The 144179-nt window shown below is 42.9% G+C and overlaps 1 protein-coding gene across 1 annotated transcript; it reads right to left on the reverse strand.

Annotated features, from left to right (window-relative positions):
- Positions 1-10383: 10383 nt before the first annotated feature.
- Positions 10384-118552, reverse strand: SEPTIN11 (septin 11; the record flags this gene model as incomplete). Its single annotated transcript, XM_080697710.1, has 10 exons — positions 10384-10408; positions 16146-16333; positions 17133-17265; positions 33111-33279; positions 34160-34256; positions 36624-36785; positions 40846-41032; positions 49505-49700; positions 61569-61683; positions 118526-118552. The coding sequence occupies 10 exons, from the start codon at positions 118550-118552 to the stop codon at positions 10384-10386; spliced, it is 1299 nt and encodes a 432-aa protein (XP_080553836.1).
- Between the last annotated feature and the right edge of the window lie 25627 nt (positions 118553-144179).

Below are 144179 nucleotides of genomic sequence, written 5' to 3' on the forward strand. Positions count from 1 at the left end.
ATCGCACAGGTTAGAAGCCAGCCTCAGCTACTTAGGCTCTCAGCAACTTAGACCTTGTTTCCAAATAAATTATAAAAGAGGGCCTGGAATTAGAACCCCGGGTTCAACCTCCAGTATCACGAAAAAAAGGATCAAGATATTTCATTTGCAGTCCAGAAGCTCCACTGCTTGAATTTATGATTTTCTTAGACCCTTTGCAACTCAGTGAGACCCTCTTTCAAAATAAAGAATAAAAAAATAGGGCTGGGTGTAACTCGGAGATAGAATGCCCTTGAGTTCCATTCCCAGTAAAAAAAAGTAGATGGTAGCTGGGTGTAGTGGGGAACACCTGTAATCCCAGTACTTAGAAGGCTGAGACAGGATAGCAGGTTTGAAGTTAGCCTCAGCAACTTTGTGATACCCTGTTTCCAAATAAATAAAATAGCGCTGGGGGTGTAGCTCAGAGGTAAATGCCCCTGGGTTCAATTCCCAGAAGCATAAGTACACAAAAAATAGGTGGTAAGGCAAGTGCAGTGCCCTATGGCTATAATTCCTGCTATTTGGGAGGCTGAGGCAGGATTGCTTTGAGGCCAGCCTGGGCAACATAGCAAGACGCTGTCAAAAAAAGGAACACTACAGCCGGGTGTGGTGGCGCACGCTTGTAATCCCCGCGCTTCGGAGGCAGAGACGGGGATCACGCAGGTTCGAAGCCAGCCGTGTGCGATGGCTTAGGAGACCCTGTTTCCAAATAAAAAAAATATAAAAATAGGTCTGGGAGTGTAGCCTGGAGGTAGAAAGGCTTCCAGGAACCCCGGTACCACCAAAAACAAAACAAAAAGGAACACTACGTCATTTTCATGGGACATTGAATCACATGGTAGTTGAGCTGCTAGCTCTCATGCATCTCATCTATCTAATGCATAGTTTTAGGAATGAAAGTCCTTAAGACCTGACCCTCCTGTGGACCTGTTCAGTTACATGGGTTCCCTGCCACAGTCCTAGAGACCTCACCCCCTTCCTCATGACTGCCTTTGGGCGCTTAGAGAACTTTGGTTTGAGACAGAAATAGCAAAATTTGCTGGGCGTGGTGACACACGCTTGTAATCCCCGCACTTGGGAGGCAGAGACAGGAGGATCGCGCAGCTTCGAAGCCAGCTTTGCTGGCTTAAGAGACCCTGTTTCCAAATAAAAATAAATATATAAAAAGAATAGGTCTGGGAGTGTAGCCCAGAGGTAGAAGGGTTTCCAGGAACCCCAGTACCACCAAAAAAAAAGAAGGAGGGGGGGGGAGGAAGAGGAGGAGGAAAAAGAAGAAGAAAGAGGAAGAAGAAAGAAGGAGAAGAGAAGAAGAAGAAGAAGAAGAACAACAACAACCCAGAGGCATTTGACCTTTGAGCTACACCACCTGCCCAATTTTTTTATTCTTTATTTTGAAACAGGATCTGCCCAATTTTTTTATTCTTTATTTTGAAACAGGGTCTCACTGAGTTGCAAAGGGTCTCATTAAGTAGCTAAGGCTGTCTGCGAACCACGATCCTCTGGTCTCAGCCTCCCAAATGCTGGGATTACAAGAGTGTGCCACCATACCCGGTTTAAATATTTTTTCATAAAGAATATTTTTGTTTAATTTGTTTCTGTTTTACCTGAAACTTCTTAGCTTCTCCAAAGTACTTAGGTTAAGTCTTGGCATCACATCACAAAAACTTCCATGATGTGGAAATTTGAGCTTTATAGATCAATTGTCTTAGTGTCTCCCGGTGGTTAAAAGACTGATCGCTCTTTCATGGGAAGCCTCTGGAAAGGCAGGGGAATAAGCTCCAGTCTTTGAAGAGACTAGGAGAAACTATTCTGAAAAACTGATATGAAGTTGATTGTCTGTGGAGAACTAAATGTTTTCCCCACAGACAGATAATTGTCTTCATGTGGAAGGGGGCAGGGAGAGCTGGGAATGAGTGCCTCCAAACACCAAAGAAAGATATAACTGGTTTGCCAGACACAGTTCAGACAACAGGTCACAGTGGTACATGTCTGTAATCCTAGCAATCTGAGAGGCTTGAGGCAGGAGGATCACCAGTTTGAAGCCAGCCTAGACAATTTAGCAAGACCCAGTCTCAACTGGGTTGTAGCTTGAAGGAAGAATGTCTCTGAGTTCAATCCCCAGTATCACAAAATAAATAAAGGGAAAAGGCTGTGGATAGAGGTCAGTGGTAGAGTAACCCTGGTCTCCATCTCCAGGAACTCCACCACTACCACCACAAAACAAAGGCCTGACACTACTTTTGCCTCTGAAGGAAGAGGATAGCTCTTCACCGAGGAGCTAAGCTTGTGAGAATCAGCCCAGGGTTCCTATTGAGGAAATTGAGACATTGGTGTCTGCCCAGTGAAGAATGTCAGAGCCAGCCACCTATGTCCTATACTCTTGTTTTTTTTTTTTTTTGTTTTTTTTTTTTTTAACTCAGGGCCATTCTACCTCCAAGCTACACTTTCAGCCCGTTTTTTTTTTTATTTATTTTGAAACAGGGTCTCATTAAGTTGTGGAGGGCCTAAGTAGCTGCAGCTGGCTGTGAACCTGTGATCCTCCTGTCTCGGCTTCCCAAGTCCTGGGATTATTAGCGTGCGCCACCACACCCAGCTTCCTGTATTCTATATACTTGGATTGTCAAGCTTCCCAATGTAGTCAAGCTATTTTTGAACCTTACTGCCCAATGCAGCATGGTGGTCTCTCCCTTGAGAAAATGGTCTTAGCGAGTCTTCCCTGAAGGGTAGTCTGTATATTCTCAACTGGAAAGGGAAGATGGTGTGTCTAACATTCTCACCATTGTCCTTGACAGCGAAGCATCCCCAGTTTACATCACCAAATTGAGGGTTGACCAATGCCACCTGGCTAAGAATTTCAAATAGAGTTCAACTTCTAACTCACCTCAAACCTTTACCCTTCCTATTTGACAGCATGAAGTTTTGTCTAAAGTTGCCCAAACTTTTTTTGTGAGTGTGGGTCTGGGGATGGAACCCAGGGGCATTCAACCTCTGAGCTAAACCCCCTGCCCTATTTTTTATTCTTTATTTTGAAACAGGGTCTGAGTTGCAAAGAGCCTCACTAAGCAGCTGAGGCTGTCTGCGAACCTCAATCCTCTGGTCTCAGCCTCCTGAATGCTGGCATTAAAGCGTGCACCACCACACCCAACTCCAAACTCTTGAAATTAGCTTCTAAACCATGTTGAATGTCTCTTATTAAATAATGTTTTGAGCTTTGGCCACTAGATGGTGCTTCCAGGAAAATAAAGCATCTTTTTAAAAAATTTCTGGGAGAAATCAAGTTGTTTGGGCTTACTACATGGTAATGAGCTAAGCCCCATTATATCAACATTTGTGTGTGTGTGTGTGTGTGTGTGTGTGTGTGTGTGTGTTTGTGTGTGTGTGGTATTGGAGATTAAATCCAGGAACATTCTAAATAGCATTTTTATTATTGTACTGTGGATTGAGCTGGGAACATTCTACCTGAGCTACACCCCCAGCCCTACTTTTTATATTTTGAACAGGGTCTCACTGAATTGCAGAGACTGGCTGTGAGCCTGCAATCCTCGTCTTAGCTTCCCAAATACTAGCATTGCGGGCATGCACCACCATGCCCAGGTCTACATCAACATCTTTTGTAGTTACAAGTTCATATCACTAAGCTTCAGGTGGCCCGTGCACCTGGAACAAGAAACTTAAAAATCAGCCAAGGAAAGAGTTGGATGAGGACTGAATCTTAAGTCTTGGAGTGTGTGGGTGGGTGGGAGACCACAACCAGTTTCACAAATTAACCATATTAATTAGTGGGTTTGTGCGGTCCCTCAGAGTAGCCTAGAGATAAAATTGAAAGGATGTAGAAACAGCCAGGTCCCAAACCTTGTTTGGTTTGAGTTGGATTCAACCAATAATTAGGACAGAAAAGATGAAGTGTATAAATTAAGTACGGCATGCATCAAGGAAGTAAGCTAAGGCTTTCTCCCCCTATGGCAATGAATTTAGTGGTGTTTATGATACACTAATGTTAAGACCCAGGTGTAGTAGGACAGACGTTAACTTCCCCTTTTTCCATCTCTTGATTATTTTTCACTGGAAAGGTTTACTAAGTAGTTCTAAGCCTCTGAGTTAGGGATGAAACAAGATATTCATATTCTTTCTCTCTCTCTCTCTCTCTCTCTCTCTCTGTCTCTCTCAATTTCTCTCTCTTTATTCTTAAAGTATATCCCTGTTAGATCAAATGCCAGAACTGTCGATCTCTGTTCCACAATAGTTAAGGAGGGGCCACAACCCATTTTGACTAGCCTTAGGTGGGCACAATAAACTGCTTTCTCCTTTCCTCTCAAGAGCATGTTTGTTAGGCGGTAGGACACGCCAGAATGAAGGGCAACCTTAGGCAAACAACCTTATTAATCTAGTCAGTAGGGAATAGGACCCTTTAGCTTTTTCAGAAAATGTTATTTCTAAATCTATCTTCAGCAGATGTGCTAGCATAGAGGACTTACCTTTTTCTTTACTCCAAAAATTTGCTGTTCTTCGGAGGTGTATACAGAGGGAGAAGTGCAATTCACAGTGTGTGGCTACATCCCCAGCACCTAGTGTGGGCCTGGTGCATTATAAGGTTTAGGAAGGGGTGGGGGAGGATGGTGGATGTAAGAAGCAAGGGAGCCAGACCTGGTTTAGCGGCACAGGGTGAGCCCAGCTCCTCAGTGTCATTCTTCCCACTCACGTCCCCCCATGCACATGTGTCCATCTGTGGGAGCGGGACCAACCTTACAATAATAGCTTCTATCTCCCATGATTTAGGTGCCATCGCTTCAAAAGAAAGTTTCCATGCTGGACAGAAAGGCCATTCAAGGAACCATGGCACTGCAAATGATTAGAGGCAGACTAATCTTTCATGCCCCTCATGCTGTTCAGCTGACAACCAGCAGATGGCATTTATATAGAGCTACTTGTCAGGAGTGGCAAGGTTAAAAAGGGAGGTGGCTGAACACTTATGCTCACAATTAGCCTTCTCAAATGAGCACATTCAGTCCAAGCACCAGTCACAAGGACTAGACACCACAGCCATAAGGATCAAGTGCAAGGATCTTGGAAGTAAGCCCCGGGGCCCTTTCACTCATCGGCAAATCACCTGCAGTAAATCATCTGCAAAGCAAGAGGTTTTAGGTAGAAAGTTCTAAATACAGTGGAAGTTAAATACAGTTTCTCAGACATCTTGAGCTGTCTACCCAGAACCTGTGGCCCATGGTATAAAAAGATATTTTATCTAAGAATGTTCATATAAATACCATTTATTTTATCTATTTATTTTTGCTACTTGAAAATGAACCCATGGGCATTCTACCTCTAAGCTGCATTCCCAGCCCTTTTTATTTTGAAACAGTCTTGCTAAATTATTGAGGATCTCGCTAAGTTGCTTAAGCTGGCCCCAAACCTGCAATCCTTCAGCCTTGGCCTCCCCTGGGATTACAGGTGTGTGCCACTGTACCTAGCTAGTACTGCTGAAAATCAACTGACTCCGAAGGTCAGACCTCTCCTTTACACTTGTGCTGTGCTAATCTCAGGTAGACCACATAGACTACGCTAGTACAAGGCAGAGGCTGTCACCCATGGGATAGGTTCTGATGGCTCAGTTCTTGCTTTTCTTTTCCACAACCTAGCTCTTGAGATAAGCCAACAATTTTTATTATTGCCAATCACTGGCCCTAGGATGGTTTCACATCCATTAGGTAGTCAGCCAGGAGACCTCGAGAACCTACCAGTCTTATCAACACTTGAGAAAAGGAACCAGTTGAGAGAGAGAGAGCAAGGACTTGGCCAGTGGTGCCCCTGATGGGCCCTCTGAGGATAGAGTGGAGGGTCATACTTAGCATAACCTCTGTTCCCAAGAGCCATCATCTTTCTCTAACCTGGGGGCTAAGGCAGAAAAGACCACACATTACTTAGGAAGAATAACTACCTAATTTATTATTTTTGTAGTACTGGGGATGAAATCCAGGGACATCCTACCTTTAAGTTACACCCCCAGCTCTATTTTTATTCTTTATTTTGAAAAAGGGCCTAAGTAGTTGAGGCTGCCTCAAACTGCGATCCGCCTGTCTCAGCCTCCCAAATGCTGGGATTACAAGTGTGCGCCACCTCGCCCGGGCTCCTAACTTAATTTTTAAATATTGCTCAAGAAATATCTTTACAACTTGATGCAGAATATTTTAAAAATGAGTGGTAGTATAAGGCTGATACTATAATATTAAAAGTAAGGAGCTTTAAACTAAAGCCAAGTATGCATAGTGATTACAGCAGTTTCACAGAGTCCTACATGTTTAACTTACGAGACTGCTAACGTGTCATGTCCTGTCATTAAAGAGTTGGATCCCCCACCCTGCACTAGTCACCTCAGTAGACATCTACTTTTACAGACTGCAGTGTAGTGTGAATGGATGACTGTTGACTCATGGTTTGGTTATTTAACGGCTCACATAAATCTGAATTCTATCTAGTAATAGCTTCTTTGGGAGGGGTACTGAGCCATATTCCAAACCCATTTCTATTTTTTGCTGTTACTGTTTTGAAACAGGGTCTCACTAAGTTGCAGAGGCTGTCCCTGATGCTGCGGTCCTCCTGTCTCAGCCTCCCAAGTACCGGCGCCCGGCTGTAACGGCTTCATCCGAGGAGGGAACGCTGCTCACCAGCATGCTCATCCAGTGGCTCTCAGAAACCTCTCTTCAGGAGTCAAAGCAGCAACGACTGTTGCTTTATCATTTCCCTGCCCACTGACAGCACAGGTGACCTTTCCTATACAGAGGGGACCACTCCTAGGATCTCACCAACGGTGTTCTTGTGACCTACCAACCGAGAGGCGAAAAATGAAGATGCAAACGGGCAATGCTATAGATAAGTGAACTTAGCAGGTAACCTAAAGTGTGTTGACTGTGCTGTATGGTAGACATGAATATGAAAATTGCCCCTGGAGTAGGAAAACCGCCTCAAAAGAGACTTAAGTAATCTAGCGCCAAATCTGATATATAACAAATAAGTCAGCATTGGAAACCAGACTCTCAACTGGCAGAAGTGTGTGTGTGTTTGGATATGGGGACATTTTAAGTGATCCAGCCAGAATGCTTTGACTCCCAGCAGATTTTTTGCAGACGTTGTGGAGAAGCCTTTTGAGCAGCTCTGCGAGGTCAGTGTCAGAGCCATTGCTAATGACGCTGTCACCTGGGAGGCATAGGGGCTGGGGTTCATGTTCCATGGCCCTGGACACACAGTCCTGATCAAAAACCATGGACCCAAGGTAAAGCAAAACTTCACAACAAATAACAAGGCAGGGATGGGCCAGAGAGTTATTTAAAGCTATCTTTAAACATCAGTTGAGCCCCAGAGACAGAAAAGTCATCTATCCAACACCGGCATATTTTAAACATGATTAAGACTTGTAGATCAAAATCCTAGGAACAAAAAAAGGGAGGATTTTTTTGAAGTTGCATCTAAGATAAAGATAGCATATTAAACAAAATTTTGTGACTTAACTTCACTTATCGGTCCCTTAAAGTGAGCTTAAAACTAGCATAATTTTGATTCTAAAAGTTTGAATAACCAATACAAAAACCAGAACTTACTAACTAAATTTTTTTTCTTTCTTTTTTCCCAAAGCAGAATCCCAGTCCCCAAACAGTTTATATAAGGGATGCAGGTAACAGAAAGAATCAAATAAAATAACAATGGTTCCTGAATTTAAAGGAAGGATGCCCACTTCTCTCTCTCAAGAGGCAGATGTTCAGCTGAAAAATAAAAACATTGTATCAATAGGACACTCCAAAGGAAAAAATAGCAGCCATCCCTGTTCATGCAATATCAAATGTTTAAAAAAATAATAATCCCAAACACCAAAAAACCCACAAGCCCACAAAACTAACAGACGGAAGGAACGTGTCGCCAAGACCTGATGGCGGCTGAGGATCCCGATGGGGCTGTTCATATGTTGCTCATGGGACTAAGAGGTCGGGAGTTACCATGAGATCAAGTTGGCCCCGGAGGTGGTGGTCACCTCAGGCTAGGGTCCATGAGTTCTCAGATCAGCAGCTTCGGGAACGTAACAGCTAAGCAAGAGGATTCCAGCACGAGACCTTGGCTCTAGGCCCAAGTTCTCTGTTTCACTCAATTTCTTTTTTTCCTTGTAATTAATATTATTAACCATTGCTATTTTTGGTAGTGAAGTCACTTCAGTAGCCACTGTGGGCAGCGGTTTGTAAACAAACATTGACAAATACAAACAGCAGTGCAATATTTGACCCAGACTTTAAAAGAACGGGAGGCGATGGTGGAAATGAGGTAACTCTTCCCCAACACGTGTGAACAGACAGCTCCTGCTCTTCTAATGCTCAATGTCCATTAGGAGAGAGTAGGGCTTGTCAACAGGATGGTTACATAAAGAAGAAGCTACAGAAGAGAAAAAAGAAAGGTTCAGATTCAAATTTGGTTCGTAAAGCCTTACTCTTCAAAAAGCGCTTCTCTACAAGCTGTGGAGGAACAGCGGTGTGTCGGTTACAGGGACGGGGCCACGGGCCGGGGCGCAGGAGGACACCTCTGCCAGACATGAGGGTCTGCGGGGCAGGCAGGGGTGGGAGTGGAGGGAAGGTGGTGGAGATGGTGTGTGAGCTACAGGACATCACGTGGCAAGGATCTAGGAGCAGCTGGAGCTACCCACGCGGCAGCGTTCATGGCCCACCACACGAGGCAAGAAAGCAGGAGACATGGCCACCCCTAGTTCTTTTATCCAATATAATCACACGTGTATGTACAGATGTATACCAAACAGTGACTAAAAAGAACTCACAAAAGGGCACACAAAACAACGTTTGGGTAAAAATATATTTTCCCCCGCTTTATGTCTTGGCACTAGTGATATATGCATAGATTACCTGTTCACCACTCTCCTACCTTAACAAACACCACATTATGCAGCAGGTTGCTGAGCGATTACTTTCAAACTTGAAGAAAAAAAACGATGCTTCACAATAATACAATTATTTTAGTTCTTAAAAAAGACAAGTGTCTAACATGCAGCTTACATACATGACAATTCTGCATTAACACTGGATATCGATTACACACTTTTTAGAAAACACATCGGTTATTTTCAAACAGCAAAATGACAAGGAGCTACAACTACAGTTTAAGGCATATCAGCATATTTTAAAATTGAGAAATAGACAAAGTTCTAATGGCTGTTCACAGCTTTTCAATTTATTTTTTTTTTAAAAATTCCCTTCATACCTACACACAAACTAAGATCTGTAGGTCATAAGTCCCACTAAAGAGTCATCACGTATGTGTCCTGCCCGTGGAACCAGGACTTTTGAAAGCTGAGACTCGACAATTCCAGACACTTGCAAGTGGCAAAGCCCAGGGATCTGAATGGACAGTTCTGTAGGACCACACAGAGACAGAAGGACGTGGGCCAGGAACAGCTGGAAACCCCGACTCAACAGTCTGTATGTGAAACACTGATGCATGTCAAGGAAGTGAGGAAACCCGGTGTACTCATTTGAGGTGCACAACATAGGGAGAATAAGCGTTATTGCTGGTGAATTACAAAGCAGGGAGGAAAGAGAACAGCAAACTCTCGCCCAGCGTTAGAGGAAACAGCTGCCCTGGTTGAGAGAGGCCCTTTCAGAGGGAACCTTGACCAACTGATACAGAGCCTAAGCTGGAAAAACACAGTCCCTGAATTGCCAATAACTCCGCATCCATGCTTTTCCGTCAATCCTACAGCGCATACAACTGTTAGAGGTCTGTGTATACAGTCCAGAAAAGCAAAAAGATGGTTATTAGGTCTGAACTGAACATGTGGGGGTAGGACAGCCAGTGCTATCTGGCAAAAAAAAAAAAAATTAAAAATTAAAAAAGTGACCACTGCCACAGTTAGCACCAAAGAAGGGCATTTAAACTAAGACCCCAAATTTAAGAGATCATAAAGGCAGCCTGGCATAAAGTTTTTTCTTCTTGCTTTCTTCCATTGGAAGGTAGTAGTTTCTTATTCTAGCTTAATCATGAGAATCAAGGACCTGCTGTAATATCTAATAATGCCTGTCATGCTGTGTAGGACACAGCCTGGGTTGGTATTTCTGACTTCCACATGGAGATAAAAGAGACTGAAAATATACATTGTGGAAAAAAATACAGATGTGGCCACTTTAGATAGAGTCAGCTCTTTTTTTTTAAACAAAAGCTACTCAAATTATCTTCCTACCCCCTCCAAAAGGAAGAAAGAAATCATCCATCTCATTTGTTTTCTCTAATTTTAAACAGTCAGAAAGATGTCAAAGGTTTCTTACTACTGTACTTACATGCAAAGGCGAAAGCACATCCAATTAGATTTGAGGGTATCATTTATTCCGTGCAGAGCCAAGGACTACTGTGAAAAAAGGCATAGATACAGAAAGAAAAAGAGCAGCAATAACAAACTAAAACAGGGCCGGAGAGCAGTGGTAGAAGAGGCTCAGAAGCAACACATGTTTTAGAAAAAGCTTCTATATATTTCTTTTGACATTTTATTCCCTGACTCTCCAAATGATCAATGTTGCTGGGAAAAAATTGAATGCAAAAAAAAACCCTTCCAATCAATCAAATCGATAATTTGGGAATCAAAAAGTCAGCAGGAGGCTTTTCGTGCTAGGCTCATTTTTAAAAGCTTTCAGGGAGGCAAGAAATAGAATTTAAAAGTGCATCTTCTGTTGCGAGGCACACAAATGCTCACACAAGCAGTGGTCAGAACAAGCACACAGCACAAATGTTCAAGCTTTTGTGTGCACCCAGTGCAGGAGCAAAACGCAGCCCAAGGTTACAGTCAGCATGCTGCCCAGCCCTTGACTGCTAGCTGCAGGCTAGAAGTATCACCAAAAAACAAAAGCAAAGACAAAGATGCTGGTCTGGTAGCTCCTCCATCTGTAAAGATCATAGCTGCTGCTGCCTCTAAGTTTGCAGTGTCTAGCCAGCTTAGTTTATGGTGTAGTAAAACTCTTGTCTTACTTTGCCTTAAGTAAGCCTACATACAAGTTCATGGAAATCATCCCTCTTCCCCCCTCAGTATGACTGGGTTCAAAGAAAAGAGGAGGGGAAAAAAACCAAAAAACCTTTGTTGGAATCAGTACAAATATATATTTTTTAAGTGTGTGTGTTGGGGAGGAGGATGTGTATCGTAGTCTAACCTATCTAACACAAAACTAGTGATGGTCAGATGGAAAACCCAGAGGTGAAGTATGGGGCTCATGAGAAATGTTATTCTTCAAATGATCAAGTAATAAACAGTAGAGAGAAAGCTGGGAGGATTTTGTTGGGGGCCTAGGGGAAGCTAAGCGGACAAAAAGAGAAAGATCAGAAAGGAACACTCTAGAAAAGCGATTAAATGTGCCCTTGTCCCTACTAATTAGGCAGGTGGCGTATGTCCTGGCCTGAGTTAGTCCTAACCTGGATGAGGTGAAGGGCCTGAGACATGAAGAGCCCGTACAGTGAGTCACAGTGAGGAAAAGTCCTTCAAGACAACAGGATCTGAAACACCAGTGAGGAAGCTGGAGGGGAAGTTGAATTTCTACTGTCTTGACACATGGGTGGTCTTGTGTTCCTTTCCATTTTTATCTTAAATTGACAAGGGCCTCTCAAATTTGTTCTGCAAATGCTATCATTCATAGCAGTTTTTCAATTTGAAGTACTTGTGGCAATTTTCTCTTCTGAGTGAAAAATTTTTATTAGAAGTACAAATATCCTGGAATCAGTCATGGGACCCGGCTCCTTAGCCTGCTGAGAGCAAGCGCTGGGGTGCGTGTGAACGATTCCTTACTGTGAGGGTGCAGTGGAAGCTCCTTCCACTAAGCAATGGTGGAATGTGGCCTGACCTTTCAGGTCTGGGTCTGTGGGAGGATGAAATGTGAACGTGATGGTTTTCTGACACCAGCCGATGCCAGCAGGGCCAGGCTACAAGAGGTGGATGTTCAGAAGCAGCCTCAACCCCTAGGAGGACACACCACAAGCTCTAGCCAAATAACGTCAGCAATTCAAATGACCAATCAAGCAACCGGGAAAGTCAGCTACGACATGTACCCACCGTTGTGCCTACACACAAATCTACCCTTGGGGGCACACGTGAGAAGAGACAGTGAGTTTAGGGGCTGTGTAGTCATGGAGATGAATAACCCAGGGAAGGCAAGTTGTTGTCATGGCTACTCAGGGTTTTAGTTGAGCGGCTGAGGCGGTGAGAAGTTTTCACGTCAGGCGTACAGGTAGCATTTTGCCCCACTCTCCGCGGTCCAAAGCGACATACAAGTGACAGGCATGCTTCTGAGGCCATTCGGGACAGGCATAAAAGGCAAATCATTTACTTTCCAGAAACAAAGTCCAGCTGCTCAGAGCTTTGGCTGTTATTCCTCGTTCTATCATTTTCCACCACCCGACAACATTCAGCAAAATGAGTTAAGAGTTATTGGTGTTTGGGGGAAGGGTAAAATAAAACAAAAGGACACAGATGGCAGAGATACACTATTACTGCAAAAGCAGGTGAATGCGGGAACATCCTTGGCTTGCCAGGCTTTATGTGAAGCTTGCACTGCAAGTTAAAAACAAAACAAAAAAGTTAGAAATAATAATAAATAAAAAAAGAAAGGAAAATTAGGAGCGCCAGCACCAGCATTCGGTGATGGTAAATGCTCATGCAATGATTATGGAATTGACAGAAATTAAAAACAAAAAAATTTGAGTAGGCTATTCTACATGACAAGCAAAAGCAAAATTTTAATTAAAGAACATGTGGTTAGTGTTCATTTGCATGTAATTTAGGATTCACGAGTGACTTCTTGAAACCACTGTGTGTTCCAGTGGAAGGATTTGCTGTTTGGTGTTTTTTTTTTTCTTTTTTTCCCCTCAAGTAACATAAAACCATTATCTACTAGATGTGGGTATCACACTGATACCAAATAGGAGCTTCATCTTCCACTTCTGAGCTGCTAAAGGAGTCAGAGAATAAATATACAATAACTGTCTTTGTACAAATGAATAAAGTAGCTTGGGGATTGGGGTATAGTGGATGGAGGACATGCTACTAATTTAGTGGGGAAGGAAAAAAAAATTCTATGGATACAGCTAGAGCTAGGCCAGGAGCTTACCCCCTCTTTCAGGTACAAAGCAATGTCAAACCTGAGGTCCATGTCTAATTTTAGGCATATCCAAAGCATGCAATTTTATTTAGTCCTTAGCAAAAATCAAAATATATACCTACATGTGCTTTTAAAAGGTAAATAGATGATTGTATAAACTGTAGTTATTACATGCCAGTTTTAAATAGATGAATTTAAAAGCTTTCTTTGAGGTCAAATGCTTCTTAATCAGCAAATACCTGCTGGTAATTATGCAAACCACTTTCTCTAGAAGAGATGACCACTGTCCACAGAGCAACTTACCCCCAGGGGCAGTCCCACCACTGTGGTGCAGCCGCAAACAAGGAAAGCGACTTGGTGGCCAGAGATGGCAGGAGGTGGGGTCCAGCTAATGGCAGTGTCAGGGTTAGTTCTACTTTGTCTGTAATCTTAGAATCTGTTTGTACTCTCATGCCACTACAGGTCAAGAAATATAAAGTCTTACCTACGTTAAAAAAAAAAAAAGGAGCATGTCATTAGAATAGAGAAAATTTAAAACTAAGTTAAGCTTGGAGGTGGAAGCACAGCAGGTAAACAATAGGGGTCTCTCTATAAATGTCCTGCCTCGAGCAAAGCCAGCTCCTCAGAGCTGCGTTTGGCAACTCTCGCACCTGCTCCTGCTCCGCCACAAGGAAAAGGCTTTCTATTTCTGTGTAAGGTGCTGCTTGGGTTGCCCTGGTTACCGTCTTTCTTTGGTCCTCTTGAACCAAAAACCCTCTGCAGCCATGGGCAATAAGAATGTGGTTTTATGGGGCTTGCTTTTTTTCCCTTGTTGCTGTTGTTGTTATTTTTGCATTTTGAGCTTCCAAGTGGCCATTGTTCTCACTATACTGACCCAGGAAAAGGGTAAGAAACCAGAAGTGACACAAAAAAACACGTGCCACTGTCAGGCGCGGAACCCGGTGACTATAGTGAGCCAAGTCTAACACCATTAATGAGAAATGAGAATATATAAAAATAAAGCTAAAATGGAACTCACACAGTCTTCATGTAAACTATAAAAGCAGTATACATTGTAAGGCCCAGGATGGAAAGCGGATAAACTAACAAGTTGAAAGGAGCCAGGAAAAACCTCCCTATGCCAGGAAGTTTGTGACTAAATAGACTTTTTATTCTTTAATGGAGGCACAATACTGATCAGCTCTTGGAATTTTTATTGCTTAAAGGCACATCCAGTATACAAAAAATCTTCTTTTAACACTGCTGGTCTTTTATAAACTTTTTTTTTTTTTTTTCGTTTTAAAACTTTTACCTTTACGCACTTTGGTGCTTCAGGGTAAGAAAACCTAAACTTTGGGTATCCTAAGCTGTTGGTCAGCAGCCTTTTCTCTTTCACTCACACTTACAGACATACATGTACAACACACACACACACACACACACACACACACACACACACACACCTCTTTTTATCTTGGGTTAGGTTGGGTCAAGGGTATAATGCCAAACAGCTTTCGTTTGTCATCCTGAACCTTGGTGTGTGGAGATCGTCACCATAAGCATCATTCTGCCAACACTCGTAAGTGACAAAAGCATTTTCCTGAACTGGATTATAATCGAGGCAGTCGATCCTCAGAATTAATCCAGTACAACTAAATTTAGGACCCTTGAACTCCTTTGGTCACTTGGGTCTGCACCAACCCCCATTAAAATCACACCTCACCTATGCCAACCGCTTCTGTTACTAGCAAAGCTGCCTGGTCTTCTGCTCCCTCGACATACTTCCTACAACCTCAGAGCTTGGGAGTCGGCGTGTGTAAAGCCTGACTCAGTATTCTCCTAGCGTGTCACCGTGACAGTGTATTGTGATCACCTCTGCGGGCGGCATCTCAAGGTTCCTTGGGAGTGGGGAGCCAACTCACGTCAGCCAGGACCAAGCAGGTGACTGTGCTGGCTTTCCCTGTGACCGCCTCAAGTAGGACTATGCAGAGACTCAACCCTATGTGCTATATTTTCAAAGAGTAACTCTTTTCCTGCTTGAGTACCAATATTTTTGTTGTTTCCTTCGTTTTCTGCTTTTTCCCTAGAAACCTGGCATCTAAGAATGAAGAGCAAGACTCCGACACCAGTTCCAGGTTGCATTTCTGCCGCCCTAAGAGCAGGGCAGAGTAAGTCGACAAAGGAGGGCAGCATCTGCTCTTGGGCCACTGCAGGGCTTGTCTTCAGAGATCTCCTTATCACTGTATTCATGGTCAACCCCAGAGCTATGGCCACACACCTACACTCTCTAGTCTATAAGGTGATTCTTAGGAGAGCTTCAAATCATAGGAGAATTGCAAGGAAGCTCAAGTCTTTCCTTGGGCGCAGACACTGGCTACCGGAGTGTGGTAGGAGGGGACAAACTTGAGGGCAGAAGCTGACCCTTTGGCACATGACATCAAAGCCATATTTCAAAAGGCTTTGTGTGTGGTTACAGGTGTGGCTTTGAGGGTGGCAGGAGTGAGTTAACTGGATGGGCATTCTGATTACATTTCACAATATGAAAATTCACCATCTTGTTGAATTTAGAAAAATCACTAGCGGCTCTTCCACATGTTTCTGTTTGGGAACAAGATTCACAAGGCCTGGCTCGCCACACCTTACGACACAGAGTAGGAAAACAATTTTGACAATCACGGTTTTAGGATGCTCTTTACTAAGAGTCATGAGAACTGTCTTCAGAGGTACTGAAGAGAAATGAACCTGTCTTCTCTGAGAATCCTGGTCTCGGTGCAGAAGATGCTACAGGAGATGACAGGTTACTCAGTCCTGATCGCTTGATCAACGTGGCCGGGTTTTATAAATTAATCCTTGTGTACCCTTTAAAAATACTTTTAAAACCTTTATCATCTTCCCTGCACTGTAGAGAAAATACTTGCTTTTATTTTTCTGGTAACAGACCTGTTTCCAGTCTGTAAATGGGGAAGTAGACATGCAAGAGGAATAAATGGTTAGCGGCCCCCAGGAGATGGGGTGGCACCTGCTTACTTTTTCTTATCCTTGTCCTTCTTGGTTTGCTGGGCCCCAGACTGCTGGGCCTGGGACTGCAGGAGCTGAGCTGCTGCCTTCTTCTTCTGGAAGTTGTTCACCTCCTCCTCAAGCTCCTTCTTCTTGTCTTCTACTTTCTTCTTCTCTTCTTGGTGTGTCCGCTTTAAGAGGTCAAACTTCTCGTGCAGCTGGAAAGAAAAAGAGAACGAAGGACTGAGTGAAAGAAACAAAAATACTACTGAAGGTCTGTGGGTCTGTTGAGATACAAAACACGCACTATGTGGCTGCATTTGCCTTAAGCACGAGTGTAAGGTGCTGTTTGGGTGGCTTGCTGGCAGAGCAGGGCTAAGAAGCTGGAGCGCAGCCCTCCCAGTCCCAGGCTCCCTCCCTTTCCACTTGAGCTTCCTGAGGCTTAAAATTCCTTGAACACTCTCTGATAATAAGATGCATGTGGAGAAGATAAAAATTATACAGGATCCTAGCAAAAAAATTTACCCTGGTGGTAAAAGCGCTTTCCATTTCTGGTCCTTTCCCACCATGCATAAAATACAGTCACTTCTGAAATACACACAATGAATATATGTATGTATGTATAGTGTGTGTATGTATATATATATATATATATATATATATATATATATATATATAGTGTATATGTATGTATGTATAGTGTGTATGCATGTATGTATGTATATATAGTGCATATGTATATAGTGTATATGTAGATAGTGTATGTATACACTGCACTGGCTGATATGCCAAGATAATAAAAATAGTCCCAGAATCCTTAATCAAGGTATATAAACTGAGGAAACAGTGAGTTGCAGAGACCACATGATCAGGTCCAGAAACCTAAAATGTACTTACGATGCACATGATAAAATAAATGTGAAAGTACTTGGCCTGGCCTGCATTCTATAAAATACAAGGTATTAATAAAATGCTTCTCCCAGGCTTCTGTCCCTTGAAGGAGGAGACACCATTTACCTCTTTCTCTGCCTCTTTAAGTTCGGCCTCTTTCTCCTTCACTCTCATGACAAACATTTGTCTCATTTCTTCTTCTTTCTTCTGCAATTCTCCCAGAAATTCATTCCTTTTTGCTTCATATGTCTCCTGAAGACTGTTCAGAATCCACAAACCAAGGACAGGGTCATGAAATTGCATAAGGAAAACGAGTTCATATCATTTCTACCAATCTACTTCCAAAAATCAGATAAAGCTTCTGCTTATCATATTAAGGTGCAAATAAAATGACACTTTAAAATTTTTGTTGCAATTGAAAAGACAAGTACATCAAGAATCAGAAATGAGATAGACTTCCGGGAAGATGGCGATGGAGGAAAGTGGCACTTACAAGTCCCGCTAACAATCCAACTCTACTACCACAAAACCAGCGCCTTTCAGAGCCAGAAAACACCACCAGCAAAGAAATAAAAACGGTAAATACAACGGACAGAGAAAAAGGGCTGGAAAAACAAGACACCGGAAAAAAACCAGCCCGAAGTGCCGCGCCCGCATGGTGCGGAGTGGCCGGAGCAGCTGGAGCGGCCAGAGCCGCAGCATGGGTTGGGGGGAGCCGCGGAGCAGAGTGGCCTGAGCAGCCGGAGCGGCCAGAGCCGTGGTGCGGAGCAGCCAGAGTCGCGGTGCAGAGCGGCCGGAGTGGCCAGACCCACGGTGCAGAGCAGCCAGAGCCGCGGTTCAGAGCAGCCGAGCAGAGCGGCCAGAGCGGCCGAGCGGAGCAGCCAGAACAGCTGGAGCAGCCAGAGCCGCAGCATGGATTGGCTGGAGCGGCGACGTGGAGTGGCCGGAGCCGTGGAGCGGAGCGGCTGGAGCAGCCAGAGTGGAGCGGCCAGAACAGCTGAGCGGAGCGGCCAGAGCGGCCGAGCAGAGCGGCCAGAGCAGCCGGAGCGGAGCGGCCAGAACAGCGGAGCGACCAGAGCCACAGCGCGGATTGGGGGGAGCCGCGGAGCAGAGTGGCCTGAGCAGCCGGAGCAGCCAGAGCCGCGTCGCGGAATGGCCGGAGCGGCCGGAGTGGCCAGACCCGCGGTGCAGAGCAGCCAGAGCTGCGGTGCAGAGCCGCCGGAGCAGCCGGAGCGGCCAGAGCCGTGGTGCGGAGCAGCCAGAGCCACAGCGCAGAGCGGCCGGAGCAGCACGGCCTACATCTCCCCTAGCAGCACCAGGCTCCAGAGAGGAGGGAGACTCAAAACAGAGCTCAAATCCAGAGAGGAGATACTCTGGCCTCGCGGCCTAGGATGCAGAAGCAGCGTCTTACTGCTGGCGCCAGCGGCGAATTCATTGGATGGCCCTAGACCAACCCACTCAACCAGCCACCAGGAGCCTGAGAGGAGGGGTGGACAGCGAGCCGAGGTGAGCAGGTGCTGAACAGCCGGGCGGCAGTCAGCAGTTTTGTTGGTGCAGGGAACATCTAAAGCTCCCAAGGGCCGGGCACAGCACAACTGGCAAGGACTCAGAGCGGAGTTCAAAACCAGAGAAGAAATACGCCGCATCACGGCCAAGGGCGTGGCAGTAGTGCCATATTGCCAGTGGCGGCAGCAGCAAATCCACCGAGTTCACTACAGCTCCATCAGCGCACTCAACAACTATGAGTCAAATTGCGGCCCCTAGGGGAGAAATCCCAGTACTGCACTCCCAGGGACTTGCGCAGATAGTCTCCCTGGGTCGGAGATTTTAGCAGTGCAGCCCAGTGGGGGAGTGGCAGTGGCAGAGATATCATACCATAGTCACAACTCCCTGCTGGAGAACGCCCAACTTGGCACCCCCCACAGTCTAAGCAGCCTTGATTGACTCCATGGGTCTGAGACTTTCTGATACAACCCAGTAAAGGAGTAGTGGTGACTGAGATACCACAGACTCGAGATCCAGAGCATCTTAAGTGAACTCGTAGTGACTCAGGGAAGAACCCAGAGAAGGCACAAACTTCCAAAATCATGGGAAAGAGAAATAACAATGGAGCAGTGAATGCCAACAACACCACAACATCAGAATTTGATAGCACAGAAATCCAAAGATCTCTAGAAGATCAAATTAGGAAAATAACTTTAGAAATAATAGAGGACTTTCAAAAAGAATTTAGACAGAGTCAAAAAGAGATAAAGGATGCAATTAATGAAGTAAAGGCCTCAATTCAAAGTATAAACAACAGATTAGACCACATGGAGAATAGAATTCTCGCTTCTTGAAGATAAACATTCTAAAAATGAACGCATAGTTTCTAATTTAGAAAAAAAAACCCGACAGCAGGAATCTGACATTGAAGAAATATGGGCCCATTTCAAGAGAGCTAACCTAAGAATAATTGGAATAGAGGAGGGAAAAGAAGGTGAAACCAAAGGGATCAACAATCTCTTCAAGGAAGTAATAGCAGAAAATTTTTCAAACATAGAGCAAGAAGTCGATACACAGGTCCAGGAAACTTACAGAACTCCTTTTAGACAGGATCAGAGAAGAGGATCCCCACGCCACATAATTGTCAAAATGACTAATGTGGAAGCCAAGGAGAGGATCTTAAAGGCAACAAAAACAAAAGGCCACATGACATACAGAGGCAAACCAATTAGAATCACTCCAGACTTCCCAAACCAAGTTATGAAAGCCAGAAGGGCTTGGAGTAACATATTCCAAACTCTGAAAGAAAACAACTTCCAGCCAAAAATTTCCTACCCAGCAAAACTATCCATCAAATTATATGGGGAAATAAGAAGCTTCCATGACAAACAGCAACTGAAGGAATTTATGTCTTCAAAACCAGTGCTAGAGAAAATACTCAAGGAGATTAACTGCAAAGAGGAAATGGGTAATACACGCCAGAACCAAAGAAACAAGAATTCCCATCCAGCAGACAACTAAGCAAAGAAGAATAAACAGTATCTCAAACAGAAATAAGATCTTAACATGTTGGGAATTAAAAATTATCTCTCTATAATCACACTGAATGTAAACGGCCTCAACTCCCCAATAAAAAGACATAAAGTGGCAAAATGGATTAAAAGCCAGAATCCATCCATCTGCTGCTTACAAGAAACACACCTTACAAGTAAAGATAGGAACAAACTCAAGGTAAAGGGCTGGAGCAAGGTAATCCATGCTAATGGTACTCGAAGACAAGCAGGAGTAGCAACTATGATATCAGACAAGTTAGACTTCAAACCCAAACTTATTAGAAGAGACAAAGAAGGTCACATTTTACTGGTAAAAGGAATAGTCCAGCAAGAGGAAATAACAATAATCAACATCTATGCCCCAAACATAGCGGCAGCTACTTTCATAAATCAAACTCTTTGTGACATGAAGTCACACATAAATCCCAACACAATAATACTGGGAGACTTCAACACACCTCTCACAATACTAGACCGATCTTCTAGACAAAGGGTCAGTAAAGATGTCTCAGAACTAAAGAACACCATTAACCAAATGGACCTGTTGGACACATATAGAATATTTCACCCAACTACAGCAGAGTTTACATTTTTCTCAGCTGCTCATGGAACCTTCTCCAAAATAGATCACATCTGGGACACAAAATGAGCACTAGCAAATTTTAAAAATGTTACATATTTCCCTGTGTCATTTCAGACAATAATGGAATGAAACTAGAAATCAACTATAAGAAGACCCAGAGAAACAACATAAACATGTGGAGACTGAACACCACACTTCTGAATGAAGAATGGGTCATAGAAGATGTAAGAGGTGAAATCAAGAAATTTCTAGAAACAAATGAAAATAAAGAAACAACATATCAAAACCTCTGGGACACTTTGAAGGCAGTATTAAGAGGAAAATTTATAGCACTGAGTGCTCACATAAGAAAAACAGAAAATCTTCAAATAAATAGCCTTATGACACACCTCAAAGCCCTTGAAAAGCAGGAACAATTGAACCCCAAAGCCAGCAGAAGACGGGAAATTATTAAAATTAGAGCAGAAAGTAACGAAATAGAGAATAAAAAAAAATACAGAAAATCAACAAAACCAAAAGCTGGTTTCTTGAAAAAATTAACAAGATTGATAAACCACTACCCAACCTAACTAAAAAAAAGAGAGAATCAACCCAAATTATGAATATAAGGGATAAAAAAGGAGACATTACTACTGACAGCGTAGAAATCCAGAGGATTATCAGAAACTACTTTGAAAAATTATACTCCAACAAAATGGAAAATCTGGAGGAAATCGACAACTTCCTAGATAACTACAACCTTCCTAAACAGAGTCAAGAAGATATAGAACACTTAAACCAACCAATAACAATCAAAGAGATTGAAATAGCAATAAAGAGCTTACCATCAAAGAAAAGCCCAGGACCAGATGGTTTCCCAAGTGAATTCTATAAAACCTTTATAGGAGAACTAATCCCAATACTACTCAAACTATTTCGGGAAATAGAAAAAACCGGGACTCTCCCAAATACATTCTATGAAGCCAACATCACACTAATACCCAAACCGAATAAAGACAGTTCAAGGAAGGAAAACTACAGGCCTATATCTCTGATGAACTTGGATGCAAAACTATTAAACAAAATACTAGCAACACGCATTCAAAACCACATCAAGAAAATCATTCACCATGACCAGGTAGGGTTCATCACAGGGATGCAAGGCTGGTTCAATATACGAAAATCAATCCATGTAATTCATCATATAAACAGAATCAAAGACAAACCACATGATCATCTCAATAGATGCTGAAAAAGCATTTGATAAAATTCAACATCCGTTTATGATAAAAACACTGCAGAGAATTGGAATAGAAGGAACATATCTCAACATTATTAAGGCAATCTACAATAAGCCCACTGCCAACATCATATTAAATGGGGAAAAACTTCAAGAATTCTCTCTAAAAACTGGAACGAGACAAGGATGTCCACTATCACCACTTCTCTTCAATATAGTACTAGAGACTCTAGCCAGAGCAATAAGGCAAGAAAAGGAAATCAAAGGAGTACAAATAGGAAAAGAAGAACTTAAGCTTTCACTATTTGCAGAGGACATGATACTATATTTAGAAAACCCAACAAACTCAACCAAAAGGCTTATAGAACTGATCAACAAATTCAGCAAGGTATCTGGATACAAAATCAATCTTAAAAAATCAGAAGCTTTCCTGTACACCAACCATGAATCCACTGAAAAAGAAATTCAGAAAACACTTCCACTCAGGATCTCCCACAAAAAAATAAAATACCTAGGAATAAACTTGACCAAGGAGGTAAAAGATCTCTACAAAGAAAATTATAAAACACTGAAAAAAGAAATCGAAGAAGATCTTAGAAGATGGAAAGACCTTCCATGTTCATGGATTGGCAGAATAAATATCATTAAAATGGCCATCCTCCCAAAAGTGATCTACAGATTTAATGCAATGCCCATTAAACTACCAAGATCATTCCTCACAGACATAGAAAAATCAGTCCTTAAATTTATCTGGAATAACAAAAAGCCCAGAATAGCCAAGGTAGTTCTCAGCAACAAAAACCACGCAGGAGGAATCACAATACCTGACTTTAAACTATACTACAAAGCCATTGTAATAAAAACAGCATGGTACTGGCAAAAGAACAGATATATAGACCAATGGAGCAGAGTAGAAGACCCAGAAACAAGTCCACACACTTTCAGCCAATTGATTTTTGACAAAGAGGCCAAAAACATACACTGGAAAAAAGATAGCCTCTTCAACAAATGGTGTTGGCAAAACTGGTTAACCATATGCAGAAAATTGGATGTTAATCCCACTTTTTCACCCTGTACAAAAGTCAACTCACGATGGATCAAAGACTTGGAAATTAAACCAGAGACCTTGAAGCTCCTTGAAGAGGGCATAGGTCAAACACTACAACACATAGGCACAGACAAACATTTCCTCAACAAGACCCCAAAGACACAACAAATTAAAAGGAGAATCAATACATGGGATTGCATGAAACTGAAGAGCTTCTGTTCAGCAAAGGAAACTATCAAGAATCTCAATCGAGAGCCAACAGAATGGGAGAAGATTTTTGCCACCTACACCACTGATAGAGGACTAATATCTAGAATATACAGAGAACTCAAGAAACTCAACACTAAGAAAACAAAGCATCCAATAACAAAATGGGCAAATGAACTAAATAGACACTTCACAAAAGAAGAAATTCAAATGGCCAATAAATGCATGAAAAAATGCTCAACATCACTGGCAATCAGAGAGATGCAAATCAAAACTACCCTGAGATTTCACCTAACTCCAACTAGAATGGCCATCATTCAAAACACAGACAACAACAGATGCTGGCGAGGATGTGGAGAAGTGGGAACTCTAAGACATTGTTGGTGGGATTGCAAATTAGTGCAACCACTCTGGAAAACAGTATGGAGAATCCTCAGAAGAATGGGAACAAATCTTCCATTTGATCCAGCAATACCACTGTTGGTATCTACCCAAAAGAAAAGAAACCAAACTACCAAACTAATGCATGTGTATCTATGTTCATAGCTGCACAATTCACCATAGCCAAACTATGGAACCAGCCAAGATGTCCATCAACAGATGAATGGATTACAAAACTGTGGGATATGTACACAATGGAATTTTACTCAGCCATCAAAAAAAACTCAATTACATCATTTTCAGGGAAATGGATGGAATTGGAGGACATTATGCTAAGTGAGATTAGTCAGGCACAAAAAATAAGAAATCAGATGCTTTCCCTAATATGTGAGAGTTAGGGAGAAAAGAGGAGCAAACAAGACAACCTAAAGGAGGAGAAATGAGGGGGGAAGAGAAAAATCTCTAAAGCTCACAATGTACTTAAACATATCGAATCAATCACTAAGCCAAGCAAGGGAGGGAGGGACGGGGAGGGAATGGGGTGGGATTTGGGTAGGGGTTAAATCAGCGATGAGTACATGTTTGTACACACAAGTTTTTTACCCCAATAAGTTGTATGAATATAATGCACCAATAAAAAAAAATTAAAAAAAAATCAGAAATGAGTCAATAAACACAATGGAAAACTAAAGATATATCGCTAATTAGCCACATTTTATCTTGCATACACTCACCCAGGGAAAATCTGTGCTGAAGATATGATTTTGAATTTTAGAAGATGGAGGTGGTTTAATGTAGGAAGTGAAATGAACACACCAGAGTTCATGGAATCAGACAGACCAGGGTGTGAATTCTGCCCCCATCAACTAACTGATCCTGGGAAGGCACAGCCTCTCCAAGCCTCCAACTATCAGATGTGGATACAATAACGCTTACCTCTCCGGGCTATCATTATGAGAATTAGATACAGGAAGATTGAGTTAAGCATTTGACATATAATCAGTGCTTAATAAATATTCCCCTCTGTCCACTCATCTCCCTCCAGCCTTCAACCTGAAAAGCAGACTCGGTGAGTAAACTAGAGATGAGAGTATTTCCAAAGGTAGCATGGAAAGCTGCCTTCTTCCAATTTATATTACCAATTGGAAACAGTGCAGGGAAAAGTTTTATTTTCATTTTAAACCCCTTCCTCTTCCTGTTTATAGAACTTTGAGCCTAATATTTTGCATTGAATGCCGTGACTCAGCTTTACTTCTAAGTCAAAACACTTATTGAGAAACCACCTTTAATAACACACTCCACCCTTGATATATACTACAAAGAAGCGGTTGCAATCAATCACTCTCTCTCTTTCCCTAGAACAACAGCATATAGTAACACAACTATGCAGTAGTATCTACACAGACCAAATTCATCCCAAGGGCAAACAAATGTGATAAAAATTGTGGATGATCCAGGCACCCTGTAAAGACCCTTAATATTCACACCTGTCCACTCAGGCATAAAAAAGGACACTCCAGTAGGGAGCACCCATGTGTGTGGGCACCCACATCTATAATGGACTGAACAATTAGGCTAGGATTAGAATATGTATTTGTTAGGATGCTTATACTTCTTAGCAACTTAGCAAGACCCTCAGCAACTTAGTGAGATCCTGTTTTGAAATAAAAAATAAAAGGGGACTGGGGGTATAGCTCAGGGGTAGAATGCCCCTGGACGATTCAATCCCCAGTAACGCACACATATGTGTACAAACACACACACACACACACACACACACACATCTATAGCCATGGAGATACAGAATTGTGTAGATAACAGAACATGAAACAGTAACATGAATTTGATTTTCTTTGTTAGCGCATAATAATAAACTCTTCACCATTTTTTGGGTAGAATTGCCAGAGACAGAGGATGGCTTGTCCCTGCAATGAAATTTTGCAGAAAACTCAGTTTTTGCTCATTGCGATATAAAAATGCATCTCTGTTCAGAAGGTTCTCCTACAGAGGGTTTCCAAAGTCAGGAGAGTAAAGGGGAAACACTGTGAGTGTTTTCCCATCAGGAGACTGGCAACGCATGATAGATCCTAGCCTGGCAGCACACCAGGTCCACCTGGTGCATCTTAGCATACTTTCCTAAATACAGATTCCCAAGCCCACTCCTGGAGATGCTGATTAAAATGACTAGCTACGGTAAAATTGTTTTGAAATGCTTCCAAGTCATCACATGTAACAAGTTTGTTTATCTTATATGCTCTGAGAAGTCCTTCAGTAAAAGAACCAGTTAACTCGACTAAGTTGGAGCTCCTTAGATATGTCTGATCATGGAAACCTTCTGCAGTAACTCAGAGATAGAAAATGTAGTTTGGGTAATGTTACCCCATATACTGAGAACTCCCAAGATGATTCTGTTATCCAGTCCCAACCACGGCCTAACTCATGCAACTGTTTTGGAAAATGTAGTTTCAAACATGACCCAGTCATGGATCTTAAACCAATGTGTTAAACGAAAAAGCTTAAGAGACTGGGGAAAAAAAAAAAAAGCCATGTGCTGTGCAGACAATAAGAGTAGGTGTGTTGCAAGAAACGTGTACACTGCATCGTTTTGTGCATTGATGGTTTCAGTCCAACGTGGTAGTGGCCCCATCCCAGAGGAAGCTTCAGGAGTAGCTCTACCACGGGCAAGACTGGCCTCAGCCATGAGTCTGGTCATAGATCTGACAACCTGGGCCAGAGCGAGGAAAACGGACTCAACAAATGATACTTCTTCATAATATAATTGAATCGTAGGATGTGAGCCACGTTTTGAATTCTGGCATGGGAAATGATAATCACAGCAACATATGAGAAGGAACCCTAAAACCTTAGCCCAATTAAAACTTCATCAGTTACTTATAAATGACATAGAACCACCACAGCATCCATAAAATCATATTCCCCAGGCACCTCTGCCAACCAAACTGTTACCCAGGGATACAGAAACCTTAATGTTTCCAGGCACTGAATCTTAGTTCAGAAGGAACTTGCAGATACCTAAAGTAATGAAGCCACTTGTGATTTTTAGCTCTCCGATGCCAATTTTTAATTGCAGTCATTAACACCCTTCTCTAAGTGAGAAATCTGCAATTGTTTCCCACAGTTTAGGCTGATATGAAACTGAGGGTCTTCTAATGTTTTCTTTAGTACCCTATGGAGGAAGAAGCTTTTGTTTGTGGAATCCAGGGAAAGGAGAATGAAAACAGACACTTAGTTCATGCTTAATTGTGCTAATTCAATTTTTTCCCTGTTCCAATCTCCTATAACCATCAAGGGCTGGACATGCCAGAATATGATCACCACTACCAGGAGTTTTATGGAGCAATTTATGCACAAGAACTCATTTAATCCCCACCACCCAGTAAAGCAGGCATCTACTACCTCCCATTTTACAGATGGAGAAACTTGGAGACATGTGGGTTCTTAGTGATTTGTCCAGGTCATACCATAAAGAAGGGAGAGTCTGGATTGAGCCCAGGCTGCCTCGCTCAGATGGGAACTCTACTCTTGGCCTACACAGCTGGCGAACTGAGACCTAAATGCTCTTAAATATGAGTGGAAGCTGGGCGTGGTGGCACATGCCTATAATCCCAGTACTTAGGAGTCTGAGATAGGAGGATTGCAAGTTCACAGCAGGCCTGGGCAACTTAGTGAGACCCTGTTTCAAAATGAAGAATAAAAAAATCAGCTTGGAGTATAGCTCAGAGGTAGAATGCTCCTGGGTTGAATACCCAGCACCAAAAAATAAAAAAGTAAAATAAAATAGGGCTGAGGATATAGCTCAGAGGCAGAATGCCCCTGGGTTCAATCCTCAGTACTCCTTCCCCAAATAAAAGCAGGCCCGACAACTTTTTAATCCCTCAAAGAATGGTGGACACCGAGCACTTTCTGTGAGTTGACCATCAAGGAGAAAGTGGTATTTTGAGGAGGAAGAGGCAATCTGGGCTGGGTGCTCAGTGCAGAGGACAATGGTGTCTCAGGAGAAAAGTGGGGAGTGGTCAAGGGAGACATGATTAGTCGCTACTGGTGGTCTACATCTCCCCTCTTCCTGATTACCCTAAAATGCCAAACAGAAAGGGGTAGGAGGCAGAGTGCCCGAGTCCTGGGAAGGAATAGGCATTCTATTGGGTAGTGATGGCACAGGAATGAGTAGGCTAGTGCCTGGATATCTGTGGATTCTGCCTGGAGACAATAAGATAAAACTCCAAATTGAGGCAAGTTCAAGGGCAACCCCAGGAAAGACCCCATTATCATTACTGCCTGTGATGTGCTTCCAGGGACTGAACATTCCTGTCACGGCGTGGCCCTGCTGCTCCTGTGGTCTCCTATTGGGTAACATGGACGTACTCCCTGCTTATAAACACGTGATGGCAACAAACGTGGGCCTGGAGGACACATTGCCTGCAAAGGGAAGGATGAACTCTGAACACCCACGCAGGAATCTTCCATGCTGAGAACACATAAAACCTCCATTAGGCCTTTCATATATACTCATAAATTCTTATTGGGGGAGAAAATCTTCTAAGAACATCCAGAAATGGCAACTTCGAAAATGAAATTCTGGGGCATTCCTGAAATCAACAGAGGCTTCTGTTCCCCTCAATTCTACCATCCTTTCTGCGAGGTCACCTCACCACTCCTGCCTCAATAGGTCCAGGCAGTGCTAGGTGCCTACTGTCCCTCCAGGCTAAGGCTGAGCCCTTTTAAAATACTACCTTCCAAGAAAGAGAGATCAAACTCCTTTCACATTGTTATTTAATGTGACATGTGATTCAAAGCCAACTTTTTTGTTCCAAACAATCTTTTCTACAGCAGAAAGGATGCCTGAGTCTGAGTGAGTGGCTTTCTAAGAGAAGAAAGTTTCCAGAATAAATAGAAAACCTGGTCCTAGTTAATTAAGTGAATAGAGGGTATTTAGATGCATATCTCCACTTTCATTCTTAAAGAAAGCAAAGGGTAACAGTCTTTGTAATAAATTTAAAGGTATATAAAATTTCCCTCTTTGTCATCAAAAAGGAAACTTTGGGATAGAAGTACGGTAAAATGGGGAGGTGGGGACATGTTCTCTAAAAGTCAGGAAGTTGCTGGGTGTGGTGGCGCACGCTTGTAATCCCTGCGCTTGGGAGGCAGAGACAGGAGGATCATGCAGGTTCAAAGCCATCCTCGCTGTCTTAAGAGAAAAAATCAGGAGGCCTTGAGGTCATCGACTAACCACCCTGAAGCCCTTGAAGACAGGGTGGCTCAGGTAGACCTCCCTGAAGCTCTGCTGGGCCTGTCAAGCTCTATCTCCGCCTCACAGCCATTGTCCTGGGCGTGTAGAGATGCCTTAATTAAAATGTCAGCAACAGAGAAAGCAAAGTGGGCTGCCAACCTATAGCAGCAGGACATGCTCAGCATCCCAAGGTTCCCAGAAACGTAAGGAACCTTGGCTGCCATAATGGAAGGGCTGGTTTTTCACCAGGCAGGCAGGCTTGGGCCACCCAACCCTGCCTGGGGATGGTAGAGAGCTATGCGTAGTATTGTAGACTCTTCAAATTCCATAAAATCCATACTTGAAGAGAACATCGCTGTACTGAATGGTTATTCACATTGTCGGAGGCAAATTACCTCTAATAAACTTAGTCACTGCTTGGGAGGCTGAAAAAGAAGGATGGCAGGTTTGAGGCTAGCATCAATAACTTAGTAAGATAATTTTTCAAAAAACAAAACAAAACAAAAAGCCAGGAGTATAGCTCAGAGACAGAATGCCCTTGGGTTTTATTTCTCAGTACCAAAACAAAACAACAACAACAACAAATTCTAACTTGTGTAGGCAGTTCACAGGTTCCAAGCTATGATCTAGTCCAGGCATTTAAAACATAACCCAAGAACCAAATTTGGGCCCCCTCTCTCCCATTTCTTTTTCTTTTTTTTTCCAGTACTGATAGAACCCAGGGAATTCTACCTCTGAGCTACACCCCCAGCCCTTGTTTTTATTCTTTATTTTGAAACAAGGTCTCACTGAGTTGCAAAGGGCCTCATTAAGTAGCTGAGGCTGTCCGCAAACCACGATCCTCCAGTCTCAGCCCCCTGAATGCTGCGATTACAAGCGCGCACCACCATGCCCGGCCTCCTCTCTCCTATTTCTACAAATAAAGTTTTACTGGGCCAGATGAGATGGGGTATGTGCCTGTTATCCAAGTACATGAGAGACTGAGATAGAAAGATTGTAGGCTCAAGGCCAACCTCAGCGAATTAGAAAGACCCTCAGTAATTTAGTCAGACCCTACTGCAAAAACAAGTGGGAGTGGGAGCCTGGGGGTGTAGCTCAGAGGCAGACCTGGGTTCGATCACCAGTACCAAAAAAATTTTTTTTTAAATTGGAACATAACCCTACCCATTAACTTATATTACGGTCTATGGCTGCTTTCAAACGACAAGAGCAGACCTGGGTAGTTGTGATGAGGCCATATGGTCTGCAGAGTTGGCCCATTCTAGAAAGCCCCATTAGTAGATCTGATCTGGCCCAGATGGGGTAAGGATGTGAGCAGGCACAGGGCCAGTCTCGAACCCATCAGATTCCTGTCGCTCAGCCCACTGCTCTTCAGCACTATCTAGACTTGGATGAATCCAAGGGCGAATGAATTCAATTTATAGCAGCTCTTTTGTTCTATTCTGGAACACAAACATGACAAAATGCTAAATATAGCCTTTTCTACACAAAAGCCATTTTTATCAGGTTTAATCATCATAGAGTAGGCTTGATTTTGTGGAGCTATTCTGGAAAATGCATTTCAAGGTTCAAGTAGCTAAACCTTTGTAGACAAAAAGGCTTCCTACGCCTAGCCTCAGAGGGCACCGTTTCATATGGTTGGAGGTGGTCAGTTTTGTAAGCGCCCCCCCCCCCGTGTGATTAAACAATGCACACTTGGCTAGAAGTTAACTTCTTGGGTAGAAGCCCTTTGGAATCTGCATTTGTTCTCACACATGCTCATGGGACTCCAGAGTATCCCTGTAGCAGGGGACCAGCCTGTGCCTTACTGAGCTATCTCTAAACAACTGCAAGAGCCAGGAATTGGTGGTACATGCTTGTTATCCCAGCATTTGGGAGGCTGAGACAGGAGGTTTGTGGTTCATGGCCAGCCTCAGCTACTTAGTGAGGCCCTTTGCAACTCAGTGAGATCCTGTTTCAAAATAAAGAATAAAAAATAGGGCTGAGGTACAGCTCAGAGGAGGAATGGCCCTGGGTTCCATCCCTAGTACTGCAAATAATAATAATAATAATAATAATAATAATAATAATAATAATAATATAATAAATAAACAACTGCAAGAAAATGCATCCCTTTCTTTCCCCAAGGCAGCTCAGATCCAGGGGAAAGAATTGTGCACAGGCTCGCTCAAGTTCCATGTCTAGCCACCAATTTTTTTTTTTTTTTTGGTGGTACTGGGGTTCCTGGAAGCCCTTCTACCTCCAGACTACACTCCCAGGCCTATTTTTTTATTTTTGGAAACAGGGTCTTTTAAACTAGCGTGGCTGGCTTCGAACCAGCACGATCCTCCTGTCTCCACCTCACAAGTGCGGGGGTTACAAGCGTGCACCACCACGCCTGGCTAGCCATCAGTTTTATGCTTGTAGACATCAGAGTCTATTTCTTTGAAAACACTGATCAGAAGGGGCATGAAGCCCATACACAGCTCACATCATCTCAATTCAAATACCCATTAAGAAATTGCTTGGGAAACCGGGCCTGGTGGTGCACACCTATAATTCTAGTACTTAGAAAGCCAAGACAGGAGGATTATAGGTTCAAAGCCAGTCTCAGAAAATTAGGAAGACCTGTTTCCAACTTAAAAAAAAAAAAAAACAATTGGTCTAGTAGTATAGCTTGGAGGTTGAATGTTCCTGGGTTTAATCACAAGAAAGAAAGAAAGAAAGAAAGAAAGAAAGAAAGAAAGAAAGAAAGAAAGAAAGAAAGAAAGAAAGAGAAAGAGAGGAAGAAAGAGAAAGAGAGGAAGAAAGAAGAAGGGAGGGAGGGAGGGAAGAAATTACTCTGGGAGCTGAGATCACTGATACTCAAATCTAGGTGTTCATCAACAGATGAATGGATCACAAAACTGGTATATGCACACAATGGAATTTTACTCAGTCATAAAGAAGGACAAAACTATCTTATTTGCAGAAAAAATGGATAGAATTAAAAAAAACATTATGCTAAGTGAGATGAACCAGTCTCAGAAAGCGAACAGTTGTATGTTTCTCTCATACGCGGAAGCTAGAGAGAAACTGGGTAACAAAAGAGACCTCAGATAAAGGAGTGGAGACTGCAGTGGAGCTAGGGAGGGGCTTAGAGGAGGGAGGAGAAGGGATAGAGACGAAGTTCAGCTAATGCTGTGTACATATATGAAATCACCAATCCCAATGACATTATGGAAAAGGAGAGGGAAGGGGGAGGATCCGGGAGGAAACACACCTAGTGCTGTGTCCACGGATATTTCTATCATTCTGTAACTCATTATGATGTATAACTATAATACACCAATAAGTATATTTTAAAAGCAAAATAAAAGTCTCCTAAAATAGAGAGAGGGAGGGGGAAAAAAAGGAAGAAATTGCCTAGGCTTGGTCTAGGCAATCCTCTTCTTTGCCAGGAGGGGGCGCCCAGGCTCGGCAGCTTCACCTTCCAGGGTGACCCAGAGTAGTCCACAAGTTTTAAAGCCTGGTGTGGGCCTGAGTACCCCAGCCCTGCCGGCCCTTTCCCTACCACTGGGCTCTGACAGGCTGGGCATCTGCGAGGGCACCGCTTCCACCTTCATCTCCCCTGTTCACGCTCTGTATCTCCATCCATCAGTGATGGGGAAAAGGCATTAATCTTCTACAAGTCACTTCCGTTCCTATTCCTGTTGTTAGCATTGTGAGGGGTCACTGAAAGCTCGCAAGAGAACTTGAAAAACCAAGAGCCTTGGAAAGTTAACCCAGCAAGGCAGAAATTTAAGGGGCACTGGCATCAGAGGGGCCACACCTTGATAGTGTACGTGGGTCAGGCTCTGACTCTGCAAACATGCTGGTGAAGAGCCTGGGCTCAGGAGTTGTGTGGCGCGCTACACTCCACCCTCAGCACCACTCGGAGGGCACTGAGCAGGGTGCTTTCATTTTCACGGCCTTACGTTTCATCTCTGTATAATGTGGATAATAATGACAGCATCCACTTTGCCAGTTAGTTAAGATGATGCAAAAGAAAGTGGTTATCAAGCCGGGTGTGGCGGCGCACGCTTGTAATCCCAGCATTCGGGAGGCTGAGACAGGAGAATGGCAGGTCACGGACAGCCTCAGCTACTTAGTGAGGCCCTTTGCAACTCAGTGAGATCCTGCTTCAAAATAAAGGATAAAAATAGGGCTGGGGGTGTAGCTCGGAGGTTGAATGCCCCTGGGTTCCATCCTCAGCGCCACACACACAAAAAAAGGGGGGTTATCACAATGTCTGGTGATACGGCATCTCCTCCCCCAGGGCCATTCCACCATAGTACCCCAACCCAACCCTGTTTCCATGGTGTGCCAATGTGCCATCCTGCCACTGTCTGATAGACGCCCGACTGCTGGATGTCCTCTTACCTGAAGGGCTTGCTATCGGGGTCAGTGTCCTTGAACCCCATCTCCTCGAGCTTACAGCGCCGATACAGTTCGTAATGGCGGGCGTGCGTCTGTTCTCGCAGGTCCTCCATGTTCACGCGGATCAGCATCTCCCGCAGCTTCACAAAATCACAATGGTTTTCATTCTCCACTGCAAGAGGCGGGAAAAGGGTGGGTGGAAGGACTGAAAAGCTGAAGTGACACATCCAAGATGTTGTTTCTATGCCTCTGAAATCTCTGAGGTCTCAAGGCCACTGAAAGATGCTTTGCATCCATCACCCCGTGTTCTTAACCAAGACAAGATTTCTGACAACATTTACCATGGTGCTGATGAGAGCAGAGCCGACTGCCCAGAGCACTGAGGGAGGAGTTGTAGAATTTTGTCTTACCCCTCTTAATCATCCTGCCAAAGAGGCAGTGCGATTCTTGCTTCTAGATGCAGAAGCCTGGCTTTGTTAAGCAAGCCGACCTCACAAACAGAGGTCGCAGGGTCTGGATTCAAACACCACATCACCTGGCTCCAAAGCCAGGCCTATTTCTACCACTCCACGCCATCAGAACTGCACAGGGCACATTTTAAATGCCACCATTATTCCAAATTACCAGACCCTTACTGAAATAACACTGAACTGGAAGACAACTTTCCCAGTAATGATGGAGAAACAAGCACGTTCTTGTTTTTGCAAGAATTTATGACACTTTGCTGATGCATCAGCTTCAAATTCTTAGGGAAGAACTCTTTCCTTTTCTAGAAATTTACACTGAATTTCCTACACAATCCAACATCAAGGAGGGGCTGCCCCATTGCCACTAGGGCTTGGAAGCTAGTTTACCTGTGTTTAGCTAGTCACTCTGTTGTCTACCTGTCTGATTACCATTTTGTTTTTTTCCTTAACCCCACGACAACCAGGGTGAAACCATAGCACTCGCTCCCCACTGCCCGCTGCCGATACGGGACACGGGGAGGGAAGAAACGTGGCTATTAGCCACGGGAAGTAAACATGCGAGTCCCTTTCCCTCGATGGACATACCCTGCACCACACCCCAGGGGTACTGCCTGGCCTTTGCCATCTTGTTGCCAATCTTCACCTCTTCGGTGCTGCCAACCACTGCAAACGGAAGATGGACCTGCCAGGAACAGAAGAGGGCGGTTATCTCCCACAGATCTCTCAAGGCTGGCTTCGCCACCGCCTCTGTGCGCTCTCTGCTTTGCAAGCCTCTCTCTACTTTGTGGCCAGGAAAAAGGGACAGCCATGGACAGCAGCTAGGAGACTAGCACATGCATCCTACCCCCACAGCCCAACACTGAATACCTGACACAAGCTAGATTCAAAGGGAAAGTGCAACCGTCGTGGTACCTACACAGTAAGCTTTAGATGTGTGCTGGCCGACGCGGCAGCCACTACCTGTGGCTACTCAACATTTGCTACATGGCCTGTAGGACCAGAACACTCATTTCTAATTTTATTTACTTTTAATTAATTTACACTTAAATTTAAAATGAAAGCTATGCAAAATATGTTCTTATTAACTAGAAATTTATTGTTTGGTAGGACTGGATTTCTCTTTGCTTCATACTAAAATTAATCTTCAAAAAAATAAGCTTTTTCAAGGTATATGAAAATTATTTCATTTGAAACACTTAAAGATATGTTAGGAGTAACCTGAGCATTTGAATATGCTTTTTAATTTTTTTGGTTGTTGGTGGTAGTGTGTGTGTGTGTGTGTGTGTGTGTGTGTGTGTGTGTGTGTGTGTGTGTTACTGGGAACGGAACCCAGGGGCATCCTACTTCTAAGTTATACCCCCAGCCCTATTTTATTCTTTTAGTGGCAGAGGCTGGCTGTGAACCTGTGATCTTCCTGACTCAACTTCCCAAGCACTAGGATTATAAGTGTGTGCCACCACACGTGGCTTGAATAGTCTTTAATTATAAATTGTATAAAATGTAAATACAGATCAAGTATTTCCAACAAAAAATCTGAATTCCAAATTGATATAAACATTCGTTTAAAAATATACACTGGAGCTGGGCGTGGTGACACATGCTTGTAATCCCAGCGCTTCAGAGGCTAAGACAGGAGCATCGCACAGGTTCAAAGCCAGCCTCAGCTACTGAGTGAGGCTCTCAGCAACTTAGTGAGACCCTGTTTCTGGGAGTATAGCCCGGAGGTAGAAAAGCCCCTGGATTCCACCTTCAGTAATACACACACACACACACACACACACATACAAACACAAATATATATATATATATATATATATATATATATATATATATATATATATATACATACTGGATTTCATTAATACATTGCATACCATTAATAATTTTTAATTGAATACATGTTGAAAAATAGTCTTTTAGATATCTTGGATAAGTTCTTAAAAGCAATTCCATGTTTCCCTTTTGTAATGTGGCTTTAGTTTACTTGTGTAGCTCACATTGTGTTTCTATTGAGCAGATATGCTTTGGATAGCAGATCCCTGCACCAATTTCAAGCAGAAACACACTTTATCCTCAAACACTGGCTCAAGCCTTGTGCCCAGATTTATCTCAAGCAGAGAGGGTGTCCAAGACAACTGGCTCTTTCACTTTGGTTTATGTGGTAGTTATGGCTACATTCTGGGGGTGGAGGAGAAACAAATTCTATGTTATTTTTTTCTATTAACATATAAGAATGAGGAGATTTGAAATAACTTCTCTGAGAATTATTATTTAGGGTTCTTGATCCAGTATTCTTCTCTTACAGATACACTGAGAAGGAAGAGAATGTTTTTTAGGCCAAATCCTCTCCCACAGAGAGCTTGGCAGAGTCCTTAGCTCAGGCTGCCCAGGTGGTATTTTGTACGATACACAAGATATTTAAATTTCCTAGTTCATTTCACTCTGTGGAAAAGAAGAAAAGCATGTTCTCTTTCTCAAACTCCAAATCTGAAAGTGAAACATATTCCCTGAAGTTGAGGAGCAAAAGGTCCTTTCTAGGCAACATTCTGGCCTAAGGACCATGGAAGGTCTCCGCTGGATATAACAAAAGCAACCGCCAGTGGAATCTGTCTTCCTCAGCTTTGCCCACCATATGCGACCACATCAGGAGGAACTGTTTGCAACATAGAGCCTGAAAAAAAGTCTTGATAAAGGGCAGCATCTGTGTATAATGTTAAAGATCTTCAGTCCTGCTAACCGGAGAAAAGGAGCAAAAGTTCCTGGGCATTTTCTGCCTCGAACACTTAATACAAATTTAGTTTCAAGACTAAATGATGTTTCCTGAACCCTACACCGACATCCCAAAATGCAGTTCTATAGCAGAACATGCAAATGGCATCTCAGCTTGAGACTGATCATGCTATAGAATGCTATAGAGCCAGCAACTGCTCTGCTTGGACTCCAACCAAAGCCTCAGGTTCTTAATTTGGGATTCTAGCCACTCAGTGAGGCTGTCCCTCAGCAAAGCTCCTGGGAAAGACACCGGCTCCCTTCCTATCTGTGGACTTACACTCATCGTTGCATTAATCTCCGCCACTGTTTCTTCATCTGTGGGGAACTGATATATCTGGACCCCATTGCTGACCAGTTCACTCATGATCTTGCTCTTGAATTTGTGCAATTCATTCTTGGCAATGGTGTCAGCTTTTGCAATTATTGGAATGATATTCACCTGTAAAACCAACGAGCCCATTTTTACACAATTCCAAGAAAAACAGACATGTGAATACAGCGTAGCAAACAAAAATAGCGAAGCCTCACAGTAAAAAAAAAAAAAAATATGACATTGAAAATTAGACTTCCTACCTCTATGCAAAATTAAGCCCCGGGATAATCTTTTAGTTCCATCTCAGAACACTAACTTCCTCCCATCCCACACTGAAAGCATACTTGTAATTTCCTCTCCTGCACTACCTCATTCTTCTTTACAGAGTAAAAGGAAGTGTTATTATTCTATGACAAACAGCAATAACAAAGAAGCCTATTCTTTGAATAACCAACCACTCCTTGTGGACCGCTCCCACCTTCTTTAGGTGCTAAATTTTTGCATGCCCTAACAATATAAGAACAAAGTTTTCATTAGAGCAAAAGAATATCAACTCTCTGTAGGATAACATCTTTTCTCTCTCCTGATGACCTGAAAACTGCCAGGAGAGGAGAACCTAGGGGTCAACCAAAACAAAAATGTTTTCATCTACTCCTGAGTTTTTCAAACTCATACCAGCAGATTCTTTTTGAAAATTCACTCTATCAAATCACTTTTTCATGCCAGAATGAGACAGGTGTGAGAGCAAGCTTACTTCCTGAGCCTCAGGTATGAAGACAGGGGAGAAATCGGAATGTGATGTTTATGGCAAACAGCCCAAAACAGAGCCAAGGACCCCCTGGATTGCAGGCTCCAACCCCAAGGCGAGACATTCTTCCTTCTCCTTCCCCCAGCCTTGTCCACAGGACATTTTTTAACATCACTACTTTAGACTGAGCTTCTTTTCTGCCTATGTACAGAGGAGAGGATTCAACAGGATGCTTCTGCCACCTAATAAGCAGGACCATGCTCTCCACCCAGCCATGGAGCATTAGGATTTTCAGGTCTATCTGCATTCTTTTGCTTCTTCTCTTATGCCCAAGGGCCAAATCAGAAATCCTTGATAAACCAAAATGAGACCACATGCTGATAGCAAGGCCTTCTCTTCAACCCACTCCTCCACACTGCCTAAGCCTCTCTTGCTTGGCCAACTCCAGCTGCACACGAGGGAAAAGGTCACCGACAGCAGGGGAATGAGTTTGGGTCAGGACGAGCCAGACACCTCCCTCTGGTGGTTACTGGCTATTTTGTGTACAGATTTAGTGCTCAACTAATATCAACATGGAAAGATTTCTGGGCCAAACTGATCAGAGCAGGTAAGATACCAAGCAGTGTAGTCCTTCCACTGGCAGGAGCTTGAAAATCTTTTCTGAAATGACCCTGTGTGCCTACCTCTTCCCCTTTACTCATATAAACAAAATTTTTGTGTGTGTGGCACTGGGAATTAAAATCAGGGGCAGTCTACCTCTGAGCTACACTCCTAGCCCTATCTTTTTTGTTTATTTGTTTAGAAACAGGGTCTTGCTAGGTTGTTAAGTCACACTACTTGCTGAGGCTGTCTTCAAACCTGCGATCCTCCCGTCTCAGCCGCTCAGGTACTAGGATTACAGATGTGCGCCACCATGCCTGGCTGTATAAACAAAATTTGGATGGCACCATTTTCAGATGCTACCTTGCTCTCCTGCTCTAGAGTAATTTAGTTTTTTGAAAGTTTAACCTGCTTTGGGTTTGGGATTCGGGGTTTGTATATACTAATTACATTTGTTTTGTCTTTTACATTTTTCTTTATAAATTACCTCTGCTAAACATAATCATTCCTTGGGTATTATCCTGGCTGGGTCTATACACTTAGCTAAGAAGCCACTTGGCTCTACTTCCTTCAGAGTATCTGTGGAGAACAGGTGCTCCTGAGATCAAGGAACCTTCCTGCTTTCAGGGACAGGACAGCAGAGGGAGCAGCGCTTCCAGCACCGGACTCAGCGCAGCCGGCCGGGAGCGGCACAGTTCCCCAGAGCTGAAGCGCAGCAAATCTGACGGGCGCAGAAGGATTTCTATTTATTCTTCCCAGAGGACTCTTATGCAGTAATCCCTTCAGGCCACTAGAACATTTTTCTGTAAATCACTGTCTGTGTGTGCTGGAAGGCATGGAGCCTAGCTTGGTTTCAGCCTCTCCAGTCCTCTGTGGGCTGCTCCAGATAGAAGCCTCTGGGACAGGCTGACCTGAGCAATCTCTCGCTATTATAAAGATGCTCCTTTGGAGACGAGCATCTTTGTGTATGTGGGAGGAGGGCGCACTGGAGATAGTGGGGATTGAACCCAGGGGCATTCTACTCTAAGCTACACCTTCAGCTCTTTTAAAACATAGTGTCTCACTTAGTTGCCGAGGGTCTCACTAGGTTGCCAAGGCTGGCCTTGAACCAATGTTTCAGCCTCCCAAGTACTGGGATTATGTGTGTGCATTACCCATGCCCAGCTCTAAACAGTGTTTTACTTTTTTTTTTTTTTTTGGTGGTGGTACTGGGGTTCCTGGAAGCCCTTCTACCTCTGGGCTATACTCCCAGACCTATTTTTATATTTTTTTACTTGGAAACAGGGTCTCTTAAGCCAGCGAGGCTGGCTCTGAACCAGCGCAATCCTCCTGTCTCCGCCTCCCAAGCGCAGGGATTACAAGCGTGCGCCACCACGCCCGGCTATACGTTTTTCTTAAATACCCAACAAAACCTACTAAAGGCCTTCATCACCTGATTAGAATTCCCACTGAATGCAATAGGGTGTTAAAAATTAGGAGCTAATCCCCTGGCTCAGGCCTGAGCTGTTCTTGCTATTGTTTCATATTTCGGAATGTGTTGTCTTCTATTCATTTCAAAACAGAAAAATCAAATTAACTATAAAATAGGCCACCAAATTTTATCAAACTTAGCAGCCCCTTCCTTGAATGCCGTGCAGAGGAGAGGATATAAATGCAGCAAACGCAGGGGCCAAACTGAAAGTAAGACTTTATTCCTTGGGAGCACTCGAGTAAGGCTCAGTTTTAAGAGAAAAAGCTGGTCTGTTCTTACACAGGCAAAAAGTTAACAATTTTATTTCAATCTAAACTGTGATTTAGAGTTTAAAAACCTTTCAAGCTTTATGCCGGGCGTGGTGGCGCACGCTTGAGACAGGAGGATCGCACGGGTTCGAAGCCAGCCTCAGCTACTCAGTGAGGCTTCCAGCAACTTAGTGAGACCCTGTTTCCAAATAAAATATAAAAAAGGTCTGGGAGTATAGCCCGGAGGTAGAAAGCCTCTGGGTTCCACCCCCAGTACACCACATACACACACACACACACACACACACACACACACACACACACACACACAAACCTTTCAAGCTTTAAGAGCCATTTATAGGTCAAACTAACCTTTAAAAACCTTTGAAGCATGGTGACACATGCCTGTAATCCCAGTACTTGGGAGGCTGAACCAGGAGGATCATGGCTATGAGGATAGCCTTAGCAACTTAATAAGACTCTGTTTCCAAAAAAAAAAAAAAAAAAAAAAAATGGTGGGGGTATAGCTCCAAGGTAGAATGCCCTTGGGTTCAATCCCCAGTACAAAAAAAAAAAAAAAATCAGAACAAACAAAAAAACCTTTAAAGGGAGATTAGAGCCAGGTGTGATGGTGCACACTTGTAATCCCAGCATTTGGGAGGCTAAGATAGGAGGATCATGGTTCGTGGACAGCCTCAGGTACTTAGTGAGGCTCTTTGCAACTCAGTGAGACCCTGCTTCAAAATAAAAGAATAGAAAATGGGACTGGGAATGTAGCTTGGAGGTAGAATGCCCTGGGTTCCATGCCCGTACCAACGAGAGAGAGAGAGAGAGAGAGAGAGAGAGAGAGAGAGAGAGAGGGAGGAAAAAGGTATTAAAGAAAATAAACCTCAAACTCTTATTTCAACCACCCATTTAAGAACTAAATATACTTTGTAACCAGTCACACACATTGTCTTTGCCAAGTTTTGTTTGGTTATTTCCTAACAGCCAAAGGGTTTCAGGCGTTTATCTCACACTGCCAAATCCTGTGGCTCTATACCCGAGGATAAAAACTGCAGTGAAGGCAAAAGACCAAGGCCTTAGGCAAAGGTGATGGAGGAGAGTAGATGGCAGTACCTTACTATCCAGCTTTTTCATGGTGACCAGGTCCAAGGACTTGAGTGAATGGCCGGTGGGGGCGATGAAGTAGAGGCAGGCGTGAATCCTTGTGTCATGGTAGTTGAAGAGAGAACGCTTAATCTTCAGTTCCTCTTGCAAGTAAGCCTCAAATTGGGCGTCGATATATTCCACTATTGGCTTATAGCTAGAAGACAGAGAACCGTTTTGAAAACATTTGCAAATCAGCAAGTTTCCAGTCTCAAACCTCTTCTACAGTCTAGCATAGCTAGTTCTCCACTAGATATCGTCAATGTTTCCCTCCTCCCTAAGAGCCAGAGCCCCAGTTCCTTACCTCAACACCGGAGGCCTTGTCCCTCCGCCCCTTGGCAACTCTTCAGCTCATCCATCCTCCCCATTCCCCCTGGCTTACTTTTTCTGGCCCAGCGACAGGCAGCCACTCGCAGCGGGCCCCATCCCTCATACCCTCATTTGCCTCTGGGTCTCTAATCATGCTGGCCCCGCTGGCTGGAACAGACGTCTTCCCATCATTCTCTTGGCTAACACTCATCCTTTGAAACAGAGACAATAACTATGTAGAGCATGCTGCCACTCCCCCCAGAAGTACCTGTGGAAGATATTGCTAAGAGACTGTGGCATTCTTTCCTGCTGGCGAAATCCAGCTCCATCAAGAGAGCCCGACAGCCTCCTCCCAGTGATGGACCATTGGTGCACGAAATGAAGCTGGTTTGTGACTTCCGGATATGGTACTACCACCCATGGAGTGTATTTTCCCTGGTCCTCTGCCCATTCCTCCAGAGATCAGGACAGGGGGTCTCTGTGGTCCCATAAATCCTGTATACATTTTCTAACTTCATCTAGAAAATGAGGAGCCTGAACTACGATGATCTTTAAGATTCTCTCCAACTCAAAAATTAGATGACTTACTGGTAAATTTTGTATCCCTCTCTTTTCCTTACCAAATCATAGCTTAACTCTATTTTGGATAATAGTGTGTGATTCTATTAACTGACCATAAAAATAATCATTAATAGTATATTGGGAGTACACAATCAATAAACTGGATGTTCTCCAGGGAATAAGTAGCATGTCAGGTCACTGGTATGTTAGGAGTCTCCAAAGGGAGTGGCCCCTGGGAAGTTCATTTTAGAAGCAAAGAGACAGATTTGTTAGGAATATAAAGTGTTAATTTGCCCCAAACTTAATGTTTTTCTGAGGAATGATTTATGTTGTAAGAAAAATAAAAGCCTTTCAACACCTAAATCCCAGACCCATAAATTAAACTGAATGCCTTGAAAGGGCACTATAAATCTTTTATAATAAAGATGACAGCAGACATCTTAAGGAAAAAAATAAAAAAACCCCAAAGGTAAACAACAAAAAACTTATGATCAAAATAGAAAGCAGTCACAAACAGCTTTTTGATGACATTTTTCTTTGGAGATTTGATCATAATCTACTGGTGATTTAAGCATACAGAGGTTTAAAAAAAATAAAAAGGTAAAATATGCCTCAGCAACTAAAAAGCTCTGAGTCATGACAGGTGAAATTCCAATAAAAAGGATAAGTGAGTGATGAGATTCTTCTGTATTTTCCAATTTTAAATACAAGCGTGTATTATATAACAGTTCATAATTATTGTTATTAAATGGTGGTTAGAAACACAGATTGAAGCCAGGCATAGAAACACATGCCTATAATTCTAGTATGTGGCAAGCTAACATAGGATTTCAGGTTCAAGGACAGCTTCAGCAACTTGGTGAGACCCTGTTTCAAAATAAAAAAAACTAAAAAGTGCTGAGGGCTCAGAGATAGAATGCTCCTGGGTTCAATTCCCAGTGCCAAAAAGAAAAGAAAAGAAAAAACCAGGACCTGTACATCCCCAGTTCCCTGGTAACGAGGCATGTAGCCCAGGCAACTATAGGGAGGCCACCCGTATCCGGGCTGACCCTTCTGTTTCCTGTCATGAAGGGATGTGGGGACGAGGGTCCTCCCCAGCAGCCTGAGGCCCGAGGGGAGAGAAGCAGCTCCCAGCTCTGTCCTTCCTGGCTCCCCAGCTTCTTAGTATAAACCGTCCTTATCTCCTGCTCTCAAGACTGGTCAAGGCATGTTTTTGCTTTCTATTAACTTCTCTCCTTGCCTCTGGTTTCGATTCTGATCCTGCAAAGACCATGGGAGGTTTCACATCTCTCCTTTCTCAGTGAGGGATACTTTCTGAGTTGGACTGAAGAAATCTTTTGATCTCCTCACAGCTTGGGCTTCCTTTGCCTGCCACTGCTACACACTCCTGGCCAATCGGCCAGTCTCCCTTCTTGCCACGCCCTGTGGTCTCCAAGGAAAGCCCCATTTATTCCCATGTTTCCCTTACCATCTATATAACAAGTCACACATCTCTACCCAGGTCTTTCCCCTGAGCCTCAGATCTATCTACCCCACTGCTTCTCAGAGAGTTCAATGGCTCTTCTAACTAAATATGTCCCAAACCAAACCTTCACCCTGCCCCCACATGCCCCCTGTGCTCTTCAGCATGGTGAGTGACAAGCCCATCCACACCACTGTCCACTCTGAACCCTGGGAGTCAACTCAGAGACCTCCTCTCTTACCTCACACCTACAGTCAGGCATGGAATCCCTTATCTTACCTTCTATATCATTATAAACAAATGAAATGTGCTCCTGGAGAACTATTTACCCAAACCATTACTCCCTACGTCAAAGATTTAGTTGTGCTTACGAAACAGTTTCCTCTAGATGAGAACCAAGCCAGCTAAATGGTTTGCATTCCCGTCATAATCACTGGAACAACTTTTCTCCCTCTTCCTTCAACTACCCCCTTCCCTACTACTTCTTATTATCTGTGTTCATGGTTAGAAAGATAAAGAGGCTAAATCTCAACTCTGCCTTTTGCTAGCTTCCCTTCTGATAGGAAGGACACCTACTTATATTCTGTGTGTCCAATTCAAAGTTCTCTAGATTGTAGCCACACCAAGCAGAGGATAGAGGAGGGGAAGTTAAGTCAATCTTCACATTTTCAGATTTCCTTTTAAGGTGTGGGTATAGTCTTTGTTACTATTTTTTTTCCATATACCTCCAGCCACAAAAATGCAATAAAATCATAGAAGCTGACCCTAAAAGTACTAGAAAGTTATTTTATATAATGTTTTCTATCCATTGAACATCCCACAGATCTTTCTCACAAAATAGCTAATGCCATCATCATTCAGGGATAGATTTTTTTATCTTACATATGACTAAACCATTGCCATGCTTTACTCCTATCTTGCTATTTTTTTTTTGTGAAGATTTAAAGAAGTTTATTAGAAAAATAGAAATTCAGAGGATAGGTACAGCTCCATACCAGACTGGCATGGAGGGGTGACTCGAATGAATACACCAAAGGGATCACACGTGGACCGGACTTTTTATACCCATGACCTCCATCTTGTTTGCATAATTCTGACGTAACATCCCTGTAAGGTACCTCCCCCAGCCAGGTGTGGCAAGGCGTCTCCTTCCATGAAGGGCAAGGTAAAACCCTGCTCCATCCTCCCTAGATTATCATATAGATTTGTCTTTAGTTAGAGAAAGGCCTAGTTCTCCTCTCCTAAGATCTGTCTTTAGATAGAGAAAGGCCTAGTTCTCTTCTCCTATTGACTTCTTAATTACTTTTAGCTATGTTAATTTACATTAGAATAGTTGCCTGCTTTTAGGCAGAAACCAAGTCCTTGAACAGATTTGCCCCTCACCCAATTTTTGAAATATATTAATAATCATAGCTTTCTCAAATCTTCCTAGGCCATTCCCAATACTGGTACATTCCCCTCTATGTCTAGTAACTTCCTGACACCTGTCAGGCCAAAGGTAGATACAGAAAATACACTTTGACATTTACAATTTTACAAACATTTAACATGAGCTCAATTTTCATTAATTTCCCCCTCATTTTTATCACATGAATGTACCCCTCAGCAAAGGAATAAGGACGTCGAGTAGGTCATAAACTGCTTTGAGCTGTACAGGGGCGATGTTGGGGGGCTATCTTGCTATTTATCCCAAGACAAGTTGCCTTACCCTGGACTACTTCTGCCAAAAAGCGTAATAAAGACTTAGGCCAAACAGGTCACTGCCCTACTGTTTTATAACTTTGATAAAGATTTGGTAACTTTCAGGACTTTTCTCTCAGTAGATTGTGATTATCCATGCTTTGTGGGGCTGATTATCAGTATACACCATGATATGCCAGCAACAGCCCACCAATATGGGGCAAACTATTTTATTTCTAGTTAGACAGCAAAAAGTGTCTCCCTTCTTCCCCAGAGCATCTTCCTTTTTCACCAAAGAGTACAGACAGGCAAAGCAAGGAAGCCCTTAAACAACAAATAGTTAAACGTAACAGGAAGCTTACCAGATCTCTCTTCCTGCCTCCTTCTAGCTAGTCTGCTCAGAGCCAGATAATGATGCAGGAATGCTGACATGTCCGAAGCCTACATAAACAAACTGGGACATTCTTGAAGTCTTGCATCTATGGCACAAAGCTTGCCTAATCCCCAAAGTAGGTAAAAATAATCATGGGCTAGAGAAAGAGCATATCTTTTCCCATATGGTTACATACTGATGCAAAAATGCATATCCCACTTGCAGTTTTTTGATGAAAGCAGAGCCTGTCCGAATAACTATTTTTAAGCAAGTGATTTGGGTTTGCAGTCAACAGTTTTAAAAGCCATTCAAGGAGGTTATGCAACAGCTGTCAAGAAATTTCAGAGGGAAAAAAATATTTGGTATCTAGGTTAGGTTAATATCACACTTCCTCTCTTCTAAATCTCCTTGGAAACTATTATTTGACCCACATGAGTCAAATCATTTCTTAAAGAGGTCTCCCGCTGCAAATATGAGGTTCTGCGTTGTACCAGCTTAAGCTATCTGCTGCTGGCATTGAGGGGACAGGTGGAAATTTAGTGGCAGGTCTGAGCAACAACTCTGAGTGGGAAAACCTCCTGGCAACTCAGAAGCAGGATGCTGAATGGAGGATGGTCCTACTCACATGGGAATCCTGAAAAACGTACAGTCAGGGAATGCACAAGAATGACCTGCCCTCACCCCAGGGAGGGACTGCTCCAGTAGCTGGCGAGCAGGCCCTACTCAACGTGTGTTCTGTGATGGCGCAGTGACCAGAAGCCCTGGCCCTCCCAGCTCCTGGGCGCACTTGTACCTCTTAACTCATGGTTTTCTCTTCATTTATTTCACTTGGTATCACACACGGCCTTAAGGCAGTACCTTCTGCATTGTGCCTTAGCATTAAGATTGTGAGCCGGGCGTGGTGGCACACACTTGTAATCCCTGCGCTTGGGAGGCAGAGACAGGAGGATCACACAGGTTCAAAGCCAGCCTCGTTGGCTTAAGAGGCTTAAGAGACCCTGTTTCCAAATTTAAAAAAATATATAAAATAGGTCTGGGAGTGTAGCCCAGAGGTAGAAGGGTTTTCAGGAACCCCAGTACCACCACAAAAAAAATTGTGAGTTAAGCCGGGCATGGTGGCGCACACTTGTAATCCCAGTATTTCAGGAGGCTGAGACTGGAGGATCGTGTTTCAAGGACAGCCTCAGCTACTTAGCAAGGCCCTTTGCAAGTTAATGAGACCCTGTTTCAAAATAAAGAATAAAAAATAGGACAGGGGGTATAGCTCGGAGGTGGAATGCCCCTGGGTTTCATCCCCAGACCCGCAAAAAAAAAAAAAAAAAAAAAGATTGTGAGTTAAAGCCACCCTCTCCCAGCACAACATACAGATCATCTACTTTGCCCAGATGCAACGTAAACTTTCTCACTGTATCTCACAACATGCACAGAACATTATCTACTGAAGAACATTTAAAGTGCTCTATAAACCAGGCGTGGTGGCGCACGCTTGTAATCCCCGCACTTAGGAGGCAGAGACAGGAGGATAGCACAGGTTCAAAGCCAGCCTCAGCTACTTAGTGAGGCTCTCAGGAACTTAGTGAGACCCTGTTTCCAAATAAAGTATAAAATAGGTCTGGGAGTATAGCCTGCAGGTGGAAGGCCCCTGGGTTCCACCCCCAGTAAAAATAAAGTGCTCTAAAAGAGTTAAATGCTGAAAGAATGACTTAAATAGTCCTGTAATTTTTGTGGTGCTCATATTTATAGGAACTATAAATAAACAATATACATTTTTTACATAAAAATAGTTTAAATTCCTCTTTATAAAACATATATACATTATATCATTATATGCACAGTTCGTGTGTGTATGTGTGTGTGTGAAAGAGAGAGAGAGAGAGAGAGAGAGAGAGAGAGAGAGAGAGATAAGGAGAGAGAGAGACAGAAAAAGACACAGAGACAGATAGAGAGACAGAGACAGACTGGGTATTGAACCCAAGTCATTCCAACTCTGAGCTATACCCCCAACCCTATTTTTTTTTTTAAACAGAGTCTCACTAAGTAGCTGAGGCCTTGCTAATCTGCTGAGGCTGGCAGTGAACCTGTGACCCTCCTGTCTCAGCCTCCCAAGTACTGCGATTACAGGCATGTACCACCACACTCGGCTCTGGAAACTTTAAATAAAAAAAAAAATCTGGTACTGATGGAGTTTCTGATTTTTAAGCAAACATACCGCATCTTACTTCTACATGCTGTTCACTGTAGGGAGTGAGACCTAATGCTGTCACTGCTCAAAAATGACTCTGGAAGCCTCATTCTAGAATCATCTTTGAGACTGAGATAGTTTTAACTTTCTCAGGCCTCTTTTAAGAATAAATGTAGTATTTGAAAATAGTCAAGATATTTGAAGTCAAAATTAAAGAACAGCACTGGTGGTCTTCAATGGAACATGAGCAGTCTTGGAATTGGAGTTGACATGTGCACAGGAAAACTTAGAAGATTCACAGCTTCTCTCAAGAAAGGGCTAACAGCAAGTCACAGTGGGGATACACTCTCTCAAGACTTACACATACCCTATTAGTGGGTTATGTGCATTTTATAAAATAAAAACCAAGCCAGCAGTGGTAACACATGCTTCCAATCCCAGTACTCGAGAAGCTGAGACAGAGGACAATAAGTTCATGGCCAGCCTCTGCAACTTAGGGAATAGACCCTGTTTTCAAATGAAAATCTGTAAAAATAAAATAGGGCTGGGTGTGTGGCTCAGAGATAGAATGGATGGATACATGAGGATCCACTAGTAGCTAGGAGCCCTATCTATATACAAAAGCTATTAAACCAAAATGCTGTAAAAAATATGTTATTTTAAGCAGACCAAACATGTTTTTTTTTCCACATATGCATGGCTTAACAAAACCTCTCTGCTCTAAGGGAGAAACTTTAATCCATCCAATTGACTTGAATCCTTGTTAGGCTTCACTGAAACCCCAGATATTCAGATTCATGGGTGTGCTCTCCCCTCAGTGTCATGGGTGGTTAATGGTAGGTGTCTCTGCAAACACTATTCTATAGAGTGGATGAATATTTCTCTAGATTATTTTTCCTAGTAAGAAAACCTCCAAACCTGGTTTGATTCAGTTTGGAAGCACTCAAAGTGCTTCCTTACTGAGCAGCTTAGAGGAAGACCCAGGCTGTCCATAGAAAGACTTACCAGTGCCTCCTGCCACACTACTGCCATCCATATCAAAGTCCTGTGTCGATGGGAAATTCGCTAAGATAAACAGATCACTCACAGAAGTGCTTTCTTCACTGTGGGGTTTTAGGGGCTACCATCACTTTTGCCAAAAGCCATCATGAACAGGACTTTATGAAATAGTGTCACACTGACATACATATGAGAGAACACCCAGGTTAATTCCCTCAAAGTTAGAATAATTTCTAAGGTCAGTGACTTTTTAGCAAAACCCTGACAACAATGTTCTCCTGAATCCTGAATTGCAGCCTCTTGGGCAAAATCATACTGACTTAGCTTTCATTCAAATATGTAAACATTTGCAGATTAAGTCTAATAAATATACCATTCTGCCTCAGGAACTAAGAACGTGGAAAATAATCATTTCAAACTCCTTTTACTTTTCAATTCCTTCTTATATTGAAAAGAAAGGAAGGGAGGGAGGGAGAAGGGGTAGGCGGGCTACATCTTAGAGTCTCTTGCAGCTAGTATTCTGGATGTGTCTTTATCTCTTCCAGGCAGGTGTGGCCATACAAGGCCTAAACCCTGAGAGTGAACAAACCAGGCAGAGGCTACACAAAGCTAGTTACAGTGGTAAAGGCACTTGGTCACCTGGGATGGGTTTAGTGGAGGTTCTAGAGCTCTCCCCTCAGTGTCATGGGTGGTTAATGGTAGGTGTTTCTGCAAACACTATTCTATAGAGTGGATGAATATTTCTTTAGATTATTTTTCCTAGTAAGAAAACCTCCAAACCTGGTTCTAAGACCTTCCTGGAAAAATAGCATAAACTACCTTATTCTCTCTAACAGATTCCTTTTCTGCTTATACCAGCTAGAATCAATTTTATTGTCTGGTTTTAATCTCATGGAAGAACATTCTCAAGAAATTTCTTTGAGGACAAGAATGTCCCATCTTCCAAGTGACAGAGGGCCAAGCCCAACAACTAAAGAACACCAAAAACAGTTTTCGGATTTACCTGGGATGGATCCTACTATCTCCTCATCTAGCTATCTCCTCACAAGATCTCAAGACGTACCTGTCATCTTTATTTATCTGATCTCCAAATCCCACGGTGTCAACAATGGTTAGCTTCAGCCTTACATTGCTTTCCTGAAGCTCATAACTTCTGGCTTTTAACCGGACGCCGGGTTCATTGTGAGTAGCTGGGTCACTTTCAAATTTGGTGTTGAATAAAGTGTCCATTAATGTGGATTTGCCAATGCCCGTCTCACCTACATAACCACAAAAGAGAAAAAAAAAAAAAATCAGAGACTGTCAGTACCTCTCAGGTAACAGTTCAATGTATCAGTACTTCTCATGAATTATGTTTGCAAAGTTAAAAAAAAGTCAGTATCATCAGTAATCCCACTGAAGAGACAATTTTTTTCTAAATATGATCTATGCAATACTTCCCTAGACATGCCTCAATGAATTCCAGAAACCACTGAGCAAGAAAGAGATAGAACTTACAGATCAAAATGTTCCTTACCTCTGAATAAAATAAACACTACCTGTGTTTGCCTTTGGTCAGTTTGCATATTACAAGGACATAAACTCTATGTCTCTCTTAAATGTTTCATGTAAAACTGTATTACTTTGTTGGGGATCTCTATTGCTGAATTTCTGTCATTAAAAAAAAAAAAAAGGCCAGGCCTGGTGGCACATGCTTGTAATCCTAGCAGTCGGGAGGTGGAGACCGGAGGATCATGGTTTGCAGCACAGTCTCAGCTACTTAGCAAGGCCCCTCGCAACTCACTGAGACCCTATTTCAAAAAATATAAAGACTAAAAAATACGACCAGAGGTTTAGCTCAGAGGTAGAATGCCCCTGGGTTCCATCCCCAGTACCACAAAAAAAAAAAAAAAAAGACTGATTCTACATTGTTGAAAAGAATTATCTATTTCAAAATAACACTCTTGGTAACAGTAATTACTAATATGCTTACATTGGGCCAGGCCCTGTGGCAAGGGCTTCCAATACATTCTCCCATTGAAATCCTACTGTTCTCTGAACTCTACTGAAATAGGTACCATGGAGCACTAAGGCTTAGATAAGGTTTATAAGTCATAGTGCAAAGTGGCAGAGCCACAGTTCCAACCCAGGTTTGTACGGTTCTGACTTCTACCTTCAACCAACACAGCATACCGACATTATTATTACAGAGAAAACTGAATGACTGGCACTTTTCCAGGTATGGCTACAAGTCTGTGTTCATCTTTCCATCTTCCATACATGCATACACATATATATATATATATATATATATATATATATATATATGTATGTATATATACATATATATAATATTTGGTACTGGGGATTGAACCCAGGAGTATTCTACTTCTGAGCCAAAACCCTATCCCTTTTTATATTTTATTTTGAAACATGGTCTCACTAAGTTGCTGATGCTGACCCTTGAACCTGCGATCCTTCCTGTCTTAGCCTCCCAAGCACTGGGATTATAGGTGCGCATTACCATTCTCGGATTCATCCCTCCATATATTTTATTTTTCTTTTCTTGTTCAGCTAGAGACAAGATAGACGATATTTGTTAGTTATCCCAGTTTTGTGTTGGCATTTAAAACAATGAAACTAAATGATGTTAAATGGCCTGAAACAATAGCCTCAGTAATTTACCCAGTAATTCAAGTCAATAGTATTTACTAAGCCCCTTATATGTGGAAAGTGAGCAGCAAGTACTGGGAACAACTACACCCATCAAATGATGAAACCCAAATGTGTAGCTATGATGAACTGTAGGTCAACCTTCAAAACAGGACCAAAGAGAAATACCAATTCTTCTGTTGAGTCAAAGATAGTTGTCGCCGGGCGTGGTGGCGCACGCTTGTAATCCCCGCGCTTGGGAGGCAGAGACAGGAGGATCGCGCAGGTTCGAGGCCAGCCGCGCGCGCTGGTTTAGGAGACCCTGTTTCCAAATATAAAATGTAAAAAGAGGTCTGGGAGTGTAGCCCGGAGGTAGAAGGGCTTCCAGATAAGAAAGAACCCAGCCTTGCCATTGCTGGTGGTGATTCAGTGCATAATGGTGTGGTGAAAGAAGAAATCAAGAAACTTTAGCCCTTAACGATGCCTTTAAAAAAAACAATCTGAAAATATTCTCAGATTTCCAAGTCAACTTAAGCATGCCAATAGCTAGCAGCCCTTTCTACAAATCCTAATTCTGATAACATGCCAAGGAATATTCCCTTTCTGGATTATTATGACTTTTAGAATAGTGGCATCCCATGGAAAAAAGAAAGGCTCTGGAATTTGTAGACTTAGAGCAACTCTCCCACTATAAGAATGAATCCACTGCTTAGAGAAGTTCTATAGCAGTATACTCACTGCTTTCTAGTATAACACAAACATAAAGTAGTTTGGAGTCTTTAGGGCTCTGAGCGTCCTCTGCTTAGAAGCCGCATGTAGCTTGCCACTTACTATTCATTTAGGTGGTAGAAGTTGTTGGTGAAGTATATTTGCCTTACTCTTTAACCTCTCCCACTGTGTCCCTGGATATGTCTAAAATCAGAGAATTTCCTCCCTCATCAGCTTTCATTCTGCCAGTATTTTTCCAGTGCCCTATCATATACCAAGCTCTGTGCCAAGTTCTGGGAATACAACAATGAAGTAACCTGATCTAGCCTTTTCTCGTATCTTAGAATCTGGTCTAGAACACAAGTGAATACCAATCAGTCTCTGATTTATTACTATGGGAATAACAGTCTAAGTGTCTGCCATAACTATATCCCTCCTATAAGCAAGAGCAGACTTTATACTCTGTGACCAGCATGTTGACCATAGATAACTGGGCCACCACTAAGCCCCCCTGACCCAAGGGCAACCACGCAAGCCTGGTCTCTTTACTAAGATATACTTCAGGTCGGACCCATCAAATCAAAACTTCTCTATTTGCATGGAAGAAATACAATCTGCACACGATAGGATAGAATAAGAAAGGAAAGGCATACAGACAGAAACAATTGCGTAGAAGCCTTAAGGCAGTGAAGTGAAGTGAACAGAAGCCACGCTGGCCAGACAGCATTAGCCGGGAATATGGGAGACAGGACGGATCAATGTGGCAGAACCACGCACTGGAAATTCATTTACTAAATTAGCGCTCGAATGCTTACTGTGTGACAAGGGTAGGTGTGGGGAAATGAGGGTCAATAAAAATAAACAGGGATACTGTTTGAGCGCTGTGATCTCCTGAGTGTCATTCCTCGGTGCTATCAGGCCCAGCCGTGTCGTCCTTATCTTCCTGAATATTCTTGCAAAAAACTCTACCAGTAAAAACAACACAAACCAGCGTCTGCTCCCTAAGGTGATGGTGCCTAACTGGCTCACAAGCAGGATTGGTGGCTTAACAAACTAACTGTAAAAGTAAAACAAAGTTACTATGTAATGGACATAGAAATAAAGCAGGGTTTCCTTATGAGACTCAGAATCTGACCGGCAACTCTATCCTGGAAGTACCCAGCCACTGGAGGCTCGCACTTCATGTGGAATGCTCGCCAGTCCTAATTTTCAGGACCTAGACAAAGAACACCAGCAGAGCGACCTTATAGAAGTCGCTTTATTATGTCAAAGGTTCTATTGGTAGAAAGTGACCTACTTAACTTTCATGTTTCCCTGAGGAAGCCAATAAAGACTTCAATTAAATGGCAAGAATTCTAGGGTACCTGGACAGGACTGAAATTACCATCTCATTTTACTGGGTTCAGAAGTACTTAAGCACAAGTGAATTCAGAACACCGTATCTTCTTTAAACACATAAAAATTTTAATTATCATTTACATTAAGGGGGAAATTATGAACAACGAACATTCTAGGCCCTACTTAAAGGCACAGGGTTAATCAATGGGTTGAAAAAAACCACTGTTCTTCTAAATTTCAGAGTATTTTGCTTTTCCTCTCTATGCTCTGTGCTTTTAGGAGCCGTAATTAAACACAGCAATGCTAGCGGCGGTGTGATTCACCAAAAGCAGCTCCATAGAAAACAGTTCCAGAATAAAAGGAACTATAGGGCCAAGGGAGTTCGTTTCAATGCATTGGCCCAAAAGACTTCTCTCTGAACTTTGAAAGCAGGGCCTTGTCTATACTTTTGAGAATCCACAAGGGTAAAACTTTCTAACTGATCAACGAAATGCCTACAAGGCAGGTTCCAGCCCAACCCAAATGATCATAAGTTTAGAAAACTCAATGACTAAACTTTGCAGCATTTAAAAACCCCCTAACAATGTACAAGGCACGGAGGAGGCATTTATCAAAGGTTAATTGAGAATAAAAACGATCATGGTGATCATTTATGCAGAGACTGGCCACTTTGGTGGATTTTTCCGCTTGTTGTTTATTCTATTGTCAATTCATCTGCCTAAGCACGCAGTTGTTGGGTAATTAGAGAGTCGCTTTTGAAGCGCTATCTGTGGCTTCTGTTTTTGCTACTGCTGCCAATGCTGGTGAACACGCCGCCCACCTCACAGGGGAGAGCAGTCCTACCTCTTCCATTCTAGTCTCAGGCTTAGTTCATCCAAAAGCTTGAAGGCAGATATAAAATAACATCAGAGAGACGGCATTAGTAAGTAGAAGATAATTGTAGATTGAATAGTGGATCTTGCATCAGCATCTTTTACTTTAAATGCCAAGCCTGGCTATACTCAGATAAGCAACTGTGTATGAGGGTCTGCCTCCTCCTCTACAAGGCCTAGGTTTTCTTGATGGAGCCAGTTAATCAGAGCGCTGTAAGCCCATCAGCTGTGCTGTTATTACTCCTCACACATTCACCTTTGCTGAAACGTGCTTGGGCATAATAACACCAGCCTGGAAGGACAGCGTGTGACAGGGCGCCGCATCCATCATTTGCTCTGATGTAGAGGATGCCTCTAAACCCCAACATACATCTACTATCTCTTTCTTGAGAATTTTATTGGTGCAATGTAATTAGATACTACAGTGAGGCTCAAAGTGATATATATATGCATACCATCTCTTGGTGTATTTCCTCTTACCCTATCCCACAAGCCCTCCTCCCTCCCTGTACGTACTAGCAAGACCAGTAGTGATGCCTTCATTTATGAACATAACATTATTTGGTCTGTTTCTTTCCTCCAGCCTTTCTTTACCCTTTCCCCATCCCTATTCACTATTCTACTGGTCTCTCTCGTTTCCACAAATTCCCTTTTGTTTCCTATTTTCTAGCTTCCACATCTGAGAGAAAACATACAACATTTGGCTTTCTGAGACTGGCTGACCTTACGTAGCATAGTGTTCTATAGTTTTCATCAATTTTCCTGCAAATTACATATTTTTTATGGCTGCGTAGAACTCCATCATGTATATATGCCACATTTTCTTTAATCATTCATCATTTGACAGACACCTACACTGGTGAGGATGTCGGGGAAAAGGAAGGCTTATACACGTGGTAGGAGTGCCAATGAGCCCAACTACTATGGAGATCAGCGAGTAGATTCCTCAAAAGACTGCAAACGAAGCAGGGTGTGATGCCAAATGTCTATATTCCTAGTACTTGGGAGGGTGAGACAGAAGGAACCCAGGTTTGAGACCAGCCCCAGCAATTCAGTGAGATTCTGTTTCAAAATAAAAAGTAAAATGGGGCTGGAGGTGTAGCTCAGAGGTAGAACACCCCTGGATTCAATTCCCAGTAACATAAAACACAAAGAAAGACTAGGAATGGAATTACCATATGACTCAGTTATAGCACACCTCAGTATCTTTCCCAAAAAGTTAAAGTTAAAATACCGTATCTCTATTTTGAAGATCCATGAGAGAATTTTTCCTAGGTATTTTTTTATGTAGAGCAACTATTTGTTTTTACTTTATAGATACTATAAATCTGTCATGTCAGACTTTTAACTTGTGCCTTGCACATGTGTTCAATAAATATCTGTCGAATGAATAAATGATTCCCTCTATTCTCTGATTACTAAGCTGAGCGACAAATGCACTGCCTTGTAATTAATTGCTAGAGGTAAGCCTCAACTCTGGCTTTGAGTTCTGACTCTATTCCTTTGATTCACCTTATTTTTCCAGGGTCAATTTTATCTTCATTGATTTTATCCTATAAGCACATTATAGCTTTTCCTGAAAGAAGAAATAAAAATCTTTAAGACTTCATTGTAAAACTTCAGTTTATATTAACACCAAAGCCTTGGTTAAAACAACCTCTAACTAGTCTGTTTTCTATTTCTCTTCTTCTCATCTCCTACAAACAATAAAGCTTGAATTTAAAAAAAAAAAATTTCAAAATGTGTTACTAATTTACTTTGGCTATCCTACTGAATTGGTTCCTCTTCAAAAGCAGGAAGGATACCATTTCTTATTCATCTTTGTGGGTTCACAAAGAATTGACACACAGCTGGATCAATGTTGGTGAGGCGTCTCAGAGAATGTCATTTTAGAAAATGAATGAGAAAGACATATAAATTTCAAATTGTGAAAAGAGGCTGAATACTAATTTAGATTCTTTGGAGAAATATGGCCTGGGTAAAACATAAAAGGCTTTATTTAAACTAAAGTGTAGCCTGGGGAGTGATTTAGTGTATCGTAAACAAGATGGAGAGTGGGGAAACCATTAACTCCAGAGTGCTCTAGTATTCAATTTAGAATCACAATTCTCTTCCCAGGCAAGTGCAAATGATTCTCCCTCTCTCTATTATACATAACCCCAGGACTCAACAGAGTTGGGTACTATTAGTAGATATTTAACTTGGTATCCTTCAAACTAGATTAAGGTCATACCAGGACCATTTTCTGCCTGGTTTTATTTTCTCCACTTTCAACCTACAAGCTCTTGCCACAAACCAAAATTATGATTCCTAAATGGATCTAAAAATTTTTTTATCCTCAGTTCCATATTTATCACATGAAAACAAAATACTGCTATAAACATCACACATGTGCATACTATGTAAAAATACAATAATGCAATAGGATGACAAAGAAGAAAGGGCTTTGGTGTGTTCTACCTGCTGAGGATAAGCTGATAGATGATGTTGATATCCCTATCTCCCAAAGAGCTAGGGGTGGCTCTAACTAAAGTACTCTGAATTAATCTGTTTTCTGTTACTAGAATGAAATGCCTGAGGCAGGGTTAACTTCATAAAGAAAAGAGGTTTATGTGGCCCATAGTCTTGGAGGTTCAAAGACTTGGTACCAACATCAGCTCAACTTTGGTGAGGACCTCGTGGCTGATAGTATGATAATGGAGGAAAAAACCATTGGGCCAGACAGGGAGTCAAAGAGGCTGGGAAATGGCCAGACTTGTTCTCTATAACAACCTTCTTGAAAGCACTGACTTGGGGGGTCCACGAGAACTACCTGAATTGCCTCTAAGGGCAGCACCCCAAAGACATAAAGACCTCTCAGAGAGCCCTGCTGAGGAGGTAGAAAGGAAATAGGCAGATAGGGAAAAGGCCTTGGTAGAAAAAAGTTAATTTCCTGAGTTTCCTGAGGGGCGACAAATGTCTGAAACTCCAAAGGCTCAGAGATAAGAGGGCCAGAGCTTCACAAAGCCATCTGTTTACTAATCAACAAACCCAGGAGCCAGCACAGAGCAAGTGGACACTCCTACTAAATGAAAGGAGATGAGACCTTCAAAGGACTTGCAAATACCCTATGCAAATCCTGAGAGCTGCTTCCTAGAAATCCCAAAAGTCACCCTAACCAAAAGCAGACTTGCAAGCAGTCAGGCCTTGCCTGACTGGATCCAACAAATAGGGACTTTCCCTCTCGGGACCCCCTCCCCTTTTGGGGAGCTGTTCTTTCTCTCACAGGTCATGTTGGCCCTGAGAGAAAGTAGAGTGCATCTGAGGGCACGTGGCTGGGGCAACTCTTGAGTAGTGACCTGAAGGCCTCTGCTGGACATCTAGGCTGGCCAGGCCCCTAGGGGTGACCTGTACCTCTTTTCTGGCAGATCGCGTGGACTCTGGGAGAAAGTAGTTTGCAACTGACGGGCACTTGGCTCGGGCGACACTCGGGTAGTGACCCTGAAGGCAGCTACTGGACCCCGGAGTTCCGAGGCAGTTGGCCACTTTTCTCTATTCCCTTCTGGCAGATCGCATGGACTCTGGAAGAAAGCAGCCTGCACCTGAAGGCAATTCAGCTTGGGCTACTCTCAAGTATTGTCCTGAAGGCAGCTGCTGGACCCAGAGTTCCAGCCCCTTTGGAGGTGTTCAGCCACTCTCCTCCCATTCCCTGCTGCTTCCAGTAAACCTTTTACTCCCCTTCCTGAGGTCTGCAGGTGTCATTCTTCACTCACCGTAGACAAGAACTCGCCAGGTTTCCTCTCAAGAAACCCCCATTTCACTGCCTCTTAAAAGATCTTACAGCCTCTTAATACCATCATGCTGAGAACAAAGTCATCAGTACATAAATCCTTGGGGGTGGGGGACACTGAAACCATATCTAAACCACAGCCAGCTCTGAAAGGTTGTGAAAAAGAACCTGGAGAACTCAACAAATGGGCATGCAAGGATCCAGGACTTAACTGTGGTGTGGGGAAAAAAACAAAACACAGAGTATAAGCAGCATGGTCTCATTTGTGTAAAAGCAAAACAAAAAAACAGACCCATGCAACTGTGAGAGCCACTTCCATCTGTCTACACCCAGTCTCCTTTCTGATCATGTCCCCTGGGCTCTGGAGTAGTCTAAGCCCATTTCCCAGCCATGCTGGGTGGGCATGTGACCCAGTGCTGGTCAGAGAAACCCTGTGATGTTCAGTAAGACGTGTCAGGAACGGCTTGTTCTTCACCTTGGGGTTGCTAAACTGGTAACTACTAGAGGCCAGACTGCTGTGGAAAGAAAATTCCCAGTGCAAGGCCCAGCAGAAGCAAGTGCAATCATGAACCAGAGACAGACAGCACCCTGACGACACTCTGGCTCCAAAGCTGGATGTTCTTAGTTGCATGGTTCAATGTGCTTCTGTTTTAGGGTAGGTGAGGTCTGGGGTGGAGATGGGAGGGTCTTAACTGAGCTTAGATGGCATTGTCATGATTCTCTGTAGAAAATACAAGAAAGTCAGAGAGATGCTACAGTGCTGGCTTTGAGGATGAAGAAAAGGGTCCAAAAGCCAAGGGCAACAGGCAGCCTCAGAGATGGAAATAAAAATCTTGCACTTTCCCCAAAGGTCCTGAAAAGGGTACGGCCCTGAGGCTCATGTGGTCCTCTACCTAACAATGGGGAGATAATATTCTGGTGTTGTCATAATCCACCCAAAACAACTTCTTACTACAGAAAGATGTAGATAGCTCCCACAGTGTTATCTCTATGAAATGAAAATGGAGGGGGGTGGGAGGTAAAAGGGTGTGTTGTTGTTGTTGTTGTTGTTGTTGTTGTTGTTGTTGTTTTGCGGGTCTGGGGATGGTACTCAGGGGCATTCGACCTCCAAGCTACACCCCAGACCTATTTTTTATAATTTATTTTGAAACAGGGTCTCACTGAATTGAAAAGGGCCTCACTAAATAGCTGAGGCTGTCCAACAACCACAATCCTCCTGTCTCAGCCTCCAGAATGCTGGGATTACAACTGTGCGTCACCACACCCAGTTTATAATTTTTAAATGATTAAAATATGTCATTTTATTGTTAAATGTATTTAGGACTGGAAGCAGAATAAATATCTAAGAATCCCTGGAAGAGTCCCAACAGCAACAGCTGCTTCACAAATCTCTAACAGGACAGCACTGATGTGACTTGTGAGGAATTCCAGCCTGCATCAGAGAGAACTCTGCTATTTAACATGCGAGGGATTGGCCTGAGCCGCTCACACCACATACCAATAAGACCCGGACCTTCCAACAAGCCCAGTCCCACTGGAAGGCCTTCCACTATTGTGCGGGAGCCAGGACGGCTCCCAGATGTATTCTTGAATTTGAATTTGGAGACAGGGCTGGGAGGCTTGGAAGAGAAGCCAGAATAGTAATTGGCCTAGGATTACAATTTAGCATAATTTTCAACAGAAGACCAACAAACTGCCAACAAATTGCTATGCTAATGAAGAAGTGCCCTGCTCTGCAGTGGGCATGTACCAAAAGAGGCTCCTTTACACCACTCTCTACAAGGAGCTGCTATTCCAGAGGCCCCCTGCTGAATGTTAAAAGGCTTTCATGTAGGGAAAAGGGGAGATTGTGAGAGTTGGCTACTTTGGCCGTTTTCTCTCTCCTTAATCTGGCTTATCTTCATGCCAGACAGAGCTGCTCCAGTGTGCCAGCCAATTGTGACTTTCTATGTTACAGCTTTCACCATGCCCAGTGCATGCAATAAATTCTTTAAGAAATTTCTGAGAGAGGAAAACACCTGCTCCCAACTGTTAACATGAACAAGTAAGCCCTTCTCTAAACTCACTCCGTTTTACTTGGACAAAACTAATATGTCTAATACGTCTCGTCAAATTTCAAGGAAGAGTAGTCCCATGGCCACATCCAGAGCTGTTCTGATCTGTCGTAAAGTGACATCTCGGTGCAAAAGGACAGCGCAGCCTGAGGCACTTCTGTGCTGGAGAGCCGGACCATTAGTTACGTGTGCCGGGAGGGTGAAGGAACAGCCTCCCTCTGCTCGAAGGACATTTCTTCAAACTAACAAGAGATTTGTGTTTTTGACTTTCTTCTTTCCCTCCTTGCGTACCTTCCTCTTTTTAGTTTAAAAGGGATATGACTAATCACCAGACCAAGTCTAGCCTGGGCAATTTAGTGAGACTCTGTCTCAAAATAAAAAATAAAATAAAATAAAGCAAAGGCTGGAGATATAACTCAGTGGTAGAGTGCTTGCCCAGCATGTGTGAGGCACTGGGCTCAGTCCCCAGTGAGGCAAAAATTTATATAAATAAAATAAAAGGATATGGCCAGAGAGAGGGAAAGAATACCAGGGCCAGAGGCCTAAGCCAAAGTATAATATTTAAGGGATATGAATTAAACATACTGAGGGCACACAAGTCAGTCATAGCTTTCTGGACTTTTCCATTTGTCTAGCAGGAATAAAGTCAATTTTAGATCCCAAATTAAGAATTCAATAACTGAGGCAAAAAAATTCATATATAAAATAGAATTTTAGATTATTTCCTGTTTTAAAACCAAAAGTTCTATACATTGTAAGTTTACAAAATAATTAGAGTAGTTTCATATTTTACTTACTCTCAGTAGTATTTATTTATTTATTTATTTTTGCAGTACTGGGGATGGAACCCAGGGGCACTGTGCCTCCAAGCTACACCCCCAGCCCTAATTTTTAGTCCTTTTTTTTAATTCTTGAAACAGGGTCTCACTGAGTTGCAAAGGGCTGGGGCTGTCCACGAACCACATTCCTCAAGTCTCCACCTCCCAAATGCTGGGATTACAAGTATATCTTTAAAAAGCCTTCAGTGGAGATTTTTATTGCACTGTGGTCAGAGATCTTAGAATCAAATTCTTTTCATATGCTTATGTATATATTGCATATATACATACATTCTGTTTTGTGTGTGGTTCTGGGGAAGACACACTCCTAGCCCTTAGATAAAGATTTTTTTTTTCAGGTACTGGAAATTGAGCCCTGGGCATTGTATCTCCAAGCTATACTCAGCCCTATTTTTTTATTCTTTATCTTGAAACAGGGTCTCACTAAGTTGACACTAAATAGCTGAGGCTGGCCCTGAACCTGCAATCCTCCTGTCTCAGTCTCTCAAGTACTGAAATTACAAGGGTGCACCACCACAACCAGCTCAGTTAAAGATTCTTAAAAGGCTTTTGAATGTTTTACCAAAGGCATCTCAGTTCCTTCTTTCAACTTTCTATGGTTTAATTAGGCTCCATGGCTCTCTCTTCACCAAAAATTAAAATACATGTTTTAATAACACTATTAAACTGGCAAGCTGCTGAACATGTGATCAAAATAAAAATAGTCATTTGAGTAATACCAAGAAACTTAGCATTTGCCCAAATGCCACTCTCAGTGTTTACAACAGCGTGACAAGCATTATCACCTTGCTTTACTGAAGAAAGCAAGCATCCAAATATCACTCTCCTCATTTCCCTGCAGCGTGCTCCTCTGACACTCGCCTGCCACCCTCTCAGGGTCAGGGCCCTGCTGGGCAGCGAGAGATGAACCACTTACCAACACAGAGAATGTTGAAACAGAATCCTTGAGATGTAGATTTGTTAACCAGCTGGTCGGGGAGACTGTCAAATCCAACATGGCCAGAAAGGGACAGGTTTCGTAGCTCTTCATTCTGGAATTTGGAAGGAGAAGAAGGTTTGAGAGGCCATGCACTTGCTACCTGGACATCACACACTGCAGGCATTGCTTCTCCTCTCCTTCCTCTCCTTTTGACATGCAAGGAAGAAAGAGACTATTGATGCCCACACCCTCCCTGGCTTCCTCCAGAGCCATGCTCTTTACACAAACCAAGTCTTTCCCCAAGTTAGACTACCTCTTGCATGCTTTATTTGTTGTTTTAAGTGTACTGATCCCGGGAAATATGAGGTTCTAGAAGTAGCTATTGAAGATATACATTAAGTGACATTAAGAAAAAAGTCTCCAACGATTTTGATAGCTTTCATCACACAAGGAAAACTCAATTTATTTTCAACACATAGTTAAACAAACAGACACTCTTCCAGATACATAAAGAAGCTTTGAGAAGCTCACAGTGGAGGATATATATTCCTTACAATCAAGGCAATGTTGTAACCACCATAATACAACATATTTAAAACTTGGAGGCTTGCAGACTGGTTCCATCTCCTGGGCTCACTGTGCAGGCTTAGCGAGGCCCCCCTGCTCTCCTCTTGGCTCCTGGCACAGGCTTGGTGCTCACAGGGCCCCCTCAGAATGTACTGATGGGCAGTCGGGTGAGGGAGTCCTGGCATACGTTTAAGAAATGGGGCCTCCTATGCTGCTTTATAAAATAGTACTGACTGCTCCAACAACTTTGACTCTCATGAGTGCCAGCCAGTGAAACCTTTCTTTCCTGAAAAATGGAGCTCACCTATGGTCCTTTAATTCCAACATCACAGTTATGGTTTACAATTCCAGAACGGAGATATTAAAAAGCTTCTCCTAAAGGCAAGATTCCTGGTGTTCTGTGTCGCCAATGGTCTTTATGTTCAAACTCTTCAAGTATGGGTGAGAGAATGAATATCACAGGTGTATTTTTTTAAAAGAAAAAGCTTTTTACAGAATCACTCAGTTAATGATTTAAAATGACTTTCTCACTGTGTGTGTGTGTGTGTGTGTGTGTTTTAACTGGGATTTTTTTTTTTTTTTTTGGTGGTACCCAGGGGATTTCTACCTTCAGGCTATACTCGCAGACCTACTTTTTACATTCTATTAGGAAACAGAGTCTCACTAAGTTGCTGAGAACCTCACTAAGTACTTGAGACTGGCTTCGAATCTGTGGGATCCTCCTGTCTCAGCCTCCCAAGTGCAGGGATTACAAGAGTGCGCCACCACGCCGGGTGTGTGTTACTAGAATTTTTTTTTTTTTTTTGTATGTGGTACTGGGAGTGGAACCCGGGGCTTTTCTACCTCCGCGCTATACTCCCAGACCTATTTTATACTTTATTTGGAAACAGGGTCTCACTGAGTTGCAGAGGGCCTCACTAAGTAGCTGAGGCTGGCTTCGAACCTGTGCGATCCTCCTGTCTCAGTCTTCCAAGCGCAGGGATTACAAGCGTGCGCCACCACGCCCGGCTGTGTTACTAGGATTTAATAAAGGGGTGTTCTACCTCTGAGCTAGACCCTCAGCCTTTTTAAAACTTTTTTAGGGGGGCAAGGTCTCATTACATTACTGAGACTAGCCTTGAACCTTCAATACTCCTGTCTCAGCCTCTTAAGTGCTAGAATTACATGTCTGTGCCCTGGCTTATTTTTATATTGTATAATTATGAGTGATTGAGTGATATCTTTTAATAATCAAAGACTGAAGCTTCAATTTCAAATTTCTATGATTACTATATAGGTACTGAAATGTGACTTCATAAATGTAGTGATTTTAATGGCTTTATGAACAATAGCATGTCGAAAATCCAGACCAGCTCTATAATTCTGATTATGTGCAATAAAACTAAAACCCAACATACTGCCTGAGTACTGTGGTGGCAGCTGCAGGTCTGAGGTCAATGGGACAGAGAACAGATGTCTCGTCTATGAATAGTTCCCTTGAAACCTGCCAACAGCGAATATGAAACTCAAGAGCAGGCACTTATCCTTGAAGGGGATGGCATGGGCGACCGCCCAGCCAACAGCCTCGGGAGCAGGCCCAGCAGGCAGCGGTCCTGGTGGGTGCCTAAGCCTCCCAACCCCAGTTCTAGCACCTGCCCCTCGCTCTGAGGATACCTCAAAGGTTCTGGCGGCAGGTATTTTTAGGGTGTTTACCACATCCACCAAGACTTGGGGGAGGAGAATTTGAAATGAGTGCTGGGTTATATTTAGAAAGGTTTCCATCACAGCTGCGCGGTGACTGCCGCGCGGCGGGTTGGAGAAGCCAGCCCACCAGCCCCTGCTTCTATCACATCACAGACCCTAGCAGTCAGTGATGGGAAAGGGGATGAAACCAGGAACGACCACCATTACATGTCCTCCACTCTGTCACAAGAATCCCTTTAATTTCCGGGGACCGGGGGTGGGAGGCTAGGGTTAGGGTGGGGGGATTGCTGTGGCTTCTAGCTTGTTGGGTTTCCAGATGTCAGATACCCACCCATGAGCCAATCCTAGGAAAGAATCAGAGTTAGTAATTATAGCTCTCATCCCAGAACCCAAAGCTCAGCATCTCATATTCTCACTGTCTTCCAAAATACGAGAAACCACCCACACACCCACTGGGTATTTTTATATCCATTGAAAACCACATGCAAAATGAAGGGTTATAAAAAAACATTTTGGTCTTGAAATTTTGGAAATTTAAAGTTATGTCTTTAGAGGCTCTGTCTTCTAACGTCGTGATATAAAATATACAAATTTTATGATGCCATTTTAAAATTTTGTATATCCTGAATTGATTTCCCTGCCTGGTACTAAAGGAGAATCATCATCCATCAGTATGTGGTGGACAAAAAGGAAATAGGAAGTTCCTCCTCTGGTGCACAGAGCTGCCTTAAAGACCGGAAAGCTCTGGAGGAAATGGGCAGAGGGCTCTGAGCAGCTTACCTGGTGACTCACTCACAGCTGGACTGAACCCCCACACCCAGTGGTTCACGGTACTTGCCTTAGCCTCACTATCCAAAGAATGAGGGATCTCTTCAGGCCTACCGACCCAGTTTCAAGGAATTGCATATATTCCCACATTAGCACCATCACAGCTGGAAATGACTCCCCAAATTTCATTTCCACTACTGACCAATTTGCCTGAGTTCCAATTCTCAGTTTTTATCATACAGAGGAAGTTCTGTCATGTGTGTGCATGCGTACACGCATGCATGTGTGCATGTGTGTGTGTGTGTGTGTTACTAAGGATTGAACCATGAGGCATTCTATCTTCAAGCTATACTCCCAGCTCTACTTTATTTTTATTTTGAAACAGTCTGGACAGGTTGATGAGAGTCTCACTACTTGCTGGGGCTGTCCTCAAACCTGTGATGCTCCAGTCTCAGCCTTCCAAGTACTGGGATTACAGGCACGTACCACCAAGCCAGGCTCTTTTGAGTTTTACTCTCTGTGCTGCAAGCTGGTGTTCACAAGCCTGAAATCATATCCTTCTATTCCAAACTCACCCTTCTCCCAGAGTGCCTTAATTCTGTTAGCAGTACTAAGCTACTTAAGCCCCCCACCCCCCGTCAATTCTAAAGTCTTGTCAATGCTACATCTTCTCTATTCCTACTATCTGGACAGCCTCTCAACAATCTCCCTGCTTGACCCCCCCCCCTCTCCAATCCTGCCTCTCTCCATCCTGCTACCAAAGGGATCTTAGTCTGTACAAGCTCCTGTTCCCAACTCCTTGGGCTGCCATTTTAGGTCCTCTATGGGTTGAACCCAAATCTATCCCTACTGGATCTTTCACTTCACCCAGGGAGTGTGTAGGGAGCTGTAGGGAAACTGAGGACTCCATGTACCTGGGCCAAACCCAGCTGTCTTCCCATCAGAGAACAGTAACTCATACTATTTGCTCTTATCTGGAAGGAATTTCTCTTCTCTTTTTTTTTTTTCTTCTTCTTCTTCTTCTTCTTCTTCTTCTTCTTCTTCTTCTTCTTCTTCTTCTTCTTCTTTTCTCTCTCTCTCTCTCTCTCTCTCTCTCTCTCTCTCTCTCTCTCTCTCTCTCTCCCCCTTGTACTGGGGAATGAACCCAGGGACATTGTACCTCTGAGATACACCTCCAGACCTTTTAAAAAAAAGTTTTTTTTTAAACAGATTCTTGCTGAGAGTCTCACTAAATTGCTGAAGCTGACCTTGAACCTGAGATCCTGCTACCTCAGCCTCCCAAGTCCTAGGATTACAGGGATGGGCACCACATCTGGCTCCTGAAAGGGCTTCCTACGTAATATTTACATAACCAAACCTTCCAGATCCTACTGAAATTCTACTACCAGCTACTCTGGAGCTTGAAACAGGAGGATCACAAGTTTAAGGATAATCTTGGCAACTTAGCAATACCTTGTTTCAAAATTAAAAAAAAATAAATAAAAAGGGCTGGGGATATAGCTCAGTTGTAGAGTATCCCTGGGATCAATCCCCAGTAACACATACACACACACACAAACACACAGACACACACAGACACACACACACACACACATACACACACACTTCTGGGTACATAAAAGTGGTTTAAGCTACTTGTTATCCTATGATCATCATCATAACAGCTAATATTTACTGACCACTCCCCAATGCTTCAGATAATCCCTAAACACAAACAAACTGATTTTTCCTAACAGTTATATGAGGTAGTTAATACTATCTAATCTCAATTTACAAAGGACACACAGAGGTTTAGTACCATGCTCAAGGTCACACAGTTAGCAAAGCTAAGGAGCTGAAATTTGAATATAGAAAGTGGGTACCCAGGGGCCAGAGTCCTTGGGTTTGGTCACTGTTATCTGGTGGTGAACTGAACTACCAGGGAGCCCCAGACACTGCAATGTCTTTAGCCCCTATAAAAATCCAGTATTTTTAAATGGAAAGAAAAAATACTCTCAAAAGCCTTAATTCTTTGGCAGTCATAAAGGGTAGAAATTGGGGAATAGAACTGGTAAAGAAGCCCAAGTATACTTTCACTGGTCCTGGCAATGCTGAGACCAGGCTTTGACTTCTGCAGCTAGGGCATGTGAAGCCCATAATATAAAGCTTAGCTTTAACCATTTTCAAAACAAAAGTGCCAACAGGAAGCCACTAAGTAAGTAACTGGAAGACCTTAATTGATTTAGCCTTTCATTTGCTAATCTATCTGGTAAGGATCTGTTATTAGTTGATTTAGTACAGCCCACTTCATGTTGAAAAGGGCTACAACTGAAAATGGTGTAAAATAAAATAGCTGGAAACCAGGTGTGAAGGTGCAGACCTGTCATCCCAGTACTTGGGAGGCTGAGACAGGAGGACTGAAGGTTCAAAGACAGCCTCAGCAATACAGAGAGACTCAGCAACCTCTAGAGACACTGTTTCAAAACAAAAGAATACAAAAGAATTGGGGGTATATAGCTCAGAGGTTCAATGTCCTGGGTTCAATCTCTAATATCACAAAAAACAAGATAGCCAGTCTCTAATTGATGAGTTCTTTTTTTTTTTTTTTTTCTCATTTTAGAACATCTCCTCTGGGACATAATTATTTATTTGTTCACCCAGCAGGGGGTGGTGGCACATGCCTATAATCCTAGTACTTGGGAGGCTGAGACAGGATCGCAGGCTAGAAGATAGCCTCAGTGAGGCTCTCAGCAACCTAGTGAGATCCTGTTTCCAAACAAAACATAGAATCGGACTGAGGGTGTAGCTCAGAGGTAGAATGTCCCTGGGTTCAATCTCCAGTAACTCACCCCTCAAAAAAAAAATTAGCGCAAAGCACTTAAGAAAATGGAAAACATGTTATTTTTGTTACTTCATTTATAAACAGTTTCTCTCTTTAAAAACTTTACAACGAGGCCAGGCGTGGTGGCGCACGCTTGTAATCCCAGCATTCGGGAGGCTGAGACCGGAGGATCGCAGTTCGCGGACAGCCTCAGCTACTTAGTGAGGCCCTTTGCAACTCAGTGAGACCCAGTTTCGCTTGTAATCCCCGCACTTGGGAGGCTGACAAGAGGATCATGCAGGTTCAAAGCCAGCCTCAGCTACTTAGTGAGGCTCTCAGCAACTTAGTGAGACCCTGTTTCCAAATAAAATTAAAAAATGGGTCTGGGATTATAGCCCGAAGGCAGAAAGCCTCTGGGTTCCACCCCCAGTACCACCACCAAAAAAAAAAAAAAGAATAAAAAATAGGACAGGGGGTGTAGCTCGGAGGTCAAATGCCCCTGGGTTCCATCCCCAGACCCGCAAAAAAAAAAAAAAACACTTTACAACGTAGCAATACAGACAAGCGTATACTACATATAATCCTACTAAGGATCAAAGTGGCAAATATCAGGACCTCAAAAGAGGAAGGCAAAAACCTAGCTCAGTGGCACAAGTCTGTAATCCCTGTACTTGGGAGTCTATGAAAGGAGGATGGCATGGCCAGCCTCAGCAACATAGTGAGGCCCTTTGCAACTTAACGAGACTGTTTCAAAATAAAAAAATAAAATAGGGCTGGGGGTGTAGCTCAGAGATAGAATGCCTCTGGGCTCAATCCTTAGTACCAAAAAATAAAAAGGAAGGCATTAGGGAGAGTAACAGCTTCGGTTTACAGAAACACAAGGCACTTGTTAGGAACGCAGAGCTCCCGGATCTACCAATGAAACAAGAATGCAGCTTGCAGAGGCCTTCTGGATAAATGCTCTCTATGCTCAAAGAATCACCTTATTATGAATGTACACTCTCAAGTTTATAATAGAGAAGTTTAAAAGAAGGCCAAGATACTTAATCCAAAGGTTTAGGTTTCCGACTGACTTCATTATTGAGACCATTATAAAACAAATTATATAAGAATGTGTGCCAACACCTACATTCTGAGTGCTATCATAAAATGTCCTACAATTCCAAATCTTGGTTAACCAGAGCAGAAGAGCATAGAGCTAGGAGTGCAACAGACATGAGTCTGAGGTGTTTTTGCGGCCCACTTGCTTTTTCCTTTGGTTCTACCCAGTAAAAATGGAGTACTTGGCAAGGTTGCATTGAGCAGGTCCTGAAGAAACTTGGGTTTCTTTTTCCTAAATTAGGTGGAGAGGGGACAATTATAATTTTAAAATCTGAAATGAATTAGTGGTTCTACTGTTGCTTCAAGACATTCCAGGAGAAGCTGCTGATCAACAAAGCTCTCAGACTAAACAAGACACTAAAATCACAAATGGAAGAACAGAAAGAACAAAAAGAAAACAGGAGACAGAATGCGAATTCTGGCATGAAGAAAATCTACCTTCCAACAGGGAAAAGCCACAAAATCACATTCCTGTTTGTAGAATCAGAGGCTTAACAGAGACATCCTGGAAGACTGGAAACCATCCTGGATTCCCATCCTCACTCTTGCTTCTATTTCGATCCAGCCCACACTTGAAATTAACAAACTGGATGTGTCCAGATGGATTCCATTTACCCTACTCAAAGTGATATCCTTGTACTTTACTTTTCAAACTAAAACTGTTTTTTACCAGTTGCATTTAGGTGGCCCAGAGCCTCTGATCCTTATCAGCAGGCAGGAGCAAGAGAACAGGTTACCACGGTGATGTTTTAATTGTTTAACTAAAACAAATTAAAATCATGTTTCGATTTGAAAAGCAATACAATTTTAACCTTTAAAAGATCAGAAATTACAACCTAAAAGCTTACAGAGATTTACACGTTTAAATTTAAATTATATACATATTTTCATTTAAGAGCTAACTTTTTATTCACTTACTTAAGAAATCCAAAGATTTTTGTTTATAAAAAGTGATGATTGCCCAGGCATGGTGGTGAATGCTTGTAATCCCAGCATTTGGGAGGCTGAGACTGGAGGATCGCGGTTTGCGGCCAGCCTCTACTACTTAGTGAGGCCCTCTGCAACTCAGTGAGACCCTGTTTCCAAATAATATATAAAAAAGGTCTGGGAGTATAACCCGGAGGTAGAAAGCCTCTGGGTTCTACCCCCTGTACCACAAAAAAAAAAAAAGAAAGAGACCCTGTTTCAAAATGAATAATAAAAAAATTGGGCAGAGGGTGTAGCTCGGAAATCAAATGCCTCTGGGTTCCATCCCACAGACCCGCCAAAAAAAAAACGGTGATTAGCTGGTATGGTGTGCATGCTTGTAATCCCAGCATTTGGCAGGCTGAGACAGGAGGATCACGGTTCTAGGACAGCCTCAGCTACTTAGTGAGGCCCTTTGCAACTCAGTGAGACCCTATTTCAAAATAAAGAATGAAAAATAGGGCTGGGGGTATAGCTCGAACTCCATTCCCAGTGTACGGCGGGGGTGGGGAGAGTGATGATTAACATGCTTGTAATCCCAGTACTTGGGAGGCTGAGTAGGAGGATCACAGGTTCAAAGCCTGCTCAGAATAATTTAGCAAGATCCTATTTCAGAATTAAAAATAAAAGGGCATGGAGTAGAGCTAAGTATACCCCCAGGTTTTCAATCTCTAGTACCAAAAAGAATGAAGGAATAAATGAATAAATAAAGCCTCAATTCATGGATAATAAGTTATATAGATCCAGGACATTTAATCACAGGATTTTGTTTCCTCACCTATAAAGTGTACGGACTTAACCAAATGACTATAAACAAAGTCTCTGGTTCTAATTCCCATTCTAAGGTTTCTTGGGCCTGGAAATCAGAGATGCATAAATCCAGATGTGTCCTTTTGCCTAAGGAAAGCCAACACAGGTTATAATTCTGGTAGCATATTTTCTCTCAGCTCAAGTTTTTTCAATGACCCATGAAAGGGAGTTTCTATCAGTTAACCTGACAAACTGAAACCTAATGGAACTTTATGTGTGTGGCTTCCATGTATTACACCTGAACTTTTCATTTCTACTCATTTTACTCCAATAATCCTGAATTGGGAATTTTTTTTTAAAAAAAGGTATGAACCTATTCTTTACAACCATCTTGCTTAAAATCAAGTTTCTTTCAGCTATACATGTAGGCTTTCACAAGACTTTTGAAAAGAAGATCTATATAATCAAAACAAAACCTAAAAAATAATGCTTCTGTATAAGCCAAGTCACCTGTTTTTGAGAAGAAAGGTAAACCTAAAACTTTCACTCACACGACAAGCATTTGCCCCTTTGCTCTCCATCTCTTCCCCCTAAAGGAGACCACGTGGAGAAGAGGGAAGGTGTATGACCCGTCTTCATCTTGGTAGTGTCTTTGCCAAGATCCTGATTCAGTGCTACAGGAGCTGGTGGTGAAAAGACAAAGCACTACTAACTCCTGGAACTTGTCTAGTGGGGCAAGTGAGTGTCATTCAAATACTAACAAATTTGTATTTATTGAGTATCTATGTGGGCAAGATACTGTGCTAAATGCAAAGGACGTGACGGTGCCAAAACAAAGCATCCCCAAATTCATGGGGTGACGTAGGGCACCTGGGTGTTAATAAATAATCCCAAATGCATAATACCAACCCACCCAAAGTACAGCAGGCTATGCACCCTGTAACTCGTGATTACTCAGTCTTTAAGTGAATCCACTAGCCTATAGCATATAAAAACCCTGCTGGGTAGTAATTTAGATAGCTCCACGTACAGTTGACATGTAAGTTCTTTTGTATTCGAATAAGATGAAAACAGAGTCTTTTTGAGCAGCACTGCCCAATGGGAGGAGATAAAAATAATAATTAAGACTCAATTATTCCTTCTAAAGGAGACCACGTGGAGAAAAGGGAAGGCACACGTCCCTTCTTTATCTTGGTAGCGTCTTTGCAGAGGTCCTGATTCAGCGATACAGATGCCATCCAGCCAAGGAAAAGCAAAGAGAAGAAAACACTGACTCTCCTCTGAAACCCTTGACTAACCACAAGCCACTTCCTGGTATTTGGACAAATTCTGGCTTCAGAAACTGTCCAAGGAGTAAGTTTTGCCCAACTGCCCTGATTGATCATTTCTGTAAATACGTACTCTTATCTGACTACAGTCTAGAGAGTATGGGATTGGTTTCATATTTTCTAGAAAAGAAGGTTGGTGGGTAGAGGGAAATATCTTTTCTTTTCAAGCAAAAGGGACAATGCTGGAATGCAAAGGATCGACCCAAACCACAACTATTTTGCCTGCACTGGGATGCTGTCGAGGCGAGGCATTGCTGGGGTAACTCATAATATAAAATGTCTGAAGCAGCTCCTCACCAGTCAGGGTTACATTTTTTAAGGATGATTTAGACAACATTTGCTAGTCTTCTTGTCATCTATACCATGAAATCTCAAGGCTGGAGCCAAGAAAACCCCCAAGGAAATAGTCTCACACCAGCAGCAGCAGAGCAGAGAGAAGAGAGGAACAGTTAAGAGAAAAAAACCTATGTTAGTATGAGAAAGTAACGACTCCACAGTGAGGCCAGCGAGAAGCGGGGACAGAGGAAAGGGGCATCCAGGTCACAAAGCCAGGTAGGTCGGCTCTGAAGGCCAAACCCTAAGTCGCCCTGGGGAACAGCACCAAATAAGCAGAAAAGCACTTGAGTGATGCTGAGTGAATCCCCCGATATCAAGTCCTGTCTCCATGTAACTGGAGAAGGAACATACTCTACTTTTCCAGATCCTCGTGAATAAAGTACAGTATAGGGGGTTTCTTGGGGGATGATAGGATAAGAGAAAACTTTTACTGGTCCTATAAAATTTAATTATTACAAAAGAAAAATCCCTTCCACTTTTATAATAGAAGACAAAAAGATTTTGAAAATCAGGGAATAATGATAAATAAATACTAAAAATGTATTCTAAAGAGGCAAGTCTGCAATGTGTGTGTGAGAGAGAGAGAGAGAGAGAGAGACAGACAGACAGACAGACAGACTGGGTGGGGATGGAACCCAGGGGCATTCTACATCTGAGCTGCACTCCCAGCCCTATTCTTTATTCTTTATCTTGAAACAGGGTCTCAGTGAGTTGCAAAGAACCTCACTCAGTAGTAAGTCTGCAATTTTTATTGTAGTTAATGGAGAGGATATAAAATAACATATAAGCACTCGATTTTTGTAAAAGCAAAGCCAAGTCACATTGAAAGTGATGAGACAGCAGAAAAGCAGGATGGAATGGTCAAAGGTAGTTGGTAAGTAAAGTCCACACAAGGGCCCTGTGCCGCCACTTACCTGGGTGACCTTGACCTAAGGTAGCCTCACTTCCGTCAACTATAAGATAACTACCTTACAGGTCCATTACAAGAATTAACATTATTTTCTCTCCTTGGCTCATTTTGTACAATTTTCTTGGGTGATCTCTTGCCCATGACTTTAGTGGCCAACCAGAGGCTAAAAGCCCCCTCGCCATGACCCACCGCCAGCTCCTGGGCTCCCTGCCGGTTCACCTGTGCCCAGGCCTCTCTAAGCCAGCATCTCCTCTGAGGAACTCATCCTTCCTCCATTCTCAACCCAAGAGTATGTCCTTCTTCCCATTTTCTCATGCCAAATGGTAACATCTACTTCAAGGTACCAGAAAGGCCCCTAAAATAACATCTCTTAGCATGATGCATCTGATAAAATCTGCACGAAGTGATAGATGTATATTCTTTAAATGTAGTCATTGTTAGATGTTCTTAGACCTTCCCCTATGTTCTAATGTGGGCAGTGAAGACTCCACGTCATCAGTTCCAAGTCAGCTTTTCTCTGTGGCCAGATGTAACACCTTTAACACTTCCTGCCCACCTAGAACACCTTTTTTTGGTTGACCCTTTCCTTCCCAGCCCTCTTAATGACATAAGTGCAGTCAGTCTACCAGTTGGTTTCTATTTCTATACCGTGAAATTCAATGGCTAACCTAACCCCACTAGACTCTACCAAAGAGTCTGTCTACTGTGGTAGACATATTCTCCAACCTTCTTGTTTTTAGGAGGACACAGGTACAGCTGTTTTTCCTTTTGTACAGGGCCAGAAGGACAGAGCCTCAGGACAACCCGCAACCTGCTCTCCACCACACAAGGGGTGGCTTTGCAGATAAGAATTCAAGTCAGTTGTTGGCAAAGCTAATGTAAAAGGCCTAAAACCACCAGGCTGCTTCAGCGTTCTTTTTACCTATGTCCTCAGCTCCTTTCTGTCTTCCCTACATTCAACCTTTAGATCAAACAGTAACTCTGCATTTCCTCTGAAATCTGGCTGGTTTGTCTGGGACTAGAGATTCATCTTCATTCCGTCAGAAATTAGATTTCTCAGCCAGGCGTGGTGGCACACGCTTGTAGTCCCAGTACTTGGGAGGCTGAGACACAGGGATTGCAGGTTCACAGCCAGCCCGAGCTGTTTAGTGGGGCCCTCTGCAACTTAGTGAAACCCTGTTTAAAAATAAAGAATAAAAAATACCTTTGAGGATATAGCTTGGAGGTAGAATGTCCTTGGATTCAGTCACCAGTACAACAACAAACGAAGAAAGAAAGAGAAAGAAAGAAAGAAAGAAAGAAAGAAAGAAAGAAAGAAAGAAAACTAGATTTCTCATGTACTGATCAGAAAAAAAAAACACTTGAAAAGTAGGTCCCAGAAGTGGACATCTGCAGTGGACTCAGCCCCAGCTGCTGCTTCCAATCCTGGATGGGGCAAAGGAGCCAGCAGTTAAAGATTTTGCAGGGAAATAACTGCCAAGTGTGACAACCCCAAAAGCCTACAAAATGGGAACTTTTTTTTTTTTTTAACAGACAGAATGTGTTTCATAAATTCTGTTTCAATATGCCAAGAATGATCAACAACAAAAAGACATTTTCCTAAGTTTCCAAAGACCACAGTCTTTTTCCTGGAGTCCGAGTGACTAATGCCTACACAAGCCTCACAAATCTCCAAAGTGCTGACCAGCAGAAAGTCTCCTGTTTGGGAGCGACAAGGTCCACGCGTGCATTCCAGGGACGCTCACAGATTTTACAGAACTCAGAGGAAGGCAGGGTGGGGGAAAAGCTATGTGGCAAATAGGCGAGGAAGTATTGTAAAGGCAGCCCTGAGTAGAGACAGATGCCTCGCTGTTCTCCCTCCCCTAATCACAGAGACGAGAGAGGCCCCTCACCCACAGCTACCCAGGGAAGCTCATGAGGAAACCATGGGGGTCAAGCGTCACTTCAAATCCTCATTTCCCACTGGGATCCCTCATAATCCAGCTCCGCTGAAGACACAGCACATCTCTTACAGAACAGAAACCACCCATTGTCTCACGGTCTCCCTTGGCTGTTTGTGGCCCTTCTGGCCTGCCTTGACCACAGGCTGTTATCTTTCAGACAAGGATTTCCAAAATAGGGATAAACCAGTCAAAGAGAATCAGGGGGCCCAAGTCAGCTGGAAGTTTTTCCCCCAACATTTTCATATACTCCTCATATTCAAACATCCATTCTTCAGTGCTTCCTGTTTGAGATATATTGTAGCTTCATTCATCTATTTCTATCCAACTAAATGTATTAATCAGCAAATGATGATATGTGGATGGGGCACTTCCTTCCCTGTGCCACCATTTCCATCACCAGATACAAATCAGCTACTTCCTTTTTGAAAAATTTTATTTCTATCCCTATCTAAGAAGGCAGGGGTTTTTCAGCTGTAGTAATGGCCATGGAACAGGAGTCTCTGAGAGCAGAAAAGAAGTTATCCTGGCTAGCTCTAAGGCAGTCCTGAACAAAGAAAGCACCAGGGTGTGCCTACATTCTCCTCCCAAAAGGTGCTCAGTTCCTAAGCCAGGCTGACCTAATTGGCTTGGGGTCAGCAGGGAATTTCCCTTTCACTGATTGGTCAAGGGCACCAGGAGGGGGCAGGTTTCCCAGGTAAGTGACCAGGTGCAGTCAGAGGGGGATGGTATCTTAACTGGTCAGACCAGGGCCTTTCAGGAGATTTAACTTATGGGGGGGGGGGGGATCTGAAATAAGAACCTAATTCATCTAACAGACCTAGCACATCTCTGAGTGCATTGATGCATTTCCAGCCTCTGAAAATTGAGAGATAAGACCCAAAATGACGAGAGCCACAGTAAATATGCTTTTAGGAAATAAACACAAATTAACATCTGACCTTGTTCTGAAAATATCACTAAAAAATGATGGCCCTGATTCTCAAGCCTTTCTAAGAGTTTCATTGTATCACAATCTCAGCCCTAGGTGAAACACTATCAGGATGGAATAAAGGTTGTTGAAATAAATGTGGGGTGTATATTAGTTTCCTATGGCCATATAATAAATGAAAACACATTTCCTGGCTTGAAGAATGCTAGTGGGTCTGTTTTGCAGGTCACAGTCTGAATATGTAGGTCTGGGTTCTTTGCTGGGGACACCAGAAGACAGAGGTGAAGGGCTGGGCAGGCTGAGTTCTGAGTTCCCCATCCTGAGGCTCCAGGGAGTCCACACGCTGGCAGATTCAGTTTCTGAAGCTGTGTGACTGAGGGCCTCCTGTCCTTAAGGCTCTCAGAGGCTGTGCTCAGCTTTAGAGAGTTACCAGCCATGCTTCAAACCAGCAATAAAAACTACCCTTTGTCCCATTCTCATCTGGAATCTCCTTCCACAGGAAGAGTCCACCCATTTAAGGGATCATTTGATTAGGTCAGGTTCACCCAAGATAAACTTTTTTTTTTTTTTCCAGTATTGGGGATGGAACCCAGGGGCATTTTACCTCTGAGCTACACCCCCAGACCTTTTTTTTTTTTTTTTTTTTTTTTTTGCAGGTCTGGGGATGGAACCCAGGGGCATTTGACCTCCAAGCTACACCCCCTGCCCTATTTTTTATTTTTTATTTTGAAACCGGGTCTCACTGAGTTGCAGAAGGCCTCACTAAGTAGCTGAGGCTGTCCATGAACCACAATCCTCCAGGTCTCAGCCTCCCAAATGCTGGGATTACAAGCGTGCACCACCACGCCCGGCTCCCAGACCTACTTTTAGTCTTTATTTTGAAACAGGGTCTCACTGAGTTGCAAAGGGACTCACTAAGTAGCTGAGACTGTCTGTGAACTGTGATCCTCCTGTCTCAGCACCCCAAACCTGGCTGATAAGTTCATTTTGAAAAGTGAACTGTTCATTGTTTATCCTGCTCTAGGAGTAACTATTCCATGATGTCCACAAGTTCTGGGGGCTGTGTAGCCCTTGCACACCAGGAGGCTGGGATCCTGGGCCACCTTAGGATTTTGCCTTCCAGAGTATGCATGATTATAACATAATAATATCTCTTGTTTAACTTAGTATAGGTATGATCATGAATATTTGCGTTTAAACAGAATACAACTAACTTTCCCGGGGGGAGGGAGACAGAAATTAGCAAAATCCTGGCAAACTAGATTTCTCTCAGGTTACCAAGGCATTTCCTCCCTCTTTTACACTGAATTTGATAAGGGCAGATAACCACTGAGTGGCTAGGGCCCTCTGTCTTTAGAGGAAGTCTTTCAATAATGAAAGTAAGCGGCAGATAGCTAGGTCCTGAGTGTGCCACAAGAATCTCAGGAAATGTAGTTTTTTAAAGAACCTGAGTTTTTATTAGGGAATTAATTCACTGAGATAAGACAGTCAATGGCTTTGAGATGTTTCATGATGAAATACAGTGCAAAGGTTATGGGTTAGACAACGGAGGTCAACGTGGGCACTGGATCTGGGTCATGGTGAAGTAAAATAAATGTGGATACTTGCAGGAAAAGAATGGATATGGGAGGAGAGAAAAAAGCTGAATCTGTCAAAGAATGCAGCAGGGAAAGAAAGCAGTCCAAAGGGCATGGAAATCCCTGAACTAGAAAAACTGAAGAATAGCTAGGAGTTGATGTAAGACTTCAAAACTGCCTCATATTTCCGTTTACTGGCAATATTCCTTTAATAAAACATGAAGACACATGCAAGCAAGGCATAAATATTTACGTGTCCATGATTTGTCACTGTGTGTTCAAGTATTGAGTGGGGAAGAGATTAGAGACCATCACCAAGCAGCCACATCATGAAAGACTTTTTGTTCCCAGCACCCAGTGCTCAGATGAGCATTATCTTACCACCAAAAGGCATCTGGAGCATAGACTGCCTTCTAGCTAAGGGTTTAACACAGATTACTGGGCTGGGCAACTATCCAAAGGGTAAGCCACTTCATGCAAACTCCCTTCAGAGCACTGAGGAAAATGATGCATCTCGTGTGGAGACCTGAGATTAACTCCATTAGTGATGGTTACAAGTCCCGCCATTCTCATCAAGTTAAACCTTGCTTGCTTGCTTTATTTATTTCTTCCCTTCTGTTCTCCTCCTTTAAAAAAAAAGGGGGGGGGGAATAAACTAGCCCCTACAAAATAAATACACTCACTGCCTTACGAGGTTAACTGCACATTGTGGGAGTATCCATCTCGCTGCAAGAGAAAGCTGGTTGAGGGGTTTTCTCATATACATTGGTGTGCTTGGGAAAGCAGACCCAGGGGGTCATATTACAATTTCCCACTTCTCTCAAAGTGCCCTATTGATGGATGATTTTAGCTGCTGGCTTTTTTTTTTTTTTTTTTTGCCTTGATCAGCTAATGTAAAACAAACCTCCTTTTCACATGCTGCCTGCCCTCAAGAATGTTCCCACAGTCTCCTCCACCCCCTCCATTGTCCACTACAAGTTCCTTAAAGAGGCAAGGTCATTATCACTATCAGGTGGATACTTCTGAATAATCAAGTAGGGCCAAGCAGAACACTAGGAAAATCTACATAAGACAATTTGGTATTAAAATCCCATGGCTCTCAAATATGAATGCTAAAGTGTGTGCAGGCCAAAGGTTCTATTTTCACGCATGCTGTTATCAGCCAGCGCCGTGGGGCTGGCTCTGCAGCTGGGGTCCAGTTCCATTCCAACAATCTAGATATGGGTTACGTGAATCAGAATATATTTGTGACAGCCTTGGATAGCAAGTTACAGGGAAGCATTAAACTGAAATCACAACTTGAAAGATTCTAGCTTGGCAGGAAATACTTGCTATAATTCATATATTCTGTAGGAAAGATGAACTGAGAAAGTCAAATGAACCCAAAGTAAAGACTAGAATTAGCAAAGGTCTTAGGAACTGATCCAAGTAGCTGCCATTAAACTCTCCCAAAGCAGAATGATTCATTAGAATAATTATTATTCAAGGAGTGAAAATGAAAGGTAGGCAAGGGTAATAAGTGATAATTAATGCTGGCAAAAACAAGAACTACTTTGGCCATCTGAATTTGAGAAAAGTCCAAGCCTCAAATCCCTCCCCGCAGCAGAGGGTCAAGCCATGCATCTTACTGTAATCATGGCTACACAGAGTTAAACCCCTTTGCCACAACTGCACCAAATGTACACACTTGGGTTAGCTATTACCAGGAGTGGATTTAGTGCAATGTGGCAAACTGTAACCACCAAGCAAGAAAATAAGGCTTGGCAGCTATTCCCTGGGATTCCTTCACAGTCTGACTTCCTACCCACTCTCCAAATAGTAACAACTTCAGATAGTGTGGTAGCCATCAGTCGGGTGCATGAACACTCCACACTCTCCGTGGGGACCAGAGCTTCACCAGCTCCCTGTCCACTGTAGAACCAGATGCATGTGGACAGGGAAACTGGTGAAGCTTTGGTCCCTATGAAGAGTAGAGCAATAATAATGTATTTTGCCTTTTATTCTGGCGGTCAAAAAAGTAGATGAAAATCTTTTAAAAGTATCAGTTCAAAGTTACCTAAAGAGCTGGGCATGGTGACGCACGCTTGTAATCCCAGCGCTTGGGAGGCTGAGACAGGAGGATCGCACAGGTTCGAAGCCAGCCTCAGCTACTTAGTGAGGCCCTCTGCAACTCAGTGAGACCCTGTTTCAAAATAAAGAATAAAAAACAGGGCTGGGGGTGTAGCTTGGAGGTAGAATGCCCCTGGGTTCCATCCCTGGTATTGCAAAAAAATAAAAAATAAAAATAAAATAATAAGCAAGGGAGTAGCGTGCGTGTGTTGGCCATTGTGGGACACCCACGTTCCTACTCAAGCACATTACACTCTCTTCTGAGAAGAGAAATAGGAGAGGTGCCCCGTCATGGTATACAAGTCCTATGCCACCATGTGGGCACTGTGGGAGCCCAGGTCGGGAGGTAAGCAGGAAGCACGAGAAAGGAATCTGAGAAGAGACCTTCACTATAAACTACTGAAATAGATCTCCTGTATTTCTTACATAAAAGGAGCAAAACAAGTCTAACCTAAAGAGGATGGCTCAAGGTTGAACAGCCTATAGCAACTTCTACAATTCCCTCGCTCACCTAAGAGCAAAGATGACCAAGTTTCCCTTCTTACTCTTGTCTAGCAAACTTGTAAGAACCAGCAGCAGAGAAAAACCAACCAAAGCTTACACTGAAGCAACAAAGAAAATAGAAGACAGAGCGGATGCAGTTAGCAGTCCTGACTCATTCAAACCGCATGCCTGACACATAGCAAGTCCCATCACTTCCTCCACAGCTTGGTATACACTCTGAGGAGCAAACATGCATACATTTAATTGCCCCAAAACTCCCAGTAGTAAGGGCTAAAGAAGAAGGAATTATTTTCTGTACCCTTACCTACTATGTACAAGGAACTGGTAAGCTATTTCATCGGCTTAAGAATCCTAATAAAAAGATGTACCTTTGGGGATGGGAGGACATTTCCAGATTCATTCCTGCATCTTGTCCGGAAGGAGAAGTCCAAAAATGGTTGTTATTCGGGATGGGCATTGTGGCTCATGCCTGTAATCCCAGTATTTGGGAGGATGAGACATGAGGATTTCAGGTTTGAGGCTTCTTCAGTAACTTAGTGAGATTGTTTCAAAATAAAAAGGGCTGTGGGTATAGCTCAGAGGTAGAATGTCCCTGGGTTCATCCCCAGTACCCCCCCCAAAATGATCCTTATTACTCAGATATTTAAGATTAGACTAAAGGGGGAAAAAGTATTGATTTACTGATGAAACACCATTATCCACTTCTCAGCTTATATTAAAAATAAGCCTCCTTTAACAAGAGGAATACAAATTCAAGGCCAGACTGGGCAACTTAAGAAAACTCTGTCTCAAAATATTAAAAAAAAAAACCTCAGAAGCCAGGCGTGGTGGTGCACGCTTGTAATCCCCGCACTTGGGAGGCGGAGACAGGAGGATCGTGCAGGTTCGAAGCCAGCTGTGCTGGCTTAAGAGACCCTGTTTCCAAATAAAAATATAAACCAGGTCCAGGAGTATAGCCCGTAGTTAGAAGGGTTTCCAGGAACCCCAGTACCACCAAAAAATAAAAATTTAAAAAAAACCCTGAAAAGTGCTGTGTGCATGTATGTTATTGTTATAATACACCAATAGAAGCACATAAAATTTAAAAAATTTTAACAAGAAAAAAAGGGGGGTCTGGCATGTGGCTCAGGGATGGGGTGCTTGCCCAGCTTTGGTTCTATCCCCAATACAGCTAAAAAAAAAAAAAAAAAAAAAAAAAAAAACAAAATTTTTACCTTGGGCTCAGCATTAGCTGGCAATTTCACTTTTGTTGTTTCATTTAATAAACATAATATTTATTTAGACTCCCATCTCTAAGGGCATTTTAATTATGCTCATATTCCTTTACATGCAGTTCTCTGTAGCTTGCAATTTGAAACAAATGTTCAAAACCACCAGCCACTATGGCACCAAAGCAATATGCCTATTGTGTTGATTTTCTAACAATCCCATAAGGTCATTACAAATAGTTTATTCAGTTCCTTGGAATCTATATGCAGATGTTATCTACTTAGGCAATAATATTTTTATAAGTGCAACAAATGTCAAAGCCTTCTAAAATTGAACTTGAATTATGTTAAAATCACATTTAACATCAATTCCCTCTCCAATAGAAATTAGAGCCAGGTGTGGTGGCACATGCCTATAATCCCAGCACTAGGGTGAATGAGAAAACCTCAGCAACTTAGTGGGACCCTCAGCAACTTTAGCAAGACCCTGCTTCAAAATAAAAAGGGCTGGCAGTGTGGCTCAACAGTAGACTGTCCTGGGGTTCAATCTTCAGTACCATGAATGAATGTAAGAATGAATGAATGAACAAACAAGCAAACAATTGGTGGCTGCTTCCTCTCAAGCCTTTTTTTATGGATCTGGGGAGGGAACCCAGGGGCATTCAACTTCTGAGCTACACACCCTGCCCTATTTCTTATCCTTTATTTTGAAACAGGGTCTCATTAAGTTGCAGAGGGCCTCATTAAGTAGCTGAGGCTGCCGGTAAACTGCGATCTTCCTGTCTCAGCCTCCCGAATGCTGGGATTAACAAGCGTGCCCCACCATACCCGGCTCTCTCAAGCCTTTTTTAGGGTCTACATTTCTCTTTCACAAAACAGGCTTTCTTTTAAAAAAACAAAAAAGTTACTGTTTTCTCTCTACCTCATTCCATATTATACTGTAGAGTTAGACTAATCTACCTTAAAACAAATAAACGCACACATTTAGAAAGCTATTTTTACTTTTTTTTTACACTCCACAACTAAAAATACTTCAAATGAGCCGGGTGTGGTGGCACAGGCTTGTAATCCCAGCATTCGGGAGGCTGAGACCGGAGGATTGCAGTTCACGGACAGCCTCAGCTACTTAGTGTGGCCCTCTGCAACTCAGTGAGAGCCGGTTTCAAAATAAAGAATAAAAAATAGGGCTGGGGGTGTATCTCAGAAGTCGAATGGCCCTGAGTTCCATCCCCAGACCCACAAAAAAAAAAAAAAAGAAAAAAATCCTTCAGACCTTCCAATCCTATCTCAGCCAGAGTCTGCTATTATTAATTATCATTATTAATTATCATGATTACGTGTGTGTACTGCTAAGGATGGAGCTCAGGGCTTGATGTTGGCTAAGCAAGCACTGTGCCACTGGGTTTAAAGCAGACCCTAAGCTCGGAGGATCACAAACCCTAAGCCAGGGTTTGCTTAGATGACCTGGCTCACCACCTCTCTGGCCTTCAGTTTCATCATTCATAATATGGATGAGAGGAGAAAGGTCACTGAGGAAGGGGACATAAGCAATCTCTAGCTCTCAAATTACAGAATCCTATGATTTGCTATGGGGTAAGAGATGAAAGGTTATCAGAGCCTACAGTAGAGATCAATATTCAAAAACAAAAACAACAAAAAAAATCTTCCTAGAAATATTCAATCACTGGGAAAAGAAAGTCAAGCCAAATGAGAAAATAAGAAAGAGTGGGATGGATCCAAATGAAAATCAAATAGCCAGTTACCCTTTCCAAGAAGCACAACTGCACTATAGTTTTAGAACCACAGAATCAGTGTGTTATCTAACAGAAAGCAAAACCAGCGGACCAGTCCTTGAGGTCTAGGATCAGTAGGACAGAGAAGGCTCAGAGCAGTGGGCGGCTCTATGCTGTGGCCCCATGCTGGGGCGTGAGAAGCGCCACTTCTGTTTATTCTTACAACACTGAGGCAACCACAGCCTCAGCCTTTATGGTAACACAAGGACCTGAAGTTGTAAAGCAACTGTGATGGCCAGTTCATGTATCAGAATAAGTGTTTTATAAATGAAGTCTCAGCCAGGTACAGTGGCCCACACTTGTCATCCAGTACTTGGGAGGCTGAGACAAGAGGATCACAGGTTCACTACCAGCCTCAGCTACTTATTTAATGAGGCCCTCCACAACTTGGTGAAACCTTGTTTCAAAATAAAAAACAGGGCTGAGGTATAGCTTAAAGGTAATATGTCCCTGGGTTTCATCCCTAGTACTGCAAAAAAAAAAAAAAAAAAAAAAAAAGTCTAGAAAAATTCAAAAGATCCAAGCTGAAAAGCAGATTAAGACTCAGTAAGGAAAAAACATAAGTCATTACGTCCCCGGTACTATAAACCAGTGCTCTCTTTAAATGAGTACACACTCAAAGATTTACCACCTTTATAACATACCTTTGCTGTGTACAGAAAATAGGATAAACACCACATATTCAACACCCAAGAAACACATTACCAAACACTCTGACGCACCAGACTACCCTATATGATGGCCTTCCTCTCTCCATAGCCCCTACCAGAGGAAAACATAGCCTGAGTTTGCATTAAACCATGTTCTTGTTTTTCTTTATAGTGTTACATTACATTCCCTGATCAACACATTCACTGTAAGTCCTAACTTCAAAATAATAGAGGAGCCCACTTCTTTCTGTATCAGGAAATGCAGGGCTCCTCTCTAGAGACTGAATGGAAAGGCAGAAGTCAGGGGAGTTACTTTCAAAGAGTGGTTCTTAAAATCTGGTGCGAGGATCTTGGAAGGCCTTTTCAGGGGTATACAAGTTCCTCCTTTTCCAATCACACACTACGTGATGCTGGGTCTTCTACAGCCAAAACATACTGCATCGGCGTGCATGAAGGACAGAACTGAAGACCCAGCTGTCACCCATTAAGTCAGGAGATGAGAATTGCAAAAAATGTAAAACAATGCAGCTCATCTCACAGATTTTTTGGTTCAGAAAATGTAGTTATTTCTCATAAAACAATGTTGTTTATGTTAAGATGTAATATGTTAATGTTATTACTATAAATGAATTAGTAATCGATTTTTTAAGTAATAATAATAGAAGTGGACTGAAGTCAGAACAAAAATCCTTGGGAATGCCCAGGAAAATACTATTAGTGGAAAAGTATACCAACTAATCAAAAATGTCCCAAACAGACACCAGAGCGCTAATCATTTTGGATGATAAAATATTCAGAGAGTGTTCTGTGTTCTCTGTAAGGCCTTGGTGATTCTTTAGTCCAGGGGCCCGAGGTCCACACAGGCAGTACCAACAGTAACCCGAGCTGTGTTGCATAAGCCTTTGACAAAGGCTCACATTTTTTACAAAGGTGGCTCCCCATAAATATTCAACCGCATTGAGGCTCTAAGTTAAACCTGATTCATTCCATCTGCAGCTGGCTCCAAAGCTGTAAGACTCTCATCCATAAATTAGCCAGTGGCCATGATCCTAAACACAGGATCAGTGACTAAAAGGGGGATCCGGGTTTTCCCCATGGAGCACTGGGAACCCAGTGAAGAAGTTGCCTCTAAACTATTTAGAACGCCTCAGCTCTACTGTCCTTGGATTTGTAGTAAGCCAAAGTCAGGGATTGTTGGCTCCAGTTCTGGGTCTGTGGGCCCTAACCAGGTCATTTACTCTCCTGGGTCTCAGCTTCTTTCTCTGTAAAATAAAAGAGCTGGCTAAGATGATTTCTTTCAAAGTCCTTCCTTGTGTTAACACTATGAAACCTCAAGCAACAAAAACTCGCAAGGCATCCACTTGGCCTCCACGGCATCTCCTACGGGACTGGCAGGGTGTCGAAGCTCAACGTGGGTTACTAACACGGTTCATGAGGACTGAAGAATAATTTTAAGAAGAAAGAAGGCAGCCGGGCATGGTGGTGCACACCCGTAATCTCTTTTCTTGGAAAGCTGAAACAGGGATGACAGGTTCAAGAACAGCCTCAACAACTTAGTGAGACTTTGAGCAACCTAGCAAGGATCTATTTTAAAAGAAAAACATAAATAAAAAGGGCACACACACACACACACACAAATACACACAAAGTAGGAAAGGCTAATACAGGTCTATCTAGGATGCTTTTAGCTGCCATGAGGTAGAACTAGATGGGAGAGGACACAATTCTTTAGCATTCCAAGAGGGTAACAATGTCTGAGTGATCAAAAAATTGATTAAAAAAAAAGGACAGACCCGAAGCCAAAGGCAGTATTCTGGGGCTCAAATGAACCCTACTTCTCTAGAAACCACAAAGATATTTTGGTCTATGAGGGGAAGTAAAAGTGATATCGATTTACCAAAAGCATCAAAAATAAGAATATAAAGATATCAGCTGGGTGTGGTGATACACACCTGTAATCCCAGTACTTGGGAGGCTGCTAGGGGTATGTGGCTGGGAGGCAGAATGCCTCCGGGTGCAATCCCCACCACCACCACAAAGAAAAAGAGAGAATATAAAGATGTCCATGAAGTATGTTGAAATAGTACCAGAACCACTACTCTGGAGATAGCGGCTATTTCTTTGAATCTACTAATCTAGCTAACATTCATAGGGTGCCATTTATATGCCAGACATTGGTCTAAGTGATTATATGCAGTGAAGTTTGCATCTTCACAAGCCTGTAAAATACATGTTACCTTCATTTTTAGATGGAAAAACTAAGCCACAGAGGAGCAAAGAAAGTTGCCCAAGGTCTCAGCTCAGGCAAGTAACAAAGCCCGGATCTTAACCCCCATTAACACTCTTGACACCAGCAGTTTGACTTGAAATTTTAGTTTCCATATATACACATTTTAGCATCTGTCCTGTTGGCTTGATGTGTGTCACACAAAAAGCAGTAGATCAATATTCACCCGAGCAGAAGGCTATGTCTGATGAAACAAACACAGGCTGAGTTGTTTGGGAAGGGAAGTGCTGAAGGAGAGCTGGGGAGATGAGATCCTCTGAGCACCAGCAGCCGGGCTACTTCACACATGCACACCCCGTGTGGCTGCTCCACGCACGTGGAGGTCACATACGCACACTCACAAGCTCCATGCAACACACTCGAAACACACTGACAGGGGGGCTGCCTGGGGGAGAGCAACGCCAAAGCTCAGGAGAGAATGGTTCCTGTGTCATCCTGATGGGAGAGAGAAAGCAAAGGCGATGTAGAAAAGCAGGAGACCCCAGGAAGAATAGGGCTTTGACTGTTTTTCTTGATTTATTTTTTATTTATTTTTATTTAATTAATTTATTTATTATTTATTTATTTAGCAGTACTGGGGAAGGAACACAGGGGCATTCTACCTCCAAGCTGCACCGCCCAGCTTATTTATTTATTTATTTACTTATTTACTTATTTATTTATTTATTTCTGGTGGTACTGGGTTCCTGGAAGCCCTTCTACCTCTGGGCTACACTCCCAGACCTATTTTTATACTTTTTATTTGGAAACAGGGTCTCTTAAGCCAGGGCGGCTGGCTTCGAACCTGCGCGATCCTCCTGTCTCTGCCTCCCAAGCAGGGGATTACAAGCGTGCGCCACCACGCCTGGCTTATTCTTTATTTTTAAAACAGGGTTTCACCGGGTGTGGTGGCGCTCGCTTGTAATCCCGGAGCTTGGGAGGCAGAAACAGGAGGATTGCGCAGGTTTGAAGCCAGCCGTGCTGGCTTAAGAGACCCTGTTTCCAAAAATAAAAAATAGGTCTGGGAGTGTAGCCCGGAGGTAGAAGGGCTTCCAGGAACCCCAGTACCACCAAACAAAAAACCAAACAAACAAACACTGGGTCTCACTGAGTTGCAAAGGACTTCACTAAGGAGCTGGGGCTGTCCATGAACCGTGATCCTCCTGTCTCAGCCTCCCTCCAGAATGCTGGGATTACAACCGTGCGCCACCACATCCGATTCTTTTTTTCTTTTTTTAAAGGGTTTTAGTGGTAAAGTCCTTCAAGTTCTCATTTCCACTAAAAAAACAACTAATTCTCTCAGGGCATGCCAGCAGAACCCGATTTAAAACAGAACTGGTGCAACCGTTAACTTTAAGGGCTACTCACTCGGCATCTTCACATAGCCCTTGTTCTTTGTTTGGTTTTGGTTTGGGTACTAAAGGTTGAGCACAGAGGCAATCTACCTCTCAGCTACACCCCCAGCCCTATTTTCTTTGTTGAAACAGGGTCTCATTAAGTGGCTGAGGTGCTCAGCCTCCCAAGTACCACCACGCCTGGCTCTTACCCTGTGTTTAAAGGCTGGATTCCTGAGCCTCTTCCCTTTCATGCCCTGGGTGCCAAGCATCTGACTTCTGTAGCTTCTCTTAGTTGCTTCTAATTTATTAGTCCAGGGCATCTCCTAGATCAATGAACCCTTGTTTCCTAACAGCCACTACATTCTAGTCCCTTCTAAAGCACTGAGCAAAGGATAAAACAATAGTTACATATAATTCAATGAACTTCAGCAAAAAGTGGACTAGGTTTCTAAACAGGACACCAGAAAAACACAGCAAAGACAAGAGGCAGCACACACAGGCCTCTCTACTAGACGCCAGAAACAAAAGGTGCGTGGCAGACCAGGAGACTCGTGCCCGCTCAGTGACACATGTTGACGAGATAAAGAGAAACAGCCCAATAGGAAAAAGGGAAATAAGAAGAATGCAAATGGGTTATTCATAGAGAAATAAATACAAATGCCCAATAGCTCCATGAAAAGATGTCCAACGCCACGGAATCGCGGCAGCCAGGGAACATAACCGCCTAGAGCTTGTGGTACCTTGTGGGGCCACTGGCCATCTTTACACTCACTTTAGACAAGTAATTTACATCACTGAGCATGGTGGTGTATGCCTACAATCCCAATACTTGGGAAACTGAGAGAGGAGGATCACAGGTATACCCCCAGGCCTATTTTTTATTTTTTTTTTATTTTTTATTTTTGAAACAGGGTCTCACTGAGTTGCAAAGGACCTAAGGAGCTGAGGCTGTCCGCAAACTGCAATTCTCCATTCTCAGCCTCCTGAATGCTGGGATTACAAATGTGCGCCACCACACCTGGCTGAGGTTTTTATTTTGGAACAAGATCTCACTAAGTTGTGAAAGCTGGCCTCAAACTTGTGGTCCTCCTGCCTCAGCCTCCTGAGTAGCTGGGAATAGAGATGTGAGCCACCTTCCCAGCTACATGTTTATATTGGGTTTTATTTTGTTTGGGAAGAATGGGGATCCAACCCAGGGACATTCTACTTCTGAGCTATACCCCAGGTTCTTTCTTTTTTTATTTTAAATCAATGTCTAAGATTCTTAAACCTGTGATCTTGTTTCAAGCCTCCCAAGTACTGGCATTACAAACATTACCACCATGCCCAGCTCTGAACAGGTGTCTCTTTATGCCCTCTTTCCCACCTCACAACAATCAGTTTCCAACTACATGCCAATATTTAAAAGACCTATCTTTTATTTATTTATGTATTTGTAATACTGGGTTTTTGTTGTTGTTTTGGGAGGTTTTGTTGTGGTTCTAGGGACTGAACCCCAGGGCATTCTATTCTTGAGCTATACCTCCCAATCCAATTTTATTTTTTATTTGGGAACAGGTCTCACTAAGTTGTTAAGAGCCTTGCTAAATTGCTGAGGCTGGCCTCAAACCTGCAACCCTCCTGTCTTAGCCTTCCAAGTACTAGGATTATACCTGGTTGCCTCCATTCCTGTTTAAAGGCCTCTTCTTTAGAAGACCACACAGAGTTGACAGTTACACATTGCCCTGGACTTACCATGGTTTCACTTAAGACTTTTCAACATTATAATGGCGCAAAAGCAACACATATTCAGAAGAAACCATACTTCATTTTGAATGCTTAACTTTCCCAAGCCAGCGATATATGGTGTGATACCCTCTTGGGAGGCTGGGCAGTGGTAGCTAACGAGTCACAGCTCTCAGTCATACAGTCAGAAAGGCGAACCATGGGCAATCTAAAGTGCACAGTGTTGCTAGGCCGTGGTGTCCAGTAGGCTAAGTGCATTTTCAGCTTAACGATGGGTTTTATCAGGACAAAACGTCAAGGGAAGGCGAGAGGCTCCTGTACTTGCCATTTCACGCCTAGGCCTTCACTGGCGCATTCTGGTCTTGTGAGATAAACAGCATATCCTTAAATAGCCCCAAAGTTGTGTCAATTCCAAAGTGGTTTTCTTTTTACCACGTTCTCAAGTGAATAATATTCCTTTAAGAAGATATAAAAGTCTTAGCATATTCACAAGGGTTGTGATTTACCCATACAAGATTTGAAGATCATAATTAAGTAGTATATAGCTAAAACAACCACCTCAATATTCTCTCACAAAACAATGCATAAAATGATTTCTAGTTTTAAAATAATCAGTGTCCTTTTACCAATATACTTCCCAGCAAGTCTGCATGAAGCCCATGTGCAATTCTTAAATTTAGTATCCAAATCTCAATATCTCAGTGATAGACAGGATGGGGGGGAGGGAATTTTCTATGATTAGTATAAAAATTAAAGCAGCAGAAGAAGGTTCAGAGCATTGACTGAGAGTCAGATGTAAAATCTCTACTACACTTTTGAGCTGAATCACATTGCAGAATGCTACTTTTAAGCCTCTTTAATTATAAAATAGGAATTATATCTACATATAGATATATCATAGGTTTGTTATAGTTTCAATTGAGATAATGTAATGTACCTAGTAGTCTTACCCACATTAAGCAATCCCATAGTGGACAATATTTACAGTTTTCTCCTCTATCAGTTAAATGTCAATTCTGTTATTTTATTATGTTTATGTAAGATATATATACAGATATCATACACAAACTTTTGAAATGTGAAGACTTATTCATCTTATAAATCCTGTTATTCCACTTCCAGAGAACAAATAATCACGAGTAGCCACATCTCACACTATTATTTCTAAAACTTTCACCAAGCATGTTGGCAGTTCTCTGGAAGATAATTAAGCAATAAAAATGAAAATATTGAGAGAAGTCCTGTAATTTTCACATAAAACTGCTTCAGGGCTCATTGCTATACATATAATTTCAATTATGAGGGAACATAAGCCCAGGGCCATAAACATGGCATCAAAGAGAACCACCTACACCATTGCCAAGGCTGTGCGCCCCGTCACTGCAGTCGCTTCTGATTAACAGGAATACGTTATATTACACTGTCAACTCCAACCGGTGTGGTCAGAGCAATCCAGGGCTGAGAAAAATCAGACTGACTCTAGAAATAGGTAAAATAAAAAATAAAATCTTAAGGCCACTGCGTGTGTTCATTTCTCAGGCCTCCTCAGCTCCTGCTGTTAGATGCTCAGCCACCAAATAAATACCGATAACAGAAAATTCCTGGGGAAAACTTAGCATCTTTCTAGGCTGCCGTGCCACCGTAATTCTTACTAATTAAGTTCCTCTACACAGGAAGAGACCTAAGTGCACAACTGCAGTTATATTTGAAATGTTCATTGAATAACTCCTTTATGCTAGCCACTCTGTGCTGTATTTAAAAGATAAAAATAGCCGGGCGTGGTGGCGCACGCTTGTAATCCCCGCGCTTGGGAGGCGGAGACAGGAGGATCGCGCAGGTTCGAAGCCAGCCGCGCGCGCTGGCTTAGGAGACCCTGTTTCTAAATAAAAATATAAAAATAGGTCTGGGAGTGTAGCCCAGAGGTAGAAGGGCTTCCAGGAACCCCAGTACCACCAAAAAAATAAAATAAAATAAAAAAATAAAAATAAATAAAAGATAAAAATGAACCAGGCATGATGGTACACACCTGTAATCCCAGTACTCGGGAGGCTGAGAAAGAAAGATTGCAGGTTCAAGGACAGCCTCAGCAAGTAGTGAGACTCCCAGCAACAAAGCAAAACTCTCAGCAATTTAACAAGACTGCTTCAAAACCAAAAAATAAAAAGGGCTGGAGGTAGAGCTTGGAAGCAGAATGCTGAGTTCAATCCCCAGTGCGAGAGAGAGAGAGAGAGAGAGAGAGAGAGAGAGAGAGAGAGAGAGAGAGAAGAAAACAAAATGAATAAGGTGTGAAAACCATTATACTATAAAAGGTCTACTTGTTATAGGATTCTAAGGTGAATGAGAATTCAGAAAACTAGTCCTTATAACTCTGCTTGGAGGGCAAAAGCTAAAAAGCCCAGAGTGTCTTGAAGGATGAGAAGTGAAAAAGGTCAGGAGAAAAGCATTTAGGTGGTGTGTAAAGAGAGAGGTGTGACAGAGGGGACATCTGGGGTTGTGGACAGTGAGGCACCAGGTCTCAGAAGGGCACAACAATGTCGCCTGGAGAAGTGAGCCTGTATGTATCTGGAAGGGCATTTTTATAGCAATAAATTAAGAGGGAGCTGGGCACAGTTGCACATGCCTGTAATCCCAGCTATTTAGGAAACTGGGTGGGAGAATCAAGAGTTCAAAGCCAGCCTTGAGCAACTTAGTGAAACCCTGGCTCAAAGTAAAATATACAAAGGGCTGTGGACACAGCTCAGTGGTAGAGTGCTTTGCCTAGCATGTGCAAGGCCCAGGGGTCCAGCCCCAGTACCAAAAAAAGGGAAGACAGTAATAGACTTTGTTTTTCTTTTTGGTACAGAAGGTTGAACCTAGAGGCATTCTACCTCTGAGCTATACCCCAACCCTATTTTAGTTTTCACTTTGAAAGAGTCTTGCTAAATTCCTGAGGCCAACCTTGAACCTGTAATCCTCCTTTCTCAGCCTCCCAGGGACTGGGATTACTCCTGGTTTAGACTCTGCCTCTTCAATAACCTTTTCCTTTGGAAAGCTTTTTATCCTAACAAAAGGAAAGGGTCCGTTCATTGTACAGAAGTATTATGAAATGTTTTTAAGAACTAAAACAAAGCAGTTGAATTTTAAACTAATAATCAAGAAGGGCCTGGAAATGTCAAAAGTGAATTTCTAACTAACCCTCTGGTTTAAAGAAGGGGAACAGCAGCCCATTTCCAGGTTGCTGTGGGTGATGGGGCTTCAGTTGTGTTTATCCAGCTGTACTTCACTCTGATTTCTATGGAACCATGAAGCTGGTAGAGTTTGGCTTACTCCTATTGATTGGATTTGGGGTGGGTTTCTCTTTTCTTGAGAAAAATGAACATGCATACATTTATTAATTCCCTTGATGCCCAAAGTCAAAGATTTGTTTTATTTGGTTAGAGGCCTGAAATATGATTCAGAGGTCATGACACCTCAAATTTTTTCATAACTTACAAAATTAAGCTCAAATGTCTAAATGTCTTTCTCTTATTTATTTATTTTTTGAGCTACCAGTCCTTATTTTTTTTTTTTTTTTTTTTTTTTGAGTTCAGATAGGTTGCTGAGAATCTCACTTTGTTGCTAAGGCTGTCCTCAAACCTGTGATCCTTTTGTCTTAGACTTCCACGTACTGAGACTACAGGCATATGCTACCATACCCAGCTCAAATATCTCTTATTTTATTTGTAATCACCAAAATGCTAAAATGCCACTTCTTTTACAAAAATTGGTTTGACTAAACAACTATCCAGTGTCCTCAATTTAGAAAACTAGCAGAAGATAAGGTCTAAAGCTTATGATACTGCTTTCTGTGGATCCATTCACCTCCTCCCAAAATCAGAATTAGAAGGATACAGTTACAATAACATGACAATGTTTTTAAGAGTCCTCAGTACAAGTTGAAATATTTATAACTACATATCAAACCATGTGCTCTTTACCAACACTGAGCATGAGATACACTTCGTTTTTATATATGATTTTATTGGTACATTACAACCATATATCACAGTGAGGTTCAAAGTGATGCAAACATGTACACACATCACTTGGTGTATTTCCATCTGTCTCTCATCCCACTCCCCACTCCCCTCCCTGTACATGTAAATTAGATTGGCAATAATACCTTCATAAATAGACTTAGCAGTATTTGATCTGCTTCCTTCCTCAAGCTTCCTTTTCCGCCTCCTCTCTTCCCTCCCACAATTCTTTTCTATTATTCTCCTGGTCTCTTCTGTTTCTTATTTTCTTTCTAGCTTCCACGTTATGAGAGAAAACACAACCCTTAACTTTCTGAGGATGGCTAATCTCACTTAAGTATAATGTTCTCCAGTTCTATCCATTTTCCTGCAAATGATACAATTTTGGTCTTCTTTATGGCTGAGTAAAATTCCATTGTGGGCCCCAGCTCTTTTCTTTATCCAGTTATCTGTTGTTAGGACACCTAGGTTGGTTCCACACTTGGCTGTTGTGAACTTTGCTGCTATAAACGTGGATATCCATGTAACACAATAGTGTTCTGACTTTAATTCTTTGGGAAAAATACTTCCATTTCCAACTTGCTTCTGTTGGCCTAAAAAACTAGAAACAAATCCAGCATCTGACTTAGCTGAGGAGCCTTTTCGTCAAGGCCAAAGAGTGTTTCAAGCCAAATATAACATGTGAAAGGAACTCTGTTCCACATGTGCCCTTGAAACCTCTGGCGTTCAATCCCGGGTTTCTCAACTAAAATGCTCCAGCCTAAGATGGTTTGTGCAGGATGAACTGAGAGGGGCTGGGTGGCCAGTGATTGTGTAAAGCACCATGGAGGTCTTAAACAGGAAGAGAGCCCGATACTCCTCCTACTTTTGCTTAAACTACTATGTTTTGAATCATTCAAACCTACCATTTCTGTAGCTGAGAAGTGGCTAAATATCAACTATTTCATGTAGTTCAACCCACTGCTTGGAAACTACAGAATTAAGAGCAATTTTTCCACATTTTTTTACACTATCGATCTAATTGCTTTTTTGCTTCTTAGAAAGATTATGAAAGAGCGAGTGGGCTTTAAAGAAGAAAGTATCAAAACTCACACCAAAACAAGAGCATAAATTTGATCAATAAAAATGTCCTACTAATTAGAAAGTCAGGATAAATCACCTCCTAGGAAAATATTTTCTAAGTAGTTTATTTAGTCTTTTTGGTTTTTCCTAAACTCCCCAACTTCCAATAGCTCTTGGAAAATACATTTTTCTGTAGGCAAGAAGAGAGGAGCTGGGCATAGTGGTGCATGCCTATAATCCCAGGACTTGGGAAAAGCCAGCCTCAGGAACTTAGTGAGACTCCCAGCAACTTAGAGAAACCCTGTTTCCAAATAAAATATAGAAAATAGGATTAGGGGTGTAGCTCAGAAGTAGCTAACCTCTGGGTTCAATCTCCAGCATAAAAAAAAAAAAGAGATAGAAGGATGAGTGCTGGGTTCTTGCTGGATAGGAAAGGGCACTCGCAGGCCTCAGTTTCTTCATCTTAAAGAAAGCTCTTGGATTAGATGACCTTCAAAGTCCCTCTTGTCCCTAGCACTAACAATTTATTAGAATTTGGTATTAGATCTTATTTTACCTATATCCTCTTGCACTTAAACTATGTTGCCAAATTCATGAATAATTTATAGTCTGTATGAACAGCCATTAGCTGTCATTGGCCCTCAACCAAAAACAAAAAGTTTAACCCCTTGACTACATACAGCACCTATTTTTGCAAAGGCCGGTTCACTTGCCAACCATACTCACAGTCCCTCCCGCCCTCTCTGCCGCAGGTCGTACGCTATCACAGCTCAAATTAGATCCCAGTCTTCCCAATATGATCTCCTGTGGTCCACACCTGTTTCGAGAGATTCTGCTATGGAAACAATTTTCAAGATTTTGATGCTGCCTCAAACCACCCATACACTTTCAAATCAGAGTTCAAGTATTTTTGTTTTAAAAATAAGCACTCATACTCTTACACTCACACTCTCACACTCTCACACTCTCTCTCTCTCTCTCTCTCTCTCTCTCACACACACACACACACACACACACACACATAAAACACACTTTAATTGTTCAAATTCTAAAGCATTCTAAAAGGCATACCAATTTTTCCATGGTTTATGTGTTCAAATACAAAGAATAAAACAAATTTTTCCAATAGAAATCAGATGGCAAATTGGCAGACTCAGCTCACAAACGTGTTTATGGAACCCATGGAGAATTTTTCAAATATTTGATTTAATGTTGCCAAAATTTTCAGATTGGAAAATTTTGCTTCAAATTATAAATGCCCATCTTCTCTTGAAATTTTTGAAAAACATGATACCAACAGACCCTTATTCTCTAGCCAGAGCCAAGAGGTAGCACTGAACTAAAGAATCTAAGTGTAATCCTTTTTGGTACTTTCCTCCCTCAAATAAATGAGCTGAAGAATGAAGATTACCTTAGTCAAAGATAGTTTATGAACTTGACGTGTTTACTATCTTACCATACCCTCAATAATTTAATTCAAAACCAAATTAAAGTCTATCAAAATTATGTGAAGAACCATAGATCTAAATTAACTATCTTAAGGAAAATATGTGTCTATTATTAATGTTACCTCAACATAAAGTTGAGCATTTTTTCCTAACTGTATTAAAGTACAAGCATTAATTGAGCACTAGATCACATAAATTTATTTTTTTCAATGTTATTGCTAGATTTATTCATTATTTATTTCTTTGTTTATTTTTATAGTACTGGGGATTGAACCCAGAAACATTCTACCTCTGAGCTACACCACCAGTCCTATTTTATTTTGGAACAGGGTATTACTAAGTTGCTAAGGGTCTTACTAAGTTGCCAGTGCTGGCCTAGAACCTGCAATTCTCCTGTCTCATTCAGCCTCTCAAGTACTGGAGTTACAGGAATGCACCACCACACCTGGCTAACTATATTTAAAAAAAAAAATTTTTTTTTAGTACTGCGGATTCCCCAGTCCAGTTTTATTATTTATTTTGAAAAGTGTCTCACTAAGTTGCAAGGGACCTCACGGAGTAACTGAGGCTTGCCAAGAACCTTCAATCCTCCTGTCTCAGCCTCCCAAGTACTGGGATTATACCATGCCCAGCTTAGATTTAAATTTAGTCTATCATAAAAGCATTGCAAAATACATTAACTTAATGCATTTTTAAAAACTGCTATTTATGCTAATATTGTACCCTCTTTGTTTAAAATAGTTGCTATATTTGCCTAATCAGGTCATAGTCCTTTTAAAAGCCTCAACAGGATCTTTCTCTACCCTGCAAGAAAAGGAGAGCATCACTGACTTCCTACATTTTGTTCCCAACCCCTACATGGATTCAAATGTTTTCTGTCAAGTGGAGATAGTAAAATTCATTTCGTGGAAGTATTATTTGCAGAAATGGTATAGATCTTAATGAACATGATAGAATTAATATACAGAATATGCTACAATTTGTATCTTAGGTGTGTCCAAATGTCCACATGTTAAAGGCTTGGTCCTCAGCATTGGCACTATGGAAAGTAATATAAAGTGGGGCCTAGTGGAAGGTCTTATGTCACTAGGGGCTTAAGGGGATAGTGGGACCCCAGTTCCTTCTTCCTCCTTCATGTCTCTGCCATAAACTGAGCAGCTCTGCCCCACTCTGTGCTCCCCAGCATGCTGTGTTGCCTCACCAGGCCCCAGAATGGGGCTAATCAATTATACATGAAACCTCCAAAACTGTGAGCCAAAACAAATCTTTTTTTTCTTTACAAGTAGATCACCTCAGGTATTTGTTACAGTAACAGAAAACTGACTAACACAGGGTGCTATCCAATCATCCACTCTCTCTACTAACCACAAAATAAAGCAAATGGATGACACTGCAGCATGGATGATGAGATTAGACATAGACCTTCCCTGACTCCCAGAAACATAGTTAAAAAAAAGGCCAAGAAAACACAAAGAGCAACATCTGCCAGAGATGTGTCCATGTTAGAAAGAAAAAGAAAAAAGTATCATGCTCTAGCTGAAGGCTTAAGTGGTAGAGAATGTTGCTGAAATTTTAAATTTAGTTCTTGTTCTGAAGCATTATTTTTCCATCGATAGGATAGCTTAGCCAAGTCCTGGGAGCACTTCTGATGGATATAAGATCCTTTAACCATCACAAATTCATCCCTCTTAAATTCTGAGATCCTAAGTACAGGGTTCCAAATTTGGAATATACATATTCTGCACTCTATCATAAGGAAGAAAATCATTACTAGCTTCCAAATTCAATCAGAAAAGCACAGCAACAATTCTTTGCTTTATGTTATGAAGTATGCTTTAAAATATCATTGATGCAAGCTTTACCTCCTTCGGTGTTTCTATATGACAAAAATACCCTAGCTACAAGGGCTTTTTATTAACAGAAATGTAGAAAACAAACAGACATTTCCTAATATTAACTTGTATCAGTAATAGGCATAAATTTTAGCCTAACAGACAAAATTTAATATACTGTTTATGACAGGAATTATATGTATATGACATATATGTATATGACAGTATAATTATACTGTTAATGACAAAAACATTTCTCCCCAACAAGAAGACTTATGCATAATGTTTCTGCTCTACAGGGGTCCTAAGAGTCCACTTTTCCAAAAAGCTAGGTAGGAAAAACTTAGCACTCAAGTTTTAACCCAGATAGTCGGTTGTTCTGGAAAGTGTGGTATGTGAGCAAACACTAGACCACTTGATATGAGCTTACATCAAGCTGCTTCCCTCTGCTAAAAAATACTCCTCAGCATTCTTTCTACCTTTTAAAGTTCCCATGATGTACAGGATTGCTGGCATTCAATAAAGCTCAATGATAAATACTGCATACGAATAATGTTTAAGTGTTCTAAATTATGCATAAACCCAAAGGTCAATATAAGCACAGGTAAATAAGACCTGGTAACTGTTCCATCTCTGAATTCAAACTTGGCTTTTTATTTTATTTTTGTGTGTATGTGGTACTAAGGGTAGAGCCCAGGAACTTTCTACCTCCGGGTTATATGCCCAGACCTATTTTATATTTTACTTGGAAACAGGGTCTCACTAAGTTGCTGAGAGCCTCACTAAGTAGCTGAGGCTGGCTTCAAACCTCCTGTTTGTGATCCTCCTGTTTGAGCATCCCAAGCACGGGGATTACAAGCATGTGCCACCACACCCAGCTTGGCTTTTTATTTTTATGATACTGTGATGAAATTATATATATATATATATATATATATATATATATATATAATCACACATCCTTGTCACACCTGTCAAATCATAAGTTTTACCATTCATATACTGTCTTTTTTTTATTTTCCAGGTCTGCGGGTGGAACCCAGGGGCATTTGACCTCCAAGCTATTCCCCCTGCCCTATCTTTTCATTCTTTATTTTGAAACCGGGTCTCACTGAGTTGCAGAGGGCCTCACTAAGCAACTGAGGCTGTCCATGAACCGCGATCCTCCAGTCTCAGTCTCCCAAATGCTGGGATTACATGCATACAAGCGTGCACCACCACACCCAGCTCTGTGTCTTTTTTTAATCACATAAACATTTGAAGATCCCTGAGTGCCTCTCCCTAATGTCACTCACTTCCCTGGTTCCTCCAGGTCACCAATGGAGCTCTTAAAGAGATAAGATGGTGCCTGGGATTTACTCCAAACAATGTGGGAAGTGATAGGTCAGGTTCCTCCCTTCCGCCATGGAACCCCACAATGGGCACAGGAGCCGGAACCCTGGAAGCCAGAACGGAGATGTAGTGACACTCCAGGTGTCTTGAGACTCCAAACATCACAAGACAGACTCCAGGCATCAGGAGACTCCGGATGTCAGGAAAGAATCAGCATTTCCACACTGCTAATCCCACCCTAAACCCCCCTCCCCACTTTATTTTATTTATTTTATTTTTTTATTTTATTTTATTTTTTTGGTGGTACTGGGGTTCCTGGAAGCCCTTCTACCTCCGGGCTACACTCCCAGACCTATTTTTACATTTTCATTTTTTGGAAACAGGGTCTCCTAAGCCAGCACAAGCGGCTGGCTTTGAACCTGCGTGATCCTCCTGTCTCCGCCTCCCAAGCACAGGGATTACAAGCATGCGCCACCACCGCCCGGCTCCCCCTCCCCACTTTAAACATTGGTACTTCTGCTCCTCTGTGTGACTCTGCTGACTGACTGGGACTACTGGCTGACTCTGCTGGCCATGTGGCTCATCGGTCCCTTCCCCCACGACCAGCAGACTCGCCTGAAAGCGCCAGTAGATTAGGCTGATTAACACCGCTTTTAATAACCTGGTTGGTGTTTGCCTCCTTCACGACTCCCCAGCTCAATTTCAATGTTACAGGAAGAAAGGGAGGAAAGAAGTTAGAGAAAATGAAAAATAAAAATAATTGTCAATGAATTGATAATTGGCCTACTCATATGTTTGATGTATGAATAGTTAGCCTACTCATATATATTTAGAAGTTTCATTAAGAAAAAAAATGTTTTTCCGAGAGAGACAGAGAGAGAGACAGAGAGAGAGAGAGAGAGACAGAGAGAGAGGAGAGAAAGAGAGATCAGACTGTAAATACATCTAGACTTTACTCCTAAGTTTTTGCTATACAATTTGGTACCCACCAGCCCCATTTGACTATTTAAATATAAAATTAATTAAAATTAAACAAAATTAAAATTTCAGTTTTGCAAGCTACACCAGCCATACTTCAAGGGCTCCACATTATAGATGGCTAGTGGCTATCATAATGGATGACGCAATGGAAGAGTAGCTCCCGGCATCACAGAAATTTTATCTGGCAGCACTTGAAGCAGCTAAGGCTGGTATTTCCATATGATAAGAAGGTATAACCAACAGTCAGAAGAGCGGGCCTTGCCATCACCACTATATTCATTGGGTAAGTCTTAAATCCTGATCCATCAAATAGGGGCTGAAGATGTGTAGTCAAGAATAATATCAATTGACCTAAGTTGTTGTGATGATAAGCATTTACCCATTAAAATCTAAATGTAGAAAAAAATATATGGAATTGCACAATTTCAATTGGGAAATCATAGTGGTGATTATTTAGTGGGAAAACCAATGTACCATGATTTTAGTGGTAAAACCAATGTACAAGTTAGCAACAATATTCCAGAAGTAGACTTTAAAAAAAAAATGACTCCAGTTTTAGTTTGAGAAATGGAGAAATCACACATTTCAACTTCCAATTTGTTAACATTTCTCCTCCTACTCCCTTTATTTTGGAATACAAAAGTAACTTTCAACTTGCTTTTTTTAACACTCAATTTTCTCATGGTTAAGACTAAAAATTAAATGATAAAAAAAAAAAAACTGGTTAAGAAACACAGTTAACAAAAGGCTAAGAAAACCACAGAATGTGCCATTTGGGCCATACAGCAAACAAAGGCATTGAAATGTCTGCAAAAAAAAAAAAACAACCAGGAAGGCTAATGACAAAGAATATAGTCCCAATTTCCATCTATGTTTCTCCTTCCCCATGAGTACTGAGAATCTCAAAGAAAGCATGGGGACAGTGCCACACACAAGGACTCCCAACCAGAGTGCCTATGAGTTAAAGTATGAGAAAGGGGAGCACAAGGCATGGCTGTCGCTGTTTTGTTATGTACAAGTCGCTCTATCCAAAGTTACTAAGGGAGGAGTTGGGCAATTCATGTTACAAAGTAGTTAAGGACTAGGGTTTTAGCTGAGTGTGGAGGCACATGTCTGTAATCCCAATACTGAGGCTGAGACAGGACTTACAGGTTCAAGGACAGCCACAGCAACCTACCTTAAAAACAAAAAATAAAAAGAGCTTCACTAAGTTGCTAAGGCTGGCCATGAACCCGCAATCCTCCTGTCTCAGCCTCCCAAGTACTAGGATTTCAAGCATGTGCCACCATGCCTGGTAGGGGAGACCCATTTGCAAAAGACAGGATTTGGTTGTGGTTTGATGTGGTGAGAGAGAAGATAATGGTTTTGACATCTGCACTCTGGCATCGGATTGGTTGGGGCTCAATGTTTATTGATTTAATGAATAGGAAATAGGAAAATCACTGAGGAATAGCAACCCAAATTTTTCAAGAATGAGAGGAGTTGAGCGAGGAGGCATGGTGGTGCATGCCTCTAATCCCAGTACTTAGAGGACTGAGACAGGAGGATCAGAGGTTTTAGGCAGCCTCAGCAATTTAGTCTGACCTTCAGCAACTCAGTGAGACCCTGTCTCAAAATAAAATAAAATAGGAGCTGGGGATGTCACTCAGAGGAAGAACATCACTGGGTTTAATCCCCAGTACCAGAAAAAGAGTTGTTTTAAGGGAGAAGACTTGTGAATATTTAGCAGCATCGCCAGCTCCCCAGTATGTCGACCTTAAGCCTCCATTATAAAAAATTCATTGACAAGTAGGGTCCCTCCCTTCCCCCACTGGACCCCGCACAGGAGGAAGAACCCTGGAAGCCAGAGCAGAGATGTCATAAGAATCCAAACATCATGAGACTGACTCCAGATGTTGTGAGACCCCAGACACTGCTAGACTGACTCCAGATGCTACGAGACTCCAGATGTCGCGAGAGAATCGGCATTCCCATGCTCCTAGCCCCACCCCCCAAGGCCCCTGCTATAACCATATACATACTTCTGCTCTGCTGGTGACTCTGCTGACATGTGGCTCATTGGTCCCTTCCCCCATGCTCGCAGACCCACCCAAAGGTGCCAGGTTTTTGTTTGTTTGTTTGTTTGTTTGTTTGTTTTATTAAAGAGGCCTTTAATAACTAGGTCGGTGCTTGCCTCCTACGAGACTCCAACCCAATTTTAATGTTACATTCATGAAGTCACCATCATCTCCAGCTTTGCTTGGGATATAAAATCCAACTTAGATTCAGGTCGTACTCCACACAGCCTAAAAGTAGGCTTTGGAACTACAGCTAGTAGCAGTAAATTAATTAGCAATCTCAATGGCTGAGACATTATCTTAATTGCCTGCCTTAAGTCCATAAAACACCTAAAAATTTTAGTTTCAGAATGGGGCAAATTTGATTGCACCAACTAAAAACCTTCATGGAGCGCTCAGGGACAGAACCCGTTTTAACTGGACTATCCAATATACCCTGGAGGAGACGTGATTAAGAGATTGGCTAAGAATGGGAAAACACTGAAAACAAAGAGGTATGTAACAGGTAAAAGATCAAATGGTTGCAACAGTCCAAAGTACTAGTCTTAGAGTCCCCGCCCACACAAAAGAAGTCAAACCAGATGCCTCAAGGACTGGGAGCAAAGGTGATAAATTGGGGGAGATTCTGTGAATAAGCCGCCTTCATTTCCAAATGACAGAAATGTACTGTCAGTTCCAAGGCTCTACATTTTCAAAATCTGCACCTGGCCTAGGCTTATACAAAGAGAACAGATCATTTGAAAAATTATCCTAAAAATATTTTAAGGCTCTCTTCACCCAGTTCCTTAAAATTTGTCAATATTAGTTAACTAAGTTTCCTTTCGGAATTGCCTCATTTTCCCAATGTATTTTTGCTGCATAAGCCCAAGAGTTTCTCTGATTTTTTTTTTAAGACAGTCATAAGTTTTGGCCCAACTTCACAGCTCATGTACCAAAACCAAAGTTTTCCCCCATTCACTCTGTACCTAGTTCCTAGAATATAAAAATTCAATTAACTTCAAGATGGTAAACTACAAAACATACACCATACACTGGAAAACAAGCACTTCTATACTTAATATCAGTTCCATTCCAAAGAAATGAAAATTATAGAAAAGTTTAGGTGATAATAACCTCAAAAACAATGAAATACCTACAGATAAACCTAACCAAGGAGGTAAAAGACCTCTACAATGAATATTATAAAACACTAAAGAAAGAAATTGAAGAAGATGTAAGCTAGAAAGACCGCCCATGCTCTTGAATAGGCAGAGTCAATATCAAAATGACCATTCCGCCAAAAGAGATCTACAGGTTCAATGTGAGCCCTATCCAAACACCAATTTCATTCTTCACAGACCTAGAAAAATCAGCCCTCACATTCATATGAAAAAACAAAAGACCCAGAATAGCTAGAGCAATTCTCAGCAATAATAACCATGCAGGAGGCATCATAATACCTGACTTCAAATTATACTACAGAACTATAGTAATAAAAGTAGTATGTACTAGCACAAAAACAAATAACACCAATGGAACAGAATAAAAGATGCAGAAACAAATTCACACTTATTGCCGATTCTCGAAAAAGGTGCCAAAAAAAGTTGGAGAAAAGACATCCTTTTTTTTTTTTTTTTTTTTTTTTTTGGTGGTGCTGGGGATAAAACCCAGAAGCTTTCTACCTTCGGGCTACACTCCCAGACCTATTTTCTATTTTATTTGGAAACAGGGTCTCACTAAGTTGCTGATAGCTTCACTAAGTAGCTGATGCTGGCTTCGAACTTGCACAATCCTCCTGTTTCAGCATCCCAAGTACTGGGATTACAAGCATGCGCCACCAAACCCAGCTTAAAGACTGCCTTTTCAACAAATGGTGTTAGGAAAACTGGTTATCCATTTGTAGAAAATAAAATTAAATCTCTACCTCTAACCCTGCACAAGACTCAACTCTAAATGGATCAAAGACCTGAAAATTAGATTAGGAAGTTGGAAGTTACTAGAAGATGGGATAGATCTAACTCTCCAACATATAGGCACAGGTCGAAACTTCTTCTTCAATAAGACACCCAAAGTTCATAAAATTAAAATAAGGATTAATAAGTAGGAGTGCATTAAACTAAAAAGTTTCTGTTCAGCAAAGGAAATCATCAAGGTCTAAAGAATGGAAGCCTACAGAATGGGAGATCTTTGACAGTTATTCCTGATAGAAGACTAATATCAAGAATATACAAATACTTAATAGACTTAATATACTCACAAAAAAGAAAAAAAAATCAAGTAATGGGTAATTGAACTAAATAGATACTTCACAAAAGAAGAGACACAAATGAGCCTGGCGTGGTGGCACGAGCATTTGGGAGGCTGAGACAGGAGGATCGCGGTTTGTGGGCAGCTTCACCTAATACTTAATAAGGCCTTTTTGCCACTCAGTGAGACCCTGTTTCAAAAATAAAGAATACGGCGGGGGGGGGGGGGCACCAAGCACAGTTTAAATGTATGCCATTTTCAATTTTAAGAAAAGAATAAAAAATAGGGCTGAGGGTGTAGCTCAGATTGAATGCCACTGGGTTCCATCCCCAGGACCGCAGGAAAATAAAAAGAGACACAAATGGCCAATAAATATATGAAAAACATTCAACGTCATTAGTAACCAAGGAGATTCAAAGCAAAATTATACTAAAATTCCATGTAATTCCAATCAGAATGGCAATCATCAAAAAAAACAAACAATAAATGCTGGTGTGGCCGGGTGCGGTGGCACACGCTTGTAATCCCCGCACTTGGGAGGCGGAGACAGGAGGATCGTGCAGGTTCGAAGCCAGCCTCTCTGGCTTAAGAGACCCTGTTTCCAAAATATATATATAAAATAGGTCTGGGAGTGTAGCCCAGAGGTAGAAGGGTTTCCTGGAACCCCAGTACCACCAAATAAATAAATAAATAAACAAATAAGTAAATGCGGGTGTGGATGTGGGGAAATAGGAACCCTTCTACATTGTTGGTGGGATTGCAAACTAATTCAGCCACTATGGAAATTATGTGGAAATTTCTCACAAAACTGGGAATGAATCCACAAGATGATCCAGCTATATCACTTCTGGGTATCTTTTCAAAGGGACTGAACTCAGAATATTATAACAACACATGCATACCCATGTTTATAGCAACACCATTCATAATAGCCAGTGGAGCCAACCTAGGTATCCATCAACAAATGATGAATCACAAAATTATGGGATATATACACAATGGAATTCTACTCAACAATAAAAAAAATGTCATTTGCAGAAAAATGGATGGGCTTGGAGAACATTATGTTAAGTGAGATTAGCCAGTCACAGAAAGCAAAGGGTTATATGGTTTCTCTCATATGCAGAAGCTGGGGAGTAACTGGGATACACGAGGGACGTCAGATAATGGAGGGGAAACCCCAGTGGAGCCAGGGACGTGGAGGTGGATGGGGGAGATGAAGGAAGGAATCACTTCCACTGACATATGTCATGAGTGAGAACACCAATGTCAATCTCAATATCTTGTATGGGGAAGGGAGGAGCAGGGGGAGCAGGGGGAAACCTACCAAGTGCTGTGTGCCTGTGTCACTAGAACTATGAACTATATTATGATGTGAGACTACAATGAGACAATAAAAGTATTAAAAATTCACCTATATGTAGATACAGACAAAAAGTTTAGGTGATGCATCTGGTTGCCTTTTTTTTTTTTCTTTTCTGAGTCTAGTTTTTACCAAAGTCAGCCCTACAATAAATAGTGCTGAAAAGGTCAGTTTGTTTTAAGCTTTGTAAATTTTTGGTACTGAGAGTCGAATCCAAGGAGTTTCCACCTATGAGCTATATCCTATCCCTATTTTATTTTTTATTTTGAAATAACATCTCATTAAGTTGCTGGGGCGGGTCTCAAACCTGCAACCCATTTGTCTCAGCCTCCCAAGTACTAGGGTTATAGGCATGTACCACTGCACCTGGCTTAAGCTTTTTTAATTATTTATTTATTATTTATTTTTGTGATTCTGGGGATGGGACCAGGAGCATTAAATCTGAGAAATACCCCTATCTCTATTTTTTTTTATTATTTTGCAACAGGGTCTGCATTGCAAAGAGCCTCACTAAGTAGCTGAGGCTCCCATGAACCGTGATCCTCCCATCTCAGCCTCCCAAATGCTGGGATTACAAGTGTGCACCACCAAGACTTGCAAGTATTTTGGTTTGTTTGGTTTTTTGTTTGTTTGTTTGTTTTGGGTGGTACTGGGGTTCCTGGAAACCCTTCTACCTCTGGGCTATACTCCCAGACCTATTTTTTATATTTTTATTTGGAAACAGGGTCTCTTAAGCCAGCAAGGCTGGCTTCGAACCTGTGCGATCCTCCTGTCTCTGCCTCCCAAGCACTGGGATTACAAGCGTGTGCCACCACGCCTGGCCCAGCAAGCTTTTTTTAAACATCCAGAGTAATTTGTATATTACCAAACATTCATACTCCCTAATTTGTATAAGGTAAAAGAAAAACCCCAAACCAGGAAATATGGTGTTTTCATCTAAGTTTCCCTGTTGTTTGGGAAGCGATCCAGGAGAACAGGAGTGGGGACGAGGAGGAGTAAGGCGGCAGTGCCATTCTAAGAGGGCCATGGAGCTCATCACCCTTGTGGGCTCGAGGCTCAGGCCACATGGAGCCCTCAAAAGCCATGTCCCCTCGACCTTAGAACTGTCCAACACTGGAGGAGTTCCCAGAGGGGAACAAGTAGCGTCCTTGGCACATGTGACACAAAAGAATTTCAGAGTTAGAGACACAGATTTACTTAGGAAAACAGAGGGAGAATGCAGTCCACCTCCAGAGAAAGACAGCATCCCCAGGGTCTGGGGTGTTACTATTTACAGAAGGATAATAGCTAGGGGTGGGACTAGAGGAGGAGTTACATAATTTAGCACTAATCTTCCAAGTACAAGAGCACTGCCCTCAAGTTACTCTTGTAGGCAAAGGCAAAAGAGCAGGGATCAAGGGCCTGGAAGGACCAAGGCTGCCAGGATAAAAAACTCAGGCCAGGTAGCCCAAGAGTTGCATGCTTTATATTTTGGCGGTTCATGGGCTGGGCCATGAAGTGAGTTGTTGCACAGCTAGGACCCCAGTACTTAGGAGGCTGAGACAGGAAGATCACAGGTTTTAGAGAAGCCTTAGCGAGATTCTCAGCAACCTAGTGAGACGTTATTTCAAAATTAAAAAAAAAAAAATTAAAAAGGGCTGGGGGCTGGGGAGAGAATAGCTCAGAGGTAGAACGCCCCTGGGTTTCATCCCCAATGCCAAAATAAAAAGAGCCCAGTGGAGGGAGGAGCTGGGCACAAGGATGTTCAGTGCATGCCTCAATGGTGTGCTCTGCATAGAAAATGGAAGCCAGCTTGCTGAGTGTACAGGAGGAGGGGCGGTGCTCAGCTTCTACCAGGGTGAGTGGGATGGAGTTTGGGCTGGAAGCCAGACTTCAGGATAATGCAGTGGCTTCTTGAGCACCCATTTCCCCCGGGTGACCAGCTTTCACTGCACAGCACTGTTCCAGGTGTGAGCATAAGAACTTTGAGTGTGCACTAACTCATCATCTGTAACTCTCTGAAGGAGGGACTGGCATTACTTTACAGATAAGGAACTTGCCTACAATCACAGAGCCGTTAAATGGCAGAGCTGATGAACCCTGGGACTCCCGCAGCCTGGCTCCAAAGCCTGCATTCTTGACCCAAATGTTCCACACTACTGCCTCTCGGCAGAGAGAACAGCGCGCAGGAAGGAAGGCAGCCATCCCAGGCATCTGCATTTCAGGACAGACAGGCTGGGAAAGATCAGATCTGGAAACATCCCCAGGGAAATAGTTGTGTCAAGCAGCTGGAAGTTCTAATGGCCTCACAAGCATTTCCCAGAGAGTACAGTCCCAAGCCGGGGCCACCAGGGAGCAGGAGCAGCACAGAAGGTCTTTCCGAAGGTCACCCCATCGCTGACTTGGAGAGGATGCCTCAGGAAGCTAGCTCATCGGGAGCAAACAACAGGAGCAGCCTTCAGTTCTAAGCCTCCCTCCCTCCCTCCCAAACACACACTCTCTTGCGTGCACGCGCACACACACACACACACACACACACACACACACTTATTAACATCCTCCTCCTCCCATGCTTAATGGGAATTAGAGTAAGACAAATATAGCCAGAAAAATCACAACAAATTTTAAAAAATAGGTCCGAGGAGGTGGGCATGATGGCGCATGCCTGTAGTACTTGGGAGGCTGAGACAGGAGGATCATGGATTCAAGGTGAGTCCTAGCAATTTAGGGAGACCCTCAGACACTTAGCAAGACCCTGTTTCAAAATTTGAAAAGAAAAAATTAACTCTGAGACTATGGCTCAGTGGTAGACCGCTTGCCTGACATGGTCAAAGCCCTGAGTTCCACCCCCTGTATCACCAAGTAAATAAATACCCTTGGCTTCATAGTGGACTCTCTGATTAGGATGCTATAGTCAACTTGCTACCATCCAAGATAGTGCCTGCCTCTCCCTAGAAGAGATTTCCTTCCCCATCCCATAGCTCTCAAGCTTGCCCAGTGACTTACAGAGCTACTCTTCGCTGGAAGATCATCCATCCCCATCCTCTGGAATTCTGGAGTGACCAACTGTGTGGGATGGAAGCGACCGACCCATCACAGTCACCTCAAGGTCTTGTCTCCTCTGCCTCCAGGCTGGCACTGTCAAGATGGAAACCACACTCTCTCCTAGCCTGGGTCCCAGAGTCAACAAGGCATGGTTGCGGCAGACCTCAAAAAATGGAGCAGGTGAAAATCTTGAACGACAAACCTCTGCTGTAGAAGCCATCAAGCCTCAGCACCCATTTGTTAGGTTTATATAGCATTTTGGTTTAACAGCCTCTTTTTCAAAGCTGAGCTTTCCCACCAAAGAGCTGAACCAGATTAGACAAGTGGCGACTTCTCTGGACCTCACCTTCCTTGTCTATATTACTTTTCAGGTATTTTGAGAGAATATCAAAATATGTCTTGGCTATAGAGTGTGTGTGTGTGTGTGTGTGTGTGTGTGTGTGTGTGTGTTGTGTGTGTGTGTGTGTGTGTGTCTGGAGATTGAACCAAGGGGTACTCTAGCTCCAAGATATACCCCCAGCACTATTTTTTACTTATTTATTTTACTTGTGTATGTGTGTGTTAGTTGCTAGATATTGAATTCAGGGGCATTCTACCTCTGAGCTATACTTCTAGCCATTTTTATTTTTTGTTTTGAAACAAGGTGTTTCTAGGTTGCTGTAACCTAGTTAAGTTGCTGAGGCCAGTCTCAAACCTGAGATTCTCCTGTCTCAACATCCCAAATACTAGTATTACAGTATTACTAGTAAAACCACCACACCAGGTTTTATTTCTTATTTTAAAATAGGGTCTCACTAAGATGCTGAGGCTGGCCTTGAACCTTCGATCTTCTGGTCTAAACCTCCAAAGTCCTGGGATTACCGGTGAGTACAACCACACCTGGCTGCACACTGGGCTTCCTGTTGATAGTAATTTGAATAGAATAAACTTAAAAACCAAAACATTCAACAGACTTTCTGTACACAAAAGGCATTAGTCAAACTTTTTGTTTTTTAAATAGAAAAAATAGGTTTGAGTAAATTTAATGGGAACTCTTAATGAAAAAGTTATACTGGTATAAAAACAGTACATAAAGGGATGAGATAAATGGAAAAGGTCTCCAGGGAACCGGCCTTTGACACATTTTTCTTGTATTCTAAAGGATCCAATGTTGTTGCTGTTGTTTCTGGCTTTCCTGTGGTGTTAGGGATGAGACCCAGGGCCTCAAACATGCCAGGCAAGTGCTGTACCTCTGAGCGACACCCGCAGCACCACTGGGGTTTCCATTCCATTTGGACATCCCTGACTGCCACTTGAAATCCAAGGTGCTACCAGGTGTGAGGGGAGTCCTTCCTCCCGCCCTCCACCCTTCAGGCTCAGCTACTTTAGAGTCTAGAAAGTGAACATTTCTAGTTCTGTTTCTTGAAGAAGCGCTAAGTACGGCAGACAGAAGGAGCCGTGTTATCACGTGTGGTCACTAGACCCCCTTTCCTGCCCCTCGTCCTTCCTCAGACTTCATTTTCTCTGTCCTCTGAGGGCTCAATTTGGGCCCGCAGCCATCAACTCCCTGATCTTTTCTCATCCCTCCTTTCCAATAAAGATTTCTGAAGAATTAATACTCTATTGATTTTCAGTGTTTTCCACTGACCAATTCCAAGACATTTTTAGGTTGAGGGTAGACAGAATGTAAGCCATTTAGAGAGTAATACAGTGAAGACACATCTGTGAAGAATGCACGGCACAGGCTCACTCCGACAGCTCCCTGTCCACGCTCTCCAGCAACCCTGAGTGCTGATGCCCCAGCTCTAGCTGGCTTTCTTGAAGAGGTTCCCCCTCACTTCCAGAACTTTCTCTCTTCCCTTGGCTTGGACACTGTTCCACAGCCACCCCTCTACTTTCTGTCCTCACCCAGTGCTAGTCAGCCTCCAGAGAGAGTTCATGAGGACAGCAGGGACTGTTGCAACATCAGAACCTCAGCACCTGAATATTACAAGTATATTACCTGCATATTATATTACAATAGCAGGTAAAAACAGGGGTAGCCAAGTGTGGTGGTGCACACTTGTAATCCCAGTACTTGGGAGACTGAAACAGGAGGATCGCAGGTTCATGGCCAGCCTCAGCTCTCTGAACTTAGTGAGACCCTGTTTCAAAATAAATAAAATCAGGCTTGGGGTTTAACTCAAAGGTAAAATGCAACACCCAGTACCACACACACACACACACACACACACAAAAAAAAAAAAAAAAAAAAAAACCAGCCAGGCATGGTGGCTAATGCCAGTAACCCCAGTACTCAGGCTAAGATAGGAGGTTCATAGGTTCAAAGATAGTTTCAGCAAGTAACAAGACTCTCAATCTAGCAAGACCCTGTTTCAAGACCTTGTTTTTGGTACCCCAATACCAAAATAAAATAATAATAATAATACAATACAAAATAATGAAACAATAACAACAACAGCAAAAACAATAATAACATTAATACATATTTTTTAAACCTGAAAAAACAGATGGGTTAGAAAGCCAAGAATGACAGCTGGGGATGTAGCTCAAGTGATAGTTGTACCAGTATTGAGAAATAGCTTCAAAATGTATTTGAAAAAAGCCTTGGTATTAGAAAGCCAGAGCTTGGGTGCAGGCAGCACTCAGACAGTGAAGGGACCCTGCAGAGTTCCAGGCAACAAGGGTGATTAGCAAGAAAACAGAGGGAGACCAGGGACTTTTACATTTTAAAGACCCGAGGATGTGAGGGGATGCCATAAGCCTTCAAGAGATCCCATTTTGAGGTGTAACAAAAGGCTTGGGGTCTCTACCAAGACAGGGCAGACCTACAGAAAGGAATCTCCACATCAAAAGACCTGCCCCAGAATGGGCGGATTTAGTCAGGTCAGAAGATTATTGGTATAAAACTGTTCTGTATCCAAAAACTTCAGTGACTTATTTTCAAGTTACTCCACTATGTCACTCTCTATGACGTAGTGCTTTAATCAAAGTTCTGTCCTATCTTTCTGTCTTTGTAATAATAAAATTTCTTAAGCTTACAGCAAAAAAAAAAAAGGTCTGGCTATTGTTTTCTACACATAGCTAAGAACAAGGACCCGCGGCTACATCTCACTGTTACAGTTCTGGTGCTTTTGTAATGTTGTATCACCGTAACAGTTTTTGGCACCCTAACCGTGCACCATAACAGTAGTGTCTGCCTAGCGTGTGTATGGCCCTCAGTTCAATCCTCACCCAATACCATTAAAAAAAATTAATAGCCAAGAATGATTCATTTAGTGGTTTTTTTTTTTTTTCCAAATTGCTAACCTGTCTATATTATTGTGACTCTACTTTTTTTTTTTTTTTTTTTTTTTTTGTGGTACTGGGGTTCCTGGAAGCCCTTCTACCTCCGGGCTACACTCCCAGACCTATTTTTACATTTTTATTTGGAAACAGGGTCTCCTAACCAGCACGCGCAGCTGGCTTCGAACCTGCGCGATCCTCCTGTCTCCGCCTCCCAAGCGCAGGGATTACAAGCATGCGCCACCACGCCCGGCTGTGACTCTACTTCTATAAGAAAGAAATTTACAAAGAAAATTTATAAATCCTTCTCATAGGATTTAACTAATCAAAAACAAGAAGGTATATTGTGAACACTTTTATTATTTTCTTTTGTACAATGAAAAAAATTTAAAGAGCCAAGCATCATGGCACTAGTCTGTAATCCCAGCACTTGAGAGGCTGAGACGGGAGGACCGCAGGTTCCAGAACAACCTCAGTAACTCAGTGAGACTCTTAGTAACCTGGTGAGACTCTGCTTCAGAAAATAAATAAATAAGTAAATAAATAAATAAATAAATAAATAAATAAATAAATAAAAAGGGCTGGAGGTGTAGCTTGGAGGTGAAATGCCCCTGGGTTAGAGTTGAATCTCTAGTGCCACAAAAAAAAAAAAAGAAAGAAAAAAAAAAGCAAGACCAAAATCCCCTTTGCTGGGTGCCCTAATTGATTGATTGATTGATTGATTGATTTTGCAGATTTGGGGGTGGAACCCAGGGGCATTTGACCTCCAAGCTACACCCTCTGCCCTATTTTTTATTCTTTATTTTTGAAACAAGGTCTCACTAGTTGCGGAGGGCCTAAGTAGCTGAGGCTGTCCGCGAACCGAGATCCTCCTGCCTCAGCCTCCAGAATGCTGGGATTACAAGTGTGCGCCACCACACCTGGCTCTAGTTGTTCTTTTCAGAGACCATCCCTCCCTCTCTAGCTCAGCCTGGGCCCCTTCCAACACATCACACTCCACTCCATGGGGTCACAGTTCACAGGTGACACAATGCACCTGCATGGCCTTCCTACATCATCTGACTTAAGCAAGGTGCTACTCCCTGGCACTGATCCTATAAATAATTGTTCCTTGGTTTTAGTTATATCTGAGTACAAAGTCCTGCTTTCTCACTTGGGGCAGCCTAAGGTGATGCAAATTTTTTTTTAGCTCACCTACAAATCCTTGATTAGCCGCCTGCCAGCATACTGTTTTCATGTTCCACAGCAGCTGGTCTATTGATGAGCTGCCAGCAGGGCCCCTGTGGGTCAGGGGAAGAGGCATTGTTTAGTTGGAAGGGAGTTTTCTGTCAGTCTAGATTTTTAAAAAGAAGGGGGTATTAATTATATTGTAAAGTAGGTCTCTTTGGGGGAAAAAAAAGGGATAGATGCTTTAGGCTGCTCCATCTTTGTTTAAATAATGGTTCAGTTCAGCTGACCTCAGTTGTGACAGGTCTAGCTAAGACTATGAAAGACAGTTACCAATAAAATGATAAAATCCAAAATCTAAGCTTAAGGTTCAATAAAAAGGAGAAAAAGAAAAAAATCCACAGAAAACCCTGTAGAGTGCTCCAGAGTCTACACCCGATGATTCTCATCTGTGTGCCTTCATTGGTAGGTGTCAACACATCTTTCTTTGGCAACCAATCTAAGTAGGCCATCCAAATCATGGGAACAGCAGAGTCCCACATTTGAGCATTCCTTTGTCCACACAGACACAGGGTGGGCCCAGGCCCAGCACTAAGCATCCATTTCCTCCATTATTAGACTGTTCAAATGGGCAGACAGGGCCTGTCAAGACACACAGTTTAGTTTCAAAGTAGCAGCTCATACAAATGAGTTATGCTTGCTGATAAACCTCAAAAGTTGATAGAAACACACTAACAATCTAATCTAAGAGTTATTATATAAGGATGGTGGGATGTGGATAGTTTTGTTCTGTAACAATTCCATGGGTTACAATTTTCATTGTAGTGTAGACACATTTTTTTTTTTTTTTACTGGAGATGGAACCCAGGGGCTTTCTACCTTTAGATCATACTCCCATACCTATTTATATTTTATTTGAAAACAGGGTCTCACTAAGTTGCTGAGAGCCTAAGTAGCTGAGGCTGGCTTCAAATGGGCACGATTCTCCTGTCTCCGCCTCCCAAGTACTGGGATTACAACCATACTCCACCATGCACACCTGTTTGTTTTTTTGTTCGTTTGTTTTTGTTTTCTTTTTCTTTTTTTGACCTAGAGATTGAATCCAGAAGCATTCTTCCTCTAATCTGCACCCCAAGCACCATTTTATTTTTTATTTGAAAACAAGGTCTCACTAGGTTGCAGAGGCTGGCCTAAAACCTGCAATCCTCCTGTCTCAACCTCCCAAGTACCAGGATACAGGTGTATACCACCAACCTAACTAAACACGTTCTTTTTAAAGAATTTAAAAGATGACATAGAGGCTGAGACAGGAGGATTGCAGGTTCGCAGCCAGCCTCAGCTACTTAGTGAAGCTCTCTGCAATTTAGTGAGAAAAAAAAGATAAAATAATCTACAGCTTTCAAAAGATTTTAAAGGAGGATGACTGCACTTCAAACACTTCTTTCATTTGTTAATAATTATTTATATAGTCTCTGCGTGTATAATCTATATCACTGACTAAAGAGTTCTCATTTTTAAAAACTACCCCAAGCTGCGCATGGTGGTGCATACGTGTAATCCCAGTACTTGGGAGGTTGAGACGAGAGAATTGCAGGTTTGAGGACAGCCTCAGCAACTTAGTGAGACTCTCAGAAGCCTAAGGAGAGCCTGTTTTGAAATTTAATAAAAGGCAGGGGGAGCTGGGGATGTAGATCAAAGGAAGACTTTGAATTCAACCCCCAGTACTACCAAAAACAAAATAAAACAAACAAACCTGCAGAACAGCCCCTGCGCTGTTCAGATGTCCTTCCCCTAGATCTTTTCCAGCTCCCTTGATCTTTCTGCACTTTCTCCAGCCAGAGCCTCCATCTGGGGCCACATGTTCAAGTCACAGAAATGTAAATCTTACAATAAGGACCACGATCGTTTCACACTTCTTCACACACAGCTGCTCCCGACTATCCCTTCCAGAGTACCCCTTCAAGGTATCTTCAGAAGCTTTCTTACAAGGATCCCCAGGTATAATCGTAATCATTGACTCAGCAACAGATGCATAATTTCCTTTCTCCTTAGTTTACAAAGGACACTGAAGCCTATCACTTTAATATACAAGGGCACTGAATCTGTCAGGAAAAAAAAACAGCTTCAGGTAGAAAGGGATTTTATTTTATTATTGTGTGTGTGTGTGTGTGTGTGTGTGTGTGTGTGTGTGAGAGAGAGAGAGAGAGAGAGAGAGAGAGAGAGAGAGAGAGAGAGAGAGAGTCAGAGACAGGGGATTGAACCCAGAGGCTTTCTACCTCTGAGCTACACTCCTTGACTCATGTTCCATTTCTTTTGGCTCAATGGATGCAAGAACAATTAAATTGAGTTCTTGAAGGACATAATAAGGAAATATCTGCCACTGGAAAAGTTTAAAAATACTTTTGTTAGGAATAAAGTAAGAAATATTTCTACATTAGGATAAGACTGTACTGAATGACCTCTAAAGATTTTTTCAACTGCTAGAATCTATAACTTCAATACCCAACTTGGGAGGCTGAGACAGGAGGATCCCAGGTTCCAGGCCAGCCTCAGTAACTTAGTGAGACCCTACTTCAAAATAAAAAAGGTAGAAGACCCCTAAGTTCAATCCCTAGTGCCCAAAAATATATAAATATATAAATATATACATACATAATCACATTAAACTGAAACTCTTATTTCACTTCAATAACAAATTGATTTAAACATATATGAATTTGCCGGGTGTCGTGGCATAGCTTGTAATCCCCGTGATTGGGAGGCGGAGACAGGAGGATCGCACAGGTTCAAAGCCAGCCGCGCTGGCTTAAGAGACCCTGTTTCCAAATTTAAAAAGTATAAAAATTGGTCTGGGAGTGTAGCCCAGAGGTAGAAGTGTTTCCAGGAACCCCAGTACCACCACCACCAAAATAAAATAAAATATATATATCCTTGAGATTAAATGGTTGGAATCAAATATAGTAATTTCATAAAATAGAAAATAGTGCATTTGACATATAAGCATTTTTCCAAATTAAAATGTATTTACCTCAAGTATCACTGAAGTTGAGGGCATTATTCACACTGAATTTTAATTTGTCTTCAGTCTGGATAGAAGAGTCAGTTTGTAGACAAAGGAGTTATGTGTATGTTTTCCTAACCAAGTTTTACTTGGAAGGTTTTTTTCTTTTTCTTCTCCAGCTGTTTTTTGTTTGGGGGGTGGTTGAAACAAGTTCTTATTAAATTGCTGAGTCTGGCCTCAAACCTGTGATACTCCTATCTCTTCCTCCCAAGTACTGGGATTACAGGCTTGTGCTACCACGCTTATCTCTCCTGCACAACTTTCTGAAAATTTTAATTAATTCTAAAGGAGTAACTGATGCAACTCCTTTAACATATAAATCAACATTGTATTTATTATTTTCCTCCAAAAACTTTTCCTTTCTTTTATTCATGTCATAGAATAGCTAAGGGGATGGCAGAGGCAGAAAACTCTAACATGAAGGATGCTTTGCAAATCCGCTAAGAACTGGGTTTGGAAAAAAATGTGCATTCTCTGCAGCTGCTACTGAGACCACACTTAAAAGAGAAACTCAACGAATGGAGTCAAACAGTTTAACAATACCTGGGAAACATCACATTTTCTGTAATGTATTAAAGAATTTCAACTTTGTAGTCAATTCCTGATCACTCTGACAAGGGGAGCCGGATCTGGTTTTTGAATTATAAATGTTTTAATCTTAATTTCAGTGTCAACAGGGAATGTGCAGAAACCAGCAACCTCCACAATACACATATCACTTTTAAAATCTCTATTATCTGAAAAAGCCGGGCGTGGTGTCTCGCTTGTAATACCAGCATTCAAGAGGCTGAGACCTGAGGACAGCAGTTTGGCGACAGCCTCAGCTACTTAGTGAGGCCCTCTGCTACTTAGTGAGACCATGTTTCAAAATAAAGAATACAAAAATAGGGCAGGAGGCATAGCTCAGAAGTCGAATGTCCCTGGGTTCCATACACACACACACACACACACACACACACACACACACACACATCCCCCAAAGGCTACAATGCAAAAAATGGTCTTGGAACCTATAATCTGAAAGAGTGGTTTTACACAAGAATTCAATAGATTAAGCTCACATCTGGTTGGCAGACCTGGTGTTGAATATGGTTGTGGCCACACAACTAAATCTTAAATCCACATATTGTTCCTATTTAACTGACGTATATGAACTAACTAATTTATAGAAAATGTGCAGCAAATTATTTCTTCCACCTCCTCCAGCCCTCAAGAACGCAGCAGCAATAGGTGTTACTGAAAAAGACACCCCCTACCGAGAATATCTGCATCCCCAGACATTTGCCAACTTATCTAAAACAGATATTGTTATTTTAAGTTCTCTGAATCTGTGCCCTGATAATAAGTACTGAGGGGAGGGGGCAACTGACCAGATAAACTTGATCTCTATGGCTTTCAATTTGCTCACCAGAAAAATAAAGAGATTAGAGCCCAGAGACTATGCAAATTCCCTCAGTTACAACAACCTATAACCACTAATTAGCAAGAGCACGATTTGCGTGCAAGACGAAACCAGAATTCTTAAGGGCCCGGCATTTAAATACTAGAGTTTAAAAGCCTAAGAGACCCACAGTTACATTTTTATATAACCAGTGCACATTTTCTGACCGTGACAAAGTTTGAAAATACCCGGGCAGCCGAATCACTAAACCGAGGTAGATCCCCCTTGGGGAACCCCTCGAACTTCCCCCAGGGCCGGGGCCAGGGGCAGAGGGCGAGAAAGTCTCAGGAGTGAGGAGGAACAGCGGCAGGTCCGCGAGCACAGCTCTGTATTTGCGGGTTTCAGAGGTCCCAGCCTCTCGGTGAGAGTTTTATCAAAACCTACGAAATCTCTCAATCCACCACCTGCAGCTACACAGTTGTGCGAACGGGGGTTGACGGAAGGAAAAGGAGGGTAGACGGAGAAGGACCTCGCCCCTGGCGCCCCCAAAGCCGACCAGGCAAAAAATGGTCTTGGAACCTCGACAAAGAAAAGGGGAAGAGAAAGAAAGGGGACTCCGCCTTTCCCGCCCGGCTCTTCCCCACCCGGTTCAGCTTCTTTCAATAAAAAGGAAAGGCCGCCACCGCCCCTTCCCTCCGCCTCCCTCGCGGGGATGGCGGGGAACCGCTGAACCGCATCCTCCAAGTCCGACTCCCCAGGGCCGGAGTCGCGAGTTGCAAACCCAGCCCGGCGGGGGAGAGGCGCGGCCCGCCGGCCCGGCCCCGCTCAGCCGGAGCGCGAGCATCCCCGGCCTCCGGCCGCGGGCGCCGGGTCTCCACGCGCCCCCTCCCCGGCCGCGGCCCCGGCCTTCAGCCCCGAGCGGCTCAGCACTTCCACCCATCCAACAAGGGCGCCTTTTGAAAACTTTGTGTGTGTGTGTGTCCGGGGCTTTGTCCACACCCTGGGCAGGGCCGAGCGCCCCGGCTGGGTGTCTGGGGGTGTCTGGGACCGCACAATGCGCGGGGGAAGCCACCACGGAAATGCCACCCTCTGACCCGCGTCTACACCCGTGTGGCCCGGCGCTCGGGCTCGCAGATCCCCGGCCCGGCTCGCCCCCGCCTGGGCGCAGGGCACCCAGGCAGCCCCCGCGCCCCGCGCCCCTCTCCGCTGTCACGAGGGAAGCGGTGAGCTGAGAAACGCGGCGGCCAGGAGCATCCTTTCCAGGGGCGCGGAGGGGTCCCCGGGCTCGCCCCCAGCATAGCGGAGCCACCCGGCGATACACTGTTGCATCAGGTCGATCCCCAGCCGCCGCGCTCCTCCACCTCCACCGTGCCCGGGACGCGCGCCCGGACCCAGGCACACACCCACAGCCCGGCCGCCGCGGCCCCCGGCCCCCGCCCGGCCCCCCGGGTGGTCCCCACCGGCCCCCACCCCGAGGCCGGGACCGCGAGGGGGCGCGGCGCCCGCACTCACAGAGGGTCTCCCCACGGCCACGGCCATCGCGCCCCGCGCTCCCGCTGCTAGCGCCGCTGCTCCGGCTCGCCTCCCCCGCGCCCAGCCCGCGGCTGCGCTCTGCTCCCGCCCGCGGCCGGCCGCATCTGCTCCCCCCGCGCCGCCGCCCCTCCCGCTTTATTAGAGCAACATGGCCACCCGCCTGGAAGGGACCATTGGCTTCCCGGGGAAGGGGTGTGGCTGGCGCGCCCGGCCCGGCGGCGCGCGGGAGGGCGGTGGGGGCCTCGCCGCCGGGGCCGGGGGGCTGGCCGTCCCTCCAGCGCTCCTGCATTGAGCATTGAGCGGCCCGCGCCGCGCGACCCTCGGCGGTGCCACTGAGATGCCCTCGCCTGTGAGCTGCGCCACCCCCCCCTCCACCAAGTGCTGGAGTCCAAGCAAAAGCCTGAGCGCCGAGGTCCCAGCCCCGAGTCCCGCCACGCGCTCTGCAGATCCCGCAGCGATCGCGGCGCGGACGGGGACGGGAGGCTTGGGGAGGACAGCTCAGGGTGGCAGCACCTCGCGGAAGGTTAGCCCTGGACCAGCTCGCCCCACCCGGAGGAACCGGCTTGGAATGAGCTGCGGCCACTAGGGAGAGCGGGGTGGGGGGCGGCCGCGCGGGAGCTGGGCGGCCCGGGGAAGGGAATTGCCCCTCGACGGCCCTCCCCGGCCCGAGGGCGAGACTGAACGGCAGCGTGCGCCGCGGTAGTAGCCCCCACTGGAGAGGAAGAGGCTGCAGTAGAGGCGGCGGGGGACGACCCAGCCAGCGCCTGCTGGGGAGAACGCAGGGAAGACGCCCCCGCTGGCGAGTGGAGGCAGCTGTTGGCTGCTCTAGCGCGCAGGGGCCGAGGCCGCCCCCCGTGGCCGGAGATCACCCACGGGGTCGGCCGCCTTCATTCCAGTGCCTGAGACGGACCCCACCGCCCAGAGGGGTGCGCGCCCGGGCTGCGGCTGGGGGTGGGGGGCACCGCGATGGCGCCGGGCGGGCGGCTGGGGTGAGCGCGTGGGGCAGAGAAACTCCTCCGCCGTGGGAAAGGATGTTTGCGGCATCGTCGGAGCGTTACCGCACGTCTGTGCCGCGGGCGGAGTGCATTGGTGCTGGTGCGCGCGGGGTTGTGCAGGGCCCGGGCACAGGCTGGGAGGGAGGTGTGTCCAGCCGGCCAGAGAAGGGGACCCCCCCCAACGACAAGATGACCGAGGATCGCTACCGGACAGGGGTGGGAAACAGCTGGATTGAGGCTCGGGGAAAGTGTGGTGAGACACTGAAGGGCGGTGATCTACCCACGGGATTACACCGTATGGGGAAACCTGGCCTACTGAATTAGGTAAAAGACAAACACTGCCTGTTTGGACTGGGCGCCTCCAGTCTGACTCAAGACTTCAAACACCTTACTTGCTAGGGGCCTTGAATTTGCCTTGCTTCTGTCCACGCCTCTGGTGGGTGGCAGGATTCAAATGCACACCAGAGCCTTTGGCTAAGAGTGAGTGGCCCCTGGACTCGGCAGCTGCTGTAGGCACTGGGTTGCTCCTGTTGGAGACTGGGGCAACCGAATTCCACTGGCAGAGCAGGGACACCAGAGGAGACAAAGTGGAGAAAGAAAGTGAGGAGCACCCAAGTGAAACCCTTGTCTGGGCCCAGATTTGCAGAACAATAACCTCTTCATTCTTTATTCATTCCCATCCCATTAGACTTCATATCTTTTGAAGATAAGAATTACCATTTTATGCCAGACATACAGTAGGCACTTAATAAGTGCTAAGATTATATGTGGAGCTGGGCATGGCGGTGCATGGCTCTAATCACAAGGACAGCCTCAGCATGGTTGCTGGACTCTCAGTAACCTAGCGAGACCCTGTTTCAAAAGGGAGGGCCCAGGTGTAGATCAGAGGTAGAATGCCCCTGGGTTCAATCCCCCCCACACACATATACACACGGGTGAATGCTATGCAAAAACAGAGGGAAGACAAATACATCTGTAGTTCTGAAATGTGGACATTTTGTTCTTCCATTTAGAGGATCGGACATCACTGTGAGTAGATGAGAAGTCTCAGGTATGCTCTCTGAAAATAGGGCTCCACACACTGCCAACTGGATATAGGGGCTGTTATAGTTAGATATAAAATGTCCTCTAAAGATCTCATTGATTTTGAATTACGCGGATGGGAGCTGATGTAATTGAGTCATGACGAAGTGGATAAAGCCATGGTAATGGTTTACCTGGGTGGTGCCCAGGAGGCTAGTGGAGTGTGGCTGGAGCTGGGTCCCTGGGGTGTGCCCTTGGATCATATATAAAGGGTCCCTCCTCCCCTGCCCTCTCTTGCTTTCTTTCTCCATGATGTAAAGAGAGAGCCCATGTGCTCTCTCTCCCCACACCCTGAAATCCACCATCCTCAAACCCCACATGGACTGAGCCCCATACTGTAAGAAAATAAATCTGCTTTCCTCTTAAGTTATATGGTCAGATTTTTAGATGATGATTGCAAGAATGTTGACAGATACAGGGGCCCTCACAAAAGATCCTTCCACTTTATTAACCAGACGGGGCTGCAAAGTTATAAACACTTCTAACGACATAAGAACATGAACTCCCAACCTTGGTGAGTAAATCCATTCTAATCGCAAACTTTAAAGTCACATATTGCAACATTTCACTGTTTGAAGAAACCCATTTAGGACAAGATCAATGAGTTCACCCAGCCTTCAGTCTTTTCACTGACTAAGCACAATGTCTTATTCTTTTTCTCCCTTTTGGGGGGAAGTGAGGAGGGCAGATAAACATAAATGTATTTAGCAAAAATAGAATATATCAAACTTTGCAAATTGATAATAATAGAGCATGGGGGATAAAGGATAATTTTATTGATCTATTATTTTATTTAACTATATATTTTAGATACTGGCGATTGAACTCAAGGGCATTCTACCTCTGAACTACACCCCCACCCCTTTTTATTTTAAAACAGGGTCTTGATAAGTTGCTGAGGGTCTTGCTAAATTGATGAGGCTGGCCTCCAGCCTGCAGTCCTCCTGTCTCAGCCCCCCAATTACTGGGATTACAGGTGTGCACCACCATGCTCAGCTCATTTCTTGTTTTTCTCTGCTGTCCCAAATCTAACTGATATTGATTCTATAATCACTTGAGCAAAGTCTTTCATGGATAATTCATGTTTAATTCATTTAAAACAATTGGCTCCTTATGTACCATCCAGACTTAAGTAGTCTTTTAGTCATGTTTATCATACTGTTTTTCATTAAAACATTCTTCTCTTTGCCGGGTGTGGTGGTGCACGCTTGTTATCCCAGCATTCAGGATTCTGAGACAGGAGGATTGTGGTTCGTAGACAGCCTCAGCTACTTAAGGAGGCCCTTCGCAACTCAAAGAGACCCTGTTTCCAAATAAAGAATAAAAAATAGGACTGTGGGTATAGCTCAGAGGAAGAATGCCCCTGGGTTCCATCCCCAGTACTGAAAAAAAAAAAAATTCTTTGAGAGACGACAAAAGTTGAGTTTTACCTTTCCTTTAGCATTTGATAGCATACCACCAGCACTAGATTATTTTATCCTTTCTTGTTCATCCTTTTGTGGCAAATATTACTGGGAAAACGAAAAGCAATTTTTATCACTTTTTTTTTTTTTTTTTTGGTGATGCTGGGCATGGAACCCAAGGCCTCATATGTGCTAGACCTGTGCTTTACAAACACTGAGCTACATTCCTAGACTCTGGTACTATTTATTTTGTGGCAATGAGCATTGAACCCCAAGTGATTCTATCTCTGAGTTGCACCTCCAGCTCTATTTTATTCTTATTTTGAAACAGGGCCTCACTAGGTTGCTGAGAGTCTTACTACTAAATGAGGCTGTTCTCAAACCTGCAATCCTCATGTCCAGCTTCCCAGGTACTGGAATTACAACTGTGTACCACCATGCCTGGCTCCCTGGAACTATTTATTTATTTATTTATTTATTTATTTATTTATTTATTTATGGTGGTATTGGAGTTCCTGGAAGCCCTTCAACCTCCGGGCTACACTCCCAGACCTATTTTATATTTTTTATTTGGAAACAGGGTCTCTTAAACCAGTGAGGCTAGCTTTGAACCTGCGTGATCCTTCTGTCTCAGCCTCCCAAGCGCGGGGATGACAAGCATACGCCACCATGCCCGGCTGGAACTCTTTTTAAAGACAAAAATTATCTAAGCCTATAAGGAAGTATTAATTCTTGTAGCTTTGTGCCTGCTCTAATGCATGGTTTTTTTGTGTGTGTGTGGTACAGGGATTCCTGGAAGCCCTTCTACCTCCAGACTACACTCCTAGACCATATATATATATATATATATATATTTTTTTTTTTTTTTTTTTGAAACAGGGTCTCTTAAGCCAGTGTGGCTGGCTTTGAACCTGCACAGTCCTCGATCCTCCTGTCTCCACCTCCCAAGCACGGAGATTACAAGCGTGCACCACCACACCTGGCTAATGCATGCTATTTTATTTTATTTTAGTACTAGGATTGAATCCAGAGGCATTCTACCTCTGAACTATACCCCAACCTTATTTTATTTTTGTTTGGAACAGGGTCTCACTAAATTTCTGAGACTATCTTTGAACCTGTGCTTCTCCTTTCTCAGCCTCCCAAGTAATGGGATGACGGGCATGCACCACCACACCTGGCCTACACACTCCTTTTTTTTTTTTTTTTTTGTGGTACTGGGGTCCCTGGAAACCCTTCTACCTCTGGGCTACACTCCCAGACCTATTTTATATTTTTATTTGGAAACAGGATCTCTTAAGCCAGCACGGCTGGCTTCGAACCTGCACGATCCTCCTGTCTCCGCCTCCTCAGTGCGGGCATTACAAGCGTGCGCCCCACATCCCGGCCTACACGCTCTTTTAAAATCGTGTGTCAGCCAGGAATGTCCTGTGAGACGACACGCTCCTGCGGTATGAAGACTTGGCCGGCCGGCTGCCCCGGAGCTACGTCAGCTCCTCGTTGTGTTGCCATTGCTTGTTCCAGACAAACCCTTTATCATGGTGTCTAGGCTTTGTGGGACCACTATTATTCCTTTGTATGAACCTAGAAAACCTGTGTAGTTGAAGTCCCTCTGAATACTAGATAACGCCACTCAGAAGAGACTCATTCATATCTATATTTTCTACCTCATTCACCACCCACCACTCTACTGTCACCAATTTCCACAGCTAAATAACTAATGTGTGGGTTACTCTGCATCCTCATTCTTCTTGTGCTACCGGGAAGGGAACCCAGGGGCATCCTACCTCTGCGCTGCATACCCAACCCCTTTTATTTTGAAACAGGGTCTCACTAAGTTGCTGAGGCTGGCTTTGAACCTGCCATCCTCTTGTCTCAGTCTCCCAAATACTAGGATTATGGGCACATACTACTGTTCCCACCTACATCCTCATCTTTCTGATTGTAGACTTTTTCTTTTTGAATGAGGCAAAAATTCTTTTACTTATTTCAATTGTAAGTTCTCTGCTACCTTATCTATCTACCAATATCTACTAGATTATAATAAAATTTTGTTAATTTTTCCAAGGTTTGAAAGGTCATCAGCACCATGTTTGAGTTTTCTCTGTTTTTTTTTTGTTTGTTTGTTTGTTTTGTTTTGTTGGTTTTTTTTTTTTAAGTACTGGAGATGGAACCCAGGGGCATTCTACCTTAGAGATATACCCCTAGCCCTATTTTTTTTTTTTTTTTTTTTTAGTCTCTTATTTCTGAGACTGAGTCACACTGAGTTGAAAAGGGCCTCACTAAGTAGCTGAGGCTATCTGCGAACCATGATCCTCCAGTCTCTGCCTCACGAATGCTGGGATTACAAGCGTGCGCCACCACGCCCAGCTCTTCTGTGGTTTGATTTAGTCCTTCCTTGATCTGCAGAAGCAGGTACTGGTGGGTCAGTATGATGGATTTTGGCAGATTATGCTTTGTGCTTTATCATTATCCACTTGAGGAAGATAATAGAACCAGCCATTGCAAGGCTGCATCCTTACTCACCAGCAGGAAGACACCAAGCCTGAGGGTCAAAACACTTGGTTCACATTCCTCTACTGGTAACTATCATAATTATGCAAACTTTATTTTATTTATTTATTTATTTATTTTGGTGGTACTGAGGTGGAACCCAGGGGCTTTTCTACTTCTGGGCTATTCTCCAAGACACATTTTATACTTTATTTGGAAATAGGGTCTCACTAAGTTGCTGAGAGCCTCACTAAGTAGCTGAGGCTGGCTATGAACCCGTGCGATCCTCCTGTTTGGCTCCCAAACTCTGGGATTACAAGTGTGCACCACCACGCCCGGCTCTATGCAAACTTTAAATTGATGTATTTGTTGAGGTATAGGCTGAATTGCTATAATAGAGACAAACTCTACCTACCCCCCCCAAAAAAAAAGACACTCCAACACTCATTGGCTCAAAAAAAGATGGATGCTTCCATCTCCCTCATTAAACAGTCCTGGGTGGTGAGCCGTCAAGGGAGCATGAGCACTGTGCTCTTGAGGTTGTCCTGGAGCCCAGGTTCCCCCTGTCTTTGTTGCTCCATTACTTCTGATTGTATCTGGTCTTTTCTGATCAAAGTTGGTTCACCAATACCACATCCACCTTCCAGCCCATGGGAAGGATGAATGAGAGGAAGCAGGAGGACGAAAGCAATTTTCTCTTAAGGAAATGGGCATATCATACATTGCCTATGCTTGTATTCTAATATCAAAATCTCCATCACAGCAGGAATGGTGCACATGGTTGTAATCCTAGTACTTGGGAGACTGAGACAGGAGGATCACTGGTTCGAGGACAGCCTCAGCAAGTAGTGAGACTCTCATCAACCTAGGAAAACCCTGTTTCAAAATAAAAGTAAAAATAGGCTGAGGGTATAGCTCAGAGATAGAATTCCCCCAAGTTTAATCACCAGTAACACACACAAACACACACACACCCTCCATCACATGAAGGTACTTAGCTGCAAGGAAGCCTAGGGTATTTAATCTCTCCTATGGCACAAATAACAAATATACCCTCCAAAAATTAGAGAAATTCCTACTTATGAAAGGAAGAAATAAAAATGGATAACAGGGAGACGAGCATGGTGGTGCACGCTTGTAATCCCAGCATTTGGGAGGCTGAGACCAGAGCCAGAGGATTACCGTTCGTGGACAGTCTCAGCTACTTAGTGAGGCCTTCCTCAACTCAGTGAGACTCCGTTTCAAAATAAAGAATAAAAAAAGGGCAGGGGGTGTAGCTCAGTGGTTGAATGCCCATGGGTTCCATCCCCAGACCTGCAAAAAAAAAAAAAAAAAAAAAAAAACAGGGGTGGGAGGAGGAAACAGAAGGCTTAGAGGTTAAATATTTACATGTTTAAAAAATTAAAATAAGGCCAGGCGTGGTGGCGCATGCTTGTAATCCCTGCGCTTGGGAGGCGGAGACAGTAGGGTATCGCGGGTTCGAAGCCAGTCTCGCTGGCTTAAGAGACCCTGTTTCCAAATTTAAAAAAATATATAAAATAGGTCTGGGAGTGTAGCCTGTACGTAGAAGGGTTTCCAGGAACCCCAGTACCACCCCCCCAAAAAAATTAAAATAAAGCCAGTGCAGTGCTGCATGCCTGTAATCCCAGTTCTTGGGAAACTGAGACAGGAGGATCACAGGTTCGAAGCCAGCCTCAGAAACTTAGTAAGACCTTCTGCAATACTATGATTTATATAAAAGAAAAATATGCTATATATATATCATTCTATACCATTTTTTAACTTGATATATTTGCATATTCATTTGTAGCAATCAGTGCATAATCATTTTCATTATTTTACACAGTTAACTAGTATTTCTAAGGATATATATCATTGATAAATACCTATTGTTAAAAATCTATTGATAAATTCAAGGTTGTCTCCTTTTTTTTTTTTTTTTTTTTGGTACTGGGAATTGTACCAGATAATTATTGTATTATTTGTAATCATAAAAATTGGAGACTACTTGGTATGGTGACAACACACCTGTAATGCCAGTACTTGAAAGGCTAAAACAGGAGGATCATTGGTTCAGGACCAGCCTCATAAACTTAGCAAAACACTCAACAACCTAATGAGACCCTGCTTCAAAATAAAAAACAAAAAGGGCTAGGGGTATATCTCAGAGGTAGAATGTCCCTGGATTCACTCTCAAGTACAACTAAAATAAAATAATTGTACTATAACTATATATAAAATATAAAATAGTGAGGGATAAATTTCTCAAAATATATGTGCAAGATCTATACTCTAATACTTAAAGACTTCTGAGAGAAATTAAAGAAAAACTATATTAATGGAAAAATATATCATGTTCATGGATTGGAAGAACCAATGTTGTTAAAATATAGTCCCCCACCACCAACAACCTGATCTATAGAATTTGATGTAATCCCAATTTAAATCTCAGTAAAGCCAGGTACAGTGGTTCATGCTTATAATCCCAGTAGTTGGGAGGCTGAGACAGGAGGATGGCAGGTTTGTATCCAGCCCCACCCAGCTACATGTGAGTTCCTCTGCAACTGAGTGAGACCTTGTTTCAAAATAAAGAATAAAAATAAAAAATTGAACTGGGGATGGAACTCGGAGGTAGAATGTCCCTGGGTTTAATCCCCAGTAAAACACACACACACACACTTCCAGCAAGTTATTTTTTATAGAAATTGACAACTTGATTCTAAAATTTATGTGAAAACACAAGGTCTAGGATAACCAAAACAATTTGGAAAAAGATCAAAGTCAGATCACAGGCGTGATGCATGCTTGTAATCCCCGCGCTTGGGAGGCAGAGACAGGAGGATCATGCAGGTTCAAAGCCAGCCGCGCTGGCTTAAGAGACCCTGTTTCCAATATAAAAAGTATAAAAGTAGGTCTGGGAGTGTAGCCCGGAGGTACAAGGGTTTCCAGGAACCCCAGTCAGAGAACTTATACTACCTGATTTCAAGAAAAACCAACAAACTTCAATAATCAAGACTTTTTATCATTAGTCATAGTAAAATCCTATAGTTCAGTGGAAGAATATAGAAAGTCTAGATGTAGACATACACATGTGAGCAATGGGTATTTGTGGTTTGGTGCTGGGGATTGAATCCAGGCCCTTGCAAATTCTGTGACATGCTCCTTTACACCAGACTGTATCTCGAGGCCCCTGGTCAGTTCAAGTGCTGTGTGTGAGTGTATGTTTCTGGGGACTGAACAAATATACATGAAATGAAATTCAACATATTAGTCTTAAGGAAATGAAAATTAAGCCACAATTATATACTACTTACCTAAATAGTGAAAATTAAAGACTAGCAATACCAATTATTAGGGTGGATATGTTGCATTGTTGGTAAGAATGTAAAATTTACAAACTGAGCCAGGCATGGTGGTGCACCCCTGTAATTTCATTACTTGGAAGCCTGAGACCAGAGAATCACAGGTTCAAAGAGTGCCTCGACTAGAAGCAAAATTCTCAGAAACTTAGTGAGACCTTGTCTCAAAATAAAAAATAAAATAGGGCTGGGGGGTATAGCTCATAGTTAAAGTGCCCCTGGGTTCCATCTCCAGCACCACACACACAAAAAAAATGTATACTTTGAAAAACAAATTGGCAGTTTCTTTCTTAAAAAGTTAAACCTATATTTACCATATGACTCAAAAATTACACTCAGAAGTACTTATAAAAGAGAAAAATATGTTCCTACAGAAAGACATGTGCATAGTTTATTTATTTATCTATTATTCATAATAGCCCCAAAATGGAAACAACCCAAGAGTTTGATGACAGGTTAATTGACAAGTAAATTGTACTATATCTATACAATCAGATGCTATTCAACAATGAAATAAACTACAGATAGATGCAACATGTACATAAATCTAAAGACATTCTGATGAGTGAAAGAAGACAGACAGAAAAGTACCATACAGTTTGATACTATTTATATGAAACTCTAAAATCACAAAACTAATCGATAGTTACAGAAAGCAAAAGATTTGGCCTTGGGTCTTGGGCAGGGAGATCAATTAAAAAAGCTCTCAGAGGGACATGTGTGTGTGTGTGTGTGTGTGTGTGTGTGTGTGTGTTACTGAACCCAGTGGCATTCTACCTCTGAGCTATACTCCCAGCCCTATTTTCTTTTTTGAAAGAGTGTCTCACTAAGTTGCAGCAGGTCTCACTAAGTTGCTGAGGCTTTCTACAAACCTGTGATCCTCCTGTCTCAGCCTCCCAAGTACTGAAATTACAAGAATGTGTCGGGAATCCAGCCCGACAGCTGGCAGGGCTTGGAGAGATGATGAGTACCGGACGACTCGAACACAAACACAAACCCACGAGCCGGGAGTCAAGTCAAGCAAGATCTCATTTATTTCTCTCCAAGCAGTCCTATATATAGCACCAAGCCACGAGGGGAATTTCCATGAGAAATTGCCTAGCCTATCCGGGATAAAGATCACTAGCACGTAGTTTACAGCCAATCCCAGGCCAGTACATGAGCCATTCATGTGTAAGGAAAGCTCCTTTAAAGGTAGAAAGGGAAAAACTGCTCAGTCTCCCCACCCATAATGAATGGGGAAACCACGCCTTCATAGCTTCCTCCAGGCGCCATTTTTGCCCCTTTTCTGCTAAATCACTTTACTTAAAGTTTTGCCTTAGGTTGTAGGCTGCTCAGGCCGAATCTCCTAGGCGCTGTATGGACACACCCCATCAAGAATGCACCACCATCACAGCTGGCTGAAAAATAATTAGTTTGTATCATGATGGTGGTGGCATTTATATGAGTGAGTTAATTTGTCAAGCTCATTTATCTGTACACTTAAAATGGGTATGCGCTATTGTATACAAAGTATACATCTATAAAATTTATTTTAACACTGTATCACTTTTGTTATGCTCTCTTTTCTTTTCCTTCATTCTTTTTGTTGTTGTCCTACTCGGGATTGAACCCAGGGGCACTCTACCTCCGAGCCACACCCCCAACCCCTTCTAAATTTTATTTTGAGACAAGATCTCTCTAAGTTGCTCACACTGGTTTAGAACTTGTGATCTTTCTGCCTCAGCCTCCCGTGTAGCTGAGATTATAGGTGTGCGTCACTGTGTCAACGTGTTTTCCTTACATCAAAGACTCTACAAATAGGTCTCTTTAGGATCATCACATACCATCAAACTTTTGCTTAGATTTGTCAGGTGCTAAGTCTCTGTCAGGTGCAATGTAAGATATTTTATGCATATATCTCATTTAATCATTACAACAATTCTCTGATACCTCTGTTTTATGATGGGGATGCTGAAGCATCTACTCTCATTAATTAAGCATCTTAAATCTCATTTAGAGAATTGTCCAAAGCCTAGTTAGTGCGATGATGCTAAGCAGGAGAGCCAGGATTCAAGCCCAAGTTGTTAGACTCCACCATCCTGCTATGCCGCCTCCTTAACACTTGCCTGTGTGTGTATGTGGAGGGACAAAGGGAAGTATTGGGGACTGAACCCAAGGGTGTTCTACCTCAGAGCTACACTCCCAGCTTAATTTTGTGTGTGTGTATGTATGTATGTATGTATGTATGTATGTATGTATGTATGTATTGAGTACTAAGGATTGAACCCCAGGGGCATTCTACCTCTGAGCTATAACCCCTACTCCTCCCTTTTTCCTCTCTGAAACAGAATCCCACTAGGTTGTTGAAGGTCTAAGTTGCTGAAGCTGGCCTTGAACCTACAATCCTCCTTTCTCAGCCTCCCAAGTAATGGGATTATAGGCACCAGCAGCAGCACTGACACCTTTTTTTTTTTTTTTTTTTTTTTTTTTTGGTATTGTGGATGGAACTCAGGGGCATTCTACCTCCAAGCTACACCCCCAGCCCTATTTTCTATTCTTATTTTGAAACAGGGTCTCAATGAGTTGCAAAGGGCCTCACCAAGTAGCTGAGGCCGTCATCGAATGGCGATCTTCCTGTTTCAGCCTCCCAAATGCTGGATTACAAGAGTGCTCCACCACGCCCAGCAGCACTGACATCTTAATACAACTCTTTGGAGTTTTACTCACCAAATCTTAGAGAATCACCTCTATTGTTAAAATACTAAGAAACAGCTCTGCACGGTGGCATATACCTATAATGCCAGTTCTTAGAAGGCTGAGTCAAGAGGATCACAAGTTTAAGGTCAGCCTTAGCAATTTAGAAAGGCCCTCAGCAACTTGGTGAGATTCTGTATCAAAATTTAAAAAATGTAAAGCCGGGCATGGTGGTGCACACTTGTAATCCCCGCACTTGGGAGGCGGAGACAGGAGGATCACGCAGGTTCGAAGCCAGCCACGCTGGGTTAAGAGACCCTGTTTCCACATAAAAATATAAAATAGGTCTGGGAGTATAGCCTGGAGGTAGAAGGGCTTCCAGGAACCCCAGCACCACAAAAAAAATAAAATAAAATAAAAAATGTAAAATATAGGCCGGGGGTGTATCTTGAAGATGGAGCTACACATCCAGCCATTTAAAATATTTATTTATTTATTTATTTATTTATTTATTTATTTATTGTGGTACTGAGGGTAGAACCCACAGGCTTACTACCTCCAGGCTATACACCCAGACCTTTTTTATATTTTATTTGGAAACAAGGTCTCACTGAGTTGCTGAGAGCCTCACTCAGTAGCTGAGGCTGGCTTTGAACCCGTGCGATCCTCCTGTCTCAGCCTTCCAAGAGCGGGGATTACAAGCGTGCACCACCATGCCCAGCTTATTTATTTATTTATACTGGGGGTTGAACCCAGGGGCATCTCTAGCATACAAAGCAACAATAGCAATAACAAGATGTTGAGAATCTCTCAAGAGCATGAATGTGTGTGTGTGTGTGTGTGTGTGTGTGTGTGTGTGTGTGTGTTACTTGGGATTGAACCCAGGGATATTTTACCTCCAACTACACCCCAATGGCAGAGGCCATTATGGTCTCTCTCAGTCACCAGATATAGGCTACTTTCATTTATTTTTTTCCACATTTTATTTTATTTATAAGTGGAACATATTGAAAATGGTGTACATTTATATTGTGCTTCGTGCCCTCTCCCCCCCATTTCCCTTCCCCCACCCAATAAAGAGTGTCCAGGTTAATCATGTTGTATTTATGCTATTACACATATTTGTATGTAGCTCCTCCATTGAACAACCTCAGCTTTCTTCCTCTCCTACCCTTCCATTCTAGCTTTGCTGAGATTTCCCCTCCATCATCTGAAGTCCCTCTAGTATTACCACTACTCCCTAGCTTGGACATATTAGAGAAAACATATGTCCCTTCTCTTTCTGTGCTTGACTAATCTCACTTAACATAATGTTCTCCAGCTCCCTCCATCTTCTTGCAAATGCTATTATTTTATTTTTCTTTATAGCTGAATAGAATTCCATTGTGTGTATTTCCCATAATTTTGCAATTCATTCATCTGTTGATGGAGATCTAGGTTGGTTCCATATTTTGGCTATTACAAACTGTGCTGCTATGAACATGAGTGTGCATATGTTACTGTAGTTCTCTGATTTCAACCCCTTTGGAAAGACACCCAAGAGTGGTATAGCCGGATCAAATGGTGGATCTATTCCCAGTTTTCTAAGGAATCTTCATACTGATCTCAATAGTGGCTGAACTACTTTGCACTCCCACCAACAGCATAAAAGAGTTCCTCTTTCCCCACATCCTCATCAGAATTTGTTGTTATTTGACTTCTTTATGCTTGCTACTCTGATTGGGGTTAGATGGAATCTCAGCGTAGTTTTGATTTGCATCTCCCTGATGGCTAATGATGTAGAACATCTTTTCATCTATTGGCCCTTTGTATCTCTTCTTTTGTGAAGTGTCTATTCAGTTCAGTTGCCCATTTCTTGATTGGGTTGTTTGTTTTGCTAGTGTAGAGTCTTTTGAGCTCTTTGTATATTCTGGATATTAGCCCCCTATCAGACTGGTGGCTGGTAAAGATCCTTTCCCATTCTGTAGGCTTCCTCTTTAGGTTCTTAATGGTTTCCTTTGATGAGAAGAAACATTTTAGTTTGATTAGATCCCACTTATTAATTCTTGCTTTAATTTCCTGCGCTTTGGAAGTCTTATTGAGAAAGTTACTGCCTGTGCCTATATGTTGGAGTGTAGATCCTATGCCTTTCTCTAATAACTTCACAGTCTCTGGTCTAATTTCTAAGTCTTTGATCCATCTAGAGTTGATTCCTGTGCATGGTGAGAAGGATTCAGATCCAACTTTTTTTTTTTTTTTTTTTTTTGTGGTACTGGGGTTCCTAGAAGCCCTTCTATCTCCAGGCTACCCTCCCAGACCTATTTTATACTTTTTATTTGGAAACAGGGTCTCTTAAGCCAGAGTGGCTGACTTCAAATCTGCACGATCCTCCTGTCTCCGCTTTCCAAGCGTGGGGATTACAAGCGTGCACCACCACGCCTGGCATTCAGATCCAACTTTCTACAAATGGATAGCCAGTTCTCCCAGCACCATTTGTTGAAAAGGCTGTCTTTTCTCCAGCGTATGAGTTTGGCCCCTTTGTCAAAGATCAACGGACTATAGATGTGTGGGTTTGTTTCTGTATCTTCTTTTCTGTTCCACTGGTCAGGCTGCCTGTTGTTGTGCCAATACCATGCTGTTTTTACTACTATTGCTCTGTAGTATAATTTGAAGTCCGGGATTGTGATGCCTCCTGCCTGGTTCTTGTTGCTGAGAATTGCTTTGGCTATTCTGGGTCTTTTCTTTCTCCATATAAAATTCATAACTGATTTTTCTAGATCTATGAGAAATGTTGTTGGTATTTTAATGGGAATTGCATTGAATCTATAGATCACTTTTGGCAGAATGACCATTTTGATGATATTAATTCTGCCTATCCATGAACAAGGGAGATCTTTCCATCTTCCAAGGTCTTCTTCAATTTCTTTCCTTAATGTTTTGTAGTTTTCTCTGTCGAGGTCTTTTACATCTTTGGTTAGGTTTATTCCTAGGTATTTTATTGGTTTTGAGGTTATAGAAAATGGAATACTTTTCTTTATTTCTTTTGTTGTGGATTCATTGTTGGCATAAAGAAAAACAACTGATTTCTTTAGGTTGATTTTATATCCTGCAACTTTGCTGAATTGGTTAATCAGCTCCAGAAGTCTTTTGGTTGAGTTCATTGGATCTTCTAGATAAAAAATCTTATCATCTGCAAATAAGGATAGTTTTAGCTCCTCTCTTCCTATTTGAATTCCTTTGACTTCCTTCTCTTGTCTTATTGCTGTGGCAAGAGTCTCAAGGACTATATTGAAAAGGAGAGGTGATGATGGGCATCCTTGTCTTGTTCCTGATTTTAAAGGGAATTCTTGCAGTTTTTCTCCGTTCAATATGATGTTGGCTTTGGGCTTATTGTATATAGCCTTAATGATGTTGAAATATGTTCTTTCTATTCCAACTTTCTACAGTGTTTTTAACATAAATGGGTGTTGGATTTTTTTGAATGCTTTTTCAGCATGTATTGATATGATCATGTGGTTTTTGTTCTTAGTTCTATTTATGTGATGAATAACATATGTTGATTTGTGTATGTTGAACCAGCCTTGCTTTTCTGGGATGAAACCAACTTGGTCATGGTGTACAATTCTCTTGATATGGTTTTGAATGTGTATAGCTAGTTTTTTGTTTATAATTTTTGCATCTATGTTCATTAAGGACATTGGTCTGTAATTTTCCTATTTTTTCTTGAGTATTGAATTTATTTTTTGTATTTTTTGGTGTTTTGTATATATATATATATTTTTTTAAATCGGTGCATTGTAGTCATACATCACAATGGAATACAAGACTTGTGAGGATATACAAGCACACATCATCCAGTTAGCCTTTATCCAATCCCCATCCCATTCCTTCCCCCTCCCTCGATCCCATGCTTGACTGGTGATTAACTTTGATACATTTGTTTATGTACATCATGAGTTTTAAAGAGATTCCATCCTCCCCCATCCAATCCCCTCTGATTGGTCACCTTAATTGCTCCTCCCTAGGGCCCTTTCTTCAACTAGATCTCCTCCTATTACCTATTTCTTCCTAGTTTTTGCATATTAGGGAAAGCATCTGGTTTTTTATTTTCTGTGATATTTCTCTGTGTATGGCACATTGCAAGTTCCGATCCCACTCTTGAAGGCCCCGGCACTGGCCTGGCCACCCGGAAGACTCAGATCCCGGCCTCAAAAGCCCCAGCACCCGCCTTGCCTCATGGCAGGCTCCAATCCTGGCCTCACTGGCCCCAGCAGTGGTAATTTTCCTTTTTTGAAATATCTTTATTTGGTTTGGAGATTAATGTGATACTGGCCTTATAGAAGGAATTAGGGAGAATTCTATCTCTTTCAATTTCCCGGAACAAGTTGTGAAGTATTGGCATTAGTTCTTCACCGAAAGTTTTGTAGAATTCAGCTGGGAACCCATCAGGGCCTGGGCTGGGCTTGGCTGGCTAGCTAGCTTTCTTTCTTTCTTTCTTTCTTTCTTTCTTTCTTTCTTTCTTTCTTTCTTTCTTTCTTTTTGTGGTACTGGGGTTCCTGGAAGCCCTTCTACCTCTGGGCTACACTCCCAGAACTATTTTATATTTTTATTTGGAAACAGGGTCTATTAAGCCAGCGTGGCTGGCTTCAAACCTGTGCAATCCTCCTGTCTCCGCCTCCCAAGCGTGGGGATTACAAGCATGTGCCAGCACGCCCGGCTGGGCTTTTCTTTGTTGGCAGAATTTTGATTGCTGTTTCTATTTCTTTGTTTGCTATTTGTTGGTTTAGGCTTGCTATGTCCTCTTGGTTCAGTTTAGGTAGGTTATATGTGCTTAGAAATCTATTTCTTCCATGTTTTCCAGTCTGTTGGAGTATAAATTCTCAAAATAGTTTCTAATAATCCTTTGAATTTTCCCTATGTTTTTGTTGATGTCTCCTTTTTCATTTCTGATTTTAATAATTTGAGTTGATTCTTTCTTTTGATTAGGCTGGTCAGGGGTTCGTCAATCCTATTAATCTTCTCAAAGAACCAGCTTTTTGTTTTGTTGATTTTTTTTTGAATTGTTTTGTTGTTGTTGTTGTTGTTCTCTACTTCATTTATTTCTGCTCTGATTTTAACAATTTCCTGCCTTATACTGGCTTTGGGATTAGACTGTTGCAGTCTCTCTAGGTCCTTCAGTTGTGTCATTAGGTTGTTTGCTTGGTGACTTTCTGTTCTTATGTGGGCACTCAATGCTATGAACTTTCCTCTCAACACTACCTTCAAAGTATCCCAAAGATTTTGGTAAATTGTTTCTCTATTTTCATTTAATTACAGAAATTTCTTTATTTCTCCCCTAATTTCCGATCTTACCCACTCGTCATTCAATAGTGTATCATTCAATCTCCATGTATTTAAATAGTTTATTTGGGGTTTCCTGTTGTTGATTTCTACTTTCATTCCATTATGGTCTGAAAAGATGCAGGGAATTATATTACATCTTTTGAATTTGCTTGTGCTTGCTTTGTGTCCCAGAATGTGATCTATTTTGGAGAAGGTGCCATGGGGTGCTGAGAAGAATGTGTATTCTGTTGTTCCTGGTTGAAATATTCTGTATATGTCTATTAAGTCCATTTGGTTTATAGTTTTCATTAGTTCTGAAGAGTCTTTACTCATCTTTTGCCTTGAAGGTCTATCCAGTGGTGTGAGAGGTGTATTGAAGTCTCCCACTATTATTGTATTTGGGTCTATTTGAGATCTGATGTCCAAGAGGGTTTGTTTTACAAATGTGGCTGTATCCACACTTGGGGCATAAACATTTACTATCATTATATTTTCCTGGTAGATTGTTCCTTTTAATAAAAGGAAGTGTATAGGCTACTTTTAATAAGTGTCACCTCGAGGGGCCCCTCTCCAGAGGCATCCTCTTAAAGAATGACAGCTCAAGCTGGGTGCTGACTGCATTCCCAGAGGCTGAGGAGCAAATTATTTCTAGAGGACCCAGGCTATGTATTTTCTGTTTATTATAAGTTGCAGGGACTGTTCTTCTATATTTCATTTTTCAGATTTTCCTTTAAATTAACTATCATTGATTTTGAAGTACTGAAGATGGAATCCAAGGGCATTCTACCTGTGACCTACACCCCCCCCCCTTTTCATTTTTTAGAGTTTCAGGGTCTCATTAAGTTACCATGTTCTGGCATTGAACCTGCAATCCTCCTAGCTCAGCCTCCCAAGTACTGGGATTAAAGATATGTACCACCATGCCCTGAAGAAGATATTTTCAAATTACATATTACAACACTGTATCTATACAGTGATTTGTACCCTCCCTAGTATTGAGGGTTCTAAACCTTCCTTCATCTTTTCTTCCTAAAATCCTCTGTTGGGTTTTTTGGTTTTGTTTTGTTTTGCGGTATTGGGGGTGGAACCCAGGGGCATTCTACCTTTGAGCCATATTTTTTATTCTTTATTTTGAATTCTTATTCTTCCCCCAGCCATATTTTTTATTCTTTATTTTGAAACAGGGTCTCACTGACTTGCAAAGGGCCTAGGTAGCTGAGGCTGTCTGTGAACCTCGATCCTACTTTCTCAGCCTCCCAAATCCTGGGATACAAGTGTGTGCTACCACAGCGGCTAAATCCTCTGTTTTGATTAACATATCATGTGACATTACCACTCTTTTCTTTTCCTATACTCATACCACTAACCTGAGACTCCCATCTACCTTCAGAGTTTTGAAGTACTGATTAGGTATTGCTGAGAGCCTCGCAAAATTGCTGAGGCTGTCTTCAAACCTACAATCCTCTGTCTCAGCCTCCCAGGCACTGAGATTTGTAGGCATGTGCCACCATATTTGGCTAGGCTCATCACTGTTGATATTAACTTTACTGGTGTGGTTTCTTCCCTATGAAATCTAATTTCCACACTGTTTTCCTGGGAAGGAAATCCTATGAGCAGCTCATACTAAGTAAATGAGGACTTATGCTCCACCTCCAATTATTTGGTATTCTGCATTATGGGAGATTTCTCCATTCTTCCCATTTAATTATTCAACCAGTTGTATAAATACAGATTCACACATATTTATTTCATTCCATGGGTTTGACATCACTTTGTTTATTTTGAAGACACACACACATATGTCATATATATATGTATGTATATATGTATATATATGTAACATGTATACACACATACACAGGTTGTCTTTTATATTACTAATTCCTACTCATTTATTCAAGAAAATTGTATATGGTTCATAGTATTTCATACAGAAATAGAGTTAGGACTTCAGTATGAAATGATGAGAAAGAAAATGAATAGGGTATCAGACACCAGATTCTTCAGTCTTGGAGTGCAGAGTCCTGCCAGTGCCTCTCCATGAAGACTCCAGGACTTCAGCCTTTAGCGGGTTGCACCACTGGTCTCTTATTCTGAGCCTTCCAGCTTCTTGGACTGAACATCTACTGCGTTTCTCAGATCTCCAATTTACAAAAGCCTTGTGGAACTACTCAGTTGTTGATCCTCCATGCCCTGAGCTTCACAGACATGACCTGGCCTAACATAGACTGAAACCTGCAGAACTCATACCAGGGAAAAACATCACTTCCAGATCTCCTGGGAGCCTAAACTGTCCACTGTGGATGGCTGAGAACACATCCTGAAATATACCAGATGGTTTGACCATATATGCAAAGAACAACATCTATGCACCAGGCTCCAGAGAGGAGGGGGACTCAGAACTGAGCTCAAAACCAGAGAGGAGATACGCCGGCCTCACGGCCGAGGACACAGTAGCAGCACCATACTTCTGGCGGCAATGGCGAGTTCACCAGACAGCTCCATACCAGCACACTCAACAAGCCACCAGGCTCTAGAGAGGAGGAGTGGACAGTGAGTAGAGGTGAGCAGCTGCGGAACCACCGGGTAAAATTCAGCAGTTTTTTCAGTGCAAGGAGCATCTAAAGCTCCAGGGGCCAGGCTCAGCACACCCTGCTGGGACTCAGAGAAGAGCTCAAAATCAGAGAAGAAATATGCCAGCCTCATGGCCGAGGGCATGGAAGCCAAATCAAAACTACCCTGAGATTTCATCTAACTCCAACTAGAATGGCCATCATTCAAAACACAAACAACAACAGATGCTGGCGAGGATGTGGAGAAGTGGGAACTCTAAGACATTGTTGGTGGGATTGCAAATTAGTGTATCTACTTTGGAAAACAGTATGGAGAATCCTCAGAAGAATGGGAAAAAATCTACCATTTGATTCAGCAATACCACTTCTGGGTATCTACCCAAAAGATAGGAAACCAATCTACCAAACTAATGCATACGTATCTATGTTCATAGCTGCCCAATTCACCATAGCCAAACTATGGAACCAGCCAAGATGTCCATCAACAGATGAATGGATTACAAAACTGTGGGATATGTACACAATGAAATTTTACTCAGCCATTAAAAAAAACTCAATTACATCCTTTTCAGGGAAATGGATGGAACTGGAGGACATGCTAAGTGAGATTAGTCAGTCACAAAAAGTAAGAAAGCAGATGCTTTCCCTAATATGTGAGAGTTAGGGAGAAATGGGTCATAAGAGGAACTCTAGACAAAAAAGGAAATCCTATAGAGGAGCAAACAAGGCAACCTAAAGGAGGAGAAAGGAGGGGGGAAGAGGAAAAACTCTAAAACACACAATGTACTTAAACATATCGAAGTCAACCACTAAGCCAAGCAAGGGAAGGATGGACGGAGAGGGAATGGGGTGGGAATTGGGTAGGGGTTAAATCAGATGTGTACATGTATGTATACACAAGTTTTTTACCCCAATATGATGTATGAATATAATAGACCAATAAAAAATTAAAAAAAGAAATAAAGAGAAAATGAAAAAAAGCAAAAGCTTCTTAATAAACATTATTTTTTTACTTTATTTATTTATTTATTTATTTTTATTTTTTTTAATTGGTGCATTGTAATCATATATCACATTGGAGTACAAGACTTGAGAGGATATACAAGCATACATCATCCAATCAGCCCTCATCCAGCCCCCATCCCATTCCCTTTCCCTCCCTCGATCCCATGCTTGTTGATTAACTTTGACACATTTGTTTATGTACCTCCTGCGTTTTAAAGAGGCTCCATCCTCCCCTATTCCATACCCTCTGATTGGTCACCTTAGTTGCTTCACTATAGGGCCCTTTCTATAGCTCGACCTCTTCCTGTTGCCCCTTTCCTCCTAGTTACTGCTGACTAGGGGAAGCATCTGATTTTTATTTTCTGCGATATTTCTCTGTGCATGCTGCATTGCAAGTACCGATCCCACTCTTGACGGCCCCAGTAGTGGCCTGGCTACCCGGTGGACTGATCCAGACTTTGATGGCTCAAAGGAGCAGCCTTGCCTCATGGGAGGCCTCGATTCTGGTCTCACTGGCCCCGACACCAGCCTAACCCCTCAGCTGGCTCCGATCCCAGCCTCGGAGGCCCCAGCACCAGCCTAGCCTCACGGCAGGCTCCGATCCCAGCCTTGCTGGCCCCAGCACCTGCCTAACCCCTTGGCAGGTTCCGATCCCAACCTCGGAGGCCCCAGTAGCGGCCTTCCCTCCTGTCAGGGTCCAATGCCGGCCGTTGGCCTGGGCATCGGCCTAACCCCTCGGCAGGCTCCAATCCCGGCCTTGGAGGCCCCAGCACCATCCTTGCCTCATGGTGAGCTCTGATCCTGGCCTCACTGGCCCCGGCACCGGCCTAACCCCATCGGCAGGCTCCGATCCTGGCCTCGGAGGCCCCAGCACCAGCCTAACTCACGGCAGGCTCCAATGCTGGCCATTGGCCCCGGCACCGGCCTAACCCCTCGGCAAGCTCTTATCCTGGCCTCAGAGGCCCCAGCACCGGCCTTGCCTCACGGCAGGCTCCAATCCCAGCTTTGCTGTGTCCATCCCCAGCCTCGCCCCTCGGCAGGCTCCAATCTGAGCACCCTCTTCGCCCAACCAATTGTCCCACGTTCTCAAGGGTGTGTGGTGGTAGCATTCTGCCTCTGGGATTATTTCAAAGGTTCCAGGTGTAATGCATCAGATCTCTGCCTCCCCTGAGTACTGGCCACTGCCATTGCTACCACCTCCACCATTTCAAATTCTTCCCAGGCTCTTTTTCCACTCTGAATGTTGTCCAGTGTTCCTAAGCATGCATGACAGTAGCATTCGACATTTGGTGTAATTTCTCCAAAAAAATAAGGTTGGTAGGATCCGATTTCTGCTTCTCCTGAATACAAGTCTCCACTGCCATAGCAGAGACCACTTTCAACACCGCCTTTCTCCTTGGTCTCCGCTAAACTCTCTCCTTACAGGTGATTTCCAAGATTCTTAACAATATAGAGAAACAGCAGTCCTCCTTCACGGGGAATTTTTCCATAAGTTCCAGTGCTTTTGGATAAGTTTTGTCTGCATCTCCAGTGTCCTGGCATCCGCCACAGCCTTCTTAACCCGTCTCCGATATTTTTCCTTTTTCTTTTTCTTTTTCTTTCTTTTTTTTTTTTTAATAAGAGAAGACAGTATGTGTGGTTTGAGTAGGTAGTGGGATCAGGCACTCAGTAGCACTGTGACCCGGTTGGTTTCCCCATAGGTCCAGCATGCTCTGCACTACTCCGCCTGGGGCCCAGAGTCCTGCAACCCGGGCCTTGGCTCTTCTGCTGTTCTGGGGTCCAGCGTGCCCCACCCAATCCCTGCCCGGGACCCAGGGTCTTACTGGGCCCGGTTTCTCCAGGGGTCTGGCGTGCTATGCGCAGTCTGGCCCGGGGCCCAGAGTCCAGCGACTTGGGCCCGCCTGGCGTGCCCCACCAGACCCCTGCCCGGGACCCAGGGTCTTATTGTGCCCGGCTTCTCCAGGGATCTGGCGTGCTACGCGCGGTCCAGCCTGGGGCCCAGAGTCCTGCGAACCAGGCCCCGGCTGGCATGCCCCGTGCGACCCCTGCCCAGGACCCAGGGTCTTACTGCTCCTGGCTTCTCCAGACGTCTGGTGTGCTACGCGCGGTCTGGCCCGGGGCCCAGAGTCCTGCAACCCGGGCCCTGGCTGGCATGCCCGGGGCAACCCCTGCCCAGAACCCAGCGTCTTACTGTGCCCGGCTTCTCCAGGGGTCTGGCCTCAACATTAATTTTTTATGCCAAAATTTTAGTCATACCTAAAGTTTTTCCATTTATAAATTTTCTTTGCATTTGATATACTTATGCAAGTGTGCTTTAGTGGGATATAAACTTCACTTAACTATAAGCACAATTCAGATATTTCCTAGAACCATGAAATTCTGTTTCAATGATCAGATATGGAAATAATATTTTTTTTATTTTTTTCTGATACTGGTGGTTGAACCCAAGACAGTCTTACTCTGAGCTACACCCTCAGCCCTTTTTATTTTTAAAGAGGGCCTTGCTAAGTAGCTGAGGCTGGCCTTGAACCTGGGATCCTCCTATCCCCACCTCCCAAGTACTGAGTTTACAGGTGTGTGCCACCACACCCATCCTGGAAATAATAATTATTCTTGGTTGAGGTCTTACCATAGAATCTAGTAGGTGTTTTACACACCTGTTGCCAACTACCCATCACAGCAATTGTGAACTAGGGTTCCCCAAAAGCAAACATCTGAGACAAGAAATTGTGTGCAAGTAATTTATTTGGGAGATGAACCCAGGAAGCACAGATGACATCATGGGAAAGAAAGACAGCTGAGCGATTCACTGATGAGCAGATTGCCATTGCAGGCAGCTGGGGCATCATCCAGCAGAGGACCAACTGCAAGAACTGCGAATTATGCCTCCAAATTGTTCTGTCAAGGATCAAGAGAACTTCTGCTATTTGTTGGTGGAGGATCTCATCTGAGGACGTTCAATTCCTTATACTTCTGGGTTATACAGGTTCTTGTGGCACCAGAAAATACCCAACGGTAGCAAAGAAGACCAAGACAGGTGCAGAGATGGCAGGTGGCTGGCTGCGGAAGCCCCCCTGCAGCTGCAGTGGGTTGTGAACTTGAGGATCAGTGGTGTCTGCTATCGGATAATTCACTTTGCTTTTGGTCTAATAAACTGAAATTCAGAAATGTTGCCTGCTCACAGTCACACTGTAAGAAAGCAGAAGAACCAGGCATCCTTTTTGTATGACTGCAATCCCAGGCTCGTAACAGCTATTAAAACACGTCAGTAGCAGGGTGTGGTGGTGCTCGTAATCCCAGCATTCAGGAGGCTGAGACAGGAGAATCACGGTTTGCAGACAGCCTCAGCCATGTAGTGAGGCCCTCCGCAGCTTAGTGAGATCCTGTCTCAAAATAAAGAATAAAAAATAGGGATGGGTGTGTGGTTCAGAGGTAGAATGCCCCTGGGTTCCAACGCCAGTACCCTGCCCCCCCCCAAAAAAAAACACATCAGTGCTGTAGGCATGCTCTGAAGATTATGGGATTCATCACAGAAATTTGCAGCTGGGAACAATACTATAGGTTCTTGACTTTATTCCTAGAATAAAAAAAAAAAAAGTAAATCCAGCAGGGCCTGGTGGTGCATGCTTGTAATTTCAGCATTGGGGAGTCTGAGAGAGGAATATCACGGTTCAGACAGCTTCAGCTACTACGCAGTCCCTTTGCAACTCAGCGAGACCCTGTTTCAAAATAAAGAATAAAAATAGGGCTGGGGCCAGTCATGTGGTGGCACAGTCTTATAATACCAGCATTTGGGAGGCTGAGATAGGAGGATCACAGGTTCATAGCCAGCCTCAGCTACTTAGGCCCTCCACACTTTAGTGAGACCCTGTTTCAAAATAAAGAATAAAAAATAAGGCTGGGTTGTAGCTCAAAGGTAGAATGCCCCTGGGTTCCATCTCCAGTACTGAAAAAAAAAATTCAATCCACAAATGCTACATTTGCTTTTAAGTATAAGATCACAAAGCTGGATGGGTTAAGAGCAAACCATTAGAACAAACATTTCAGATTTCCATATAGTTAGTATTCTTTCTATGACAGTGCACAGCCCTTCATGTAAATACATTTAACCCATTAAGAAAATAGGACACATTTATTTTATTAGCAATTTAACACACATTACATTGTAAAGTTAAAGTTATACGGTGGAGCAGGGCGTGGTGGCGCACGCTATAATCCCTGCGCTTGGGAGGCTGAGACAGGAGGATCACACAGGTTCAAAGTCAGCCTCAGCAAGGCCGGTGCTGGGGCCTCCGAGGCTGGGATCGGAGCCTGCCGAGGGGTTAGGCTGGTGCAGGGGCCAATGGCCGGCATCGGAGCCTGCCATGAGACAAGGCCACTACTGGGGCCTCCGAGGCTGGGATCGGAGCCAGCTGAGGGGTTAGGCTGGTGTCGGGGCCAGTGAGACCAGAATCGAGGCCTCCCATGAGGCAAGGCTGCTCCTTTGAGCCATCAAAGTCTGGATCAGTCCACCGGGTAGCCAGGCCACTACTGGGGCCGTCAAGAGTGGAATCGGTACTTGCAATGCAGCATGCACAGAGAAATATCGCAGAAAATAAAAATCAGATGCTTCCCCTAGTCAGCAGTAACTAGGAGGAAAGGGGCAACAGGAAGAGGTCGAGCTATAGAAAGGGCCCTATAGTGAAGCAACTAAGGTGACCAATCAGAGGGTATGGAATAGGGGAGGATGGAGCCTCTTTAAAACG

The sequence above is a fragment of the Muscardinus avellanarius genome (genome assembly GCF_963383645.1).
Source record: "Muscardinus avellanarius genome assembly, chromosome: 6".
NCBI lineage: Eukaryota > Metazoa > Chordata > Mammalia > Rodentia > Gliridae > Muscardinus > Muscardinus avellanarius.